General features: G+C 41.2%; 3 protein-coding genes across 7 annotated transcripts; 1 reads left to right on the forward strand and 2 right to left on the reverse strand.

Moving 5' to 3' along the window:
* Nucleotides 1–5169: 5169 nt before the first annotated feature.
* On the reverse strand, nt 5170–65146 carry AFG1L (AFG1 like ATPase). Of its 3 annotated transcripts, none has more exons than XM_030945121.1 (13): nt 65044–65146; nt 58329–58552; nt 51122–51173; nt 50423–50524; nt 49021–49151; nt 43703–43802; nt 41026–41084; nt 25432–25514; nt 21954–22024; nt 21597–21697; nt 8535–8675; nt 6834–6947; nt 5170–6114 (listed from the first exon to the last, which is right to left on the reverse strand). In XM_030945121.1, the coding sequence occupies exons 1-13, from the start codon at nt 65129–65131 to the stop codon at nt 5983–5985; spliced, it is 1398 nt and encodes a 465-aa protein (XP_030800981.1). In that variant the 5' UTR covers nt 65132–65146; the 3' UTR covers nt 5170–5982. The 3 variants fall into 3 exon arrangements, with proteins under 3 accessions (XP_030800981.1, XP_030800980.1, XP_030800982.1); XM_030945120.1 differs by having other exon boundaries at nt 64936–65133; XM_030945122.1 differs by lacking the exon at nt 65044–65146 and adding an exon at nt 59463–59840.
* A 6570-nt stretch (nt 65147–71716) lies between these two features.
* On the forward strand, nt 71717–89396 carry SNX3 (sorting nexin 3). Of its 2 annotated transcripts, XM_030945027.1 has the most exons (4): nt 71736–72041; nt 84629–84724; nt 85110–85234; nt 88697–89396. In XM_030945027.1, exons 1-4 carry the CDS (start codon nt 71880–71882, stop codon nt 88800–88802), a joined length of 489 nt encoding a protein of 162 aa, XP_030800887.1. In that variant the 5' UTR covers nt 71736–71879; the 3' UTR covers nt 88803–89396. The 2 variants fall into 2 exon arrangements, with proteins under 2 accessions (XP_030800888.1, XP_030800887.1); XM_030945028.1 differs by lacking the exon at nt 85110–85234 and having other exon boundaries at nt 71717–72041.
* A 2338-nt stretch (nt 89397–91734) lies between these two features.
* Nucleotides 91735–110461, reverse strand: NR2E1 (nuclear receptor subfamily 2 group E member 1). Of its 2 annotated transcripts, XM_030945026.1 has the most exons (10): nt 110380–110461; nt 109738–110276; nt 104605–104750; nt 103790–103877; nt 103272–103507; nt 101821–101967; nt 97010–97106; nt 96475–96624; nt 96105–96210; nt 91735–93807 (listed from the first exon to the last, which is right to left on the reverse strand). In XM_030945026.1, the coding sequence occupies exons 2-10, from the start codon at nt 109760–109762 to the stop codon at nt 93645–93647; spliced, it is 1158 nt and encodes a 385-aa protein (XP_030800886.1). In that variant the 5' UTR covers nt 109763–110276; nt 110380–110461; the 3' UTR covers nt 91735–93644. The 2 variants fall into 2 exon arrangements, with proteins under 2 accessions (XP_030800886.1, XP_030800885.1); XM_030945025.1 differs by having other exon boundaries at nt 109738–110427.
* Nucleotides 110462–144179: the final 33718 nt, after the last annotated feature.

Consider the following 144179-nt stretch of genomic DNA (forward strand, 5'->3'; position numbering starts at 1 on the left):
AACTGGCAGTGCCGCCAGTCCAGGTTTGCCCCCTGGATACAGAGATCTAAGAAAAAGCAATCAAACTAAGTCATGAAGACCAAAGGGCTGGAGCACCTCTCCTATGGACACAGGTTGACAAAGGTGACATTGTTCAGCCTGGAGAAGGCTCCAGGGAGATGTTACAGCACCTTCCAGTACCTAAAGGACACTGCAAAAACCTGGAGAGGGACTTACAAGGGTGTGTGGTGACAGGACAAGGGGGAATGGCTTTAAACTCAAAGAGGGAGGGCTTAGAGTGGCTATTAGGAATAAATTCTTTACTGTGAGGGTGGTGAGGCACTGGAATAGGTTTCCCACAGCAGCTGTGGAGGCCCAGTCCCTGGCAGTGTTCCCAGACAGGCTGGATAAGGCCTTGAGCAACCTGGTCTAGTGGGAGGTGTTCCTGCCCATGGCAGGGGAGGTTGGGATTAGATTATCTTAAAGGTCCATTCCAACTCCTTAATATTCTATTATTCTAATTAACAGTAGGTCTGTCTATCCAGAACACATATCTGAAATTAGCATGAGTAAGTGACAAGTTTATAACCTCTGGATTTATTAATTTTTCTTTATTATAAGATAAATTCTTCTCAAATAGCAGATGGATTTGACAGTGTTCAGTCTGTAATATACTACATTCAAAATGACATATTTAAAAAAATATTCTCTGTATACAAGGAAAATCCCAACAGAATTTACAAAGCCACTGTATTTCAAATGTATAAGATCCGAGGCTGTTATGAATCCTATAGGAAATTCGTTATTACAAGTAAAAGAAAAACTAAACAAATGGTTTACAGTTTTAATCACAAATCTCAATTTTTTTTTCTTTAAATAGATTCTTAAAATAGATGCATTAATTAAAACAAAATCACTACGAAGAGGCATGTGGTGTTTAGTGGATGACATTAATTCTGTAACCCAAACAAGGAGACTAATCCACTCTGAGTAGCTAAATTATTTTTTTGCACTGTTTACATACTTTACTGAAGTATTTTCATCCCAGAGCCTCAGCAAGAATCTTAGAATATTAATGTAGGAAGCCTGGCAGCACGCCAGAGTTAGCAAGTGAGAAAGTAACATCACTCCCATTTTATCAACAGGGAAACTGAGGCACCAGGTGTATTCAGACCCAGGAAACTGCAGAAAGAAAAATCCTGAACCTTAATTCTGTTAGCCACGTCATGATGGAGAGACTGTTCTTGCTCCTTGTTATGTGGCTCGTGACCCTGTCTGGGCACTGTTTGAAACCTGGTCAGTTGCTTTTTTTTCATGTTTCGATTGCTGCAAAATAGGTGACATCTATCCAGCTGTGTTGTCATCGCAAACACCTTTACTAAAAGAAAAGACATTAATGGTTTTCCTTTTCAGATCAAAAACCAGCAACAGCAGTTGAACAGTGCCTCTTCACTCCCTCCAAAGCCTTTGGAAGGCTGTCTTGTTCTACCCAAAATACTGCAATTGTTCCCTCAATCTGCACAGTAGCAAATACTGAGAACCAGTAATTCTGAAAGACAGAATTGCACTATTTATTATTTAAAAAAAAAAGAAGTTAAATTTTTGGGCATTGTGAACATTCTTTGGTCAATCAGGTATTTGAAAGAAGTTAGTTGAGAGATTCTCAGCCAGGATGTGACCTTTAGAAAACATGAAGTGTTTCCCATGGTCCATAATCTCCAGGATTTTACTTCCTATGACAGCAAAATATTATACCACATTAATAAAGGTCACTTGAAAAGACCTTTAATAATAACTTGTCAAAAATGTTTACTGAACGACTAAAGGAAATAAAAACTTGTTGCAGATCTGAAATGGCATCATTTCACAAGGAAAACTTAAAAAGCCAGGACTTAAACTCTGGATAGAAGCATTCAGCACAAATCCAGCAATTTTTAAGGCTACTATGGAGCATGCATAATTTAGTCACAGGCATCTCATTGTTTACATTTTGGCAAATACAACAACTTCATGTGGGAATAAAGTCATGGACTGTTGCTGTCTCGCAGCAGCAGGAGCAGGCCAGGCAGCAGGGGGCAGGACAGCTGGGAGCACAGGTGGCCCAGCACCCTGGGGCACAACAAAGCCACTCTTGTCCATGGTGTCAGCAACATTCTGGCCAGCACCAGTTGCCTGGAAGGTGTCTGACCCCAGAAGCAGCACCCCAACTCAGCACTGGAAAAAGGCTTTATACATGCTACAGCATCATAAAATAAGGAAATAGGGCCTCACTTTCTTCAGGGAGGTAGATGGGCATAAATGTGCTGCTTCTGGGGTTACAGGGGCACCCTCTGCCCTGGCCACATCTGGGCTGGCTGAGAAACCAGTCCAATAAATTTCTCCTTGTGGACCTGACCCAAAAGTGGCAAACCTCCCTCTGCAGCACAATCACAAATACAGCACAGCGATTTAGGCAACTTTTCTTGTTTTCGGCCTCAAAACACTCTGGAATCTTCCCCATTTCTTTTCCTTGATTATTGCTGGTACCTACCACAGACTCCCAAAAGACAAATTCCTTGCTGGCCAAGGAAAGACTGCACTATGGTGTTATTTAGCAATATGTCCCAGAAGTAGTGCTGGCTCTGGAAGCTTTTGGGGGACTTCCCTCCTGTGTTTTCACAGAGCTCACCTATATCCTTAGAGGCTTTTAGTGGTACATCAGTCCCAATGCATTTAGGAGCTTTCAAAAACCTGGGGTATCTGAGTTTGGGGTGTGCATTCAGACTGCAGAAAAGCCTCAAATACCAATGGGCAAAGCAGTAGCAGTTTGAACACAAATAGGGATCCTGTGGTTAAAGGAGCTTCATCATCACCCACACAGACAGTGGAGAAACACCTCACTTCCCTGGCCTGAGACAGTCTCTATGGGAATGAAGAACATGCCAGGACCTCCTCTCCCATATGTCTCAGAAGTGTCATCTGTGTTCTGCAAGACTGCACATTTCCTCTGTACCACCTGACAGAGAAGGACATACACGCATAACACAGTTTTAAGCCAATATAAATAAATATCCAGATGTAAAGTGCCTTAGGTTATCTACCACCATCTCCCATTTGCCTACAACACATTCTGGTTCAAGGCAGAAAGCATTTGAATGCTACTCAAAAAAAGTCAAGGCTGAAGCTTCAGGAGAGTTATCAGCATAGTCCCAGGCTGACAAGTATAGAGTGCCACATATAAATACAGAAACACACACATTTAAATTATATATATTAGTTTTATCTAGATTTATATGTACATGTATAAATTAAATATACATATGTGTTTGTATATACAGACACACATGCATGAATGTCAATAGTCCGTCGGCTGAGAAACCTAATCCAAATCTCTGAAAGCATACAACAATTATTTGGATATTCTTAAGTATAAACAATGTATTCTGATTGGAGTTTTCATAAATATGCATTAAAATTCTCCATGGTAGTCACCCTTGTGGGAATACAGTTCCATTAGTTGCAAACTATAAATATAGGCTTTAAAAATTATTTGAAGAGCAGGTATAGCCAGAGGAAGTAACTTCCAGGACAAGCAGAAGGGATCAAAACAGAAAACTAAAACTGAGCATGTGGCTCCCTAACAAAAGTAAGGGCACAGGACCTCTCCCCTCCCTGCTGCCCAGAAGGCCCTTTTGGATGCTTTTTGTAATTGTGATGGGAGACAGCTTGGTAACAGACAGAAAAAGGTCATGTTGCAAAATCCAACAAAACCTCTTAAAGTTGGGGACAGTGTGTTATGTATCTCCTCCCTAGGACATGAGGACAGTCTTTTCAGTCTATCTACATGGTTTTCTTCTACTCAAAGGTTCTATATGTGCTCTTAAGATTACTTTATAAAAATACACAATAAACCAATACACACCATACCATGTTTTGTTTCGGTTAGATTAAAATCAAGAATGACCCCACTGCATCTTCAACTAAAACAGAGCTTCCAACTACAAACATGAGGATGGGTGATGTGTCTTGAGGTATCGGTTCCTATCCTATCTTTTCCATAAAACACATTCCTACGGTAACAGGATGTATTGCCTCAGTAGCACTGAGTATTGCTTCCCCCAGACCAGGGCAGGTGTGACAGCAGCAGTGGAAGGTTTGGTGTAGAAGAAGCAGAAGAAAATTCAAGGTAGAGATGTTACTGCTGTAGAGGCAGCATATCCAGGCTTGCAAGAACCACAAAATTTAGGAAGAATATGAACTTGCACTTATTGTTACAGCATATCCTGTCTTATCAAGGTCTCTTTTCTCATCCATTACTTAGATCTTAATCCTGTGCAGCTTCAAGTACCTTAAAGCTCCTCCTCAGGGTGCTCTCTTGGTTAAAACCATTAGCTTTCAATGAACCAGACTAAGCAACAGTCTGATTAAAAAAAAAAACAAACTCCTGGAGCCTGAATGTCAACACATAGCTAGACTCAGAGAATAGAAAAAAAAACCAAAACCAAAACACACTACAGAGGAGTTCCAGGATTCTAGCACAGACAATAGGAGTTTCTTAAAGAAGCATTTGATTTTTCTTTTGTGCAAGCAGTATTATACATAACAGAAGCAGTGCATAAACATTCAAAGTGCCCACTTCACGTGACATCATAAAATGACTCTGCATAGCCCATTAACTTTGTCTGTAGACCAATTCTCCAGAAAAATTATAATCCAATCAAACTTCCTGAACATTGAAGGTATATTTTAGAGAATTATTAGGGTTGGAAAAAAACTCCAAGATCATTAAGTCCAACTTTTGTCCAAACCTCACCCTATCAAATAAGCCACAGCTCTAAGTGCCATGTCCATCAATTTCTTAAACACTTCCAGGGATGGTGACTCCACCACCTCCCTGGGCAGCCTGTGCAATACTAGACAACATTTTCAGTGAAGAAATTCTTCATCATGTCCAACCTGAATCTCCCCTGGAGCAGCTTGAGGCTCTGTCCTTTCATCCTGTCACTGTTGCCTGGCAGAAGTGTCCAACCCTCACTTCATTACACCCTCCTTTCAGGCAGTTAGAGAGAGCAATAAGGCCTCCTCAAGCCTCCTTTCCTCCAGGCTAAACACCCCCAGCTCCCTCAGCTGCTCCTCACAGGACTTGTGCTCCACACCCTTCACCAGCTTCATTGCCCTTCTCTGGACTCATTCCAGCCCCTCAATGTCCTTCTTGTACTGAGGGGCCCAGACTGGACACAGCACTCAAACTAAGGCCTCACCAGTGCCAAGTACAGGGGGACAATCCCTGCCCTGGTCCTGCTGGCCACACTGTTGCTGATACAGGCTGAGATTCCATTGGCATTCTTGGCCACCTGGGCACAGCTGGCTCATGTTCAGCTGCTGTTTACCAGCACCCCCAGGTCCTTTTCCCCTGGGCAACTTTCCAGCCCCTCTGCCCCAGCCCTTAGTGCTGCCCAGGGTTGTTGTGACCCAAGGACAGGACCTGGCACTTGGCCTATGTAGAACCTCATACAACTGGCCTCAGCCCATTGATCCAGCCTGTCCAGATCCCTTTGCAGAGCTTTCCTGCCCTCCTGCAGCTCAACGCTCCCATCCAACTTGGCATCATCTGTGAACTTACTGAGGCTGCACTTTGATCCCCCTGGCCATACCATGCATAAAGATATTGAAGAGGGCTGGCCCCAATACTGAGCCCTGGGGAACACCTCTGGTGACCAGCCACCAGCTGGAGGTAATCCCATTCACCACCACTACATGGAGCCAGACATGTTTGAAGAAGAACAAATGAAGGCAGAATTTCACATGTCCACACACTGGTGGTACAGACAAATAACTGAGACCTCATGTCTGAAACTAAAAAAAACTATTGATGAAAGAAAACATGGTCCAGATGATAAAGTGCAATTATTATTCAAGTTGTGCTAAAAAGCTTTCCAGGGCTTTTCTGAAGCTTTTCCAATTTTTCTTCTTGGTGATTTCATGCTGTAATTTTACTTCCTGGTGATTTCATTCAACTTTTAATTATGTTTTTTTGCTTCTGTCCCCATCATTCCAGTACTGTTCAGTTTGCATTTCTGTGAGCCGTGAGAGAGTACGCTGAAAGGCAAAGACTTCCTCTTCTCCTGTAAACACGGAGAGTCCTTTGGCAGAATCCTACATCAATACACAAAAACAGCACCACACACCTGTGAGACTCGTGGCTGTACTGAAGTGCATCCTATCTAACTCCTAAGGCTCAGTGCTTTGACAAAACAAGACAGGAGCATGGCACCAAAACATTAAAACTGATGTCTAAAAATTAAAGAAAAGCACCTATTTCAGCTACATAATCTCCTGAAGGAATACAGCAAAAAGAATAATTTGGTTTTTAAACAACATAATAACAGGTTAACTATCTATTCCTTTTCTGACTAACTGTACACCAATGAAAAAAATTATTTTAAAAGTTATTAGCAATAACTGAGCTACAGGGAAAAAGAAAAACAGAATAAGTAACATGTAAAGTAGTGCTGTTTGTGAGGACTCAGGAGCTGTTCTGTAGTCTAGGAACAGGTAGAACAAACTATCTTTTATTTCTGTATTTTAAATGTAGGTGATAAACTTAAATCAGCATTTTCATATATGACTGAACAGATACAATGATTAGTATTCAAAATTACCCTAAAACTTAAACAAAATGGTTCTACATATAGTGATACTTTCTTTGACTATGAATAAGTAGCACAACATGTAATTATCAGAGTGACAGACACTGCAAAAAAGCAGCATATCTATAGTTAAATGTTTCCTTATTCCCCCTCTTAAAATGCTGTGCAATTATGAGACTAAACCCAATTTTGTTACAAAAGGGAGACAATGTTAAAATCGTGTACCTGGCTCAAGTCCAAATCATCCATCAAGACTCTGTTCTCCTGCCGTTCAGCACTGTCCTGTTTCACCTGGAACAAGCTTTGGAGAGGAGCTGCCGCAGAACAGATAATGCGCACCTGAGAGGAGGAGAGAGGCAACAACAGTGTCATCCTTTGGGCTTTACAGAAATAGGGTAAAATACACCATCCATGCACAGCAAACTTCAAGTTAAATTGGCAGTGTTTTTCCCCAATGATTTTCCTTTCTCTTATTAGCACTGCTGTTACAGATTTACCTGACTTAGTCAGACAGACCTTACAGCATCTTTTTCTCAATAACAACTGATGTAACTTTTACTCACAGAACCGAACTGTGCTTTCAAATACCCAGAATATCTGCTACACAGGCAATGAGTTCACCACAAAATTTACTTTCTAAAATAACAGCTGTATAGTAAACAATGCCTACTTTTCACCCATAGTGAGACTCCTCTCAGTGGGTAGATACACTGCACTATTTAAAAGAGTACTGAAATTCCAAATTTCCAATTTCCAAATTTCCAATTCCAAAATTCCAAGTTTCAGAAGACTGAGTGAAGCCTTTCCTGTCTCCATCTGTGCTACTCCAGTAAGTTAATTGCTAGTAAAAATAATGATGCTGTTTTCATGTCTGCTGGGAAGAGATATAACATGCAGTGCGAGATGGGGGCTGCAATGAAGACAGACTGAAATAATACTATAGAAGGGGACTCTTGTTGAGAGCATGCAAGCAAGATGTTTGAGTTGTGGACAGGCATCCACAAATATACTCAGGTATTTTTCCCAACTACTTCTGATGGGAGTTTAACCTTGTGGTTTTCCTTATGAAGGAAGTAATAGAAAGTGACTGCTTGCAATTCTTAATGACAGCCCAAACACAGAGCAGACCATCCCCCTATTTCTAACCCATTAGTTTAATATTAGCATATTGACTTAGCAAATGTCCACTTCCCAACCATAAAGAATCTTGCTAATTTGAATGACACTGATTTGAGTCTGGCTGAATTGAATGAGACTACTCATACACTGAGTTAGTTCAACACCTTGCTGAGTTTGGCCCTTTCTAATCAACAACCCATGCCAGAACATTCTTGATAAGAACCAACCTCAACTGACACTTCCAACTGCATAAATGTTTAAGTGTGTGCAAATATAATCACATTATTATTATTCCATGAGCAATTCTGCAATCTAATGTAAAGCCTACAGTGACTGTTTCCTTTAAACTTTATGATGTAATTGTGCTATTAACTCCTCCTTCCTGATCAAAAAGGCACTGATTCCTGACCAACTGCCCATACAGATTAAAATCTAAAAAACTCCATTTCACTCCAGCACAGTTGGCAGCACAATCTTTCATTATTAAAATAATGACATGGCTTCTGTTGTTTTCCTCGGTTAGGAAAGAACATCCCCATTCAAAAAAGGCAAATGAGCTCAGGCTTATATTTATGCTCATGCTTAATACTCACAGAAAAAAAAAAAAAATCTGTTTATTTGCCTTTATTGAAATGGGACCCTTTTTTTTTTGTGAAGCTGGAATGATGTTTCTTTGCAGTGCTACTTCATTCTGCTTATGTTTTCCAAACCATTACTACAGAAAGCGTTATTTCAAACCAATAGTAACAATCAGTTTTAGGACTCCCAATATTATTCCTCTGCATATAGGAAAGGCTTGGTTCTCACCTTATGCTCATAAAAGGTATCAATAAGAGTAATGAAACGACGAGTTTGTGTCCTTTTTGCTATTGTAAGAAGTGGTATGTCACGAACAAACACTGTGTCAAAATGCTTTGATATTTCCAAATAGTCGCTGGCTCCAAGAGGCTGAAACAAAACAAACCATAAGCAATGGAAACACATGATAGAATGACACATAAACTCTGTATCTTGACAAGCTACAGTAACAGAAGAGAGCTGTAAAGTCCAGATCATAATCTTCTTTTTATTCCTTTGTGTCTTGCATGAGGAATGCTTGATTGCCCTTAAGGACATAGGCACCTGTGGGTGTTCATACTCCTGGCTTTACATACATGAACAGTGAGAGTGAAAAATGTGGCTCTGCTGCACCCAGACAACATTATGATCTCTCTCTGACAATCTCAAATAATAAAATAATCACTATAAACCATAATCCAGAGAAGATGTGATTTCAACCTAAAGCATAAATAATCTGAATAGCTATTAGGATGCTTTCTAGCAGCAAGATTTTTAAATGCAAATTTATAGGGCTAGTTACTAAATCCTAAGTAGACCCACATTTAGTTCACCCAGGACTAATCCAGACTGAGTAAGTATGTTATTTTTTAAGTATGGAAAACATGAGGAAACAGACAAAAATACAATTTTGCAGCAGTTCCTTTGTTCATGGTTTCTCCTGTAATGATGAAATAAAAATCTTCAAGAAGAACTCATTAGTTTCTCTTTCTAAACCACCATGGTATCTAAACCATCAACAGAAAATATGCACAAATAGTAGTAGCTCATTCAAGTACATTCCTCTAAAATTACTTTTTCATTACATGGAAGGTATTTTTTTCTGCAAGATCTGTCCTATCAGTACCACAGGCTGTACTTTATCATGAGCTATTAAAATTTGTACTCCTGAACTCGGTCCATCAGTTTTACTTGTACAAATAGTTCAGAATCTTGTCTGCAGCTACTGCAGAGAACAAGTTCAGCAGCATTTTGTGTGGTCACAACTCCCATCCCAGGTAATCACCTGCACCATGTGCTGTACCAAGTATAATACTGTTATAAAGCACTGCAGTACTGCAAATACCTTAAAACCACTAAATATAAAATATGTGCATTAACTGAAATTATGAGACTAATTTGTTGTAGGCCAAACATAACTTCTTAACTAGAACACTTCTGCAAGAAGTTACTTTAAGCAATTATCAATAGCTGCTCATGAATAGGACTTTGGGTTTTGTTTAGATACTAGAATAAAAAAAACTTGTAGAAATGGTCTCTACACAAGCACAGCAGAGGGAAGCCCATATGGCATTCCAAAAATTCTTCTGAAAATTAATAGGAATAAGCTAACCTTCCAGGCAGGTACTTAAAGCCTGTCACTCTCCACCAGCTCTCCCACTTGCAGTCTCACAAATCACCCTGCTTTCCCATTCCCAAGCACTCAACTTCCGTGGAGCATCTATGGAAAAAAATTATTACAAAATCTTTCAATTCTTTTGAGCAGTGTTTAAGAGTAGTATATGCTGTATTCTCCCCTGAGAATTATATTTAATGTTTATTTTCTCCCTCCATTTCAGTCCACCAGTTACTACTATGGACTTGATAATCAGAAACCAAAACCTCATCATCATGAGGGCCACCAGCAAAGCTTCACACAACACCTCTGAAAAAACCAAAATCCTACCTGGATAAACCAGAGTAGCTGAACTCAAAATATTCTGATGAAATAAAGCAGGAAAAGGTTCAAGAAAGTGGAAGGAACTGATGGATGGAAACAACACAGAGCAAACTCACTGGACACCTTGCCACCAGATACAAGTGATACATCTGGACAGCCAGAGTATCAAGTGCAAAGAAAAACAAGGGGAGCACTAAAAGCAACACAACCAGGATGCTGCTGGAGATTTTAAGATTAGTGAGAAGCAAATAGTTTCGGTACTGGTAATTTTATTCCATACTTGGGACTGAAGCACTGTTAAACACAGAGGAGACCAAGTATGCCTGTGTGATGAGTACCTGTGAGGGAGAACAGCAGTGATCTCACTGTACACAAGAAAGGTAAGAATTTCTCATGTCTCCCCTTAGGTAAGAAATTAGAGAAATCATTGCTATGCTGATTCATTCTTTTATCACATGAAGAGCCCAAGCAGTCTTCTGCCAAAACCCAAAACCCTGAGGAATTATTCTGCCCCGACCCGATGTGACAAACTTTCTCACACAAACCATACCAATACACCCTCCTCATCTCAAACTACCAGATGTTAAAAGGTGATTCCGAAAACAAATAAATAAATAACTAAAATTAAAGTACAAACTTTTGCAAAGTGGGCAAACTGAAGTGCCCAACTAATGAGCTATACAGATAAGAACTTTGGTGGATATCCAAACAGGAGATTAAAAAACCTGGGTAGTCAGAGGGAAGAAACAGGTGGAAGACAAAAATAAGGCTAATGCATTTCAAATGGGAAGAATGGAAGATGTAATACTTGTACTGCTTTTCATATAGACATAATAGCATGGTTCATAGAAGGTTACAATATGCATCTTTATTAGTCAAACAGGAATTCAATCTACCTCAGCAGTGCAAAAAGCAAGCAATTCAAGAATTCCTCTAATTAAGGTAATAAAAGGCAGAACATTTCAAGCTTTAACAAGAACTTCTGAAACATCAACACCAAGTGATAATATTCTGTGAATGTTGGCAGAAACGTGCTTTGGAGACTCCAAAATGTTGCACTGAGAAAGATCTGAGTCTAGCAGCATGAGTACTTTATTAGAGTAAATTTGGTACCTCCCTGACAAGACTCAAGTCTAGTGAGACACAACTGAAATGCCAAGTCAGCCCTTCTGCCGTTACACATGGCTCAGCTGATATCAGCAGTAGTCCCTTACACAGATGAGTTCTCAAAACTCCCTGCTTTTGGAGCTTAGAGACAGTCCTGGAGATGAAAGACAAAGCTTTTAATCTTGTTCCTAACATGACTTATTCTTGTCTTGGGAAGTCCTGTAATTTCCTTCTGTCTTACTCAGTGTAAAAAGAAGGAACCGCCAGCAAGTTTGCAAGTGCTCTGGTGACAGGTTAGAGCCCTTTTTTGTATCCCTCTGTCCTTGCTATAGGCCCAGTTTCCATGCTCTCTGTAATTGCTTCAAAGCTGGTCTAACCCACCAGCTAACTCAAAATGCTCCAAATGCAAGAGACCATGATGCAGGGGCACCCTGGCAGCTTCTCAACTCACATTCTCACTGGCCTGGTGCCCCCAACCTGGCATGAGGCTGGCACAAGCACCCACATACCACCTCTGCCACACAGGAACAGAGACAGGGAAATGGGTTCGAGGCCAGACTGTGCCACTGCCAGAGGCTCTAGCTGTACAGTCCATATACAGAAGCTCCATCAAGGAGCAAATTCCTGCTGTTCTAGCAGCCCAGAGCCCTCCCCTACCTTCATAGCACTGCCTTACTGCCTTCAGGCCCTTTTTCCCTCACCTTGCAGCAAGCACTCTGGGTCTCGACTGGCAGCAACACCAGCTCAGAGTAGGTTACAGGACTAGAGGCACACAATTTTAGACACATAGCACTGTCCTCTGTATAACTCTCCAGAGCTGAAATTTATTTTGTGAATCTCAACCAATCACAGAAAGTATTTCACTTTAGTTAGCAGCATACATGAAGGTATTTCTTCCTCTGAAGTTGCTAATGAAGCCACAAATCCTCCTAATACTGATACATATATATGTAATCCTCTTACTAAAAGTTTAGCCTGATTAATCTCATCCTCTGAATAACATTGTGAACCTAACTTTGTAAAAATAACTTCATTTGATGTGTGTTTCTGGTACTGTCTGATCTCTTTTGTTTCATCGATTATTGATGAAAAACTCAACAGCAGAACAATAAGACATTTATGTAATGACTGTCACTTACCATTTGTTACCAGTTCTTTCACAAGCTATAATATTATTTTAAAAACCCAAAACACTAATAGGTAAGAATCTTTCTTATGGTATTATTGTTTCTGCATGTGTATATGTTGTAAAATGTTGTGGGTTTTCTGTCATTAGCTCTGATGCCAAGAGTCAGTATTTTACAAGCATCATACTAATGCAAAACACATCAGCCCTAACATGGTCTACACTCCTGACAAAGTGTTTACTCCACTTCAACCAGCTTGACTGAGTTCTCACCTTTATTTGTTCTGTTTCTCTGTCTACTTAATGCATTTTCAGCTATCATCATCTCAGTTCAAGTAGGATGTTTATTATTTTGAGCTCTCGGTGTGCTGTTGTAGAGTTAGTCGTCTCCTGTTTCTATTATAGAGTTCATTTAATTATAGTATAAATCATCATTTTTTCTTTGTTGACTCATCAGTGGCCCAGTATATCACCTTTAAGAGACTGTCTGAAGAATACAGAATGTTTTACATATGATAGAAGAGTATATGTCATCTCAATATGTATTTTTGTTGGTGCTGCAAGATATTCCAGGACCAGTTCCAGCCAATCCTGAAGACTCGTGATTGACAGTAACTATAATTTTGTGCAGACACTCTTAACACTCCAAAACTTCCTATAGAGAACATCCAGTTTAAGACCAGGTAATATTTACAACTTAATCTTTAAGTATAAACAAACAAACAAAAAAATCTCTGTTGTTTCCAAATGAACAACACGCTATCACTAGTGAAGCTCATAAAACAGAGCACTGAGATAATGTGTCAAGGTCATAACTCCAAGAAAGGAATAGAAAAACCCAAGGCATGATATATGATGCCACAGTATGCTAAAGTTTAAATAAAAATGGGAAGAGGTAGTGCATGGCTAACTTGGTTAAAAAATTTAAAGCTACTGATGGCAGTGCAAATCACAGAACCATAGAACAGTCTGGGTTGCAAGATCCCTTAAACACCATCTAGTTCCAAGCAGGACAGCAGGAATCTAAGATCTGTAAACCCTGGAGTGAAAGACATTTTCTGTACCAAGCACAGCCCCTTGCTATCTCATGTTATCTCACCACAGAATCCTGCTAAGAAGCAATTTTCCTTGTTCTTACAACAGAAGTTTTATAGTCACATTTTTCATAGTGGAAAGTTGTTTCAGATCTTTGCTTTTCTGCTTAAGAAGATGCTTGTAATTTCCCATTCTTTTATTTATTTATATATTTTTTTAAACAATATGCTCAAAGCTGGCTGAATACTGGAAGCATAGAAAAGGCATGTTTCTGCTCTAAAAGTTCTCACTGCTAAATTTCCAGTTCCAACTCCAAAGTATAGCATTATCAATGAAATGGGCTCCAAAAATAGTTAAGGCTTAAAAAAATATAGGTCTATTTAAGTATTTACACTTACTGTTAAGATTTCAAAACCATGATCAAAAAAGCTTTGAAAAAGAGAGAGAAGTACATTCAAGAATTTAAGAAAAAAAGGCAAACCCTTAAAATTCCAATGAGCTTCAAAAAGCTTGTATTACCTGGTCTATAAAGTATAGGATCCAAACCCTCAAGGTTTATGCAGCTTTCATTGAAAGGAGTGCCCTCTAAAAATTAAGCTCTGATACACATAAAATATAAAACAGAAAGGTGGTTTGACTGACAATATAACTGTATTGCAATATTTCCACCTGAAATAAGTTTCTTCAGTTTATTTTATAAAAAAATGCTTGTGAATAAGATAAGCCAAATTTTTGGGGGGTAGAGAGCCTGATTAAATCCTTAAAGCAAATGTAGCTAATAAAAGACTCAGCTACAAAAAGCTACAAAATGAGCTACAAAAGCTAATCTCTTAGGAATAAAACTAAGATCACAAACTAAGGAAAACTATGATTCTAAGGTTACTGGAAATAGTGCTTATCTATGGTATGTTTATTTACACCTATACCTGATAATCCTACAGTCCTAAAGACGACACCAAATTATACTGTGGATACATTCAGCAGCTTTTAATGAAGATAAAACAGTTCCCTCAAAATTACTCAGAATCATTAAACAATAAATGCAGCTGAGTTATGTCATCATGAAGGGCAGACATTCAGCTGACTCAAAACCAGACACTTGCATTTCCAAATCACTTGATACATTTGAAAATGGTGAGTTTTTTATTTCTTTTCTTTTTCTTAAAGGTTAGTTACATCTTTTACTTTGAAGTGCAAACTATTCAAGTTAAGAACTACATTTTCCTCCTGGTTTATAAAATGTGCCTATTGCAATGGAACAACAACCTAATAGAAACAGTTTACCACTTATCTGTTGTGTTAATCTACACAAAAATTCTATTTTGCCACTTTCAGAAACATTGAATAACTATTAGGAAAACAAATTCACAGTCTGATAACCTTTTACAACATAAATACTGATATTAAATTTATTTGCAGAGTTTTAACGCTACTGTATGTTAGCTAATGGTTAGTATCGTTTTAAGACACTACATTCATTGGTACAGCACAGCGGGATGAAGGGATCTATTGGATTACCTAGTGGCAAGCCTAGAGGATCCATGAAGCAAAGCAGCTGAGGCTCTGGGAGGAGCAGCCTGCCGTGCCCGAGCAGCCGCAGGCGGCAATCCCGGCAGAGGGCAGCAGCTGCTGCGTGCAAGCCCGGGGAGCACCGAGAGCAGCTCGGCACCTCCCGACTCCCGCAGCTCCATCACGATTACACACCAGCCACGCTGTCGGCTGCGTTATTTACAACAGATCAAACTGTCGCTATTGCAATCTTTAAAGGAAAATTTTAGAAGGGAAGTGAAGAAAGGGAACTGGTAGAGACTGATTTTTTCTAAGGTGTAATGAACAGCGTTCTTCATGTGTGAACACACTAAAATGGGCAAGACTTATATTTGCACAACTGCTTATATACATATATATGTGTATATATATACATGTATATACATATGTGCATATGTATATATATACATATACACACACACACATATATACATATATATGTATATATAGGGATTTTAAAATCAAGTTAATATATACATTTTATTTTTAAAGGCATCTGGTGATCTTTCATTCACACATTTAACTCAATTAACTAATAACGTTTTGCAAGAATATAACACCACTGGTAGTGTTTCCTTCATTGTATAGATGGAGAAACTTAAAGAAAGTACTTAAAGGCCCCAAAAAATGGGAGAAGTCAACATTAGCATTAAAATTTGGAAACTGTATGTGCCTATTCTGCCTGGTGGCTGTCCCAGTCTCCTGTGGCTATGTTTTATTTTGATGAAAACCAAGCAGAGTCCTCCTGTCTAATTACACTGGAGAAGCACATTCACAGGGCTCCATTCTAGTACTGGGTAACTACTTCATGCCCATGACAAAGACCAGCACGTGCCACTCTGCCACATAAACCCTGGTGTGTCAGTCTGAAAAACTGCTCCTCCTTTGCTTTAAAGCAACAAAAATAGATCAGTATCCTCTCATCCAGTTTTTTGTTGGTTTTCCACATGTTCACATAGCTAGTAAAGAAAAAAAGCAAAGTGTATGAATTTGATATTAACTAAGTTAGCTAAAACTTGGGATTGTCCTCATCGGGGAAACCAGCATTTACAAATTGATGCAAGAGCTTAGCATCAACACAAGAGCTTAGCAACTCAACTGCATGTCATATCAGCATTGCATGCAATATATTCTCTGTATTTTATTTTTATGAAGATTAATGGACAAGCAGTAATTACCAGTATCTGATGCATTATTTTAGATAGAAATAACTCTTTATACTCTTGACATGAAAAAGTTTGATGCTAATATATGAAACAAGAATAAAATATGGTAATACCAGAAAGGTATCAACTCTTAACTCCCCGGGTATTAATTAAAAAGCAGCTATTAATGAAAATTCTACTTAAACTAGGAGATGTTATAAATAGTATCAAATTACCAACTGCTGATTTGCTATTTTCATCTATTAGCTAACATCTCATGAAATCATGTGATATCAAAGTGGAAAATGTTTCAATATTTCCCCTTAAAACAGAATTTTGATTTTATTTTAAAGGAAACTTCAGTGAAAATAAAGAAGTTTTACAGGCTGTTCATATAAAATATTGTATTACCAAAATCACTTTGTAAATTTCAAACACATGTCCTTAATCCTACACCAGCAAATGCAGATTTTTAGGTCTGGATATTTATCCCTTGGAATGCACTGTAACAGTTACCCAAGACCAGATTAGAAGACAGATTGCAGCAACGAAGTGAAAGCAGAGTCACCTGAGTGATAAGCTATTTTGCCAACACAACAAAAGCACCTGTTGTTTCACATGTTGAGTCTTGCAAAACTTACTCTTTTTTCTGGAACCCTTAAGGGTAATGGATAGCCAAAGCAATCAATTAACCAAGTTTTGAGTACAGTGCTGTCCACTCATGCTGCAATTATTACCAACGCCCACATGAGCAGCGGTATACAACAGTTTCAGAAAACTCAAAAACTACTACTGCAACTCCAAGATAATACTGTAACTTGTAAGTACTTCCATGATGCAGACCAGATATGTCAAATTTGGAAGAAAGGTTGCTTGGTACGAGGGAAATGTCCCATACCCTTCCTGTGAAACCCCCCTCAAAGCCAAGGAAGTTACAAGCCTTGGAAAAACTCCGTCTGAACTGACTGCACAGATTGATTGTAGACTAAGAAGCATTGCCTACTCCCAGAAGTTATGAGGGGGATAAGAGCTGGTTATTCCCTCAAGGTGGACTGGACACATTACCCTGGTGGCTGCTGAACTTGTTCACTGTATGTGCAGGAGCAGTGAGAGCTGCCAACAGGCAGCAGAAACCCTGACTCCCTCACATCCCTACTTTCAGGCACTTTTAAAACCAGGAAAGATCATGGGGTAGTTCAAGTTCCTGCATTTTAGAGATGGCTAAGCCTAAAAAGTAATAAGTAGCTCAAACACAAAAGCCTCCTCCTAAAATGACATCCAGTTTTGATCCAATACACAGTGAAAGGAGGCTGTGTCTACTCTTAGATGTAAAAAAACCCAAAATGAAACAAACTCTCTCTCAAAAAAAAAGTAAACAACCCCAACCCTTTCCTCAAAATACCAGTTCTGATAAACTGCACACAGCATTCTTGTCTTCATTGCTCCTTCCCCATACACACAGTACTCTGTATTTACAGCAAGTTTGTATTATCATTTAAGTTATATTCAAAACTCCTGAAGGAAAAAAACTGTTACATCAGACTTAGTATAAAAATGGGCTCATTAGAATTGCTACAAACAACACACCTTCATCAGTATTTCTTTTTATAGGTTAGTTAACTAACTTAGCAACCTATTTAACAAATACTTTCTTGAGACTGCATAATGCCACATTCCTATGCTGTTCCATAAGAACAGGATCTTCAAAACTCAACCCTTCCTATAAAGTCAGGGAGACTGGAAAATTAATTTCATTTCTATTCTTTCATCATCCACTGCATGCATCCAGAATCAGCTTACCCTTCCTGGACTAAAATCTCACCAACAGTGAGATCTCAGCCTGCAGTTCCACCCATCATCATAAGCATGTGTGAATTTTACTTGTTTGTTTTTTAATACTGACACATAGAGCATTCTTCTAGTGCATAAAGCATCCTTCTAGACATGGAATTTCTCTTGCACTTTAACATTTATCAAAAAGAAAAAGCTAGTCAGAGACCTCAGCCTAATTTTACAGGACTCCAATGATACAAAATGTATTTGCAGGCTATTTTTAACATATGTTAACTATTTAGAGACTGAAAATTATTTCACTATCCTTCAGTAAAATTAATACTTCACTCTACTTCACCTAGAACACTTATCTTTTGCCAAACCTTTTCCTTTTTGCACATCATTATTAAAAGTTCACCCATCTGGCTAAGAATAAGCCAGTAACATTCAGATAACATAAAACATCAAAGCTACAATTTTACTGAAATCTTTTATCTGACTGGATATATTTGCCCTTGACCTTTATTTTATAATTTTCCTGCACTTCATAACTAGTTTCCATTCATTTTGTATTATTTTATTATTTGATTCTGTCTCAACAGTGACACAGGAAATACTTTTACTACCCTCCTCCTCAGAGTCCTTCTTGGGTTTGTGTTGCTTTTTTTGTTGTTATTGTTGTTTACACTTCACTTTCCAGTTAGTCACACTTCCCTTTTGCTTTTGAAACTTATTCTTCCTGAACACTCAAATATGCAACTTCACCATTTGGAATATCTTTTGGTTTCATTAAATGTCAGAAAATTAAGATTATTCCTACACAAAACAAATTTCTAGATTAATTCATCAGTGTAAGCACCAGCCAAATGACCTTGTACTGGATGTAGTACATTTAATGCTAGAAAATTATCATTTGCTGTTTTCTGGCTAATTACATTTCACCTTTTCCTGTGTTTCATCTACAGTGTAACATACAACAGTGTATTTTCTTTATATGCTTCTTATAGCCAAGTGGTAAAGGGCTCAAGGAGCAGTCCACCTCATGTTCCATTTACAACAGATCCCTGCAAGTACTTTCCTTCCAGGTTTGTTAATTAGTAGACTGATATGTACTCAAGAACCTTGTATTAATTAACTTTAAGGCAGGTACTAGTACCTTCAATGTTGCACACTGTTCTCCACCTCTTTCAGCCACTCTGTCTTCAAGCAGGCTGTAAGCACCCATTCTGTATTATTATTTTATGAATTGTCCCACAAGGTTTCAATAATAGCAATTATCTCTCATTTTCCCCCATTAATGAGAATTTCCCATTTATCATGCTTGTCATCACATCTTAAAACTGTTACAAAACCAACTGCAAATCTTGTTTTCAATTCTGGTACAAGTTTAATGAGCTTCTACAACACCAACTTTAGATTTCATTTGTCTTCCTGGAGGTTTTGCTTAAGCTGTCAATTTAGGATCACCCTGGTTGCAACAGGCTCCAGCAAGGAAGATTTCCTGCCCCATGTCCCTTTGTACAATCTGCCTTCCCATGGGATTTTGTCCCCATGTCCTGCACAAAGAAATCTGCAGATCTGCTCCATGCAAATCCAAAAAATTCCCCTCCGGTATTTCCTTTTGTCAATCTTGCTTTTCATTACATCTTTTTCAGCTTCCTACTTTGCTTTTTTAAATAGCAGCACTTATGATGCCTGTCAACTTATTTACCATTTGGCTTCACAAGAAGTAGCAAATATCTTGTTGCTATGTCCCTTAGAGATTTCTGCTTTATCCCTCCACAAATCACTCCTACTATTAGCAATCTTACTGGAATATATATAAAAAACTTTATACTTCCTGTTATGTTGAATGTCTCCTAATTTGGGGTAATTTTTTGCTATAAACCACCAGTGCACTCTTCTGGATCCTCCCTGTGTCTTCTGTGACATGAGTGGGAGCAATTTCCCTCTCTGACTGTTTCAAAAAAGACACTGCATGTTTTAAGTTTTTCCATCGAAATTTAAAAGAATTCATGAAAAAAAAGGAAGAGGGTTTCAAGGGTTGACAGCTGCGTTTTTCCTTTTTTGAAATTTTCCTTTTAGCAGATTTTAATGGCAGCAGGTCAGGCAAACAGAGCAATGGGGCAGGCAAGGTCCTAAATGCAGCTTATACTGAGTGAAATTTTCTACCATTGCTATAAGTCATTGCAAAAGTTTACAGTAATGGAAAAAAAATCACAGTGGAGGCAACTCTGACCATTCATCTAAATTTAACAGACAATTCTGAAGTTCAATGACAATATTTTTTTGCCTATGAAGGGAGCACACTGATACCCCTTACCAACATACTGATGTAATATTTATGAAGATATATCAGTGATCTGAAGAGAAAAATCAGTGATAACTGAGAAAGTTGTCAAAAGAAAACCATTTACTATCTGCCATGTTGTTTTAGTTTTAAGCATGTGATTTTGCTGTAAGATACTAACATAACACATCTGCAGAAGGCATCTGATTTGAGACAGCAAGATTTCCTAAGTCCTGGGTGATCCATGTAAGAATGATCTGAACCTCAAATAATTCCTGAACTGGATGAGAACCTTCAGACCACTGACATGTGAGCTAATCAAAGCACTTCTACTTAGAAGCAACTTATTATCCCATTTAAGTACATAAGGTATTTACTGGACTAAAGAATTGTACTAGTATTTGCTGACAGCATAGCTTCCCCATGCTTTAAGGGGCACAAGGCAGAAAAAGTCTCAAAACCTTTAGTGAAAAGCAAGCTATTCTACTCTGACACACCTCCACTCTTACAAATGGCTTATTGATTTTGTCTGAAAGTAAAAACCAACTCCAGGTCTAAAACCTGCAGTCTGAAACACAACCAGTGAAATTTCTGTCCAAATAGTTATCAACTCCACAGTTGCAAGGAAGTGAAAGCAAAATGTTATCACCAAAAGACTGGTCACCATCCTGAATCCAAAGTGCTATTGGCCCAGTTTAGGGTTGTGATCATTTAACAGCAACTGCAGACATCAGTACAGAGATCACTGAAGTGCAGGGCAACTCCTGGGGAATTATCTTCCAACCCACTGGAGGTCAAATACAAGGAGAACTTTTCAAGATTCACATCTCACATGTTTAAGCAGAGAATGTGCCAGTATTTAGCAAAATCTGGCATATTTTGAGAAGGCCTGGGATTAAACATTCCTTGTACACGCAGCTGAAACCAGAGCATGGAACAGAGTGTTACTCTAGTGGTGCCAGGATCACTGCTCCTTTGCTTGACTATCAAACTGAAATCCCAGATTATAAAAACAGCATTTGATTGCTATTTATATATTGAGATGTTAGCACCACTCATATACCAGCAATGATGTTAGGCCAGGCATATATTGCAGTAGGATTTTTGAAGATAATCTGTGATACACCTAAGAGTGAATTTACTGTATCATTAAAAAGAAAATTCGTATGGTTCTTTTGAAGAAAGGGGTTTTTCCTGTTAAATTAAAAATATTTCTGTTAATCAAGTTTTTTAAAAAGCCTTTTTAATTCAGTGCATCTTGGGAAAATAGCAAGTTTGTGTGGTTTGATTTTTTTTAAACTGTGAAAAGCCTGAGCATTAACCAATCTAGATTGGACAGGGTACTCACTCTGTCGCACAGCTCTTCAAACGTGAAGTCTGCAATGGTTCCACATGCTTTATTCAGCCCCAGCTCTCTGCCTTGCACTTTTAGAATCCTTGGTCTAGTTACTATGGGAACATGAACAAAGACTCAATCTTCTCTGGATAATTACTATAAAATTCATCTCTTACAGATAGGAAATGCATAGCTTCATGAATAATAGCACATGATTCAACACATAAATTAGACAAAATGCTGATACAATGACTGCCACTTGAGTGTGGCATCAACCCATATACAGCAATGGAACTTATTAATTGGTCAGTGGAGATTGGGCATTGTGTTCTAAATGTATTCTCTTTCAAGAGAAATTAACTTACGTACAATCATTTTGTTTCTGAGCCAGCTCATCAAACAACTTATCCATGACAGCCTCCACATCAGCTTCACTTGTGCTACAGTGAAAAGAATAATAGAATATGAAATTAATAACACTTGAAGCCAACATCAAACAGCTGCCTGAGCCTGCTTAGCTTTTTGCCCATAAAAAAAAGAGAACAGGATGTTATACTCTAAATACAAACATTACATTTAGAATACACTTAAAAGTAGAGAATATTAACTCTCAGGTAGATGATTCTGCCTTATTTGCATACACTGAAAGACTTCTGTGTTTTGAGCTGTTTCCAGTAATGAGGCAATACAGGCAGAGCAGACCCATTAACACTATGTGTACACAATGAGAAAAAAGGCTTCTGGCTCTATCTTGCATGCAAAATAAGAGCAAATAGACAAGGCAAGGCAAGGCAGTCAAGCACCTAAAGAAGTATCCTTTGAAATTTCTGAGAGGGGACTTCGTGAAATTAAATGTTGAAACAGATTTTTCTTTTTTTTTTTTTTGGGGGGGGGGGTGGGGGTTGCTGTGTCAAGTCAACCGATTATATTGACCAAACAATTTGCAAAATTAAACTGTGAAATTAAAAATACCACTGTCATCTCTTTATTAGCAGTTTTAGCAGTTTCCCAACCTCTGTTCCTAATACTGCTTGGGAAAAGATCAACCACAGATGGTAAAATGCAAAATATCTGTGCTGATATCTGAAATAAAGTTTACATTCATCTTCTAGGCCACAAGAATTAAAAAATCAGTCCAATCAGAAAACTTTTTTTTAATCACTGAATAGGGTAGAAAGCCAATCTTTCCATGTTTTATTCTTAAAGATGAATTGATAGATAGATAGATAGATAAGATTTCTAGCTGAGAATAGTAAATTAATATTACAGTAGACAACAAACTAGAACTAGGATATAGAGTGTTTCACTGAAGCTGGTGTAAACTCTTTTGGTGTGAAATCTTATAGATCTTGATGCACTGAAGTCACATTGCTTCACACAATTCTAGACATCCTCTTAACTGACAAATGAATATCAGCTTGTTAAACACATACTCTCCTGCTCATTAGGCCTTAAGTACCTTAAAAATGTTAAGAGCAAGCAGAACAGAAGTAACTACATTTTAGCTAAAGCTTAATGATGACAAACCTTGTAGATACAAAGAATTTGGGAAAAAAAATTTAAAACTCAGGAACTTATACAAGTGCCATTTGGAAGACTTGAAAAACCTTTTTTGACTAGGAGGTTACATAAAATTCTAGAAGTTTCTCTCAATATTGATAATGGTGTGATGCATTCCTCTGACAAAATGATAAAGAACAGACAACACCAGAAAAAAAAGGCCATAAAAGGGGGTAAAGAGTTTGTGCACGTGTGCATAAATATATCTATATATCTGAATCTATCTCAGAGAGTATGTGCACGTGCATGCATATGAGTAACAGAAATTTCAACTGAAAGGCTACCAGAAGAAACAGGTGAATTTGATGCTAAGGTGGACATTTGTAGCTATTTGCCAAGAAAGTTTGTTTTGAAAACAGATACCTGAGACTGAGATCGATGAAGTTGCTTTGATCAGGCATCCTGTAATGGTGTTACACTGACTGCTCTCAGAGGAGTATGAAACAGCTTTAAGTAACCCTCAGTTACATGTTTTAAATGAAGACAGGACTACACAAGATATGAAACATCAAGAGGATTCTTTAAACAAATGTGACAATGATACTATAGCCATTAATAGAAGAACATATACATGCTGAACAAGAACATTTTCTTTGGGGGACAAGACTTCTAATTAAATTTTAGAATCTGTAGCAAAATACTGTACACAGTACCTAATTTTAAAACAAACCAAACAAAAGGAATCCCCACATACTAAGCTAGTTCTACAGGGTTAAAGCTCTAATGAACCCGTTTGAATAGCATAATGAATAAGATTCCCTCAGAAGAAGAAACGACAAAGAAATAAGTACCTAATTCTATTGGCAGCTATGGGGGTTTTTTAATAATTTTTCAGCCCACTGCTTCCTAATGATTTACACATCAAGTTCTGAAGGCAATCCAGTAAGGGAACATAAGACAGAATTATTGCCCATCTTTGCCATTCACTTGATCAGAAGTTTTACAGCAGAACACAATGAGATACTTTGGCTGGGTACTACTCCTGGAACTTGTTTATATTGCTTCTCCTGCGAGAGCTGATGCCACAGGCACCATGTTTGTCCTATTACCTGCTACAAACCACAAACATCCTTTTCCTTTCTTCAAAGTATGGACACTGAGAAAACATCCACCAGAAAGTCACAGAGTGTAGCAGGCCCAGGGAGCAGCACCACAGGCAGGGACAGCAGCACTCAGAACAAGGGCCATGATGAGCACAGGTACCAGTGGTGGCTTCAGAAAGTTCTTCTGAGCAGGCGTGACAAAGCACTGAGCAAGTGCAGCCAGGCAAAAATACAGCACAAGAGCTACTTTTCTCAAGTTCATATAGCCACAGTTTAAGGATACAGAACTTGCACTGGACCTGTTTTCCATATATGAAACTCTGTCACTTCCTTTCAAAAGCAAGAAAAGTTACCAGTTGTAGTTCTACCAAGCAGTATTCCTCCTTCCAGACAAACAGCTACAACATCTAACTTCATTAAAAAGCAGCATGGACATACATGGTTCTAAACACCCATCACAGTGATGAAAATACCCCACCTTTCTGGAAACATGATTTTTAAATCAGTATTTTAAAAATACAACTGTTATAAATCTATTATTAAATTATTGTAGTCTGCTTTGTTCAGGTTGTCACTGAGTAAACAATATTACAAGAGAAAATACAAGACAGAAGAATGTTTGCATTGCAAAGGTTTCAAAGTATTAAAGAGGATGTTCCTATTAGGCAGATTTATGCTGCAAGCAGAAACACATCTGTGAATATATTTTAAAATATATTTATTTGCAAATATAAAGTGCTAAAGAAATTTTGTCATGATAAACAGAAACAATCTGTCAAAACAGAAGGGTGTTGGGTTTTTTAATCCACAGCATTGGAAACACCCAAAATTAAATAAATCCTTGTCATTGGATTTCTATAAATACTTAATTACTTAAATACAATAAGGATGTTATTCTATTATAAGAGAATTGTGCAGTCTCTTACAAGAGGATATTCATCACTTTCTAACCATCTGTCACTTCAGTTCTCCAAACACCACACCTCCCCAAAAAATCTAATTAGTTTTTATTCAGTCACACATTATAAATGATGCTAGTGTGGTTACCAAAAATGTAGTTTAATGAAGTTAATATCAAGGCATAATGGAAGGCGGTTTGCTGAACAAAATGGACCAGAAGGCAAAGAAAGGAAAAGTCACACCCTGCTAATTCTACTACACATTTTTCTTTTCCCGTTGAATAGGAAATTATTGGCTAATAAGAAGGAAGAAGGAAGCTAATATAATATCATAGATAAACTTACAGGTAGTAAAGTTTCCCAGCAGCTGGAAGCACTCGTTTCCTGTAGTCTATTCCAGAATCAAGCTGGACTGTGCTGCAGTATTTCTACAGAGACAAAAAAAAAAAAAGAAAGAAAGAATAGCTTTCCTCGAGCCAAAGCTGTATTTACTATTGTCTGTAATACAGAGAAGACACACTGCTGTGATAAACCATCAGCATGAATATCATCTGCAAAACTGAAATTCAAGATCTAAAAGATGAAGTCTCATTTGCAATTGTCAAAGCAAAGAAATAAGCTGAAAATCACTCACATATGCAAAACAAAAAGGCCTATCACAAGTCCATCAACTAAAAAAATAATATAGATTGGAAGTACATGGGATGAAATGAGGGTGGATATTACTCATTCTCTCTAGGCACAGCATTGTTGCAAAAATTATTTTCACATTAAAATATATACCTTTTGAAATACAAAATTAGAAGCACTAGAAGTTTAATGGAACACAAACAAATTCTAGCAACAAGTGAAACTACTTCTATTTTATAAGCTAAAAATAATTTTATCTTTTCCTTATACTAAGAGGGGTAAAGATTTTTGATCTTGATACAAAGATCAAATGTATAAACCACAAGTTTTGCTGCAAAATGGATGAGGGAAGAATAAACAAAGCTCTGTATCTAAAAGATTTTATTTCTTTTATGCAATGTCTGAATTAACTCAGAAAAGGATATTTTTTGCTCTCCTTTAAACAACCTGTAGGATTCTAAGTGTGACACAGATGTCCCTGAGTAGTTACAATAACTGTTTCTGTTAAAAAACTTAAACCCAGCTGTACCAAAGGGTGCTTTTTTTGATTCAAGGCCCGAGGCTGAGAGCAAGATTCTCACTACTATCAGTAAGATCAAGATTTTACCCTCCCTCCCACCCCCAACAGAGGGAATAGCTCTGCTTATCTGTTATGACTCCTTCCAATACACACAACTTCTACGTGTTACATATAGCAAGAAGCAAAAGAAGCTATAGAAGAAAGAGAGGAAAGTTTTAGTATTTTAGAAAATATAGCCGTATCAACAATTTAATTTAAGCAATAAAACTTTTTTTTATGTAATTCAACACCAGTAAAATTCTTCCATTTGCTAGAATCCACTAAATTAGTCTGCTTCTTCACTGCACTGTGAACTATTGGTTTATCTTTAATATTCTTGTTAAGCATTTCATATTCTGCATGTTCGAATTTTTCAAGGCCTCCTTGAGGCCAACCAAATAACAAAATTGGAAATGTCAAACCACAGTCACAGCAACTAAGTTGCAGGAAAAATATTTAGAAGAACTACCATCAGTGATTTAAGGACCAATGGCCCTTTAGAACAAATGCATCGCATAGGACACAGATCACAAATATCTGCAGGAATTACTGTGATGACTCAGTGCACTAATTTTTTGCCCTTGGCTATTAGTGAAGGCTCTATACCTACTTTTAACCTCCAAATTCTCTGCAAAGAGATACAGCTGAAGAAAGAAGGTAAAACAAAAATCATCCTGGAAGCACAGAATCCCAGGAAAATCCATGTATCTTTGATTCCAGTAAGTGAAAAAGCCATGCTAATCAAATCATTATCTTGGACTAAGGCTACTGCAAACACAATAGCATTGGTGCTACAATATTATTATAATCTATTCCCTTTCTTTTCTTGAGAGCTCACAAAGAAAGAGAATAACTGAGCAGAAGAAAAAAGTTCCAGAGGCATGTAATAAATAATATGCACAGGGGAGGGAGGATGTTTAAGCTTTTCTTCAGCATCTGTCTGGCAGCCAAGGCCAGAAGGAAGATTACTGAAATTTCACAGTAAAGCTAGTTCACTTAGTTTTTCTTTGCCAGCATCTTTCTACCCATTGGTTTATTTTTCCCAAATAGTAGAATAACTTAAGTACTATTTTCTTCATGTTAGTAGGGGAAAAACCCCAGAGATTAATACTACAGCTTTGAGGACGATGAGATTACTTAGATTGACTTTAGATACTTGCAAATTTAGTAATGCTGTTAATCAATATGGCTTGTTTTTTTCCTGGAAACAAGAGATGGGACTTTTACATGAATTCAGCCTCATCTCTTCAGCCTTCAAGTCGGATTTATAAACTCTACCGCTCCCTCAGGGTGTTGTGTTGCACATAGTGAAAAGTGAACATAAACCCACATATACTTGAGAGTATTCCATGGTTATGGTAGAAAGAACAAAAGCACACCTGAACACTGTAGCTGGTGTAAATTTGTTCCCTGATATTTACAGTGGTGCTGGAGGCTCAGCTGCCAATGACAAGCAGGTGTCCTGTGCACTCAGATACAGACTTGTACTGGGCTATGTTATGCAGGTCTGTGCAGCTTGATGAAACAGAAATGGGTGCCCACTGCTACACTGCTTTAGTCTGCTTGTGTTCCACTTACAAATTTGTCACTCCTTCCATGCACCAACAGCTTTTATGACATAACACTGAATGAGTTTCAGAGATAAGAACCATGAAACTGAAGATGTAAATACCACCAATACAGCTAAAAAGAAGATGCCTTTTTCTTCTTTTTTTTTTTTCCTTCCTTCTCTTTTCTCTGTCTCTGAAGTAATTACTATTATCACTCTTCAGGAAAAAACACTATCATTTGTAACTCTAGTTAAAAAGAACTTGTGTGTTCAAAAAATTATTTATGTTTTTGGAACCCTTTTAAGATACAAACATTGCCTAACAGAGATTTTTCCTTCCCTATAAGCTTTGTTTGTATGTCCGTAATGATGTACTATTTTTGATTCTAATATGATACAACATGATGTAGTTTATTTATAAAAAAAACCTGTTAGATGTAAGACCTTTCAGCCAAAAATGCAATAGCAGAATCCAGTTCAGAGATCTGTAAAATACAGTTAATATAGTCCTAGTGATTTTTTGCTTCCTTAGGAGGTGAAAGTCAACTGAACCAAATGTAAACAAAATGAAAAAACAGAATTCTGATGTACAGCAGTTTTCTGTAATACACAGTGTAAGCATAAAAGCAGAGGACAGCTAACAGGAACCAAGAAATACTTAGTCCTTTTGAAGTTATTTGGCATTTTACTCCAGGAAAGTTCCTAATTAATTGATGTGTTTGGTCTCTCCAGACTGATGGTCAGTTCAGGAAAGTACTCTGGCCATTTAGAGATCATATTCTAAATACACATAAAAGAGCCACAGGAATTTCCCAACCCTTCTACAGGTTCAGGTGTCTATCCACGCTCAGTGCTAATTATTTTCACTGAGACACTTCAAAGCTCACCCACACCTATCCTGTTAAGACACTCTATGAATATACGTAAAATAAACGGCTCCTGCCATTAATTTCAAAACTCAAACATCATCATCTGAATCACAACACACTCAGAAAACAGCCCTTTAGGACATAGTTCCTGCAGTTAGATTATAAGCTGCCTTTGCAGGGTAGGGACAACTTTTCCCTATGTGAATATATTTTGAGTACAGATCCATAGATGTTAATGGAAAATAACATTACAAAAAAAACCCCAAACCACCAAACAGAAGTGGGAAATGTTATTTACACAAACTGAGCTCAGCACAGTAGAGGAGGGAAAAGGTGGGACAGCAGCAGCAGCGAACCGAAGTGCAGTAGCAGGAGCATTGCTCACACTGCCACACAATAACACCACCATCTCTTCTCTGAGTTAAGAATGTACCCTTGAGGATAGCTCTAAAGGGAGATGCAGCACATGGTCACTTTTGCTCACTCAGAAAGGTCACAGAGAAGTTATGTGCTGAGTAGAGATCCAAAGGTTTTCTTTTTGGGGTCTCCTTCGTCAACAAGGATACCCACTCTGGTTCTTTGTTTCTGCACACATAAACATTCACTTATCTGTTTCACAGGAAGGCAGAAGGAAAAATATTCATATTTATAATTTTTTTTTAGGATACATGCTTTAAATGTTAAAAAGACAGCATATAATCAGAATATATAACAAAAGAAAACAAAGCACACCAAAATAATGTAAATGTCCAAGCTAAACATTTAAAATACTAGATTTGGAAAATAGAAAACCAGATGCATGGTTGCATGGTATGGAAAAACAAATCCTGCTCACAAGTGTAAAAAACGAAATACTGAACATCAGAGAGTTGCCTATGTTAGTATCACCATGCATCTTGTCTACCCTTCACAGGTATCAGCAACATTATTCTCCTGCATGATGGTACTAAAAAATCACTACTATAATTTAAAGATCCTAGAAGTCTGGAGAGGGGTGAAAAGATAGGTTTCTCTAATTTCGGCTTCTTAGAGCATGGGGAACACCCCTACTAAGATTACATACAGAAGTTCTACTTTCTCCATCTTTGGACTTCCTCATCCAGCACAGGACTGATTAAACCTATGGATGTGATTGCATTCTCACACTCACACTCACTGATCACCATAGAATCCTAATCAACAGCCAAAGAACTAACTGGAGTGCTCAGGCTGTTAGCACTTAATTGTCAAACCCATAACTATAACAATTGGTTTCCATTCCTTAAGATGGAGTTTTAAATTTTCAAATTTCATTTTGGGCTAAACTCCTTTTGAAATACTTAATACTGAAACTACAGTCAGTCTAGTGGAACCATCCTCATTTTCCAACAGATTTTCTATTCTATTGAGATATTTAAAGTCTGACTTACCCTATTCAATTCAAATGCATAAAATTAATTAGTTATTATGTATTTATGTATACAAAGAGCAAATACAATTACAGAATTGAAAATGCAATTAGTAAGCAAAAAATGCAGTGTAAGCATGGGCTCATTCCCACTGAGTGGCTCAAAAACTTTTTATTTCAGAAGGGAAAAAAAAGGTAAAACCTCATGGCTCAACTCAAGACACTTAAAACAACCACCTTTAGACAGAATAGATAAAATTAGACTGTCAATAGACCTATTCTAGAAAGTTATTAAATACAGACTAACAAATACTTTTTTTCCAGTAAGCATCTCTGATATTCCTTTATTGCTGCAATCAAGAACAGTAGCTATTAAAATGTTTAACTGCTCAAGAAATTAAAGCACATGACAGGATAGATTATTATGAAGAAAGAAACTTCAGAAAATTTCAAAAGGTAATCCAGGTTAGCTGGATAACCTGCAAGTTCTCAAGTTTTAAGTTTTGGCAATAAATACTGCCAAATATAACTTTTGCAATCAATCTTTTTCTTACACTTGTGTCACACATGTCTCCCCTGTGTCACAAAAAGCCCTGAAATGCTATAGAAGGCCTTGCAGTCCACAATGAACACCACACTAAGTACCATGCTCCCTCTGAGCTCACTTATTGTGATCATCTTGTAACACTTGATGATGCAGGTGAGTAGATACTTCTTAACCTTGAAGATCACCTTAAGTTAACCCAATTACCATTCTCTGCTCTGAATTGTAATGGTATTAAAACAAAAACCCAAAAAAACCCCATCTAAATCATCCTATTAGACCACAAGAACAGACAAACTAATCACCCCACAGTTCCAATCAACAGCCAAAGAACTAACTGGAGTGCTCAGATTAGCACTTAGCTGTGTCCATCTGAGGACCTCCAGAGAAGGTGCAGGGGAACAGAGATCCATGAGTGCTTCAGTTTAGGAGGATCATCACCTTAATTCCCACACGTGCTGAGTTTCCACAGCCTTTCACGCCTGGTTCAAACCAGACACTTGGAAAATGCAGCAGCAGCACTGCAGTATCAAATGCTCATTTTCCATATGAGCAAGGAAGAGTACAGCTCTATCTCCAAGCAGGCAAAGCTGCACAATTCATACTCTTGGCCTCTGAACAAGCCCATTAGAACACCTACTATCAGTAATCATGCCTATGTAAGAAGTGCAACTTCCCAGCCACTCTTTCTGAGGAAAACGAATCACAATTTTCACATAGATCTCACTGTCCTTTTCAAATGCATCCTCTGAGTTGGTCTCCATTTACAATACAGGATCACTAATACTCCTTTCCTCCAGCAAATCAGAAAATAATTCGATTGTTCATTTGCAATCATTCTTTTCACACATTTACATTCAGCCTAAGGCATTCTTGCACATCACACAACATGCAGACATGCGATGAGAGTCACCAACTAACAGAGAAAGAGTTCCTCAGGTAAACAAAGCTCACTAGACTTAACCTTTTTTATTTTTCATTGACTCCATATAGTGTTAAATTATCAACTAGAGTATTATTTCTTCTTTCTTAATATTCTTCCTTAAGCAATTTAAAGAAAAGGCTTCTCCATCCAAAGAATACCATTACAACTGGCATTTTCTATAACTATGGCAGAACAAGAATCATCTTAAGCAAAAATGTAGTATGTAACGAAAACAAATATTGCTGATACACAAAGCATACCCACAGGTTTTTAATTCAGTGTACTTTCAAAGTCACCAGCATGTGACAGTCACCAGAATATGAAATTTCAGAACGTGAATCTGGAGCTGGACAGGCTAAGTGTATAGTACAAGGGTAAGTGTAGCTTCCTCTCTGGTGCAGCTCTACAAAGAGATCAACCAGACTGTTAGTCAGGAGCATGCATGGTACAGGTGAGGCACCTTCAAAGGGCTGCTTCTTTTCTCCTTTTGCCTTACCTGAAAACAAAAAAAGAGAACAAACAAACAAAAAAGGAAATTAATCAAGTTTGTAGCACTCCTAACTTTCTGCTCCACTAATCCTTGGGATTGATATGTACTCAGGGAGAGGAGGAAGGAGAAAGAGAAACACCAGGTATTTGATAGCGAAGAAAACTTGGTCCAAGCATTGTTGGATGTATATATAGTTTTTGTCTCCTTGTTCAGATGTTGTTGAAACAGTAGACTTTAAAGAAAATGTCAATGAATCCGCATAAGCACTATACATGACCTCTGGGGTAATTAGCAATCATTCAAAAGCAACAAGACTAAGTGTTCTATTCTTTATTACTGTCAGCTCTTCTCTTGATCAGCATTTTAATAAAGATGGTTCATTGCTAAGACAGTTTCATGAATCAGTCATAATTACATTCTGACATGCAGTGAATAGTAAAGGAAAACTAAGTATCACTTCATCAACCTTTCTAACCTTTGTGCAAGTATTAACTGTAAATAATTTTTACACTATCTTACAACAGAAAATCTGCATATTTCTTAGCTTTGTACATACTCTACCCTAACTGAATTTCTTGTGACCTATACCTGAAAAAAAACCCCAACGTTACAATCAGGAATAATTACTTATCTGGCATGGTATTCACGTACTGCCTTTCACAGACCAAATTAACTTCAAGCAGAAAAGGCTATTTGCTCTACAAAATAGTGCAATGCTTTACAGGGTTAACTAAAGGTTTTTTACAGTCTTTTCCCCTATATTCTTCTGCAATAATGAAATATGGGAAATGATTGCAATAGCTTCAGATACTTCATGTTTACCCCAATTGCAAACACTGTAACAAAACTAAACAAAAAATCCAAAGAACCACATGAACAAATTTTGAGGAAAACTTTCTAAATGTCATCCAAGAATCCTGTACAATATCAGGGAAAGTAATCACTCTCAAGTTGATTTGGGATAACAAACATTTTGCTTGCAAATTATTTTTCAGTGGATTTAGAGCAAAAATATCTGGGAAAATAAAGATTGCCAAATATAACTTTTGCAATCAATCTCTTTCTTACACTTGTGACAAGAACATTTAAACTTTAAACTGAAGAGTTTAGCAGAGATAAATTGAGAGACAAAATTCATTCAGTGGAAGTTGCACAAGTTTACATTACAGCCTTCAAAACTTTAGCAACTAAGAAACCCCACCATTCTTGCTACCACAAGGAACATACGATCTATTGTACAACTTTTCAATAACTTGTTTTAATGTCTAGCTACAAATCAGCTACCCCCTAAGAAGAGGAAAAATAGACAATTAACTTGTAAAATAATGGTGCATGAATAAAAAGAGAGACTCTTAAAATGTACTGTTCTGTGAATAGTATTTCAGATATTCAGACAAAAGGTGAAAGAATTCAGGAGGTACAGATGTGGCTGTGCCGGCTCGGAGACAAGGAGCCTCTCCTTTTTCCAGTCAGGGAACAGAAGAATGGCAGAGTAAACTTCCATGCACTAAGAATTACACTGAACAGTGCTCCCCATTTCCCATCACTTTGGAAAAAATCTTCCTTGCAGAATAAGAATAAATACAAAGGAAAAAAACCCACCTGCAAACCACAAATCACTGCAAAACACCCAGTTTTGCTAAAGGACCAGTAATGACTGTAACTTTCAATCTCCTAATAAGCAAGCTGTGGTGTTCTGTGAGAAACAAACACCTAACACCAAGAGTTCACGCTGAATTTATAACATGATGTTGCGTAAGCTAAGGGTCAAATTCATCCCAATACGTATACTTCACTGGAATTATACCCTGGTCGAAGTTATTTGTCTAGATTTCTTTTATGCTGTTGTTTTTCTTTTTAACATTTGATTTGTATTTCTTTTCCCCAGTATTAGCCTTTGCTCCTGCCAGAACTGTTGGCAGCCAGGAAAAAAAAAAAGTAAAGGAAAAAAAAAGTAGTCATGATTTACGAAACTGAATTTCCCAGAATAATAATAAAAAAAAGTGATTAAGATCTAAACAAAGGCTAAAGATGGCTTACGCTTAGCTCTGATGAGGTCCACTACCTCATTACCCACAACTGAAAACTTCTGATGCATTTTGTTTCAAGGGAATCCAAAAGTCCTTGCTGTAAAGCAGGCTGGGGGGTGCAAGGTCCATTCACTCTTTCTGTACCACAACCATTATGTAAGAAGTATAAAACACTGCCTTTATGCTGCCAAACCACAATGACTCTTCTTACATCAAAGGGGTTTTGCCACTAGGGTTTTTTTTCTCTGAAATTTATTCAAGGCAAGGGCATCGAGACAACAATTCATACACGCTAATTACACCTAATTATCTATTCCTTTTTTTCCCCCCTTTCCACCAGCTTCAGCCAGTGTTATTTGCTATCTGGGTTTCTCACAACCTCCCCTTGCCCTGTCCATCCAACTCAACAGCAAAGTCTTTGAAGAAAACAGTTGTGGCTTCTTAGAATTTTAACAATATAAGGTTCAACTCAAATTAAATTATTCTATTATTAGTTTTGACACATTTATGTGTTAAATATGAAGGCCTCTTGGTTAATTTGACAAATTCCTCACATCTCTTCACAACTAGAATTGCTGGTAACACCCTCTCTTGTAGGAGCTTCTCCTCATGCTTTCTTTTCATGATCTAAATGAAATGTTTATTGGATTAAAGTTCTTCTCTGCAGACCTCCACGGTGGCCTGTGACAAAGAGCTTAAAAGCTTTATTAATTGGCTCGGGCTTTTCAGGGGGAGGCAGGACCTCATTTCACATTACATCACAAGCAAACAGAACTGCCACGTGTAATTAGACTAATTTACCCTGATACAGCAGGAATCAACTATTCCATATCTATGATATGCTTTCATTTACTCATTTTAATCAAGGAGCAAACACCAAGCAAGAGCTCAGGAAATCCTAACAATTTTAGAAAGGGAGAAGGGAGGAAGCCTGGCACAGAGTTACAGTAGCAACTATTTAATCCTAAAATAAAGTTTTGATCTGCATCTAAATAAACTGTCTAGGAGAAAGTGCCTAAGACAGCTACAAAAGGTAAACAAATTGAACGGTTCATCCCTCGAGAACACAGTAAAGAAATAGACACATTATAAAATATTGTAACAGTTACGTGCTCTGAACTACAGAATTCAAAAAACCCTGGTGTTTAAATTTAACACACACACAGAGGCTTAAAAGGCTGAATGCAGAAGGGATTGGTAGCTTCTAATCTGACACCTTGCTTTCTATATACAACATTTTATTACTTGATAGTCTCACAAATTTATCAAACTAAGATTTCCCACAAATTATACTGAGCTTCAAAAATACTTGCAGCACAAAATACTTGCAATCATGCTGTATTTCCTATTTTTATTTTTTCTATATTTAATTAGGTACACTTCACAAAAGATGAGCACTTCTATTACTTGCACAGAGAGAGAACAAGAACAAATGCTCCTTCTACTTAGGAGTTTGCTTGGTTACATACTAAGAAGGGAAACAAAAGGCCCAACATCTTCAGTAATGAAAAAGTCAATTGATAGGCAAAGCCATCACAATATCAAAGGCCTAATCCCTGCAATTCTGACTCAGGTGACAGTTCACAGGGGTCAGAGTGGCTGACACTGACCTCAAAAGCAGGTTTTAACTATTCAACATACTGAAAGCTGCTGGGCTATCACACCATTAGACTGGAACAAACTGACAAATCAATTTCATCAAGGAGATGACTTTTTTGGGAGAGGGGGGAGGAGAGAGGCAGATCCGCCACTCAACAAATCCCTGCATTTCTCACACAGGTGGTTGGACAAAAGCTGACTGCACCATCAAAGACATTTTATATCTACCAAATGCCTTTGTACAAAACTAACTCCCACAATTTCCTTAGAGGCAGCTCTAAATGTTTTTAAAACAAGTATTTTTCATGTTCTCATACTAAGCTATTGAAAACTGAAAATGCTTTTCAATTCCTCAGTTTCCTGCTTTGTAGGAAAGGGTGCACTTTAATTAAAACCATAGCCAGCAACATTCTAAATAAGTAATCATTAACTGATTTCAAGAAAAACAGGGAAATACAGCGTATAAATAATGCATTGCTTTCTGTTTGAGAGGAGTGTACAATGCTTACTTGCAGTTAAAAGTCATTTTAATCAGTTTTAAAATAAATAATTATTTGGTCCCTAATAGCAGAAGAAAAAAAAGAAGGGGAAAAAAAGACACTGAAAGTAATTTCATGTCCTACTGACAACAGATTTCTAGCTGATTTCTCCCCTTTACTTAAAGCAAAATGCAAGTAGCCAAAGCCAAAGATTTTTTTCTAAAATTTGGCCTTTTAAAGTTACACTCAGACTATGAAGGGCCCTAAAACTTTTTAACTTTTAGTTAAAATTTAGTGTAGTGCAAGCCTATTGCATGAAAAAACCTGACAAAACACAGAGGTTACATACTTGGTACTTCAACACAGCTTGACATTTTGAAGCTTCATGCTACACTTCCAGGAAACCTTTGGAATCGCAAGAACTACTCACTCAAGTTACTGACTCTACACAACAAATTATTTGAGGAACTTTCCTTCCTGATTTTCAGAGAATGAAACATTGAACTAGCCCCTGAATTAGAGTTAGGATTTCAGTACAGTCAAGGGTTGAGGTGAATGTCTTCATTAAATGTCTGCCAAAATTAAAATGTTGCCAAAATTACTGCCAAAACAGTAAATTAAAGCATGGGGGTTTTTTCCCTTTTTTTTCCAAGAGCCTCACATAATATCTTACATCAAGTTGTTAAAGACTAGCACAGTGTTGATCTGCTTGAGGGTAGGAAAGCTCTGCAGAGGGATCTGGACTGGCTGAATCCATGGGCCAAGGCCAGTGGTGTGAGCTTCAACAAGGCCAAGTGCTGGGTCCTGCACTTGGCTCCCAACAACCCCAGGCAGCGCTACAGGCTGGGGACAGAATGGCTGGAAAGCTCCACAGCAAAAAAGGACCTGGGATTAACATTTCTTCACCAAGAGAAAGGTTTGTCAAGCATCAGAACAGACTGCCCAAGCAAGCGAGACACCATCCCCAGAGGAAAGACATGCAGATGTGGCACCTGGGGACATGGTCTAGTGATGAACTTGGCAGTGATGGGTTAACAGTTGGACTCAATAGTCTTCGAGGTCTTTTCCAATCTTAACAATTCTGTGATTCCAAAATACATAGTTTTATTTGTAAATCAGCTTTAAAACATTTAGAAACTTTGTATATTTCTTTTAGGTTGAGAGTAACAACTTTTGGAGTATTTCTGCTCTCTGCATTTGAATAAAATAACTTTGAGCAATCAATGGTTTTCTCAAGAACTGTCTTTAAAAAAAAAAATCACATAGGAATTCCACACACTTTAAGATGCTCAGCAAGAGATCCTGTGAGATTAAAAGCTCAATCGGAAGAGACTGAATCGAATTACAATTATAGAATTAAAAGTTTTTTCTTCCTAATACTTCTTTTCTCTGTAAAGCTCTATCTTTGTAAAATTTCATGGATTGAAGAAGCATTCTTATCTGTTGCAGAAACTAAACTCCTTCATAAGGAATACCGTGTCCCAAAGAATCACAGCCACAACAATGAACTGATGAATTCAGAGTTTTCCCCTGTTTATAAAGCTTTGCATTAGAGGATTAAAGAATCACTGAAAAAATACATCTCAAACTATTTAATATTTCAAAAGAAGAGAACACTGGGATAAGATCAGAATTGAACTGGGAGCACACACAGGGCAAAAAAAGCTGCCAGTGGTGTTACTGGCCTGCCCAATGACACAGACCTAGAGCTTTCATGTGGCTACCAGCTGTAGGACCTGAAGTTTTCATGTGGCTCTAAAAATTGGAACTTTTCATTTGCAATCTCACACAACGATCACTTGCCCCACTAATCTACCACCTAGAAACACAATATGGACAAACTCTGGAAGATAACTGTATCTTCTCTAGAGTGCTATTTCACCCTTTTGCTTATTCCACAGAAACAGGTTTATAATTATCTTTGTAAGAAATAGAACTCAAACACAGATATTGGAATTACATAGACTGTAGAAAATAAAAACAAAATTGAGGATGAACATGGGTAACTCCAGATCTGGAGAAGAAACCATTACTTTTGGTCATTTGAAGAGAAGAAAAGATATTTGTGTAACAGTTACCCAGGTATCTAGAAAGTATGTGTTCCACTGACAAGGAATGAAAACAGCCTGAAATCTATTTCAAGTGAAGCATCTCTTCACAGAAATATACTGCCAATAGTTTCCATTCATTCCACCTTCCCAAGGACATTTAAAGAAATTTGAAACTCCTGTGCTGAACTTGAACTACTTTTAGAGCTCAAGTCTTATTTTAAGGTTTATGATCATGAAAAAAACAAACAAAACCAACCCACCTATTCACTCCCACTAAACCACAAACAAAAGCCCTCTGGGCAGCTCTGAGCCCAGAGAAAACTAAGCCAGGAGTTAGTCCCAGCTGTCAAAGGCAGTACCAGGGGACAGGTCAGATAAGACCGACAGACACATGTGGCTTGGAGTGAGGGAAAGGTTGAGAAGACAGTAAATCAAACATTTGCAAGCAACCAATGCAGTGTTTTCCTTCATATTTTCACAAAAATCCTAGAAGAAATCATATTTACATTTCCTAGTCACAGAATTATGCACAGCTGAGGCAGAAGCTACTTTACCATTCACACCAATGCCATCACAAAGATTCTACACCCATCAGAGAGGCCTAAATCTGCATTTCTCAAACCACCAAAGCCAGAGTATCAATGTTCTATCCACACCTTCGTAATGTAAAGGTCAGTGGTTAAAATCTTACTCTAGAATACATTCCAGTGTGATTTTTAAATGCTGACTTCTGCTATACTGAATTAAAGATGTAGATTTCAATATTTTTTATTAATATTTTTAATGTCATGCCCTTATCCTTCCACTTCCCAACCAGGGTCAGAGAAGCATTTTGTGAATAAGCTTTCTCTGATCCAACTTTTGGTCATTATGTCTTTGGGAAAGAATATTGTTACACTGGTAATATTTATTAAAGTGACATTGAAGGCACATATATTTAGAAGAGTGTAAAAACACAAAGGTGCTGAGAAAAAGAACAAGGACAGGAAATCCAGTATTTTAGAAAGGCTCTTCTGAATTATGTTAACATTTGCTTCTCCCTTCACTCATTATGATGATAATATTCATCTGCCTCTAGTCTGGGTTGTGCTACTTGTTTTTTTGTTTTTTTTTTTTTGCAGTACTCAATTCTCTAGACTAAGCCACCTTTACTGCTTCTCTCAGCATTCCATCTGTTTCCTACTAAAAAATTTTTATTAACTTCCCAGTCTTGATGAGGTGCTCTGATGCATAAACTCCATTTCACATTTTTTTAATTCACCTAGCTAAAAAGACAAGAAAGGAAACTATAAATAAGCATACATCATAGGTATTCTTAAAGCCTGACAATCACTGAAATGAAAGAGCCTTATGTTTATCAGGGAGAAAACTAGGAGTCAACAATGAGAGACATAGAAAAGAATGATTTGCCATGGTTGCTGCATTTCAAAAAGCAAATGCATATGAAACTACTTCTATGCTTGAAAATACTCTATGATTGGGAGTTCTCATCCTATGCAGACAGCTACAAAATAAACCCTTTTCAAGAATTTGAAATGGAAGTGGTTGTTAATTTGTTTTTATGTTCCTTACTTCTCTAAAGCCATCCAGGTAAGAACCACTCTCACTGGTAACCTCCCTGACTTCATACACAGCCATTCTGATATGCACCAGAGTGCCATCATCATGTCAATGGCATATTAACTTTTAAACCTGATAATTGTACAAATGTCAACATTAGATGGTATTTTCAAAGGTTCTTAGGCAGCTAAGCAATCTTATAATTCTGAGAGGGCGCACCAAAACTGTTAGGCATTGTCAGCTGCTTTACTGCTGACCATCTGAGCAGAAACATCCAGTCAAGGCATCAATTCAGTAATTCCAAATCTCCTATCAAAAAGCCAAACCTACCTAAACTACCTTACAGTTCTTTTATCCTAGATACCAATATTATTTACCATTATTAGTTAACATTATTTTTAACAATATTATTTTAAATTATTAGTTAACATTATTTATGTGTTTATTCTAGCAATACTTCTGTGAAGTAGGGAAATGCTGATATTTCCATTTTACATGTCATGTCAATCCAGAGCAGGATACAAGACTTGTATGTTAGCCCCCAATAACATAACAATACAACTGTAGCTTGTGAATAAAAAATATCTGCAACTTCTCCAGAACTTCTACGTGTCGTTTCAGCTTATATTCTTTATAACAGCAAAATAAGCACCAATTGTGTTATCCACAGAGGAAGGATCCTCCATTTTTTAATTTAAATGAAGCTATTATAGTTTCTGACCTCCCATAATACAATATGCAGACTGAAGGAAGTTTGCTTCAGAGCTGCTGCTTCTTGAACATTATGTGAAGCCTCAGAAACAGCCACTGAAAAAGCTACTTACACACGAGAAAGACCCAGAAACAAGGTAATTGAGAGGTACAGAACAAACCCTACTTTCCTTACATCAAAGTAACAGCAAGCTGTTCTATGTTACATTATAAATGTAAGATATCCACAAGTACAACAGCACAGTATAAATATTAGAGGGACACTATGTTACACAGCATACCTGCACCAGCAGGAAAATCTTATCCAAACAAACACTTTCTGCTGCCTTAGTCAAAAAGATAATTTATTGTCATGTTAAAAAAGTTCAGCTTTAAAAACATGTTAATTCCAGGAGGAAAAAGTCCCTTCTTGCCTTACCTTCAATTAGTTTTGCTCAAAATAGTTAAAGCAGATATATATAATGTGGAAACTTGCACCAAAGCAATAATCTACAAATCTAAATTAATTAATAAAGCAGGCAAAACTGAAAAGCATTAAGCAAGTGGCTCTCCTTACCTTCAGCACAGCAATGAATGGTACAAAATTAGCCCTCTGAAGACCATTTTTATAGAGATCTGAAAGAAAGGAAATCAGTGCCATTTTGCTACTTAGTCTTAATAACGTCAGCTTGTCTTCTAGTCTAGCAAATAAAATTCAGTGTTGCTGGAGACAGGAGGAGGAACAAAAGGCAGAAAAGGAGAGCTAAAATCCATTTCTCTTATTTTACTATGCAAAAATTCAATACAACCTTAAGGTAGAATGGAACATCCCTAGAAGTGTGAAAACAGCAGGAAGCAAAAAATAACTTAGATCTCTAACGACATAAAACTAATTCTAGCAGAAGAAATTAGAGCAGCATCTGTTTTAAAGTAAGGGTTGAAAAAATATTTGTAATGCTGGGTATACATTGCTATAGACTGTAAGGCCAAACTATACAACTGTTAAACCCAAGTATTTGGCAGAGGACAAAAACCCACATAAACTAAAAATACACAATTTGTCTTTACTAAGTTAGCATCATTCTTATTTGATATACTGTGGTACACTTTGTCTTCCAGCAACTCTGCTAGGTGCACCCCCTCCTCAAAGGCAAGGAAAAGGATCACCCCTAAGGCCAAAAAACTGAAAATTAAATTAATACGTAAACTTAGGAAAAGTTGCAAAAAATACAACTGAATAAAGAAAAAAAATATAGTATGTTATGTAACAAAATGCAGATCTGCACCATCAAACAAAATACAAAATAACAAAAACTGCAAAGCAGCATTTTTCATCTTACTTATCTCTATATATTTATACAACATAAACTTTTCTTCTCTGGAAATTAACCAACTGCCCAACAAGTTCATAACAGAATGACTTTGAAAACACAATCACTTAAAACTGTATGATGATCTGCTCTGTTTCATTAATATTTGGAAGCCTTATAAAAAGGCAGCTTAACACCTACAGCTGACAAAAGGAATGAATAAGAGAATACAGACAGTTGGCAGAGATATCACCAAAATTCCACACAAAGCATGTGCCAGGTTATGATTATTCTATATATTTCCCATAAGGCCTGAAGGCTACAGCTACACCAAAGCTTTTATGCTTTACCAACACCTCACACTGGAAGATGCTGCATCCATGAGACAGCAACAGGGCACTTACGGAATGGTTTTCACAAAATTGGATATTTTCATGGAAACATTTAGAAAAATCAGCAGTAAAGGTAATTCCATTACCCTAATTACTAACAAAGTTCTAGGAAGCCATGTATCATACTCATTCCCAACTCAGCAAATCAGGATGGTCATACATTTGTTAAAATATATAGCAATCAATTGCGTATATACTTGCAAAAATTAGTGAACATGTAACAGTAGTGTAAGACAGCTACTCCCATTAGTTCTTCTAGCTAATAGAACTGTGAGCTGTGTATTATGTCTCTGTTTCATGAGATCAGAAAAATAAACAGTAATTTTAGAAATACTGTTCTTGTCATTCTCTGGGGTACTTAATACAGGTGGATGTACTTCAGGTTGATACAGTGACTTAATATATATGAAAAACACCCATACAACAATAAAGGTCATGAAATGACATCTTATTTAAAATATTGGCTACAATCCTCAAGTTACAGTAAAAAATTCTCCTGAACTTTAAAAAGTAGTGCTTAAAAAAACCCCAAGGATGACTCTCAAGTGAGTAAAGCACCAGCATTCAGTCTATCTGTAGTCAACACAACTACAGTAGTTACAATTCCATCTTGTTTGTGCAAAAAAGGAAAATAAGCCAATGGGAAATAATTTTCTCACCTAATAAAAACATTTGGGTGGGTTTTTGGGGTTTGTTTTGTTTTTTGTTGGTTTTTTTTGCTAAGAAAAAGTTCATTGTAGAATTGCCCATCATTAGTGATTGTCTTTTACTCAATTAATTTGGGTAGGAAAACTAATGGTTGTTACAGTTAACAATTAAGGTAACTCTTCAGTATTTGAAATTGATCAATCTGAAATGTCATGCAAGTTTATGCAGTATGCTAACTGCTAATGCTCTACAACACAAACATTTTTCTCCTTTACAAAAAATTACAGTTACTGCATGGTTAAAACTCATACAGATTTGGGAACTTTGCAGAAGGATCTACTTAGCTAATCACTAGAAATGAGTAGTCACTGTAAAAAAGAGGTAGAAATGGAAAGAGCTCTCCACTTAATTCTCTCAGACCAGCTTGTAAGAAGGTAAGAATGGCATCTTGGTAAGTGGCTCTCCTTCAAGCTGGTGGACCACATCTGCAAGTTTCTGAGTTAGAAGTTGGGAAGGAATGTGATATCATTTCCCTTCTTTTGCAGGATCTGATCTTTTCCTATCCTCAAACACATTAAAAACAGGCAATATTTTACCCCTCCTAAACTGCCCTGTGCCCAAACATCCTCTCACTGGTTTGGATGGAGTAGAGGAGATAAGAAAACACAGGAGGTTTTGAGAGTGGTGGAGGAAAGAACACCGAGTTCGAGATACAGGAGGGGTAAGATTAAGTAGAAAACATTTCCTTCTTTAAGAACAAGAAAAAGCAGGGGACAAGCTGGAGTATCTCTGATTCTTGCAGTCTATAGAGTTCCTTAGAACTAAATACTGTATGATATAAATACAACTGTTTTGTAAGAGATTCACTGGATTTGGGTTACACTGGTAGAATGTTTGTTTTTACCTTCTGGCGGCCTGTTAGATGTTGCCACAACGACAACCCCATTTTGGAAGAGATTTTCAAAAAGCTGCTTCAGAATCATGGCATCAGCAATGTCAGTGACCTGAGAAGACAACACATGTGTTATATCTTGCTTTCAGCTTCTGCTGCAATAGATCTGCAAGTGGCTTTGTAGCTAGGAAAATGCTAGTGAAAGCCATGAAAAAAGATCCTAATTATTGCTTGATGAGAAAAAAATAAAAGGGATAATTAATAAGCAGTGAATGTACCACAGTCTTTCAAAACTTGCCCACTCTTTATTGCAGAACTCCACCATTTCTTTACCAATTGCTAAATGATTCCATGTTAACTTCTATTATAAAACTACAGGTGGGAGACACAGAAAACAGACCTAAACATTTAAAAGCCTACTTAATTAGGAACAACATGAAAAAAACCAGAAGATAAAAAGAGATACACACCGGCTGTTTTACATTTCTATTACCTTTGAGGCAAAGGTTTGCAGAGGTGAATTTAAAATGGTCATGAGACTTCAGAAAATAAAGACAAGTAGCCAACTATACATAATCAGCTGCTGTTGAAAATAGAATGATATGACATAGATACTATTGTGTGATTGTTGCAAAAAACAATTCAACAGATGGCCCATCACAAAAATAAGCAATTTCATTGTTCTTTTTAAGTGCCTTCTATTACTGTCCATGAATAATCAAAAGGCAGGCAGTCACTTCCAGCACAGTCAGCCTCTTCTAACCTTCAGGCACGAAACACAAATGAAAAATAAAAATGGGTAGAACAAGAGATACTGGGGAGGGGTAAGGAAGAAAAAATGACTACAAGATAAGCCTTTAATAAAATTTCTTAAAGTGTCTTAATTTTAGCTTAACAAATTTGCTTTATAGTGCCATGAAATAATAGAATACAGGAACAAGGCTGTAAAGAAATGCATCAAGTTTTTCTGAAAAAACAGCAATTCATATTTTACAGGAGTTCACCACTTTAATACATAAACCATCTTTATGATCATTACACTTCATTTTCCTGTAGACCCTGTGGTTATTATAAAGACACTTGTTGCATTTTGGCTTGCCAAAACAGATCCCAGTTCTGAGGAAATAAACCAGTGGTGGCATGCTGGGAGTTACATATTCCCATTACACAAGAGATTGACAGATTGCTGAGCTTTCACCACCTTAGATGTGTATGCTGTGATATCAACACATATCATGTGCCACCACAGAAAGTTGTACCCAGCATAATGTTTTCTTCTACTCCATCCCCTCCATCCCCCATAATTCTCCAATTTCTAAATTACTTTTCAGTGCAGAAAAAAAAGAAAGGTAATACTACACTAGAAACTTAGGTAAAAGACTTAGGTTCCATTTCTGGCAGTTAGTTTTGAAGCAATAACATTCTTAATGAACAATACATAAACACTAGCTTCCTTCTTCCAAAGATTTTTTCCTATTTTGCTCTACTAATGCCTTAATATGGATTTTTTCCTTTATAAAAAACAAACTTTTCCACAATTACACATGCCTCACATTTGCACATCTCTGCTCCCTAAGAGCTGATATTAAAAAAAAAAAGTAATTCACTATCATACCATATGTTTTACACACTTGCTTATGTTCACTTATCAATAATTTATTTCTTCTGGATACTACAATTCAGGAACTTCTGGCATTCCTAAGAACACAAGACACACAAGGAATCACTATAGATGCGCATCTTAGGGGTAACTGAATTTCTTGTGCCACAAAGCACACCTAAAAGCCAAATTTTAAAATTCTATTATAGAAATAACTTTGTTACAAACCTTTTTGTTTAATCGTACTACAAAGCATGCTGCCTTCAGCAAACAGGGAATGAAAGAGTAATAATGCTCACATAAAAAACCGAATAGCATTCTCCTATTAATGAGCACTGGGTTTCGATGCAGAATTCTGAGCTCCATTACAAAAAAAAGGAAAAGAAAAACACAAAAAAACCCCAACAATAACACACCAAAAAAAACCCAAAAAACAAAAAACCAACCAAGCAAACAAACAAACAAACCCAACAAACCTCTTGAAAGTTTTGTCAAAAAGCAAGAGCCATTTTGAGGATCAGGATGCAATGCGAGCTCTTTTTATCTAATACACTTTAGGAAAGATAAAAAATTTCTACAAGGTAAAGCAGGTAGAAGACAGTAACTAAAGGATTGTAAGTTCTCATGGTTTTCACTTCATCCAGCATTTATTGCAACTGATAACAAAAGCAAAGTCTACAAATTACGAATAAGGAAAGCCTGCTAGAGGAGAGAATGGAGAAATTTCATTAGCATTTAAGAGAAAAAGGAAAAAAAAAGCAAAGACACTAGACTAATAGTTAATTTACATGTTTAAGTGCCTGAGACTCAGTCAGCCACTGATTGGTACAGTTCCACGTAATGAATGACAAACATAAGCATGTATTATCAGCAATTAGTATTAGCACAAAAATAAGAGCCTAATTTTTATTAGAGGTTTTTAATAGAATGCAGGTTAGTAAAAACTCCCTAAATTGCTAGTTCACTTTTGTAGTCCAGATGGTACCATTGGTACCTTAAGGTTAACACTGCATCATCTCTCAGCTTCCCAAGAAAGACAGACTCTGGTTTTATTACCAGTATTAACATAGGTTACAGTCCTGTGCCAAAATTAGAGCTTCTAACCACCTGTGTATAGTTATTTGGTCACTGCTAGCCACCCCTGTGCTCTGAAATATCATCATTACAAATGGCTTAATTTTAGGGTTTTTCTTCAAAATGAAGACATTTTCAGAATGGCTTAAGAGTTCTGTGATTAAAAAAAGACTTCAATACTTCCAGAGAACTGTATGACAAAGATCAGTAAGACATAGCAAGGCTTTAACAACCTGACAGCCTGGGGCTCAGGCAACTGCTGACAAAATCCTGCTTCAAAATGGACAAACACAGAAGCATAGTGCTGTCACTGAGGTCCTGGCCATCACACAGTATTTGCACAAAGAAACATTAAAACATTTTTTTTAAATACAACAATACTTTAGAACACAGAAAATTACTTTTAAAAGAAGTACTGAAATATTTTTCTAGATCAATTATTTAATTTTCCACTTGCTTAATAGTTCTCTAAGTTTTGCAGGAAGATTAACTTCAGAATACTTCTATTTTGCTTTAGCCCATTGTCAATGAGGAAAATGCAACCTCAACAATGCTTTTGTCTTCTGAAGTTCTGCATTTGGTTTCCTCTGCAAAATGAGCATTAACAACACGTTCTGCTGTCCCCGTTTAAAATATCATTCATCCATGTTTCTGTTCTTAAGATAAATGAATAATTAATTTCAACTTATTCTCCTTTTTTTTTTTGTTCAGCAGGCATCTGAAAGCAACTTGAAGTGTTTAAAGCAAATCTCAATAGTTTTCTGATGTTGTCTCCACACACTATTATTTTGCCAAAACAACCTCACTTTTCATCTGTCAAAACAGAGAGCTGCTTTGTCCACAAGTCAGAGCAGTGTATGTTCTAAGCCTGCAGCTCTTTCCAGTTTCATTTTAATCTAGCAATTCTTTAAGTACTAGTAAATCAAACTGCAGGGAAATAAAGCCATGATCTCCACTGCAGAAATGAGCCGCAAATATCCCAAATTAAATATGGCTTCTTATTATTAATATTAACTGTCTCACCATCTGAGCTCCCCTTCCAGTCACTGCACTACTTTATGACTATTTAAGCAGAGGGTTTCTTATCCCAAATTCATTGCCTTCTGAAAAAATTCAGAAAGCTGGAACTCCTCTTATCAGGCAGAACCTGTGTAGAGTTCCACGTTACAAATAATCAGGCAAGAAATCCAGCCGCTCAGAATTCTGTGAATGTAGAATATCAGTATATCCAAACCAAGTAGATCTTAAAAATTCATTTATTAATGCAAAGTCTTGGAAACACATTTAAAATGTATAGTTCTTGTATTAATTTCCCAACTGCGACAGTTCAACAGAACAGATGATTTTTATAACTGAAGTCATTGGTGTGCCTCAACCAAGTCAGCAGGGGGAGCAGGCAATCAACTTGGGAACAAAATATACCACAGTCTCTCCCTTTAAAATGTGGAAATATGACAGACAGTCTGTAAACACCACAGTACTACCACGTGAAAGCAGCGAGCATTTATACAGAAAAGCAGGTATTTATACTAATACACGGTAAAGCCATTTTCTACCATTTGAGCATTTAATGCTGTGGCAATTATCACTTCCCTCTCCAAACCTTCTCATTTCTTCATAGTGTAAGTACAGTTGTCTCTGTATTTAGATTTTACACTCAGGTTTTGGAAGCCCAGCATAACCATATTCACTGGACAGAGCACAAATTAAATGATCAAGCAGCACCAATTGCAATGACCCCACACATTCTGAAACCAGTCCTGCCTGAAAAATGCAGGAGAAATTTAAAACAAGAACAACTGTCACTTGACCAGAAGTCTCTTCATGGGAGCCGACCATAGAACAGTTATTTCCTCAAGTGTGCAGGTTTGCAAAATAACAGCTAGGAGACATAAACTGCTCCCTCTATTTCAGAAATGTATTAATTTAACACCACAACAGACAATTTCATTTAATAGATTATTTAACTATTGGTGATTCAAGAACTAACACAGATCTGTTCATATCTTGCTCTGCATTTTCTCTCTGAATTAAAAAGTATCTCAGCTGGTTAAAGCTGCCAAATACCTCTAGTTTTTTTTACTAAACATTTTTATAAAGAATTTTACATTTAAGTTGGTGACATTAACATTCACAAACTGTGTAAAACCAATGAAATAATCAAGTTAGCTTGGGCAAAGATCATTTTATAAACTTATTTTTAATTTTCACATTTAATTCAATAGAAGATTCTTAAAATCCTTAATCACATTGAGAGTGTTTGTTGCATTATATGAACTACAAAACCAAAGATCAGTGGCAAGCAAGCATCAGGTGGCACTGTACAGACTCAGTACAGGATGATGGTCCCTGTCCTGAAGAATTCATGAGCCTCTAGACAAACTGTAATACCTCCTTGTATGATCAATGACCAGACTCGTAAACAAAAGCACTGTAAGGGGACTTACACTGCTAACTTGCATCTTGTCTGTTGTGGGAAAAAACCCCAAAACCTACCATCTTCAAAACTGTAAAGTGACTTCTAGTCTTTAACTTCTACCAGTCACTACTGGCCAGTGATTCAAATACTGTATTAGCAGTAACAAGTATTGTATTTTAAGATCAAAAGTAATTTTATGAAGTTTCCCTTGAAATGAAGGAGTAATCTATGACTCACCTGAAACTCATCAAAACACAGGAGAGCAGCCTCTCTGCTTATTTCCTCTGCCACAGGTGCAATTGGGTCGTATGATTTGGCCATAAATCCTGCTTTTCTCTTTGGTAAGTTCTGCTTAAGGCGATGTATTCCTTAGATGATAAAAGGGAAAAGAACAAATATTTATTTTTTCTTTTTCTAAGATAGGAAGAACAAATTATTTAGCTAACAAATAAAAAGTAAACTAGTCCAGTAAAAATAAGAAAGCATCAAACTTAATCCAGTTTCAAGAGGCTAAAACACTTTACAACCACATCCACCTAACAGTTAAAAGCTCGCAGATTTTGTGATTCTTATTTTGTTTAGAAGGCTGTAAAACAAATGTCAAAAACATCTTGAATGCTATGCACTCTGTCTTCTATAAACTGATACAAATTGCAGTTTTATCTTGCTCTGAAGGTATTCTTAGAATGCATTTAGCTAAAAGAAGGCAGATGTAGCAAAGCAGTTATACTTCAACATGTGAAGATGATGATAATGGCGTAAGGTAAGAATTTTAAATCCATACTTTACTGTCTCATGGATTGTATTGCACCTGACTATAAACAAAGATGCAGGAAAAAAAGGATCCTGCAGAAGGAAGCTACCCTTGTTAAGATTAAGCACAAACGACAAGAAATGGAAACAGAAAATCTTAAGTGACCCAGAAATGATTGAAAAGTGGGCACTAAAAAGTGGCTCGAGTTATTTACACCAGTGAAAGCTTCCCAAGAAAAATGCAGCTGTCACAACACTTGTAAAATAAAGCAATAGGTAACAATTTGACAGTATTTTAAGGTCACCAAATTTAGAAACAGAGGCAAGTTTTAAAATCTTTAGAACAGCATCCCTGTCAAAACACAACGCCTTATTCAGCTGATCAGAAAATTTTCTGAAACTTGGGATGTGCTTCTTTCTATTGCTTTTTTCCTGTAAATTACTGACAGTTATTACTAAGTTACTCAAACAGAATAGGTCCCATTCTCCTTGGCATTTTTATCTGATTTAGTCATTGCTTATTCAAAATACAGAGTGAGTTTAACCTTTCCATTTTCAGTTTTAGCAATTGCCTTCTTTAGATTTCAGGTAAGCTAATTGGCACCTGGAAAACGTTTAGTTAAGGATTTCATTCTAAGCAATATACTCAAGTTATACATACAACCAGGTATGTATATTTTTCTTTCAGAAAAGATGCTTGAAAAATAATATGCAATTAATATCTATGCCGCTACTAGCATGCACTAACTTTTCTCCTATTTTTTTTACTTTTCTTTATGCTTAAATATTTAAATAAAGTTACACTGATTAATATGAATATGAGACAGACTTTTTAATAGATACTGTATTTTATAAAATTCTTGTCAATACCTGTGTCTGCACTTACTCTGGTGTACATCCAACATGAAGCCATGGAAATGGACTCTCTTTTTCTTTTCTACTTCTAAGTGAGAATAGAACATGTCCATCACCATTGTCTTTCCTGTGCCTTCAAGTAAGAACAATAAAAATCACTCAAGAGGTAGTTAATTTAAGAGCAGTATGTACTGATTACAGTAATGACTGTTTGTCAGCTTGGCCCTAATGAAACTCTAATTTTCCACAGGGTAAGTACAAGACCAGACTGCTGTGAGGAGCAGTTATGTTTTCTGTTCAAAAACTTGGAACAACTACATTTTTATTTTTCTGTTTTAAAATACAGACATGGCCCAAAGGTTGCACAAATTACTCTCCATACACCCATAAAACATGTTAGCATTTCATTTAGAAAGCAAGTATGTTTTCATGCTGCACTGTAACAATGAGAATATATGAACTCTCTCCCACAACCAGTTCCCAAATTCTTAAATTGCATTCTTAAATATAAGAGAATGGGTAATGCTGAAAACAACTACACACAGTAATGTGGTCCAATCCAACAGCTTCCAGCATTCAGAGTGTAATTATATTAAATAACATCATGATGTTACATCCAGTAGGATCCATTAAACCAATAAAGCTACATAAACATACAGCTTTCAGACACTTCAGAATTCAAATAGACATGAATTTAGAAAAAATTCTGTTGGATGCAAATGATACTTACCAACATCTCCATAGACATAAAGACCTTTTGGGGGGTTGGTTTTGGCAAAGAGCTGCAAGTCAAGAGAAAAAGAGTAGATATAGATATGGGGTAAAATAAAAGCAAGCACACGGCTGTGATAAAGTAAGAAAGCTACACACTTAAACCCAACAGTAGCACTAGGCATCAAAGTGTAACCTTGACTAAATCATTAGCTCAGAATTCATAAGTAATGTTATCATAGTGCAAATTCTATTTAAGAATCAAAACACACATGCAGGGCTTGGGATTTGGGTTTTCTTAGATCACTGTGAAAATATCCCATCCCCAGCCCTAGCACATGTGCCTTTTTATCACAACACATAAAATGATTCAATGTTTCCAAATCCACCACCATCAAAACAAATCCTTTGCCTCATTAAGCCATTTGAGCAAATAGTCTTAGAAAAAAAGGATATAAAGTTAAGCAATATGGTACTATGCATAGATATATGCACTAAATACCTATTAGAGCAGGTCTGCTAAAGAGATAAAGTATTAGGACTCAGAAAATCAGTACTGCAAAGCCCATGAACATTGCACATCCTATTCTCTCAGCTTTGAATATTAAACCCAAAATTATCTCTGGTTTAAACATGATAAAAATCAATAGAGTCACAGTAAAAATATGTATCTATATGCACATGCATGTGTCTGTATATGTATAAATATATAAGCATATAAAAATATACTTTCAAAGTATGCCTTTTATTAACCATTTTTTCAAGTGAGTTACTTTCATCTAGAATGAATATTGCTTAAAAATGTTAAATTTATTAATATTCTTCAGGACATATGTTATGACACCTGATATCTATTTAACTCAAGTATATATTTTTATGCAAAAACTTCCACTAATGCTAAGACTTTCAATTTGGAATAGTCCTCTTTCCCTTTCCCCCAGTACTGTGCACAGCCACTTCCAAGTATAATTCAAAAAAGAAACAATTTCTAAAAAACTGGAAATCTGACCAAAATTCAATCAAATCCATGAAACTGAATTGACATCCACAAAACACACTGCAGAAGAGTATTTGCTTATTTTAAAGCACTCCACTTTCAGAGTTCTATGGGCTAAGCCAACACAGAAGAAAATTGAAATTGCAACCCTGTGGTCTCATTTGGAGCTGGGTAATTGATAAACAACTTGAATCTAAAGCACTTTTTGAAAATACAGTGCTGTGGTAAAGAAATAGAGGAGTCAGTACAAAACACTAATTAAATATAAAAGAAAATGCATGACCAAAAAGTAGAAGGGTAATATCTCGGGTCTACAGTACCAGCTCACTCAGAAAATATGCAAGCATGGCTCTTACACAAGAGCCCCTTTTAGATTTAATTTAGATCTCTATTAATAGGGTAATCAAAAATTTGTATCATCAATCTCTGGCTGGAAAGGGTTTCAGATGTTTGGAAACTATTTCATTAATTGACAAGGATGCAGCTATTTGCTAGTACTTTGAAAGCATTGTAAGACAATTTAGTTGTTGGATATTTTTCAGCGTGTACTTTTTAAAGAGTTTGTGCTCAATAAAACTACTGATGCTCAAAGTTACAGGAGAAAAGAAGAAACAGACAAAAATCCAAATGAGACATTTGCAAAAGAATTTCTTTGGATTTAGTTTTAGATTACCAACAATCACTTTAACAATATAATAGACTATAATATTCAAATTATTATACAGAAAGGCTGTATTAATGTGATTTGCAGTTTCACAAGAAGCAGCACAAAGCCAGAAAAACAAATCAATGTGTAGAGTACAACTGCACCTGTTTTTGAAAAGGTTATACAACCAGAACAAATAAAAATGCCTACATTCTTATACCAATATTTTCATTATAAAGCTTTTATTAATTACATTTAAGTACTTTAATATTTGTCTTTTTAGGCATATTTATTTCCAGATAACATGTTACACAAAAAGGAACTTTTGTTTTGACTAAAGGAAACAAATATAATGGCTTGGCCTCCCTAAAAGTTGGGTTTAAAAATTTAAAATTGTTTCCCTTTGAAGGCAGCAATTTTTGAGCGATATCTGCTATCTGCTAAAAAGCATGGATACTGTGGCAGAGCCAAGTATATTTGCTGATCATCTCTAAAAACAAATCAAATGTCAGAAAACCTTTTTTCCTGTTTCAGCAATTAAAGAAGTTTGTAGAAAATATTTCACATATAATTCTAAACATCACACTATTGATAGCTTTAGGATAATGACTTCCTCATTCCTGTCATATATTATATAACCCTAATAATTTGTTTTTATATTGTTTGGTTGTTCTGGTTTGTCCTTTTTTCTTAACATACATTTTATTTCAAAAAAGTAAAACTTTATCAGTAGATTTTTTTAACACTGACAACTCACATATCCTACCAGTCTCAAGCTATTTTGCATGACCATAAAATGGATTTTTTTTCTTTTTGTTTTAGTTATTCTAATGCATCTTCTGAAGCCTGGAAGCTGTCTAAGAAAAAGGGAAACCTCCACTAGGATTGTTGATAAAATCCCATCAACATTTGATACAATTTAAATCACAGCAAGCAGCCAGTCAATGGTATGTGGGGGCAAAGAAAGCAGAATACTGATCTTGGTTCTATGCAAACATACATTCTGCAAGAAGGAGGGAGGAGATCTCAGGCAGAAGATCCTCCAGATATCCTAAAATAAGGACATTCTACTTTATTTCAGGCAGGAAAGGGAGAAAAGTAGGAAATCTAGGAAGACAAACTAAATTAATGATTTCTCCTTGCTCATTTCCATATTATCCTGAGGTACATTTGGAGTCTCAGCATAACAATGTTAAATTTGTTGACAATATGTTTTCTTTGACAACAGTGGTAAGATTTAAGTATGTTAAAGTTAATACTTTAGAGGTACTCACTCAAAGATATTAAGTGATACACAAAATTTGAGTTTGAAGGGGAGAATATCTTTAGTAACATGCAATGTCTTCCCACCTTCTCCCCTGCTCAGACACCAGAAGAAAGCAACTCATTTCCTGGCAGTATTTACACCCTGATTGGAAAAACCTGTAAGTGCAAATGCATGTCAATACTAAGATGGTTAATTAAAATATGCAAAATTCAAGATGAGTCTCCCAACAGCAGATATTTTTTTAAATCCTAACAAAACTGTCTCTTTCTCCCACTATTTCAAGTCTCCTTTTTGGCTGTTGTTGTAGCTGAAGACATATTCAAGGTCTTGAATGGTGTTTACTATTGTTCATACCTCTTTTCAAAACATGACCTCACTTATAATTGAGCTTATTTCAAGTCATTAGCACAGCAACTCAACAACTCTTAAGATGTCCCAATTGGTATTATTTTGAAAAGCTGGGGATCTGAAATGTCTATGCAAACTCTTACAGCCTTGAACTTCAATTCAGAGGATCTCAAAATATCTCAACATACAAGGCCATGCTTTCACCAAGTTGAAGATCAAAGTCCTTGTTCAAATTTGAGGAGTAATTTTAAAAAACAGAAGCCTGCTTGGTTGGCAGCAAGACTAATTGTTTTTTCCCCTGAGATTCATTGTAAGCTGATGTCCCAAAAAACCTACATCATAACAAAATAGAGTTTTATTCCCATGAAGAAAATTGTGTCTGGTGTGTCTGTGTGCCCCAGACTACTCATTTCAAAAAGGCTTGGCCTGTGAGCTAACACAAGTGTTCTGGGTAAAAAAAAACCTGAAAGGTCTCTATTGTATCTGATATAAATATTTGCTCCCTAATCCTACTTTTACCACAGTTTAGTGAATAAAACTATTTAGAGAAAAAGTGAGAAAGAAGAACCAAGCTAAAACCAAAGCAGACCATTCTTGTAAGAAGAATGGTTCAGAAGTGCAAGAAGTTTCTATTTCTGGAATAGTTTCTGTTGTTTTGGAAGAGGCTTCTGCAATTCTATCACAGAAGAAATCAAGCAATAAAATAAGGAATATCAGACTACAGAAGAGGCTGGTAGAGAGAGGTTTCTCTTCCACTGCTCCTTTTTCTTCACCGCAACCTCTCAACTACATTCCCTTCAATAACAGAGCCAGAAAAATGAGCACACTTGAAATGACAAGCACCATTATTTTTTTAAAGCTGCCAGTATATTAATTTCTTCTCAGAACAGGAGATTTCATACCAAAAATGGGCTATTCAAGTTTCTAGAAACCTCCTGAAAAAGCAAGAAGTCAACTTACAAAATACTAAGTCTAACTGATAAAGCATTTTATTTTTTCAAAATATATCCTTAGTTAGTTTAAAATACAACAACTTGTTTAATTTACATCTACTAAAACTCATCAAAGACAAAACAGAAAGGAAATCCAATGGTTTTACTACAAAAATGTGACAGTATTCAAAGTTACAAAGTACCTGGCCTCCATGAGAGGAGACTGCCAACAAGCTATTCACAAATACAGGATTTACCTGCATCATTAGTATTTCCCGGAGAAGCCTTCTACTGGTCAGAATGAATTCCACCCATAAACCTACACAAATCCTATTCAACCAGGCCAACTCCAGGCAGCAGTACACAGCACCAGCTCTTCTTGGCATGAAAAGCCTTAGCTCTATCTGAACCAAGTCGGCAGCAGCATCACTGCACTGAAAGTCCATAACAAAATACCAAGTATACTGCTTACTTAGGAAACCCCTCAACAGATACAAACATATGATAAGCATATGATTTTGCAACTACCTAGTCACATTTGTGACTTATTCTGGGGAAACCTTCATCAAGATGTTGATTACAACTTTGCTGAAGCAAAACCTGGCCTGCACTAGAATTTAAACTATCATCTGGTTGGCTTCATTTTATCTCATAAGGAGCTCTGTTTGAACTGGCAAATTGCTTCCTCAAATATAGCAGAAGAGGAACAAAGCTGTTGTGACTTCTTCTCCCTGAATCATGATTTCATTTAATTATATAAGCTAGCAGACTTTGACAGGTTTATGCAGAAGTCACTGCTCTCCTTTTCTGAGGTTTTGACGTATGGCATGGCACTATAGTGCTCAACCTGTTACCAATCTTAAGATTTCCATAGAAATATCAAACTCCAGAAAAAAACCCTCAAACTGCAGTAACACTTACCCCTGTAGCAAGTAGCTCTTCAGCTGCTTCTCACTGACTCATTAGTTCATCAGTGAGCCATGCAACAATTTTCAAAAGTTGGTTTAAAATTAAAGCAATGTTAAATGCAGAAGTGGAATGCTTTAAAGAAATAGGTGAAAAACACATTCTCAAGTAAAAAATGGCATTTAAGTAAGAAAGTGTCAGTCTGGCTTTACTGCAATTAGCGCTGTTACCTAGGGACATAGCAGCATCATATTTCCTAAACAGAGTAAGGTTGGTATCTGTTCTCTGCAATACAAGTTTCCTTCCCTATTCACACTTCCCAATCAAGGAATCAGTGAATAACACAACCCACATAATGCTTGATCTACAAAGCCATGACACCTGCTCTAACAACTAACAATGACTTGGGGCACTCCAGTTAACACAAGTCAGCTCTCAAAATTATTCTCCAGGGCAGCGCTTTTAGAACTTAATATCCAAATGTCCACAACTTCTTGCCAGAAAAGATCAAAATATTCTAGCCTACTGATCCTCAGGTCTGGCAGTAGAGGCAATGCCTTCATCATAACATTTTTTTCTCAGGCTTTGGCTCCCCTTACCTCGTGCTACATCATTTAGTCTTGCCCTACAATCTGCAAACATGACAGTATTTGTGCCAGGTAAGAGAACAACCTGGTATGATTAGGTAACAAGTTTAGAGTAGCATATTTAAATTTATGCTCATGAGATGAGGAGTGTGGTGCAATAAACGCTTAAAAAGGCTGACATGGAGATTTCTTAGCAAGGACTGCAAAAGACATTTATTGACCATAAATGTTAAAGCTACTTCTGATGAAAAAAAAACCCTTAAGTGATGCAAGAAAAGAGTGAAATCAAAAGAAAAACTCAGAGTCTAGCTGGGGAAAATGCTGACAGACTCCCTCCTTCCAGGGACAAGGAGATCTCTCCAGGCTGGGAAAGTGCAGGTGAGACAGCAATGTATATTTTGTCATGCTTTTTCCCCAGCACTATACTTTTATCATCAGACTCAGTCAAACACCCCACTCTTGTTGTTTCATCCTACCACAGCTTACAACTGTGCTGACTAAAATATGTCAATCAGGTGCAAATGAAGCACATTCACTGGGCATTTGTGCACATCTATGCCCAATATTTAGCAATGGATTAAATGTCTTATCTGCTTTGCTGGGTGCCACATTTGGTTTTCTGGGATATAAACTCAGATCTACAAAACAAGAGGCAAGGAAAGCTGAAGAGGGAATTCCCACATCAGTTCTAGTTGCTTCCCATGAGAACGTGCCATAGCAGTGCTATCAGTATTTGCAGGTGCAAGGCCACCAGAGCAGTAATCTGAGAATAATAGCATGACAAGAAAAGACGTGGAAAATACTATCAAAGAGAGTCTAGAAAACACTGTGTCAAGAGCTTCAGGGAAAAGTTAGAGAGATGCAACAGCTGGCTAACAGCACTGTAATTGTTAAGCCAATGTGCAACAGGGATATGTTTAAACTTTTGTAAATCCTTTGAAAAGAACTGTGATGCCCCCAAAAACACAAGAAGGGTGCAGATTATACCAAGGCCTTCTTTCCTTACCTCACCTGGAAACTAGCGACATGGAGAAGAATTGTTTTTAAAAGTCACGTCTGATACATATTATAATGTGGAATTATTTGTGGAATATCTGTTAGAACACAAAACATCAGTGTTCAGTTTATCTAATCCAAACACACAAGTATAATACCAGTGCTTGTGAATTAAAACCTGGTTTAAGCCCCTCTCTCCTAGAGCCAAATGATGTTTTTGGAAAAGTAGGCAGTGGACATAGCTAAAACCACATTAGATTTTCTTACAGAATTATTTCTGTACTTCTTTGTGGGTTCTGACTCGTATTTTAAAAAATAAAAAAAAATCTCTATTTACTCTGTCATATTTGGCTACCTCTAGAGTGCCACTGGATTTTACAAACCAAAAAAGAAAGAAGACATATTGAAACATGAAGAATCATCTATCTGGAAAGATGTATTTGCAAAAATAAGATTTGTGCTCTTGACAGAAATTTATGCATTTTAAGCACATTCTTAGGAGGAAAAATACAAATGCAAAAAATATTTTTATCATTATAAACCTCACCTGTGAAAGAACACTTTTCGAATCAATGCTGTAGCCTTTAAGGCTCTCATGCAATTTCTGCAGGTGCTGCACAACTCTCCTTTGTTGCTCATCATTCTTCAGCTCTTGATGCTTAATCAAAAAGTCATAATGTTCTAAAGGTCCATTGCAAACCTGTAAGGCTCTGGCATGAGCATCTGTAGGAGTAGCAGGGCCTGTCTTCTCATCTGCCTGAGCTGTGTAGGCTGTAAAAATAAAAGTAGCCAATTAATAGAGAAGATCTTAAAAGCATCTCCTTATAAACAACACACATTCCTAACAGTTTACACACAGACATATATACACAACTTACCTATAAAACCACTGGTTACACCTTCATTTTTCATTAATTCGATTCCTAACTTTTTACTAACTCTAGTAGTATGTTTTAACATTCTTTTATTTTATTAACAAGCACACATTCTAAGAAGTCCAGCTACAGTTAGTAAGATTTGGCTGAGCTGTTGCAAGGGAAGTTTTGACCCTTTTTTTTTTCCAAATTGGGGTAAAACAATTTAAATTTCCAAAGTGCATTTCTCTAAATAGGTAATCCTTTAGGTAAAACTTCAGAAAATATTTAAAAGTCAACAAACAAGAGACCAAACCAGGAGTTCTGTAAGGAATTTGAAACAACTTGTCAAATGCCACTCTAGGCAAGGCAGCAGCTGTGAAGCCCTGCAATGCCACTGCCTGACCTGCTGGCATTATCTTCTGCCTAGAAGGGACAGGGACAAGCCCAGAAAGGAAAAGTGTCAGAAACAAGACATTAAAAAAAAAGAAGTCGTCAGAATTGCTAGACCTAAAACAAGACGTAACTAGGGAAAGAAACAATGCATAAGATTACAAAGGCTTGCCAAATCATTAATATCAGAAACAATAGCATACATTGGAAAGTTATTAAATATCTTCTTTGCTTCCAATGTAATTTAACAGGTTAAGTATAATAAAGAAAAATATGATTTCTTAATGGGTAAAGGAATATCATGTTAATTGCAGTAACACTTTTGTCCCATAGCATTGCCATCTATAAAGTAGGAAAGAAAGTTCCAAGTGAAAGTACTTTTAAGCAGGTACAAAACAGCTGGAAAAAGGATATGTAATAAATAACTACTACACCTAAACCAAGTGTATATCTGCAGTAGAGTTTCATAGAGGGCTCAGGATCTCATCTTGGTGCAGCCCTGAATTTCCATCCATGCCATTTACAGAAAAATAGACAGACTGGGAACACAAATAACAGAAAATCAGGAGAGGGCTGCAGACACTCTGGAAGGCAAGTAAATTCTGACCAACTAGACAAATAATCTAATAAAATTAGGATGTAATTCAACAGGGACAAAGCATGCTATTTAGAGGAAATAACTAACTCAGGAGATGGGGAATGACCAGCTAAAGAGTACCTCTGCAAAAAAGGATCCAACAGCTACACCAGATCACAAAATGCCAGTGAGACAATACCATAACACTATTAGGGAAAAAATAAACTAAAATAAAATAAACACAACTCCTCCAATATAGATACACACAGAGAAAAAAACACCTGTTATATTTGATGCTGGTATAGTCTGCCCTGGAAGAAACTTTTCAATTTTCACATCATATGTTACAACAAGTATGAATCAAATGACAGAGTAAATAGAGATTTTTTTTTTATTTTTTTAAATATGAGTCAGAACCCACAAAGATGCCATAAAAGGCATAAAAAGAGTTTTAAACAGCTATAAGAAAGATAGAATATTAGAAAACAAGAAAACTGAACTAGTAGATCACATTATGTTAACTTATTGCAAGTAACAATTTCTCCTAAAAAGACAGTCACTGTTTATATCTGCAGCCAATAATTGAACCAAATTCTCTTGTTCCTGGGGAACTGAGTTGCTGCTTTGAATTACGAGTAATTAGCTCATTCCTATCCAAAGAGATCACGTAAAGAAAGTTGAGTTCAAAGTTTGTTATTGCAAAAGTGTGAGTAAAACCTGTAGAGAAGAAAAACATATAGCTGTCACCAAATACATACAGTGTACTAAGAAGATGAAAGGATATTCACATAAGGTATTTATACAGATAACTTAATAAGTGTAATTAAGGTAGTGAAATAGATTAATAGTCTAGAAGCTGTAAAACTCCCAACTATTTGGGGTGAATTTTAAAAATAAGTTTGACGAAAATCTGTCAGGAACAGGTCAGCTAATCCTGACCTGCCTCTGAAGGGAAGGGGCAAAGGAAAGATCACACATTACAGAATAGCTTGGGTTGGAAGGGAGCTGAAGTACCACCTAGATCCAACACTCCTGCCATGGGTAGGGACACCTTCCACCAGACCAGGTTGCTCAGATGATCTCTCAAAACTTTTTCATCTTGTTTTCTACTATTCCACTCCCAAAAAACAGTCTACCTCAGTCCCATGATCCATACCTCTGAACTATCTGTGCCTTTGCAATACAGTACATGATGGCCTTGAGAGCTCCAGTGTGCCCTTATATCTATAAATTCTTAAGTTCTTACTGCTTACCACAGGATCAAAGAAAAAAAAAAAAAAAGCTGATTTAGGGGTAAGAAAGGGTTTGTGGCTCATGACCTTCCTGGCCATGGACAAAGCACATCAGCAGCAGGACTGCTCAGAAGCATGGGGTTTGTCTCAGATTACATGTTCTCACAGCTAACCATCCTGGGAGTGGGAGAAAGTACTCTGTTGTTAGCATGTGACAGAGGTGGAGACTGTGCCCAAACAGCCATAGAGGGTGTCCTGACACAAATCACTCACTGCTCTCCTAATATAATATTGAACACTGGGATTAAATATCATGGGAGTGCACTACAGTACACTACCAGGAGACACCCAGTAACTGATTAAGTGATAAACTCACACCTGTAGCTGCAAAAGAAGGGCAGATGCTACTGAAGAGCATGTGGGGTTTTAGAGATAAGAGATAAGTCAACAGAAGGTACAAGTGATACAATATCCTAAGAGAGAAAAAAATGTGCACCTTCCATTCTAACCTGCATTTTGTGGAACAGATTGTAAAATCTATCACTCAATTATAGGAATCACCTATGATTCAGTGTACTAACTGTAGTCCTACAGCCCTCTTCACACTGCAAAATAGAGGTTTTCATTTATTCCTTAATGTTTCATTATCTAATCTTTGTATTACAGAAACTGCAACTCATTTATTATTTTCCCTTCTGAAGTCTTCAAGCGCCACACTCAGAAAAAGCATCCTCCACACCTATGCAGTGTTCTGGATACAACTATAGAAAACCACAACATCAATTCACTGTTCACACAGTTTTACACAGAACAGTGTAAAATTAGACATGGTTATCCATAACCTACCTTTCCCACCTTCAGGGTGCGGGACAGTGCTGGATATCACCACATTTAACCTGATGCTCCCTGCTTCTTTAGATTTGACACCAAGCTGCAACTTTTTTCCTAAATTCCTGTTCCCAAAACATACATATATCAGTATAATCTCACTTTATTTCATACCATATAATTAGGTCTTTGCATGTGCCTTTCTGCTTGCACATACAAGGATCACAGACACAGCTCCAGTGAAGACCTACCATGACACACCCAAAAAAGAAAGAAACCGGAGGGGAAAATCTCACCAAGGCAAATAAAACTTATTTTTAAAATGCCAATCTGGAATTACAAGAAAATTTCTTTCAAGTCGGAGACTTAAGACATATTTGGTAAACTGACATTAATTTACCACTGCATAGATAATTAATGCCTACATGAAATTATAAAAAATGTTCTTAACTCCAGGAACTTTCTGCTCTGGAAAAAAGCAGCATATTGGAAAACTGATCAGTGTGTTGTTGAGTTTTTCTACTGCTACTTAGAAGTGATATCTGAGATTACACAGAAAAAGGGATGTGAGTTTCAATGAACAGCTTATGAAAGTAGCAGTCACTTCTGAGGCAGGCACTAGAGTTATTTATGCAAAAAGACAAACTGAAATGGAAGTTGAGTTGTGGCATACCAAAACTGATCCTGACAGCAGCCAAGAGGTTGAGAGCACAGAAGGGTAACCAAGCTACAAGGTAGAGAATTAACACTTCCCCCTTCCTTCTTTGCTGTTAATTACTGTTTGTCTTAAAAATAGAGAACATTTCCAACTGCAAAGAAATGCAGAACTGCAAACAGTTGTGAGAACTGCATCTAAACCAAACTCTTGTAGATGACAAATGCAAAAACATTCAGTACCCCAAAATCACCCAAGTGCCACCTTTGCTGACAGTCATGATCAAGAAGCTGGAATAGCTTCTACTAAATCAGTGTTAATGCATCGTACAAGGATCACATCTGCTTAATTACTGCTCTGCCAGCACAATCTGCCTTGAGAGCTTTTCACAAACCCTGGGATTTGGGTGGAGAGAGGGGAAAAAAAGTCATAGAAACCAACTTTTAAAAACTGTCATGCTTTCAATAATCCAAGCTGAAGTTCAGAATATCAGTTTGGGTCACAATGAAGCCAAACTGCTTCAAACCTTGAAGCTCTTAGTGTAAAGCTGTTAAAACTGCCCATGAAACACAACTGCCGCAACAGAAAAAGAGGACTTGGGAGTCAGAGGGAACTTTCATCAACGGGCAGATGGTGGTATCAAAGACCTAAACTCAAGATTAAGCCAGTAATAGAACTGCTGCAAAATGTTTCCTTCTTAGATGACACCACAGTGACGAGGAAGGGCAATGGTACAGTCTTGCAGCTCCAAAGGTTATTTTCCTGTGTGAAAATAGGAGCAAAGATAGCAAAATATCAGAAAGAATTTATTTTCATATTAGTATCTGTAAGCAATAATCATGTTCTCTTGTCTCATTTTTTGTTAAATATATATGCAAGTTTTGCAGAATCAGTCTCAAATAGGTAAATTGCCCCATGATGTACAAGGATTTGGATAAATTATGTGTTAAAGTTAAGCACATGAATAAACCTACAGAAGAACAAAGACTTGTCATGTAAGCTTCTTGGGAAAGAGATCATGTGCTAGGTATAAAGCTAAAAATACATTTATAGTCCTATAATACACAAATGCTCCTTTCAAAATATTGCACTATGATTAATGACAAGAATGTAAGAGGAGGTGATCTGAAAAAATTATTTACTTTCCAGTGCTTAACAGAAAGCTTAAAAAATCAAAATCCAACCAACCATATTGGGGGGGAGGCATACACACTAAGTTATCTGCATAAATTGAAGATGTTAGGCCAATATCATGTAAAACTCATAAAAACCCCCCATATGCTGAAATTAGTGGTTCAAACCAGAAGATGCAGTTTGCAACTAAGATGTAAGGACAAGGATTTGCATTTTTGTCTCATTATATGGCCTCAGATGAATCTCTGAAGGCCATTCATTCAGGCGGCATATGACACAGTATTTAATCTTCTAGAGAAACGTGAGTTTGAACTAGAATTCTACTTTTTGCATAAGTGCCTGATACATTATTCTGCTAGATTACTTGTATTTTTTCCATGCACACCTCATTTCACAACCTGACCTATAGATGAAAGTAGGGAGAGACAAGAGAACCATACCAGTGAAACTGTGACTTTACAGATAATACTTGTCATGTCTTTACTTAATTAAGGAAAAGGTACACAACTGTGGAAAGCAAATCACAAAAACAAAGAAAAGACTATAAACCAGTGATCATAAAACCAAGATTATAAATCAATTCCATGATGGCAGCCCATCCCTGTAGTCTGTTGTCCTCAAACAACATATGCAAGGACTACCTTTTCTTTGACACAGAAGCTGACTGAAGCCTCTAAATTTGCTCAGACAACTTCTTCTGAATGCTAGTATGTTGGTTATAAAAAACAACCTACATACAGTCCAAGTGTCAGACCAATATAAAATAAAAGACATGCAACAACAGTACTACCTGCAGTGCTTGTCTGTTTTTCTTAGGATGTATAAATATTTTACAATCACAACATAATGTGTGGATGCAGACATTTATCAATCCTGGGACCCACCAGTCACTAGCAGAATTCTCACACCTTGACCAGACTGGCAGAGGACGAAGAGCTCTCACTGAAGAAAAAAGATCCCTGCTCCTAACCTAAGCCTCAAGTTAACAAAACTCTTTAAATTTTTATACTGAAGAGGCTTTCAAAGCAAGGCTGTGAGGGCGCAGCTGTCGTTCGTTATACCCCGGCGGGTCCTTGAGGGAGAACAGTCCTCGAGACACGCCAAGGCCCGGCCCAAGCGCTGCCAGCCAGCGGCGCACTCGCCGAGCCCCGGTGCAGCCGCAAGGCTTTAACGGGGCAGCACACCGAGGCCCTATTTCCCATGGAGAAAGCGGCATCACCAGCTCGGGAAGCCACGGGCCTCCTTCGCGGGTCACCCGGTGACCGGGGCCGACTCCCGGCGCCACCCCGGCAGTCAGGTCCCCTGCGGGGCTGTGTCGCGGACAAGCCCAGGAGGGGAATGCGAGGACACCGGCGGGTCACGGCAGAGCGGCGAGGCCCGTGCCTGTCCCGGCGGTTGCCGCGTGCCCTGCCCGGCACCGCCACCCACCTCCCCTCCGCCGGGGACAGACCCGCGGCACGACGAGGAGGGAAGGCACGCACCGGCTCCTGCGACCGCTCCTCGGTGCCCTTCCTGCGCGGTGCCCCGGCAGCCTGTCGCCCGCCCGGGCCTGGCGAGCCCCGGAGAGCCGCGGCGGCAGCGGCACTGACCTCTGTGCGGCGGGAGCAGGCGGCCGCGGCACCCCAGGGCCCGCAGCAGGTAGCGCGCAGTAGCCAAGGGCGACACAAGGGCCGCCATCTTCCCGGCGCGGCGGCGAGGGCGCGGGGCGCGCTGGGAAGTAGAGTCCCGCGGGGCTGTGGGGGAGCCCGTGCGCGGCCGGTGCTGGGCGAACCGCTCCCGCTGGGTCACGGAATCACAGGGTCGATTAGATTGGAAAAACCCTCTGAGATCATCGAGTCCAACCTATGACCTATCACCACAATGTCGACTAGATCATGACACTAAGTGCCACGTCCAGTCTTCCTTAAAAGCCTCCAGGGACGGTGACTCCACCACCTCCCCGGGCAGCACATTTCAATATCTAATCACCCTTTCTGTGAAGAAATTCTTCCTCATGTCCAACCCAAACCTCTTGTGGCATAGCTTGAGGCTGTGTCTTCTCATCCTGTCACTGGCTGCCTGGGAGAAGAGACCAACCCCACCTGGATAAAACCTCCTTTCAGGCAGTTAGAGAGAGCAATAAGGTCAGCCCTGAGCCTCCTTTCCTCCAGGCTGAACAAACACCCCCAGCTCCCTTAGCTGCTGCTCACAGGACTTGTGCTCCAGACCCTTCACCAGCTTCACTGACTTCCTCTGGACTCGCTGCAGCCCCTCAATGTCCTTTGTATAGTGAGAAGTACAGAACCAAACACAGGATTTGAGGCACAGCATTGCCAGTTCTGAGTACAGGGAGACGATCGCTGCCCTGGTGCAGCTGGCCGGATACAGGCCAGCATGCCAGAGTCCTTCTTGGCCACCTGGGCACACACTGGCTCATGTTGAGCCGCTGTCAACCAGCACCCCCAGGTCCTTTGCTGGTCCCTGGCTCCTTCCCCCTCTTTCCCCCCAAACTGTGCTGCAGGCAATGTGGGAGCCCCCGAGGAGCCCACCTGCCTGGCTGCTCCAGGGCTGCACTCCCTACACAGCCACTTCAGCCACTTGGTACAAATCCACTTTCCAAACCCACCTGGAGCCCCACACAACACCTTACTGCCCTCTCCATGCACTCCAGTTCAGTTTCCAAACTGAACTTCCTTGTCCGCCTCAACACAAGGAAGAGCTGTTTTACACGGAGGGTGGCAGAGCACTGGAACAGACTCCTCAGCAAGGTCATAGGCTCTCCCTCTCTGCAGACATCCAAACCCACCCGGACACGTTTCTGTGTCACCTGCTCTAGTTGACCTTAGACCTGCTAGGTGACCTGTTCTAGGTGCAATGGACTAGATGATCTCCAGAGGCCCCTTCCAACCCTACCTATTCTGTGAGTCTGTAATTTGTATCGTGCTGCATCATGCCTGTATTGGATGCCACAGCTGTCATCAGGGAGTTTTGGCAACTGAATTTGCATTTGTGGATAATTTCTGTCTTGTGCTATTTGCTTTTATCTCTAAAAACATGGACCATGAAATACTAAGGATAGATATTTGTAAAATATTAAGGACACATATCCTTGGCCAGAGTTACAACCTATCTGCACATCAGCAGTATCAGTTTCACGTCTATCAGTATAATTTTTATGCCTATGAATGTGTATTTAAAATGCAACAACAAGATATGTTAACATAAAAGCAGATTTCTCTGGAGATAATTCAAACCCTACAGCCTGATTTAGTCTCAGGGTCTGCTTAGCATACAGTAAACCTTGTCTTTGGTATCAGTTCAAATACCCAAGTGGGATTTCTGAGAACTCCTCGGGAGAATGCTGACCACCTTCCTCCTTTGGTAGGTACCTGACTGCCTTATCCAAGCCCCTCCACTGCAACTACAAAGTTCTTTTGACAGAAAGGCACAATGAAAAAAGCCTGCACTCTGAGGGAAGGGCACTGGCACTCAGGAATCACTAATCATAACATTGGCCAGCCTGTCATTCCTGATAGAAATGCACCCAAAGACCAGGTTTGGGCTTCAGGAGATGTTGTCTGCAGAACTGTGTAAGAAATAGTTTACAAAGTGTCTGTTCCTGGTAAGGCACGAAGGAAGTGCTTAAACTGACTTTTGGTTTTGTAACATCGTCATTCTAGCATTTGATTTCTGTGCAACATGAGAAAGTGAGCAAATAGTTTTCATAGAATATCAATGAACTTTTTTTAACAAAAGTATTGAAAAATGTTGCTTTAGGGAACTATGGAACAGCTTGCAAACAAAAGTTGATTATATCCTGAATAGTATTGCTAATTCTAAAAATAATGTTTATGATCTTGAAAATATTAGCAGTCATTGAAGTTACACTCTAGCACGTTCAGCTGTTTAAAATATGTAGTTGCTCCAGACACATCTTCAGCGCTATATACCTAATTAAGTAGTGAATTAAAGTGCCTATTTATCACATCCTAAAAGAGCTGTTTTCAGTGCATTTTCTTTCATCTTCCCTCTATTGGGCATTTATTGGTTTTGACTCATTCCAGCATATTATAGCTATCAACACCTGTGCCCATTTAGGAATGAATTCCAGTACAAATCATAGTGAATTGAATAGGCATCTCAAAGATGCATCACAATTGTTGCAATATATTTAGAAACTCAAACAAGGAAACAAACAAATTCTGTAAAAGTGATTTAAATAACAAATAAGTTATCTTTATAAACAGCTTATCTCCTTGAGAACAAAGAATAAACAAGGCAACAAGAGCTGGGTTTTCTTCCATTATTAACTCAGATCACAATATGAATGGGTGAAATGTCAAGAATAATTGGAGAAAATGACAGTATAATCTTCAGCAAAAACATCTGATTTATTTAAATTGTCACTGTTTTTTTCTTAACCTTGCTATGCAAGGCAGCATAGAAAAACTTCTCATTTGGATCTATTTGGACATCTTCTACTTAAATGAATAAACCCTCTGCAATGCTATGAACCTTCTATACACCGGCCAATTGAAATGCTACCATGCACTGCACTGCACATCCCAGGAACTCACTCTCCTTTGGCTGTAAGCACTTGGCAAAAGCAAGTTTTGGTGTTAACCTAAACAAACAGGACTTTCAAGTACATTTCTGTAGATTACCATGTTTATGTCCTGTAACAGGTACAGATCCATTCTGTGGTATTTTTGTACCCTTCATTTCCTGTACCTGTGGCCTTTGCCCACCTTCAAAAATGTGGCAGTGAAACTGTATAGAAATTAAATTGGCACTCGTTCAACCCTGCTGCATTGTTACTCTGCCAGCTAGCCAAAAGTGGCCTGCAACATGAATAAAACAGGAATAAAAATGAGGGGTAAAATCAAACCACTCCAAGTGTCTTCTCTGGCCTCTGGTGGTATAAATGCACTGCTTTTAGAAATATGGATATGCTGAACCCTATGGGGATGGGTCCAAGAGTCTTTGGGTCTCTTCCAGAATGAGAACGAGTTTCTGCAGAAGGAGGGCTGGGTTTACCTGACTGCAAGGCTCCAAGATATTCCCACCATGGGAAATATCTTTGGTTCCCAAACACAAAGACACTTTTGATATAGAAGAGACTATTCAGCCTACTCTGCAAAAATTGATTTTGTGGGTAGTTTTCATTGACACAGTTTCCATCAGAAGTCATTTTCCTGAGATTATGTCAAGACGCTTGGGGGTAGACTTGATATTAACCTCATCTATTTTGAGACAGTCAAATACGTTGTTAAAACTCTACTTTGTTTATAAAGAGTCAGGTTAACAAAGCTGTAAAAATGTTCCCAAAATTATGGACTTACAGCCCTTTTCACTATCTGTTTACAGTTTGCACCTCAATCAGCTCAAATAGCTCAATGTGTTAGAAATTCACTGCAGTATTTCAGCTACACAGTATCTCTCAGAATAGGAGTTCACAGTAAATGGATGTATATATAAATGTAGATATTACAAATTATGTTTAGAAGCTTAATATTACTGTCTTGCAGGCAGGAGCACAATGCAGACATTCAAACATCAGGTTTCAAAGCACTGGCAGCTACTGCAGGGATCAGGAAGTCATTTTTCCACACAAGGCATTTCACAATTAGTTCAATGCCTTGTGGGTTTTGCCTTATCCTGAGTCAGCATTCCCCACAAGTTCTAACAAAATATGCCTATGCTGTCTAAAATGTGCTAACCTGGACACTTGTCAGTAAGGCTGGAGAGTCTTAACTGGATAATGGAGAGATTTGGTTCCCTTTCCTGTTAAATGTGACTCTTTCTTTCAAATAACAAAAAAAGAAACAAGAAACTACTGGAGAAGTATTACTGCCCAAATTCCAGAAGTGATCATCCATTAATATTGCTTGTATTGGTTTGTGCTGTGAGACTCTGGTATCCATTTTGCCACTTGAAGTCATGCCAGAAAATCTTTTGTGTCATGGTTTAATAAACAAGGTGTAATAACAAATCATTGAGTACCTGATTGTTAAAGAATTTAGATTCACTAGGATTTTCACTGATATAACAGAATATACTGACTTGGAAGGGACCCAGAAGGATCAAGTCCAATTCCAAATGTTTGACCTAATCTTTGAATCTACAAACACAGCTGACCTCTCTCCCTCCAGATTTGAAATTTGGCCCAAAGTGCATGTCAGAAACAGAATTAAAACTCTTTTTTCCTCAATTTATGCTCACCTTCATGCTGAGAAATGAACCTTTCTAGCATGAAGAAACAACTACATATAGTGTAACTCTAGTCTCATGATCACAAAAAAAAACCAAACCTAGAACATGATTCAAAGTAAACAACTGCATTTTCTGAATGCAGAATGAAACAAAGAGGCTTGAAGGACTCTGCTTTTCCCCTACCTTCACTCCTTCTCCTTAGCCAGTGTGGCATTTATGCTTTCTCTTGATGTAAGGGGGGCTCTAGTCATGAAGCTGGGCATCTTCCCCTTCATCTCCCAGGTTAGAGGAATTGTATTTGACTTCAGTGGGAAAAACAGAGATGGGACACCTCATCAAGTCACTGCAACCCCTTTATACACCCATGCTGTTGACAAGTGGGGACTAAAACAGTCACTCCCTGTAGCCTCCGCAAGGCTCTCCACCACCAGTCATCCCTGACAGGAAAAGCAGACAGAATAGTGAGAAGGTGTGCTTTGAGAAAAGCATTCAGCTTAAGCCTCACTCTTAATAGCTACCCAGCATGAGAACAAATTCTTTATTCATCACAGACACAGCAACTTCCCAAATGTACAGCACTGGACACTTTTTTGTTGTTTTGAACAGATAACGAAACCAGGCTTGGCCAGGAGACAGATAACGTATTATAGTTAAGACAACACCAGTGCTCTGTTTCTGTTTCACATTTGCAGTCAGATGTGGCAGCATAGGTTGTGTAACAAACAAGAGCTTTTCCAGATGCATATGTAATCTCAGTAGAATTAATGAGAGTTTTCTTGCCTTGCAGCACAACCAGTTTAATAACTAGTATAACTCAGGTAAATCTCCCCTTCATTCCTGCTTTGTAAAACTCCTGTCAGCCTCATTTCTGTTTATAATTGGCAGCTATTACTGGAAGTAAGGAAGGTACTCTAGTACATGGGAGAAATAACACTGAAGGACTGATGACAAGAAAATTAACAGAAAAGGTACCAAGCAAATCACCCATGGTATACTGGTTATGGGGATGGAACTATTTCTGAACTTTGTCATCATCTCTGTTTTCTGATTACCTTTTTATTAACACAGACAACAGTTAACTAAACTTGCCAGATGTTAACTTTGTGTCTCTCAGATGTAATTTGTGGGCAGCCTGCCATTTTACCCACTGCCTACACAGATTTTTGGAAAAATATCATTAGTTTTCACACAGTCTCATTCAACCTGGATAGTAAAGGAACTTTACTAGAACTCTTTCATAAGAAAAGATGGAAGGAAAATGATATATGCATTTAATTATTGGAGGGGTACTTTTAACAGGTACTTAAAAAGTCTGAAGTCCTCCAAAATGATAGAAAAATTTAGAAGTAATAGCAGATTGATATAAATTCAATTCACTGACATTCTAGGTAAACATTGCACTACTTTCAGAAATACTTGTTTTATCATAACATACCACTTACTTAATCAGATAATGAGAAATAAAGATCTTATGTCTTGGAAGGGGACTATTCTGTCAGCTCTGCTTCTCCCTTTCTCTCACTCTTTCTTGCTCTCTCAAGTCATTTTAATAACTTACTCTGTAAACACTATTTTCCTTTCCTATCCTTTAAGAACTCTTATGCTTTGCAAGCTATGAGGACATAAAATCTGACCCCGCTGGTAATATTATTATTAAATGTACATAATTTGTTAAAACTGCAGTAAGTTTTAAAAGGTTTAACACTACTACAAACAACAGCGTCACCTCGATTGCAGCTTGGGTCAGCGACTTAAGACTTTCTTTTCAACACAAAGCTTTTGGTGGGCATCTCCACCAGCCTTCATTTCCAGCGGGCTGATTCCTTTTGCATAACACCTTGCATATACAGCATTTCCCACCCAGTCCTTTCAATGCCCGAAGAATGAGGATGTGCGAGAAGACCAGAGCCACCTCCCACAACTCCCCCGCCTCCGCCACCCGCACCCGGCCGAAGGGGTGGGCGGGCCTGACAAATCAGCGCTCTCGGGCTGCGCGGCGCGCTCCCAGCGCCCGCTGGGACGTGTAGTTCAGAAGACGGGAGGTCGCGCCAGGCATGAGCAAGCGGGGCGACCCCTGAGAACTCCATTACCCAGCGTGCCTTGCGGACGCGGGCGGGCGGCGGGTGAGCGTCGCCGGTCGGTCAGCTGGGCGCAAGGCGGGCGGTGCGGGCGGCAGCGGCAGTGGCGCTCGGGGCTCGGTCGCTGGCTCAGGGGAGAAGGCGCCCGCTCCGCCATGGCCGAGACGATCGCAGACACCCGGCGGCTGATCAGCAAGCCGCAGAACCTCAACGACGCCTACGGGCCGCCCAGCAACTTCCTGGAGATCGACGTGGGCAACCCGCAGACGGTAGGGGTGGGCCGCGGCCGCTTCACCACCTACGAGATCCGCGTCAAGGTGAGGCAGCGCCGGCCCGGCCCGGGAGCGGGGTGGCGGTGTCGGGCTCCCCCCGCCGTGTCCTTCAGGACCAGTGTCACGGCTGCTGGGGGGCGGTGGCAGAGCCGCAGTGGACTCTCCATCCGCGGCCTGGGGTTGATAACTCTGTGTCGGGCTCCTGGTAGCTCAGGCGGTGCAGATAACCAAAGGACAAGTGCTCTTTCGGCTCTGCTGTGTACAGCTTGTCCTCACACTGAAATATCGCTGTACTGTGAGCCATTGCTTGTCTGTCTCCAGGTAAATAGAGGAGAGCAAACTCTCCACTCTCTGAGATCGAGTAATATGGGTAGATCTGCCCTGAGGAAGAGGTCAAGTTCAGGATTCCAGCGGCCTCAAAAAGTACATAGAGAAGGTGTAAATAAGTCTAGTGGGCACACGCGCTTAGATCAGAGCCAGCTGAACGGATAAGGTGTGTGCGTATGGAGGAGGGCTTCCTGGGTTTTTTGAACCTGAAATAAAATTGCAGTGCCTAATAAATAGGGCTTCTCACGATGTGCTGCTGTCAAATGCTTCTTCTTAGTAACACTAGAGTCCTTCCTAGCTGGAAGGGCTGTGTTCAGTGACTTGCCCCGAAGGCTAGTAGTCTTAAGCTTGAGAAAAGCTATGTGAAGTCATTACTGTGTTCCCTGGCCATTCTAGTTTCATAAACAGGGCCCAGAGGAATGGTCAAAAAATGCAGTGTCTACAGCACAGTCCTTGCCTGTGTCTGGTAGGGCCTTGAGGCAGGGAACCCTTTTTGGTCTACATGGCTAGAAATAAGCTGGGTTGAGGAAGTTGGACACTTACAGATGGGGTTTTTTTATAGTTTGTAGTTGAGTCTGCTACCTTGTATAGCTTTGCTCTGTTATAACTGAGCTCCGTTATAATTTTTCTATGTTATATATGATTGAATCTGGTCAGTTGTTACAGTCAGTAATAAAAGGTGAAGCTTCATTGATTCCCTGCACACATTCTTTGCAATATGTGTTCTTCACAGCAGGGAAGGGTACAGCTAAGGGCTGCTGCCTCGGTCACTAAATTTCACCAGATAAGACTTAACCTTGTGTGAATTTTCTGGGTTTAAAGGTCTAAGTCCCCAGCTTGGTGTAACCTTACTTGAAAAAGAAAAATCTCCTGAAATCTAAAGCTACTGGGGAGGATACTTCTTTATTTCTGATGCTTATAAATTGTCGTGTTCAGTATATCAATTTCTGTGTTTCAGGATGTGTCTATGGGGCAGGAAGAATAAACTAACACGCTTGTAGCCTATGTTTGGCCTCAGTGTGATGTCAAACTAAAACCTGCAGATTTGTGTTGCATTGCACTGCCCGTATCAGAACCCTAGCAATCCACTTGCAAGAAAGATGTAATTCTATCTTGCTGGAAAGTATTTGCACCTTAAGTTCCTGATGACGTTTTTTTCCATGATACTGAGGATTTGGAATGCTTGGATCCTGGGAAGATGATCCAAAAGGGACTTGGCCATGACATGGCCTTGGGAATTATGTCAAACTTCCTGTGATTAAAAAAGTAACAATTTTTTTAAAATACTCAGCTGAAGTTCTTCATCAGAAAGGGAAGCAGAAGAACAGGTTTTGAGACAAGTTAGTCTTAGCCCACCTGGTGTTTAGGGTAGAAAATTCTGGATTCCTATTGTAATGAAGCCCAAGAATGATTTGAACAAATGTACACTGTGATAGTACTGTGACCTTCCTCAGTTCTTCCTCCCAGACTGACTACTATGTAAACATTGCATCCTCCACCCTCCTTGCTCACATCTGTTCATGCTGGTATACAGGACTGTCTCCAGATCATTCCTGTTCCAGCTGTGCACTGCCATACACATAGTTCATAGCTGCCATGATCTGTAAATTTGAGTTTTATGTCTCTGTGTGCTGGAAGGCTACAGAGCAGGTAATACAAGTCATGCAGAATTATGTTCACTGTCTAAACTTGCATCAATTATCTGCTTCTCAGCAGAACATGGACCATGTTGCTAATACACAAATTTCAGCATAGAGAGAGAATTCAAGCATGGTTCGCTGTGGCATTGTATTTGTGAAAGATAGGCCTAGTACCGTAAGCTGCTCATTGGAGTGTGGCTGACAGTAGTCACCAGTGGCCTCTGTGGTTTGACAAGTGCCTGTGGTCACAGAAAGTAAGAAAGCAGCAGCTGATACGCGGTTTCCTTCAACAGTGCTGGTAGCAGCAGCAGAGCAAACCTGAGAAGACGGTGTGAGTTACCTGTATCATATCTGGAGAGCTGTGTCTTCAAGTAACACCTGCAGTAAAACGTTAAGTGTGCAGAAACGGATGGCTTAACTGCTGCCAAATTCTGGGGAAAGCTAAAGGACTGCAGCCTCATGTTTCAGCTGGAGAGCATTCAAAGCCAGAAACATTGTCAGAGAGGACTCTGAAATTCAAGTTTGTGTTGAGACAATTATGCTTGTACCATTGTCATGGTGTTTACAGACTCTGTAATTCTATCTTTGTCCGAATCTCAAAGCTTCACTTTTGGGGTTTTTCGGAAAGACTGAACTTGCTAGCTGACTCTTGAAGTGATATCTGATAAAAAGTATCTTGCAAAACATACGTGTGTGAAATGCTGCAGAGTTTCCCCAAAACTTTTATTGGCAAGCTTTCAACTGGTACTGCAGCTGAAGCATATCTGTTGTCTGGAAAGCAGCAAGTGGAACAACTTCATGCTTTAGTTCTTGTAATGCTGTACTCATCAAGTTCTGGTGGAAGTTGGAAAGCCTGATGGGGAACTCTGAAGTTTTGAGTAGACTGCTCAGCAGTGCACTACTGCATAAGCAAGGCAGTAGTGGTTTGGAACTTAGGAAGGTTTGTCACAGTGAGTGTCTCTGTGCAGGGTGGCTGTGTGCTGGGGTAGTTGCATGGTGCTTTGACAAGCATTTAAGGAGTCTTGAGAGGAGTGCTGCAGTTACACCCTATGCAGCACTTCTAGCCAGGCAGCTTACATCACAGATGGACAGTTGGCCGAAGTATTGACTTTCTGAGCCTGAGTCTGTGCATTAAATAACAGTCTGTTCTTGGCAAGCTGGACAAGGTGATGACAGAAAGCTTTCCACTGTAGCAACCACTATAAGGCACACAGTGTGGCAATGTGCCACTACAGTGCAGCCTCGCAATGAAAGTCAAACATCTTGTTTGGAAGTAAGTGATAGAAAATGCCATCCTGCTGTGCTAAAATAGCAAATTTGTGTGGGTCATATTTTTGACAGGGTACTTGAGAATTTTCTTTCCATCAGTAGCATCAGGCAGAGCATTTGTACCATTCTGAGGTGTCCTTTGTGTGTGAAGGCTCAGGTTGAGCCAGACTGGGAATAATGCAGCAGGGTATAAAGCTCTAAGTGCTTTGTCTAGTGAAATAAAACTTGGTAAAGTACTTACCTCATCTGAAGGTATCTAGATGATCACAATATGGTGATTGTGCAGCATTTAAAATTAACATAATCAGCTAGACTGCCTGCTAAAGGAATACAGTAAACTACTTAATTGCCCTTTCCTCTTGAGGAAAAATGTGAACCAAAAGTCAGATTCTCGGTGTTAATACCCCTGCATGCTGTTTCTCATAAGTTTTTATTAGCTCTTCTCTTTTTATTATTAAACCTTTTCACCGTGGGCTTGTTCAAGTCAACACTCTTGAATGAGGGCATGGGCATGCCTTTACTATTTATGGACTAAAAGCCAGTTCTCTCTCAGAATTCCAGGAAGCAAACAGAACAAATTACAATTATCATATTAGCATCCTACAATATGTATTTAGTCTTCAGTCCAGTTCCAGGTATCATCTGTCTTCTACTGTAGTTGAGATATAGTTTTCTTGGTAAGTGGGTCAAAAGGAAGGTCTTTGCTCAAGCAGATTCTGTGCAATAGCTTCAGTTGTTAAATCCTTTAAGGAGACAAGACTTAATCTTTACAAGCTGACTGATCCAGTGGCTGGTGTCACACGTCACAGCCATACACCCATTGTAAAGGCAGTGCCATAGGAGATAAGTGCTTCGGTTGGAATACTGTCAACGAAGCATATGGGTATCCAGGAACTTGCTACATTTTAGGAAGTATCCCTTTGGCAAACCTGAGAATAGCTCAGTAGGTTAGAGCATGGTGCTAAATAACACCAGGCTTGTGGATTCAATCCCTGTGTAGGCTCTTCTCTTAAGAGTTGGACTTCATGATTTTTGTGGATCTCTTCGAAATCAGAATATTCAGTGTTCTGGGAATAAACTGTTAACACTATTCCATCTGGTTTTGTTTCTGTAGAAGTAAAAGTGGCTTCTGTGCTGCCCATTTTGGTTGGGTTTGTCACCTAGACTAAAGGGTTAAATCATCTGTTCATGGTTAGTGAGAACTTGCAGAGAAGTCATTGATATTCAAACTGACAGTTAGAAGTATAATAAAATACCTGTTACAGGAGCTATTAGTCCAAATAGTTAAAGAATTCTTTTTTGTCAAACCAAAGCCAAACTAAAAGCCTTTGTCATCTTAGCTCTGTTCTTTAATGTTCAATGGCCTCTTGCCTCTGATCAGTATTACTAAATTTGGCCCTAAGGTTTACCTTAGCTTTTTTATATTCCATAGTGAAGTTGCTTGTCTTGTGGTGTAGTAAGGGAATGTCTTGCTGTGCTTCCATTGTGAAATGCAATAGTTGGGTGGTTCCAGTGCTCTTTAGGGCAGCAGTCAGGTTTCCTGTATGTTCTGCTGACCTGCAGAGGTGCTTGACTGTGTAGGTCCAGTGTGGGGAAGGAAATGAATACACAGGCTGTGAAGTGCCTGCTGTATTAAGAATAGTATTGGTTTCCAGGGATTGGGGAAGTTTATCTGAGTACTGCTGAACTTGCATTGCTTGTGAAAGTCCTGTTCTCTCCTTAACCAATTTTTTCAAGACCTAGTTTGGATACAATATTGACATTTCAGCATGTTTATAGTGGTCTGATTCGTGATTAACTGATTGTAGTCTGACTGCTGTGATCAAGTCAGAGTAAGACATGTAAGAAAGTTAACTGAAAGTCAAACTTGCTCAGGAAGCACTTGTGCCATATTTTGCAAAGTGGTGCTCTTGAATGTGTTTTGCAATGTTTTGTCCTTGAACAGTTCCAAATGTCCTGTCCTTCATGTTTGGAGCTGCAAATTCTTCTCCCACCACAAAAATAATAAAATCAGCCATTCCTGTAGTTGACTTCAGCATTGCACAGTTTAGTGGTGGAGTCATGACTAAACACTGACTCAGTGGGGATGTGTTTACGGATGCATAATCAGCAGTAATTCTCTATTTCTCTACTACTACAAATCTTGCCTAACACTGCAAGTCTGCCCTAACTATAGTAAATTGTGCTTTTAAAACCCATTCTAGACACTGCTACCAGTTAGGTATTCTCAGACTCCTCTACAAAGAATAAAAATGCAGTGATTCAGGTGAGCGTTTTTCTGTTCTACAGCCTGGATACTGCATCCTCACAAACATTAACTATTCCTTCAAGCAGTAATTCAGAAAAAGATAACTGGAAGGCTAAGAATTTCCAAGGATACTGATTAGGGAGACAGAGAAGTAGAATGGCTTGGATGAAAGGAACTTCCAAAGCAAGGAAAGTGGATTTACTCTTGAGCAGCTGGTTTTTTTCTGTAGAGGTTTGTAATTAAACTAGGTTCAAGAGGCTGGTCCAAAGGTTTGAACTAGTTTGGCATTGATGTCTGTTACTGTGTAAGTAAAATAACCAAGTTTCTGAATAATGCTTCTTATTAATATATTAGTTTAACTGGCGACTTGCCCTCCTTTTATTTTAGCACATGCAGTGCAGGCCTTGATTGTCATGTTTTAGGATTGCACTCTAGTACAGTGCAGAACAGACCAAATCAAATGGTACAATGACTAATCTTTATAGAACAGATGGCTGTAGTCCAGGTAGGCATGTGATGCCAGGGAGTTTTGATACGTGTTTATTTTTAGATGGCTTGCTGAAAAAGTGTCAGCTTGAACTTTAGAGCAGTCTGGTCTCTGCTGCTTTTCATCTGGGGAAATAAATGATGCAGCAGAGGTTTATGTCTTCTAACAGTAAGGGAAGTATTTTATTTAAAGTTTTTTCACTTGGTAAAGCAATGCGAGTTGCACTACTGGAGGCTGTTTTAACAAGTGCATAATCCAAATACCCTGTGGAACTGTAACACTGAGTAAAGGGTTTGAAGTTGCTATTGTTGCTCTAACTTCTAACATAAAAAGGATGGAGAAGCCCTAACCTTCTAGTCAAAGTATAAAAACAAATGTTCTACCAAATGAATATAGGTCCATGGTTTGGTTATTTCTTTAGAATCCAATTCAAAATCTGTATTATACCCCAGAAGATTCTCCCGTATGACTTTGTGTTGGCCACAAAGCCTATTTGAAAGTATAACTATAAGCTAGTGTATAGCAACTTTACTCTAAAATCCAGAAGAAAATGAAGCTATATATAAGTGGTTTAGTGCCACCTCTAGACCTGGAAATAAAGCTTTAGAGATTATTTCTGTAGGCCTAAACTGTAGCACCCTCTAAGTGTTAAGATATGCTGCAGATTAATGAATAGGAGTTGGAAGCCTTCCTATCGCTTTTAGTGACTACTTAGGAGTGTTGTGTTACAGTTCCAGTAAAACTGGAAATATGAAGAGAATTTTTTGCTATTTAGTGGACTCACTTTTAAGGTAGTTAACTTACTGCTTTTTTTCTTGTGTATTTGAAGTATAGGGATGCTAGACAGTCTCTAGCTCACAAAGCATATTAAAAGTTTAGTTTTTGATAAAAAATTAGTAACTTCAGCAATTCACTGAAATTTTTTTATCCCCATTTGACTGTAGCTGATAGATGTCAGTAATGATGCTAAAGCATCAACTTAATGTGATCCCTTTTCAGTCATTCCTAATGAGGAATGAGTAAGAACATTACAGTAGGTCAAATCAGAGCCATATGGCTGTTGCACCTTGAATTGTGTAAAAGTAGCAATCCCTTCTCTTTCAAATCAGTATTTGGTATTTCACAGGAGGCTTTGACTTGCTAACCCCAATCTAGTTACTAGTTCTGTCTGTGTTGTAAAAATCTTTGTCCAAATGTGTCCTCAAAGCAGGCTCCAGTTTTTATTTTTGGCTTCTGAGCATGGAACCTAAAGAATTAAGAAACACTAAGCAATCTCTTTTTCTTAGCTTTCCCTATTCAGAGTCTTTTAACTGTGGCATACCATAATTCAGCTGTTCATGATGTTGTTGAACTTGTTCAGGTGATGATGGATGCTTTTTGGCAAAAATATGGGCATCCCTATGCTCATTTTTCAGAGAGCAACTCTGGCCTCAAAGCACTGGATTTGGCAAAGGTTATGTTAGTCTCTGTCATTATGTTGCTATTAGGATTTCACTGTGTTAGTTTTCAAGGTAGAAAACATCCTGGCCCCATAGCTCCAGTACTGCAGAGTGGGAAGCTCAAAAGTTCTTGGTATAGTTTAAGTCAGCATTGTTTAAAACTTGCACGGTCAGATCTTTCAGTGTTCTCGTAACTTTTTTTTTTTTAATATGATGTACCTTCAGTAGATCTGGACACCAAATAGGGAAAAGGGGGAGATAGAACTCTCTTTTGATGAAAAGGACTGAAACTTAGAAAAATAACAGTCTCTAGTCTTACATTTTGCAGTGGGGAAAGAGCTTTCCTTCAGTAATATACCCACCAAAAATCCAAGCTTCTAGAAACTGAAGTTTAAAGCATGTTTTCCTTCTTTCTTGCTTTTCATAATTGTAGGAAATTGAGAGGTAGCTGCTTATGTCGAGTCGGGAAGGAAACAAACCACTGGCAAGGTTTCTGCAATAACAGTGGACTGCTGGAGCCAGTTTCTTGTACTAAGGGACAGCAGGCTCTTATGTTAAGAAAATCATAATGCTTTTTTTTATCCACCCTGAATGCTATTTACTGTGGTACCCCATTTACAGAGCTCTGTAAATGTAGTCAAAGGTTGTAGGCTCTTGACAAAGATTACAGCTTGCATGAGACAGTCAAGATGCTTGAATTTAGCTTCTGAGAGTCAAAGCCACAAACTTTTATCAAAAGTGAGCTGTGTGCTTTCTTTCACTCTATTTTAATGGAAATAGAGTTCTCTCAAGGCTACCATAACCTACTTGAAAAGATGACATCAAAGTAGGTGCTGTGGCAACAGTGCAGCTTTATTCTCAATCTGTTAGGAGTGGGAGACACAGGCAATGCAGTGCTGCTGCTGAGTGTTATGGTGGCAGATGAAGAAATTAGCCAAATTTACCTCAAACTATGCTGAGCAACAACATCTGGGGAGTGTGCTATTGTGGGGCTGGACTGGGCTGCAGTGTCACACAATCTTGTGGAGTGTCAGCATGCTCTTTGAAGGAACCCAAATGCTATTTGCATTGATTTATGTCTGGAAACAAATTTTTAGGAGCAAGTCTGACTATTTGCAAGACTTTTTCCACTCAGTGGATAAGGTAGTCTAAAAACGAAGATTTAAAAATACTTAAAATTATTTTATTAATTTAAACTAATTATAAACAAATAAATTAGTGTAGTTTTCCTCCTGCATGTAAGGTAATTTGTTTGCCAGAATGGCTGCATTGATGACTGTATCTGAAGCTGAATGGACAGTATTGACTAGTACTCAAACTACTTGCATTCTGTTTGTGAAATTCTCTTCCATTGCATACAGAAACAATTTTTTAGCTTCTAACTGGGCATAGCTTGGGGAGTGACTGTGTTACAAGCTGGAAGACTGTTACCTGGTTATCTAAGCCACTGTCTTAGGATTGTCATTTGCTTCCAAGGTGAACTGGGAATCTCCTGAATGTAGAGTCAGGATCAAAGTTGAATATGTTATGGTGACATAAATGAAGCTGAAGAGACATGCTGACCAGGAACACAGACTTTGCCCTGAAGTCTGTTAGTAGGGAACCACTCTTTCCCATTTCTGGTTTGTCAAGCACTAGCCAAATGACTGTAGAAAGTTTGTTTGGCGTCTGAGTGGAGAAATGCAGGAGGGCAATCTGAGTTTGTCACCTGTTGTTTAATTATGTAATGTAACTTGGCACAATTTGGACAATATTTATTCTGGTGTACTGGCTGGCCATTAACTGCCCCAACAGAGTACAGGCTGTTTGACAGTTGTCAGAGAAAGCCTGATGGTGTCTACATACAGTCTAAAAAAGAGACAGTGCTACATAAAATCTGTCTTGACTTTCTTTGGATTTTGGGCTGTGTGTGACTTCTGCAGAACTGGTTTGTTTGTGCTTCTGCAACAATACTTTATCTGCAATTCTGACTAGTGATTTACAGTTGTCTAACATCTTGGGTGATGCATAATCCTTTCAGGTTGAAGGCTTGCATTCAAACTGCTAAGCAACATGATTTTGGACTAAGAAGCTGTTGATTTTTTTTTTCCAATAAATGGTGTAATTATTACACAGCTGAAGAAAGAATTGCTGCAGAAATTGTACTGAAATTATTACAGGAATGAGCTGTGCTCCAGGAGCTGTTCCATGTTTCATGCTGTCATGAGTTTTTTGATAGTAGACTTAGCAGCTCAGCAGGCCAGAAAGTTGATATTATAATGCTGAATAAGCATGGGCAGAAATGCTCATAAAAGTGAAACTAGCCCGACTTCAAGTTTTGTGCCTTACTCTGCTCTCTGTTCTAGGAGACAAGCAAAGCACGGGAAGCGCTCAGAATAGCTGGTGGCACCTTAGTGACTGAATAAGGATAACTCCACATAAAATGTCAAGCAGAGAATAACATTTTTGATAGCCTGCATGGTCCTGAAATGACAGTTTAATAGAAAATGAAAGTTTCTGTTGACTCTTCAGGATTGTCTCCTTCTACCAAATTCTTGTCCAGTGAAAGCCCATGCTTCAGGAGGTGTCTGGCTTGCTTAATGAAAACTGTCTATCCATGGGAGATAGAGATGGTAGGACGTGCAGAAGCCCATCCTACTGAAGCAAAGGGTGATCTGTTCAAACAGGACAATAATCCTTAGTGATAAAGGCCTGTACAGTAACTTCAGATGTGAACAAAGCCTGAATTAAAAATGGGGACCTAAGATGTAAATAGGTGAAGCAGTATAAAACAGGACTCTCAAATTGCATTTTTAAATAGATCCTTCCTAACAGCTGCTTACCTTAGGAACACTGCTCTGTCAGTACTTACTTCTAGAGGAAGGAGAATTGCTGCAATTTCAGGGTTTAAAGAAATGTGAGGTTTAGAAATTGATCTCAGTAGATCTCTCTAGTTCGTATCCAGACCAGGCGAACATGTACTTTGTTTTAGAATATAGTTGCCAATTTGTGACTTGCAAGACACTTAATTTAGTCCATGCCTTTTGACATACTTTACAGTCTGAATATTTATGGTACTTATGATCAAAATTTGAGAAGATTTTTCAATTCACAGGGAAAGCAAAGAACTCTGTCCTTTTCTCCAACTTGCTAGCTGAGCTAGCATGTCAAAAGTTGAAAAGGGAATCTAGAAGGTAAAGTGAGCTCAATTGGCACTTCTACCCCACATTGTACTTGTAAGCCTGATATGTTGTTTAGAGATTAGCTTTATAGACTTCATGCCTAGAAGCATGAAAAGAGTTCCTGAAGACCTGGGAACTTGTGTTTTTTAGCTGCTTTTATCCAGTTCTAATCCCTTTTTTAGTAACTTGAGAGAGAAATTAATATTTTCTGCAGGTGAGAACCTATATGTTAAATATTTTAAAGGATTTTCTACCAGAGACACTGACAAAGAGTTGATGTTGTACTATGTAATGGTGAACTTGGTTAAAAAAACAATAGGTGAAATCAGAGGAGAATAATCCAGTACTTAACTTCTGGGAATCTCCTTCATGCATTCTGGGGAACCTAGCTGTATTCACTCTTGAGTAGAGTATTCTTACCATCAAGACAAGAGTGTTTATTTATAAAGCCTGACATCTGATGTTAGTCTTAAATGCAATTTTATTATTAGTCACAAGTACAGTCAACAATATTTTACCTGGGAAAGAGAGCTGGAATACTTTCAAACATTTAGCAATAAGATAACAAAATATTGTTCTAATCTTTATCACGTGTAAATTATGAACTAACTTGCATAATGTGAAAGTACACAACTAACTTATCAAGTACTATTGTGTGACTGGCTGGCAGCAATACAATGACCCAAGTAATGGACCTGCCCAGTGCAGGAAAATATATCTGCAATTAAACCTGTTTTGAGCAGCCAAAAGTATTCCCTAGTGATAGCTTAAGCATAGCATGCTACAAATGATATTGCACAGGAGTATCTGCTCAAAGAGTGACCAGATCCTGAGTTAGGTGGCCTACAAGATAAAAACCAAAACAACAAAAAGTAAAAGGCAGTAGCTGAGAATGACTACTGTGCATCTGCTGTCAGGAAAGCTGGAGGTAACTGTAGTCCCAAATGAACATCAGCTTCCTAGAGTGCTCCTCAAGAGGCTTCTTTAAAAGTATACAAAGACTGTTAGTGAATTTGCAGTCTGACAACAGTAGGCATTATTCTGTGACTTCTGGTTGTGTATGGTAATTACAGGCTCATGCTCTTACGTTTAGAAGGTCATAACTCCTAGAAACAATTTTGTAGTGTTCTAGCCAGGATTTCATTAGGAGAGGATTCTCTCAGTGTGTACTTTTAAAATAATGTGCGAGTTGGATTGCAAAAGTGGGATAACACTGCACCATGAGAATGAACAGAAGTAATACAGGCTCTCACACAAGTTAGTATAAGGACTTGTAGCAGGGTGCCTGTGTATTTAACATGGTCTTGTGCAGAATTATAACCTTGCTCCCTTTCAAGGGTGTTAGGTGTGAGTGCTGCCTCCTAGCCTTGTTCAGCAAAGCTCTTCCTAGTCATGCTCTGCTAGGTTTAACTCTGTAGTCAAACAGTCTGATCTCCTCAGCACTGAATGTTGTAATGCATCTCAGCCTTGTTGGCTTCTCTGTAGCTACCCAAACTTGGCAGCTTGTGCTATCAAATCTTCATCAGTCCTGAATGGATTCACTGTAAGACTTACAGGTTTTGATTTTGAAGATGCTGGAGGCCATGTTGTATCAGGGAGTAGAAAAGTGCAGGAAGTTTGGGTAATGTCCTATGCTGATATCTGAAACATTCCCTTGAATGCAGTAAGAGAAACTTGTGTGGAATAAGAATTTCTTCCCCCTTCCCACCTCCGATTTTGTATATATTGGGAATCCAGCTCCTGAGACAGTAAGAATAGCAGATGCTTCTGCAACCTTAGAAGTATCTCAAGTGGCCAGCAGGTCAAATATTCTGCTTGGTGATATGATGACAGAATACCAGTAATTGGGATACTTTATAAATGAAGCTCATAGCTATGCAGTTCAAGGCACAGCTCACTCATGTAGCTTAGAGCCTTATCTCCATTTCTGTATCTTGAATGTTTCACAGTACTACTGTTGTTGCTTAAATGGAACTACTGTGTAACTTAACAGCTTGGTTCTTGCCTTTGCTTATCAAAACTTCTATCTGTCTAATCAATAGCTTGTGTTCTTGTTTTCAGACAAATCTACCTATCTTCAAACTGAAAGAATCTACAGTCAGAAGAAGATATAGTGACTTTGAATGGCTAAGGAATGAACTAGAAAGAGAAAGCAAAGTAAGTAAAATGAAAAGTAAATACAAGTCTTCATAGACATACAAAGAGTCATGATGCTGAAATGTTTTCATTGTGTTATAAAGCATGTATCTTATAAAGCAGATACTGTGATTGAAAATGCCCAGAAATAAGCCAGTGTGTCAGTCTTTTTATCAAGCCTCAGTGCTGTACAAAAAGCCAGAGGCTTTTTGTTTTAGTGGGTTTGAGTTAATTCAGAGATAAACTACTTGATTTCAGCTTACGCATGCGGGCAAGTACTGTTCTTCTCTGCTCATGTTTTATTACTTCACTAGGAATGTGAGTGGTGAGTTGGGTTTTCTAGGGGGAAGAGGTGGATGAACTTGCTTACAGGCTGCACTTGAGGACACTTGTGTAAATCTTTCAGGTTGTGGTACCTCCTCTACCAGGAAAAGCTCTTCTCCGCCAGCTCCCCTTCCGAGGAGATGATGGTATATTTGATGATTCCTTTATAGAGGAAAGGAAGCAGGCTCTTGAACAATTCATAAACAAGTAAGTGTTGGATCTAGTTATTTAGAGACAAACCTGGAGCTCAGCCCTGAAAACTGAATTGAAGCTACTAATCCTCCTAAGGATGGTAACTGCACTAGGTTCAGAATATTAATTTTCACATAATCTTGCAGTAGGACATACTAACATTACTTATCCCATGTTTAGTTTGGGTATCTTAGTGCTTACCTGAACAGCTGAAATGACTGTTAGTGTTGTTGTTAATTTATGCAAATTGCTACTAAAATTATAGTGTTCAAAATAATTCTACTTTATAATTTCTGGAAAGATATCTTCCAACTGGGTGAACAGTAGAGCTTACAGTGGATTTACAGCAGTTTACTTTGATTGCAGATGTGAGGTATTATCAGTTTGTGTGATGATGCATATTTTCTCTAATCATCTTGAGAATCTTTCTGAAGATTCTGAAGTAAAAACACTACTTGAGGTATGCACACATAGTTTGAAATAGTCACTATGGATTTTGTCCCTACCTTTCAAACGGTGAGCAGAAATTATAGTAACAAAGTCTTATGATTCTTTTTCCACCATTTGACACTACTAACCACTGTCTGTACACTGACCTGAGTAGCTGGTTGAATCTCTTTAACAGTGTAGATCCAAACAGTGGCTAAGGAGTGTTGTCAATTAACCAGCTCTTCTGGTTAATGCTCTTCAGACCACTGCATTTGGGACTGCTCCCTCAGGGAGTTCAAGCCTGTCAGTTCCCCTGGCATTCTAACCTTGTTCAAATAGTAATGCTGTTTAACAGGAACAGAGGATGCCTGTGAGTTATGCCAGAACTTAGGAAAATGTACTTGTCAATTGCTGTTAGTTCAGGCGTGTGTCTTGGAGGTGCAAGTGACTGGTTAGACTGGTTAGAACTGTCTGTCCTGTACCAGTAAGTGTGACCATATGAAATCTATGAAATTTGTCTTCACATAGTTGCTTCTTAACTCATTTTAGAATGGTTATGAACTGGTAAAATGCTTCAGACTACTCTTTTTGCTGTTCAAAGACAAGTGGAGTAAACTTGCAAGGCATCCAAGTAGTAAGATGGAATATGTTTGAGTTTGCTGTAAAATCAAGGCAGTCATGGCTGTAAAGTACAACCTTTATCCATGCAGCCTTGGAACTCTATCTTAAATGGAGAAAAAGTGCACTTACTGAAAGTTTTGTATGCTGAGTCTAGCAATATGTACGGATGAGGACTATTGGTGGTCTGAAGCAGCTGATGTGAAACAGTCATCTTACCCTGTCTCTCTGAAAAACTCTGTATAGCTGACAGAAATGGAATGGCCAGTTTATCAGTATCCATTTTCAGTCTTGCTGCCAGTAATAAATTGATTTTGTGGAAGTGTAAAACTTCTTGGTTCATTTTTCTTCCTTTGAAACATAAACTGAGATTAATGTAGATATTGATGTAGTGGCAGAGTTGAGTACATCTGGAATAAAGCTTTCCAGGCACAAATCATAGCAATTTAACTCATCAGTGTATTCTAATGGCATGACTGACTCATTAGGTAAATGTTACTAAAGTTTTGAACCATGTAGAAACTTTAAGGCTTCTGCCAAGTACTCGGGCACTGGTGAACTTATACCTGAAGGTCCTTTGCATAATACATTCACATTATTGCATAATCAAAGTTGATCTTTGCTTCTGGAATTAAAGAGTCCCTCAGATAACTGATACCACTGGAACAAAGGAGATCTTGGTGCACCGATGCTAGTTCTTAATATTCAGGAGTGTGAGATGGATGTTATGGAGAAGTTTTGTCCCTCTAGATGTAAAATCTGAATCACAAGAGTGCAGCTTGAGTCAGTTCTCTTGGGCCAGTTTGCTGGCACCACTATCAATACTACATACAGTGACATTCACAAGGGTGCTTATGCCTCAACACTTGTGTGCCTCGACCTGACTTAGAAATAGATGAAAATTCTTGAAGTAGCAGCTGCTATATGTAAGGGTCACCTTGGTGAAAAATACTGAGGGAAAGCCAATGCAGAGTGAGGTATTCCTGTGAAACCAAGAGCTGAATCGGAGATCAAATCTAGTCTTGCAATTCAGCCACCGATTTTCAACCCTTCCTGAAAGGAAGAAGGAATTTACTGCTGCCTCATCCTCTCCTATATATCTTTTCCTTGAAGTTTGACATCAGTAACTTCATTCTGATGGGGTAAGAAACTCAAACTAGTTACTCTAGACTGTCATCCTTATGACCTAGTGCTTGAGATTGCTGGCCTTTTTCTAGAACCTGGCAAGATGGATACATTTTTATAACTGCTCTTGAAATAATCCATCAATACTGAATAGGAGAGCTCAGCTTCCTCATTATAGGTTGCCCTTAATGACAAGTGAGTAGTGACAAGTGAGTATGTTCTGTGGTGAAATAAACACTAATAGATAAATTTGGAGAAGGTGCACAGGAGTGCTTGAAAGTGGTGCTGAGCCACTGGAGCTGAATATGTTTTGCATGTGTTCAGCCAGATGAGTAGAAATGTTCTGACAGACACAGGGGCCACAAGGCTTACAGAAGCTGCCCTTGGGACCATGGCGGACTTTTCTCTCCTAAGAAAGAAGTCTGTCTTGATTGACCAACTGGATGTAGTTTTTTTCAAACCAAACTGCATTAGATATTTGTGTCCATAAATGATGAACTTTCAGCTATCTGATTCTTTTGGATTTTTACCTGCATGATAAAAATGGTATTTTAAGTGTTCAAGTGCAGTACCTTGTGATTTTCTTCGAAGTTTTTGAGTGTCTCCTAATTCAATTTCAGCTCCTTTACAGTTAAAAGGATGGTTTTTCAGCTTAAATTAAATTTACATTAGAGATGCTGGTGTCCCCTAGAACAGGCAAGTTCTGTCTCCTGTGTTTGCAAGCTACCACATGTGCAATGAGCAGAAAGGCCAGTAGCCCCTGGCTGTGTGCAGTGCTGCCCATCCAGGCCAGGACATTGGTTAGGGTCCATTCTCTGTCTGGAGCAGTGCCTGAGCCTTTGGAAAACCTTCGCACCCCCTGCTGGAGCCAGGCTTCAGCTCTGCTGCAACGAGCTGCTGCTCAGTGACACTGAAAATGGAGGAGATAAGTGGGCTTTAAAAGGGTGTCCCATGGCAAAGGTGTTAAGACCTTTTTTAAAAAAAATCCTCTTGCCTTTCTTAGCTCTAATTTCCTAATGCTAGAATAAGCACTTACTTGGATAGTCCCATCAATTGCAGGTGACAGATGATGTAAGATGCTTCCAAGGGATCAGAGGTAGCTCAGGGTTCCTATGGACTAACTTCGTCTGGGGAAGTGTGATAAATCTTGCTACTAGACAGCATTCTAGTTGCCAACAGTGAAGTGAAAGTGGGATCTGTGCCCAAGTGAAGAACAATAGGTTATTGGTACAAACCTTGATCTGCAGGATAGCTGCAAGTAGGCTCAATTGGTTCACACTAATGCTTGGTTTTTTTTCTCTCCAGGGTTGCAGGCCACCCACTGGCACAGAACGAGCGTTGTCTTCACATGTTCTTACAAGATGAAGTAATAGATAAAAACTACACACCATCCAAAATAAGGCATACTTGAATTTTAAAAGCATCTTCTCAAATATTAGTGGTTCTTATGCTTGGTTTTAAGAGGTTGTAGTTTGTCTTAGCATGCTGAGGATGAACAGGCACGAAGTCTCCACTAACACCAGTACACTGCTTGGTCTTTGCATATGCTTTGTAGCATTTAAGAACTCACTTGTCTTCTAGCTAAATCCCTCTGAATCCTTGATTTAAGAGTATTATACTATGAAACCATCCACCCCTTGCAATGTCTAACAAACCTTTCCACTATTATTTGCAATGACTTAACAATGTTTACTGACTTGGCCTTACTTGAACTTTCACAACTGTAGTGTCACATGTTCACTTGTATTTGACTAAACTGCTATGCTGTTTCTGAGGTAGTCACCTGTCTGAATGTCTGTAGAAAGACTGCTTTATTTCTGATATTCTGTATGAGAAACACTTATGCAATTGTCTTCAAGCTTGTAAAACACTTTATACTGAAGTAATGAGGGAATTATCTTTATATTCTGTAAGAGGGAAAAAAAAGAATTTATATACTAAAGTAACTTGTCTAAAGTTTTGAAATAAAAGTGAAAATGCACTTCAAATATTTTGTCACTCTTGACCTTGAGTGTGGAGTGTCTCATGCTTTCTGAGGAGGAGGGGTTTACTCTGCCGAGTGAACTGGTATTACAGCTTCACTGTGATGCTCTTCCACAGTGCAGTTGTGCATCACTAACAGCCAGCACTAAATACCCTTAGATGCTGGCACCTGCTCTGGAAGTGTTAAAGAACACATAAAGGTATAAAAGGCTGTTCCTGTGTTCTGGAACCAAAGCTGGAATACCACTCGTGAGAGGCAATCAACAGATCTGTGACTTTAATAACTTTGGGAAAAGGGTGCCTTTCTGCCTAGCATGAGAAGCATCAATCCAGCTTCAACTAGATAGTGAAAACTATGCCATCCTATAGAAAAAGGAATGTTTACATAATTTATATTATGACATTATTCCTAGTTTAAAATAGCTCTGCTCTACAAATAGAATTAGGAAAATAAACTGATACAAGTCTGGTGTAAGATGCAATCATAGACCACATAGACCAGCATTGTGCTGGTTTGACCACTGGTGCAATGCAGGTGCTGGATGGCTGAACTGCAGTTCACAGGCAGCACTGCTGAAGTTGTCTTTTATATGGGAAGGAAGTGAGCTAGAGAAGCTTCCTTAGTCTTCAAAATATGACATGGAAGTTGCCTGTCCAGATGCTCTTGACAGCAGATTCCAGGATATTCCAGTAGCAATCTGCTCTAGAGTTTCGTGCTATTTGGTAGCTATCTGTTGGCTTAGACTCAGCTCTGCTGCTTTTTTTCCTTCTTATGACACTTAATCTCTGTAAAGAGCATCCATCCTAAAACTTTCTGGCAAAATTAGTAGCTTCTTTTAACTAAGACCATTAACCTCATTTATGGAAATCTGAATGTAAAAGACTGAAGTGACAAGACAGTGGTGGCTGGCTGAATTACACATAGTACTATTGATTAGCTGCACTGAATAGATAGATGTTTGAATAATTGCTCTGCATAATTTAAATTTAGGTAGAAACCTCATACTTAACTGAGACTATGCTGCTTCTAACTGTTCTATTCATGAAACCAAGGACCAAAACCGACAGTCTATTTGCATCCCAGGGCTGTCGCTTTTCAAGATGTTTTTGATAATGTAATTAATTTCTGAATGTCTCTCTGCTTGTTGAATCACCCCTAAAAGTTGAGTTATTCTTGAAAAGGGGGAAAGAAGGATTAAATATATTGAAGTTTCATTATGTAGGTTTAGATACAGAGTAAGTTATTTTTCTTCTCTCAATTGTTATTTTCTGAGAAGCTTCTTTCAGAAATCAAAGTAAATGCCACATCTTAAACCTGAAAGATGATGACACAATCTCTATCATTTGCTATGAAAGAAAAACTAAAATATTTAAGCTGAAGAGGGAAAAGCTGCATGCTTGATGTCAAAGTATTCCTATTTCCAAAGTGAGGCCTTTTGGAGCATTAGTCTCTTAGAATGACAGGGCATTTGCATAGCACTCTGGGATCTCACCTAGCCTTAAGTCCTTCAAGGCTAGCTGGAGACCCTAATCCTAGTGTAGTGTAACTGGTTGTGCTTCAGTGCAATGTGCAGCAGTGGGAGCAAGACACAGTCTGAGATTAGCTGTGCCCATAGGGATCTAGGCCTTGTCCCAGCTTGTGAGTCTGCTCTGCAGCTGGGCCAGGTCTTGCAGGTGAGAGGATGAGATATGGGTGTGGTGCCATTGCCCTGCCTGCTTTGCAGTACACTCTGTTTTGTCCTCTAGCCTGGGCGACATAGGGACTGCAGCAAACTGCAGGGTGTGATTGCCTGGTTGCCTAGCGGGGTGGATGTAGTTCATGCTTATTGCTGCTCTGGGACAGCAGCATGAATCTTACTGAAATGAATGTCCTGTAATGGATTCTCTGCAGTAATGGGTTTTACTTCTCTAGCTCATAGACTGACTTGCCACAGAGGTGGAGAACTGCAATTGATTTTTCTACCCTATTAGATTCTTTTCAGTGTAGACAGCAGAAGATAGTTGGAGATTATTACAGATGCAGGAAAAATAAATTATAAGCAGTTTGTTAGTTTCTTTCTAAGAATGCGCTTGCCCTGTGGTAAGAGCATTTTTAAGTGCTCCAAGCTAGTTTGTATAGAAGATACTTTGAGGTCCCACAGCCTGTGACTCATCTTGTGTATTTATGGACTGTCTGTCTTGGAAAAGATAGAATGCGAGACCCAGCAGACTGCAAATGGAAGAGAGCTGGGGTTAAAACTTTGACCTTTGAAACATGTGAGATTTTTGAGCTTGGAAGTCAGCAGAGCTAGGATTTCACTTGTGACCTGTATTCCTTGACACTGCAAACCAGTGAGCCGTCAATACACACAGTATATTTCTACCTGTCATTTTAGCATGCATGGTTCTTCATTTGCATATGAACAATGCATTACTCATTGCCATATGAACAATGCATTTCCCTCCTATTATTGCCCAGTTGTTGTGTTGATTAGGAGTTGTTTCCATCTTTTTTTGGTGTGATTATGCAGTTAGACACCTTAACAAAACCTCAGTCTTTTTAATTGAAGCAGTGCTTTTGTACTCAACACCTTTTGTTAGCTGCACAGTTCACTGGTACTAAAAATTGTAATAACATGCAACAGAAGGCACATACTGGGGTAGACCTTTGGTGCACTTAGTGTTGTATCCTAGAAAAAGCTACATGTCACCTTCTTGAGAAAGAAGGTGGTATTTATTTGGCAGCTGGTATTTATTTGGATTACAGAAAATAGCTCCATGTAGGATGTCACAAGGCAGGATCACCTACGCTACTCCTTTAATGTTTGTCTAATCTGTTTTTAAAAACTTCCGATGATGGAAACTGCGCAGGATCTAGGGCAATCCATTTTAGTAAAGAATACTTCTATTCCCTGGTAAGTAGGGGACAGTGAAAGAAGCTGATTAAGGACAACGGTTGAAAGAACAGTGGAAATTAATTTAAATTCAATATATTTTTATTCTTTGTAAATACAATGAGTACAACTTTTTAACTTCACAAATCGGTTAATCCACTTTGTACAGGAAAAGTTTTACTCATTCTATGATAGTTCAAGTGCTGATCTTTCTCAGTGCTAGTTCCTAATAACAAATCAAATTTTGAAAAGTACAGCAGCTATCTTTAAATGTTTTTTCTTTCTACATTATTCGTACATCAAATAAGCAGCTTATAACGTTTTTGTGTGTGAGAGGGTGTAGGCGAACAAGGCTTCAAAATTAGAACCTGGAGTTTTCTAAAAAGGCATTGGAGACTTTTGGAAATTGTTAGCATTGTATCAGTCAACAACCTTTATTTCTTTGAAATAAAATTCCTTCCATTGATTTTTTTATAGTCATTTCATTTCTCTGCACATCTCATTGACAAAGAGTTTGGCCACCGTTGCCTTTGGTTTCAGCACTGTGCCAACGGGACAGCCAGCAGATCACTGAAGCGGTCATCTCCATTGTATTTGGTTTTGCTGTTTTAGTCTTCCTTTCTTGTGTTGTCTCTTTTCAGGTGTGTGTGTGTGTGTGTGTGTGTGTGTGTGTGTGTGTGTTTGAATGTATGTCTGTGTGTGGAAGAAGAAGGAGGGAAGGTTGGGAAGGAAATGTATAAAGCTCTTCTGTCTTTGAGATGTTAACCGAACAAATTGTGGTGACATCTGCGTCAAAGATCACCAGTTCACTTTGTAGGAAGAATGGAGCTGCCGTCATAAGCTACCTTTTAATCAGTTCTGAAGGCCACTTCATGATGCATTATAGCAGAAGCAATGTTTTGGTAACTTGGTCTCAAATGTTGCCTATCGTATTAAAAACATTTTCCCAACATAGGCTACTTTTAAAACAATTCTGAAGGCCACCACATCTTGTGTTACAACAGAAGCCAAGTTTGGTCACCCGGTTCCAAATACTGAACAAGCTAAAGTACCTTCTTTCACATTTTGTCTCAGATCTGCCAGTTGAATGAGAGAATAGCAGAGTCTTTGTTAACTATGACTGGCGTCTGAATTGCCTCCATCCTGTAGTAACAGGAATAGCAGCCAAATTCCAACCACTTTCACTTTTTCTGTAGAACAAAGCATTCTCTCCATGATCTAAATCACTCTGTTCAGAGCAGCAGAATCATATCTACTGGGGTATTTTTTGTCAATGAATTTAAGGACTAAACATTCCCAGGCTTATGCTTCCTGTAGATTTTGTTAGTTGAGGCTTATTCTCCTTAGATAAAAGTTCTTCTCAAACTGTCCATCCTGATTGGTTCTTTTAAGGTAATTTATATGTCGCTGGATTTGTACATATCTGAAAGCAGTCTTGTAATTGGTACATTCCCAATGGTCTTTTTGAAAAACACTTCTTCTATTGTAGATGGACTAATTGAACGTAAAGCTGGTAAAAGCAATAGAAGTTTTCCAAAACGACAGGGTTGTGTAGGATACCTAGAGAAAGAGAGAAAAAAGAATTCCGTTGAAGTTTTAAAGTATTTTTTCAAAGGAAGGACTTTATTTTATAGAAAAAGACCAATATTTACTAAATTGCACAGGTGATGCTACCTATGTGTCCCAGTTTGAGACAAATTTGGGAGGAAACACCATAACCTCAACCTAAGTGCAGTCTGCATGGTCTAGAATGACTCAGAATCTAGTGGGATACTATTGGCACCCCAGGACACTGTGCCAAAACCCTGTGTTTTGTACTTGTGTGAGCAACAAGGCTGACTCCAAGGAAAACTCTCTGTGGCAGTCAGCAGAACATAGGACGAGGTTTCTGAGTTTTGTTTAGCTCCTTTGTTCATTCCCCTAGAGCAGTAGGAATACAAAAACTGGACCTGCTCTGATGTGTCCTTCATACAGCAATGTTCTCAATGCAGTACAGGGAAGAGCTTGACTTGTAGTAACTGCCCTGTCATTTGAAGTACAGTTTAGAACTAGCTGGATTGTCATGGTAATCACTTTGCCCCCTTTTGGTTAGCAGATATATTGAATACAATTGACATTTGTAAGGAAAGTTTTTTTAAAGAAGCTGTGCTTTCTCCCAGGTAATGTGTTTTTGTATAGGATGTTTTCCATCCTTTCTCCCAGCTTTTGAAGCCAGCACAGCATAGGATGTGCATTTTTAGCTGTGCTTATGCTGTCTTTACAACAGTGATTCTCAAACTTCTGCTTACAGAGGTCTCCCTAAAGGGAAGTGTAGTTTGTTTGGAGAAACACACTGCTTCTCCAGACTGCCCTCCCTTGCATCCTCTTGAGAGCAACTCCACTGGGATCAAAGGGCTGATACTGCAGTGACATTGGCAGTAGCGTAAATTCAAGCCTGAGGATGAAACACACAGGCTGCAAGCCCTCTCACAAGGGAGTCTGAGTGAGAGTCCTATCAGTGGACTGCACTTTTCCCTTGTAAAAGGATATTGTTTACAACATACACTGGGTAGCACAGTATCTAAATACTTCCAGCAGCACAGAAATGCTGTGGAAAAGTTGTTCCCTTGGAAGGGAAGATGTGGCTATGTATTCTTCCCTGGCTTCTCTCTCCAACAGGCCCTGTCTCATTTAAGGTCTCCAGGGAGCAATCTTCATGGAAAAGGCCTTCCTTAAGAACAGGAAGAGACCACTATGCAGCAGTTATTCTTTTTGCTCTGAAGCAGCCATAACTGGATGGAGTTTGCATTTTTACTTCCATCCCCAGCGCAGGCCATTCCCTGTAGACTAATAAGTGCTTCAGAGACTGCTACCATCTAATCTCTGATACTGATAGGGCTTCTGCCTGACAGAGCTACTATGACAGCAAATCAAAGTTTCAGAAGGAAAAAATTGTATAAAAGTTCCTCTTCCACTGCTCCATCTCCAACTGTTTTAGTCTCATGGACTTCCACTGCAACTACAGGACTTTGCTGCGACACCACAATGGGATTCACAAATTCTGGGGTTTTCATTTGAACCTGATCACAAACTCGGGGTGACATCTTGGAAGAGCCACTTAAGCTCCTTGTGTCCTTCTTTCTGTGTCTGCCAAATGGAGGAGGTTACATGCGAACTGGAGATCGTGTATGAAGGGCGCTCATACCGACTGAGATGCAATGTTTTAAGCATCACTTTTAGTGGTATTTGATTGAATAAAACATAGAGCAAATTTTTTTAACAACTTTCTGTTTGTTTGAAAACACCCATGTACTGGAGCATGCTTGAAGAGGAGCAACAAAGGTGGTTAAGGGTCTAGAGCAACCGCTAAGGGAATTGCAGTTGTTCAGTCTGAAGAAAAAGAGGCTAAGGAAAGGCTTTATCACTCTCTACCTGAAAGGAAATTATAGTGACGTGGGTTTTGGTCCATGGTCCCAGTCACAAACAATGGGACAAGAGGAAATGGCCTCAAGTTGCACCGATGGAGGTTTAGTTTGGATATTAGGAAAAATTTCCTTCCCAAAAAGGTTGTCAAGCATTGGAACAGGCTGCACAGGGAAGTGGTGGAGTCATTATCCCTGAAGGTATTTAAAACGTGTACACGTGGCCCTTGGGAACATGATTTGTGGTGGACTTGGCAATGTTAATGGTTGAACTGAATAATTTTAAGGATCCTTTCCAACATTTTCTATGGTTCTATTTTAGAAATCCCAGCAGGCTGACAGCCAATGTAGCAGCCTGGTCCCCATTTCAGTCAGTGCAAATGCCACCTTCTGTGCAATGAGAGCAGGATTTCACCCCTACACCTGCCAGAAGCACTGGCAGAAGACACCACTGACCTGGTGTGAATGTAGCTGTTCAGGGTGAGCTGGGCTTCGTCTTGAAGGGCTGCTATGGCAGCAGCATTTCGGAAACTCCTCAGTTCAGAACCACTGTGTGTGGGCACTGGAAAGCAGATCAGTTACTAGTTCAGCTTGACTCTTGGGTGGATCAAAACAGTTCAGCTAGTGCTATCAATGGAAATTAAATGTTCCCATTAGTTCCCCAGCACTCCACTGTCAGCCCTTTCAAAATGCAGCAATGACTATTGGAATTCAATATGGGAAAACCTACTGGGTGATTCAAAGCTATGCCTGGTTTAAAACATCACTTTAAAGCAGCAACCTCATAGTTATCAGACCAGACAAGTGAGGGATCCTTTCTGCTTACCAGCTTTAAAAGTGACAATGCATTTGAGACAGGCAAATTCAGTAGCATCTAGCCGAAGTTGTCTAAATCTAGCCACAACCTCCTGTAAGGCCTGTATTTCTGAAATAATTTTATTCAGCTTCTGAGAATCTGTATTGTCACCGTTCATGCCTGAAACAGAAACAGATGAAATAAATAATATTAAAGGCATTTGCTTTATTTCATATTGATTTCTGACAAAATCCTCGGTATCAATGTCCTCTCTATTGTCACACTTGTCTATCTGGTTCCATGTAAACTGACTATATTGTATGAAAGTTAATATAAAATCTTCTCTTGGATGATAACAAACACAGTAATTTGCATTTAAATGACAATGCAAGCAGTCATGAATACAACAAAACAACATTATTTGCATTTAAATATAGATTTATAAATGACAGGTATGCTCTATTGTTCAGTAGGAATTTGTTATTCTTTACATGTTGTTCTTTTTTCAGTAATGTATTTTTATGGTAATTTTTGTAACAAAGTCATTAAATTGTGCAATTCTTACCAGATACAGCCAGTAGAGTGTTAGCATCAACTGGAATGGCCCATTGTGCTATTCCTAGAACAAACAGTTCTCTCCAAGCATCTTCCAAAAGCATCAGCTGTCATACAATAGATGTACAATATAACATAGTGTATAATTTATAGATTTATAAACAATTTAAATATGTAAATTTCTATTATTTTAAAAACTACTTTAAATGCCTGTCATGGTATTTCCCCCACAGCATTCATTAGCTCTTCTCTTAGCCTTTTGAGAAGGTGTCTAGAAAAAGTCTATGCATTGTAGAAAAACACTGAGTGTTGGCTCACTGTGCACCATGTTGTGGACCAAAAGGGAAGAGAAAGAAAGAATTCTTTTCCCAGAACATTTGCTCACAACATGAACACACCTGCTTTCTCAGCATGGTATGGGTTGTCTTCTCCTCCCCCTCAGCACTTATACAGCTGTTCTAGGAAAGGTCTTTCCTCTTGCTCTCTGGGGATTACGCTCCTTTCCCTCTGGAAGGCAGGATTTTGTGAAGAAAAGTCTGGATAACATCCTGGATCAGTGTAGGGAGCAGTGCTTTAGAGCACACATACATCTTATAACCCCTTCCTTACTAAGCCACTCTCTATATCTGTCAAGCACAGCATCTGAACACACAAACATCAGTGTCACTTGTTTTTCTGGTTTTTTTTTTTGCTTAAAATCACTCAGAAATTCCAGGCACTAAGAGCTGTTTCCTTTCAGAGATGCGAATATCCAGGCACCTATGCTGACAGCCTTGCTAGTTCTCTGCAGTTTTTGCACATTGCATGTCTGTATGGAGGATGTGTTTTTCTCTGTTTTCCCTGAGGCAGTGGTGCATCTGAAGAGGAGCCAAAACTTCTGGAAATGCAGACTGGCAAAGCCAGAACAGACATGTTTAGTCTTGAGGACATCTATGGATTGCTAGCCCAGACCAGCTCTTAAGAGAGGATTGGAGGACCTCTGGTTCAGCTGAAGTGCATGGCCAAAGGACACGTGGTGGTGTGTACATGTTGCTGGGACCTTGTGTCACAAAATAGGGTGGGAGAGATTTGAAGGGGTGAAAACTGTAGTGGGATCAGAAGATACCTTCTAGCAGCTCCATGCAGTGAAAGCAGATTGCCCAAAAAAATGAAGCCACCAAACCAAAACCCCAAAACCTGCAATCATTGATATTTCTATGGTCCCTGAAACTATCAGCAGCTTAGCTTCTTAGGAAAAGAGGAAGGAGGGTATTTTAAGTACGTAAAGAGTCTGTAAAGAAGAACAAAGTAAAAAATGCTGTACCAAATTAATGATGGTATCCTTGGAATCAGGTTTGTGAAAGTAGTACGTGATACAGAAAGCATCAATAAAAGCAAATCCTTCATCTGTGTGCAAACTCTTAGCAATACTGCTGTTCAGGACAGTGTTACTTGTTGCCAGCCACTAGGACACCAGGCAATGGGCAGAAACTGCACAGGAAATTCTACCTGAATATGAGGAAAAACTTCTTTACTGTGCACCAAGCACTGGAACAGGTTATCCAAAGTTGTTGTAGAGTCTCCCTCACTGGAGATATTTAAAAACTGCCTGGACACAGTCCTGTGCCATGTGCTCTGTGGTGACCCTGCTTAAGCAGGGAGGTTGGATCAGATGTGATCCCTTCCAACCTGATGCCTCCTGTGATTCCATGATTACGTGGAATGGAATTGGATGGTGTTAAATCATCCTGTTCCAATCTGAATTCTCAGAGTCTCTGCTCTCAACTTGTCACTGTGGGGTTATGTCCATTTTATGCCTTTTTTCCCTGTGTGCTCTGTAGAACTTCTCCATAACCTAAGGGAAGTGTGACAGGAAGGTACTGGTGTCTCTGCATACAGTTACTGTTTGAAACACTTACATTGGATTTTACCGTACCAAAAACTGCCCAGATTATTGCCTGAAATGGAGGTGGGGAGGAGGTGCTGTGTCTGGAGTGTGGTGCCCATCTCAGCTTTCTTCTGAGAGCAGATGAATCTACTCTAAAGTTTCCTAACCACTGCAGCCTGCAAACCCAGTCCCTCCTCTGGATAATCCCACCTGATGGATGTGCAGGTGTCTGTATGACATAGGAAATTATTTGCCAGCCTTTCATTTGCTTTTGTCATTTGCTTTCCTTTGCTCTTTTTTTGTCATTCATTCATGCAGATACAATGGCAATGAATGGTGGGCTCCTGGAAGATATCAATTTCATTTTTTTTTCCCACTAAGCCTTTAAAGTCAGAAGACTTTAGAAATAAGAGACTATTCCAATAGCTAACGCTTTCTTCATGCCTATGCATAAGTCTGTAAAACCACCAATTAAAATAATTCATGCTGAAGTCATACTCAGCCCTCCTTTTTCAAACAAATAACAAATACCAGGCTCTCTGAACAACTGGTTTTGCTTCTTAATCAACCCCATCCTTGCTGACCTTTTGCTGGGCACCTGCATTGGGCCAACCTGTCTCACAGATAACATGGGCAGGTGTACAGGCCAGCAGCACTAGAAGTATGGCATTCTTTGTTGTGTGTTTCCAGTTCAAAATGGACTTATCTGTATGAATATAGGGAAGGGACACAGCCTATGTCTTACCAGAGGTAGAAACGCAGCAGTGCTCAGACCTGTGTTTTATCAGCAAATATTTCTATTTATTTCCCTGCCTCCAAGATAAAACTGCCCCAGAGTTCTGAAATTACAGTGCACTTGCCTTTTTTAGAAGAACACACACCAAAAAAAAAGCAAAATTCAGGAAAATATTTTAGTTTCTCCTCAGCCAGATGTCAGGGATGCCAAAAGAGAAATGCAGACATTTACAGCTGGGCTATTGTCAAATTAAACAAAGCAATAGCAATGTTATAAAAATCAACTGTATGATTATTCATGGAATAAGGTGATTAAAATCAGAATTATTTCTTCTCGAGCTCTCCTAAGTATGACAGGGGAGTCATGCAGGAAGAGGCCCAAATCAAAGCTTTTGAGCTGAGCAGCTCTGAGTTTTGAGGAAGCTGACTTGCAATGAACTACAGCAAGTGAGAGTGATGTTAAGGAAAGGCTGGGTTTTTAATGTGTTACTCACTAAGATTAGTCCCTGCTATGAAAGGAAAGAGGTAGTAGGTTTTTAATTTAATGGGAGCACTGTGGTGCCTATGGTAGATAAGCAGGCTGTGCTTGGTCACATGCCATGGAGATCTCCTCTGCTTGCAGATCCTGCTGCTTCCTCCTCTGCACACTAACAGAGATGATGGTGTGGGAAATGCCTCCCTGTTATCTCAGATAAACTCTTTGCCTAGGGAGCCTCCTGTGGACATCACTGGTCCAGAGATGGACCCAGTCTGCTCCAGTGTGCTGGGGCTGCTGCTGGAGCAGCGCACCTGCTTCGTGTCCCTAACACTTGAGCCTGTTTCTTTGGTTGCTCACTGTGACAGACCCAGTGCTCCACAGGATTAGTGGCAGCAGAAGACACGATTAGAGAGCAGCAGGGTGCCACACTGGGATTCTTGCCTTCCTACTGGCATGTGTGACCTTCCAGGCCCTATCTCATCTCTCCCCTTATCCTCACTGCATAGCAGGACAGCAGGTAGAGCTGAGCAGCATTCCTCTTTGACTAATTTCACAACAAGGATTTCAAGACATGGATTTGTTGCTAGAAAATGAGCCTTTTTATATACCTTAGCTTTATAACACTTTGTGACCATCATTATTTACCTTTAGATTGAAAACATTCTTGGTTTTCTAGGAAGCTCTTTTCTTCTATTTCAAAATACCTATTTGCATATCAACATGTAATGTGCTTCTGGGGAGAAGAACTAGTTCCTCTGACAACTGCTATGTAACATCTATGGCACAGTTTTTCTAGTTACCATTTTGGTAAATTAGCTCAATCATATCAAAGTAATAGATGTCTTTTATGATTGGAGCTTTGTGTAGATTTCCACCCTTCCATTTTACAATTATCTGATTACTTTTTTAAAAATTGGTGCATTATACAAAGCACACTGAGTCCTCATCAAGAATCAAGTCATTAAGAAATTGTTTCATCTTGTATGGTTCACCTGTGATTTACTTGAGGCAAAGGGAAATTATCATAGAGGAAAACAAAACATATTAGGGAAGATTTTAATTAATGGTAAAAAATACTGGGGGCTGGCCAAATACTGCTTCCACCACATTGACGTAATTGTAAGCCAAGGTGAATAAGGAAAAAAATGTTGTCTGTGTAAACAGTTGAGAGGAGAGGAGAGGAGAAGAAGAGGAGGAGGAGAAGGAGGATGAGGAGAGGAGGGGGAGGAGGAAGAGGAAGAGGTGGTAGAGGAGGAGGAGGAGGGGAGGAGGAAGAGGAGGAGAATTGGTCTTCAAAAACGACCTCAGTCATATCCTGAGACCATAAACTTAACTAAGCATTTCTCATCCCTAAATAGCAAAGTAAGATGCTATTCCCCATTTTATGGAAAGAAAACTTGTCCTACAAGTAGAAAAGCAGTTTGGGCATACTAAGTTTAGTCTGCAGCCTGGTGATTTCTCCTCTAGCACTTGTCCTTCCATAATATTAGTTTTATGTTAGATTCCTCTTTCCTGGCTTGATTTTTCACTTCCTTCATGAGACAAAAGTCAGAGGAAAGCAGTTTCTAAATCACTGCGTGGTTTTCAGGGGCAGACTGGAACGCTGCACTGAACTTCAGAGATGCTGAAGTTCATTACGGATTTCAAGGTCTAGGGCTGGAAGTCCAGGACCCAATGTGAAGTCTGAGCCCTCTTTAACAGGCAGGCCAGGCCGTTGCCACTCCCACTGCCACTGCCTTACCTGGTCTTGTAAGGACAAGGTGGAGAAGGCTGGGACACTTTTGGCCCACTTGATGCTCATGAACAGAAGTCTGGCCGCTGACTCGCAGACGGATTCAGTGGCCACTTCGTAGAGATACATCGGGGTGCCATTGACTTCGTGTGGGTACTAATATCAAAGAGAAAATAAAGCCATCTCATACAGTGCCACCAAGGCAGCCTGGTCTTCCTCTCCCCTACACTCAGTGCTCCTGCTCATCCCCAACAGAGAGTGTGCACTCTCGTGTTCTGCAAGCAGAGGGCATTGCTTGCAGTGGGCTCGCTCCAAACTGCTCCTTGCTGCTTATCCATGTGGATGAGCTGTACTAAAGAAACTGTTCAGAGCAGGAGCTTGAAAGGAGAATGAAATTATTGCATCAGAGGGGAAAAAGTGTACCAAAATTATGTGTCATGCTTTACTCTGTTACACAATAGAGCACCTCTGATAGGAGAGATAGAAGAATAAAAATTTGATTAACAACAAGTAGTTTGTAACCTTGCTTCAGAAGCTGATTTAGCATTCCAGCCCTGCTCAGCAAAGCAGTAAATATTCATTTAGCCTAAACCGTCATCTTGCTCCCTGACTGCAACAGGTTGTAAGTAGATGCACAGAGCTAAGCATAACTATTTAGAGGCTGCGTTAGGGTTTGAATAGAGTTATGTTTTCAAGTGTGTGCTACGTTTTCTTGCCAAATAAATTCTGATTCAGCATTTTTTAAAGTTACCATGTAAAACTATATGTTGTGACCACGTTTATGATGGGTTCTGCCAAGCTGTGTACCAGCTCTGAAAATGCAGAACTATTTAAGCAGTTTTTTCTGTGATTTTCTAGATGCTGTGAAGACACAAAATGCCATTGCAAATGGGCTAATGAAAAACATCACCTTTCAGCTAATTCCTGTGCAGTTGAGGCCACAGCAGTGCTTCCACTGGGCTGCTCAGGAAATGTCACAACCAAGAAGTGCAGAGAGCCAGCTTAGCCAAGTTTGAGTTTTGTGTCTGTGGGGACAAGCTGCAGGCTTTGGTCAGTACACAAAGTACTTTCTGAACTACACCACCATGGAGACCGGCATTTCTCTGAAGAAAACTCATTCACAGGGATTGCATTCCTTGTGAAACAAGGTCTAAAACTGACTTGTGGATGGGCTCCAGGCAGGAGGAGCATTTCTGCATCCATGAAAGTATTAGAAAGGTGAGACAGGGTTTGTATGGAGCAGGTTATCAGCTGCTCCTGCTGCACATCCCTTCTCCAGAGGGATTGCACCTCATGTCCTCACTGCCTTTAGGGGTGTAACAAAAGTCCTCACCACAACCCACAAAGCCTCAAGCCTTGCTGTTTGCCATGTCTACCCCAGAGGCAGGAAGGAACTGACAGGTTGCAGGGCCCTCAGCAGCAAGGTTTGCAGCCCGCTGGGGGCCGGGGCAGGGGCTGACCTTTGGGGTGGGCTGTGCCAGGCCCACCAGAGCCTGTCTCTCCGGGGTGCCGGTGACAGCGGCCAGCTCCAGGCCGTGGGGCTCCAGCTGGGAGACGGCGGTGAAGAAGGCAGGTGCCGGCAGGGCGGCGGCGGGGAAGTGCGGGGCTCCGCCGCTCTCCTCCTTGTGCCCGCGGAAGTAGAGAGCCACCTGCTTCCGAATCGTCGACGTCCGGGGGCCCCGCTCGTGCTGCACCGCTGTGGGCATCAAAGAAGGGCGAGGCAGTCACCTCGGGGATCCGCGCTGGGTGCCCCGCACTGCTCGACCGGCCTTCCCTCCCTCCCTGCAATTTTCTGAGGCCAGCCCTGTGCCCCCTGCCCGAGAGGTGCCTGGGGAGAAGTGTCTGGGGGTGCCGCAGGATGCGAGGGTCATTCGTGGCCTGGCCACGGAGACACCGGGGTGACACAGCGCTCCTCAGTTCAGAGCAGCTCCCTCCTGCTGCCCCGCCACCCCAGCCCCGGGAGAGGGGGAGCAGGTACCATCTTTGTTCATGTTGACCTCCAAGCACTTCTTCAGCCGGCAGGCTCGGCACTGGTTCCTGTGCGTCTTGTCCACCGGGCAGCCTCCCTGCAACACAGCCAGCCGTCGGGCCGGGGGCAGCAGCGCGCCCACCCCGCCGGCCCCGGGAGGCGCGGAGGGGCTGGCCCTGCGAGCGCCGGGCCGGGCCGTGCCGGGCCGTGCCGGGCCGGGCCAGGTGCCCGACCTCGGGACAGGGCGGGTCGGGCGGGGCGGGCCGGGCCGCCTTCAGCACCCGAGACAGCGACGGCGGCGCCGCCCCCTCGGGGCAACCGCTGCACCGCGCATCCTTCCGCGATCCCAGCCTCTCATCCCCGCGGGGACGCTCCCGGAGTGGGAAGGAGAACGGCCGGAGCAGAATGGGAAAAGCGGGGCTGCCTCCGCCTGGGCGCGGGCACGACACGCCGGCCTGTAAACCCATGGTTGTCCAGCGCCTGGCTGCGCTGAGGCTTACCGGGAGGCTGCCCCTCTCTGTCCTCCCGTACCCAGGCGATGTGCTGGCTGTACCTTCCCCCTGCCCGCATCCCTCCTTCTCCCTGCGCATCTCCTCCATCCTCTCCGGTGGGCTGGGGCGTGGGGACGTGCAGGGGGAGGCGGGCTGGGGCACCCAGCGCCCGGCCTCGGCCCGGGACCCCTGGCAAGGGAGGGTGAGGCTGCGCGGCTGCTGCCTCTCTTGCTGCGGGAGTCTCGCTGTTGGTGGGGCAAGGGCAATGCGGGCCCCCGGGGAAATGCAGGGTAGGGGGTGCAGGCGGTGAGGGGGCTGTGCTGCTGCTGGTACCTGATTTCCTGATTTGCAAACATAGGTCCTATTCCTCCTGATGCTCCTCTTGAAAAATCCCGAGCACCCATCGCAGGCGTAAACCCCATAGTGCTTTCCGGAGCTGCGGTCCCCACACACTTTGCAAGGGATGTCTAAAATGCGACCTGAAAGCAGAGACGGGAAAGAGGGAGAGAGAGAGCTCTCAGCAATCTGACCTCCGGAGGGATTAGCCGCAGAGCCGCAGTACAAGCAAATAATGAAGTGATTTTATAGCCAACTTTCTTTTCCTTGAGCAAGTGTCAGTTTTCTACAATGAGCATTATTCATGCCCCGCTACGTTTATTTGGATCTTCTATAATCGCCAAGACCCATTTTGGAAGGGAAGATTACAGCAGCGGGAGCAGCAGTCTTGCCTGCGAGAAGTGAGGATGAGGGGGAGGGGAGGGAATTCAGGGGGTTTGGTGAGGGGGGTGCGTGTTTCTCTGGCTTTCTGGCGCTCGGCAAACAGGACGGCACTTTCCCTGGCAAGAGAGCAGTCAGGAGACCGATGCACAGAATAAACCAAAACAAAACAAAATAAAATGATCGGGAAGCCAAGCAACCTCCTCTCCCCGCTAGCAACCCTGGCGAAAGGGGGCTGATTTTCACGGCAGGGAAGGTGTGCCATTTTCTTCACCCCAAAACCTGCAGCAAAACTTTCCGCCTCTGTTTTGTGCGCGGAGGAATCAGCGGACCTGTGAGCCTGGCGGGCGGACAGTGTCCCCCATCCCGTCCCGCTCCGCCTCGCCGCAACCCCCGCTCCGCCGGGCGCTGCTTTCGCTCCAGCTTCGACTGGAACTGCAAATACTCTCAGGGAGATGGAAAAACTCGTGCAGAGACGATTGCAGCCTGGTTTAAGAAACCCGCCAAAATCCCTCTCGGCTTCTGCCTTTTCTCAGTTTTTTTCTTCTTCTTCTCTCTTCTGCTGTTTCTTTTTATTTTTATTTTTATTTTATTTTTTCTTTTTCCTTTAATTTTTTTCCTTTATTTTTTTCTTTTCCTTTAATTTTTTCTTTAAATTTCTTTTCATTTTTCTGTTTCTTTTCCTTTTCCTTACTCTCTTTTCCTTTTTCCTTTAATTTTTTCTTTTCTTTTTATTTCATTTTCCTTTTCCTTGTTTTCTTTTCCTTATTCTCTTCCTTTTCCTTGTTTACTTTTTCCTTTAATAGTTTTCTCTTCCTCTTCTCTTCTCTTCTCTTCTCTTCTCTTCTCTTCTCTTCTCTTCTCTTCTCTTCTCTTCTCTTCTCTTCTCTTCTCTTCTCTTCTCTTCTCTTCTCTTCTCTTCTCTTCTCTTCTCTTCTCTTCTCTTCTCTTCTCTTCTCTTCTCTTCTCTTCTCTTCTCTTCTCTTCTCTTCTCTCCCTCTGCCTCAAACAGCCTTCTTCCCTCTTACCAGACCTTAAATTATAAATTCAGTCCCTCTCACCAAACCTTGGTCCCCAAACTCTAATGGAGGGCTCTCGAGGCCGCTATATTTATTTGGAAGTAGTTCAGGGACGGTCCTGGCTACGGGTGGGTGAAGATGGAGGGGGAAAAGCGGCAGCGTGCGGAGCAGTGCTGGGGGGCGGGAGGGGGCAATGGAAACAGGCCACAGGGGCTCCTCTCGCTCCCTAGAGAATTTAGGAGTCCGAGATACTTTCAGACATGTCTGCGCTAAGGTTCTAAGACAATGCCTGCTGGCAGACAATAGGGACATTAGATAAAGTGTTAACTTAATGATTTTGCCCATTGAAACTCGTTTGACTGCCTCCAATGAGCACAAGCTGCCAGCTTCTCCCCTAAATGAAACCCGACAGCTGCTATACACAACACGGCGAGAGGGACGGGGATTAGGTTAGGGACTGCGAGAGGGAGGGGTGGCGGAGGGAGGGAAGGTGGGGGGGAGAGAGGTTAAAGAATAGAAAACTTTTGCGCAATTAATAAGGAGCGCAGCTGAAGGATGCCCCCCCGCACACCACTGCCTGCGAGCAAACCGCGGCTTTGGAGCTGCAGGTAGGCGCCCGTGAGGAGGGCTGAGGCCAAGGCACGGTTTCTGGGAGTGTGTAATTACAAGCCCTCCTTGCCACCTGCCTATTGGGGCACCAGTGACCCGTCAAAAAGTGTAGCATGGGAATTCGGATATCGCACAATGCAAACGGGGGAAAGCGCCCGACTTCCCTCTCCAGTCCTTAGCATCCACGGGGAGAGAGAGGATCCACACGCACGCACACAAAGGAGGGAGGAGGAGGAGGGGCAGGCTGGGGGTGGGGGCAGAGACACTGAAGCGGTACGTGCAGCGGTGGTGCATCCCGGTGCCGAGCCCGCACTGCTGCGCTGCCCCCGCGCACCCCGTCCCAGCGCCGCTCCCCTTCCCGCGGCTCCGGGCCCGGCCTCGGTCCCGCACACCCGGGCCCGCCGTGTGACCGCCACCTCCCCGGGCCACCGGTCACCAGCGGGGTCCCCGCTTGCCCGGCCGGCCTGCGGTGGGGGGCGGCCGGCTCCTCTGCCGGCGCTTAGGGCGGCCAGTGGAGACGGAAAAAACTTGTATTAGTTTTCCCCACACAGATTTTAGGTTTGGGAGCCGCTTTGGGAAAAGAAAATCCTACGCACTATGTAGTACATATCCACACCATGCATATAAACACACGGCCCTTGTATTCCTTACACGTCCCCGTATTCCTGCCGTAGATGGCGAGCACCTGGAGCATCTCACCAAACCCACATAAGCGCGTTTCCAGCGGCCGGAGCAGCGTGGCCGGTCTGCTGAGCTCCGTAGCCCCGGCGAGGCGGGGACGGGGTCGGGGACACGGCGGAGGGAGCGGCCGGAGCCCCCCGCACCGCGGCTTTGCGGGGCCGCCCCGTCCCGGCCGCGCTCTGCCCACCCCCTCCGCCCCTCCGAACCCCCAGCCCTGCCCCGCGGGGGCTGTTATGAGAAAACTTTCTTGCTGGGCGAAATATGAAATAAATAGACGGGAAAGAGGCAGGGCGGGGGGTGGGAAGGGAAAAATGTAAGCTTGACACGGGGTCATGCGATAACTGATTAACTCTGTTTAAAAGCGCTCCGGTTCCCCGAGGTACCGCTTCGTCTCAGAAGTTTTAGCGCTAAGAAAATGGGATTTCTGTTCAGCAGGGAAACCGTTTTGAACATCCCACGACAGGGGGTCCTTGGGGGCTTTTTTTGTGTGTCATAATTGCTTAAAGGATATATGGCAGCCCCGATTACTGTAATTACCATCAGAGGCTGTTGAAAGAAGTTAGTCTGGGCTCGGGGGACGGCGGGATGGGGTCTTGTTACCACCCAGGCAGACATCTCAGTTGACATCGCCGGGCGCCCACCGGCGGGCAGAAAAGCCAAGACACAGCCCCTTCGCCCGGGAGCCCCTCAGGACCCCCGGGACGATCGCCCAGGCCCTGGGACAGCCGGTCGGGCTTTTGCATGCGCTGCCGAGGCCGGCTGGGCTGCGGCCCTAGCGCTGAGGAGACCCAGCGCGTCCCCATCCCGGCGGGATTGGACTGGGTCGGACCTCGGGGTCCCTTTCGGGAGGTCCCCAGGGGTCAGGCGGTCACCAGTGAAAGCGGCGGCGGTGGCCGGGGGGTCGCTCAGCGCCGTGGGGCCGGAGGAGCGATCCAGCCTGGCGGGTTTTCACCTCCGCAAAATGTCTCCGGCAGAAGCTCCGCCGCCCTTTGGGGACAAGACTCCCCGATGCTTCCTGCCCCTTCCTCATCACTCAGAAACAGGCCAGAAGCTCCGATACCGTCCCGGCGCGGTTGCCCACGGGCCCGATCCCGCTCCGGCTGCCTCGCACCACCCGGGCGGCCTGGGGAACGCAGTCGGCCGAAGCAGCCCCGGCCGCCGCAGGTTGTTTAGCCCCCGTCCCCTTCCCCGGTTAGCAGTGCCTTAGCACCTCGACTACAATTTTATTGCCTTCCTCGCGGGGCTGGGGCAAAAAGATGCCGCACTCAGCCCCGCGGAGGAAGAGGGCAATCCAGCGACGCCGGAGCGGCGGCAGCTCGGCCGCAGAGCCGGGGGCTCCGCGCCGCCGCCTCCTCCACGCGCGCCCTCCGCGCCGCGGCCCCCGCCGCCCCCGGCCACGCCGCCGCGCCCCCGCCCTCCTCCCGGCTCCCCGGCCCCCGCGGACAAAGGGCGGACTCGGGTCAAAATAATGGAGGGCAGCGGCGAGGAGAAGGCCGCGGGGCTGGTGGGGGGCGGCCGGTGGCAGGTACCGCGGCGGGAGGGAGATTTGCCTCCCTTGGCCGCCGCTCCGCCACCCCGGGAGCCTGTCGGAGCGCAGAGGAAATAGCTGTCCGATCCATCACTTGTCAGACATTAAATTGGATTGGGTATTTTTCCCCCCTTTGTTACTGACTCCATCCATATTACAAACTCCGAAAGTCCCGTTGGGATTATACGAATTGAGCCATTCGGTAAGAGCGGTTAGTCATGCTTTAAATTCCCCAGTTATGAGGTGCATGGATTTAGGATTAAGGAAAATGTGACTTTTAAGTTGTTTCTGCTTTCCTCGTTGCAGGATTATTTGTTGTAACTGGGAATGGTGTGCAAAGTACTGCATTTAAATCCTCCTTCGACTGAGTTGCTTACGCGATTCAGTGTAATTGAGCGACCGGACTTTCAAACTCTTAAAAAGAAATCATTATGTCGCAGAAGGTTGCATAAAGCCCGTGAGAAAACCAGCACGTTTCAAGGCCGAAATGCCTTTTAAACCCAAACCTTCCCCCCTTCACCCCTGTGCCGGAGACCCGCACGTAACCGGCCGCGTCCCGGCGGGACCAGCCCCCTCCCCGCCGTCGGCGGAGTCGCCTTCCCGGGTGCTCGCTGCCCACGGGCTTCTGTCCCGGTTCCCAGCCCGGAAAGCCGGGGCACGCAGCTGGAAACGGCTTTTTGTAAGCCCCAGGCCCAAACTCCATCGGGGCGACCCCGAGCCTATATATTCGTTGCCACTCCGGTTGGAAATATACACTTCTTTTTCAATTGGGCGCGGGGTGTGGGGGGGTGCAAACCCAAGCCACAACCCCCCCTCCCCTTCCTCTCCCTCCCCTCCACCTCCCGCCCCCCAGGCCAGGCTGCAGCCGGCCTCGGAACGGCTGCTCGAAGCCTCCACCGCGTTATTACCCACTTGTTGATCCCGCCGGCTTGCTCATGCTCGAAGCCCCCGTGAGTCGCTAAACTCGGGGCGAAGTGTCGGCGCCGGGGCGAGGCGGTGCGGCCCCCACGGGGGCCCCCCTGCTCCGCGGGGCAGGTGCCTCCCTTGGGTGCTCAGTGCTGGCTCCGCCGCGGGGGCCGGCACATCCTCGCCGCAGCCCCGCTCCCCCAGCGATGTCCTCCCGAGGGAAGGGGACACGCTGCGGGGACGCAGAAAGGGGGTGGGGGGCGCGGAAAGAAAAGTGGAGCAAAATGGGAAAAAAAAAAAAAAAGCAAAAAAGAAAAAGAACAACGAAGTGACCCAAAGTCGGCGGCTGCCGGCTGCCCCTCTCCGAGTAGATGCTCTCGGGACCCTGGGAGGGTGCTGGGGGTGCGACTGTGCTCGCCACGGCGCTCCTGGAAGGCAAGCGAGAGCCACAGCAGCCAGGACAACAATGAGGCGAAGGAGAAGGTAGGATAGGGAGCGGGGCTCTGCGCCGAGCGCCTCGGTGCAGCAAGCAGGGAGATCAGAGCCTGGAAAAATAATGGAAGGGGGGAAAAGGCGTCAGAGGAGGCAGTCTCTGCCTCTCAGAAACTGAATGGTATAAAAAGGGAAAGGTTTCCAGAAGTTCATTACACTGGCTGACTTCGCGCTTTGAGCTCCAGGCTTCGGCCCCTATAATATCAGCAGAGAGGCTGTGACAGGCAGCGGCGGGGAGGGGAGAGGGACGCCCCCTGCCCACTGAGCTTCCCTCGCTTTCCCCCCAACTCCTGCCGCCGCGTGACGTCACCCCGCGCTGGCAAGGGGAGGGGGCAGGGAGGGGGTTAAATGCTAATGATATTAATGAACCCCCGAGCGGCTTCCACACAAAATGCAGCGGCTGCCGAGACGATTCCGCCTCCTCACTCGCCTTGTGCCCTCGCTGTCATAAAAAGCGACAACTCCCCCCACCGCTCCGCAAAAAAAACCCCAAAAAAACAAACAAAAAAAAACCAAACCAAAACCCAGACCAACAAAAACAACAACAACAACCCAGAAAAAGAAACACAACAGAAGACAAAAGGAAAGCAGAAAGAACGGATCAAGATCCCGTTTCTTTTGCATTTCCCCGTGCTGAGGTGGAGCCCGCCTGCGGTTCGCCCCTGCCCTTGCCCTTGCCCCGGCCCGGGCAGCGGCTGTGCTGGCAGCCGGCGGGGTCGGCCGGGCTGTGAGCCGGGCCGGGCCGGGCCGAGCCTCCAGCCTTCCCTCAGGGCAGCCGGACCGCCGTCCTGCCGCGGGAGCCGGCGGCTGTCCCGGGGGCAGCAGGGCCGGCCGGCTCCTGGAGGCGCACGGCGGGCTGCGCTCCCGCTGCCCGGCGCCGGGACTTGTTGCACGGCGGCCGTGCGAGGAGCCCGCCCGTGCCCGGTGGAGCTGCTCCGAGCCCCGGGCACCGCCGCCCTCGCTGCCCTCAGCAGCTCGGCACCCCCGAGCGTCCCAGGAGCGCTGCCAGAGTCGCGGCGCAGGGGGCAGCGAGGGGCCAGAGGTGGGACCCTTTCTCAACTCCGGTTTCACGGAGAGGCTGCCGAGCTCTCCCACTCCTGCTGGGAACTGAGAGGTGAGAGGTGCTAGAGCAGCCGAAGGATGGTGAGAGGTGCGCATCTGGGGAGGAAGGAAAGACTATCTCTGCCGTCGATGCAAACTGGGCCGGGCAACGGCACCAGCGAGCGGGGGCGGCAGGTGCTGTCCCTCGGTCCCTCCTTTCCCATCCCTGCCACTCGTGTGAGGTGTTGATGCACCACAACTGACTTCCCTCTTGTTGGTTGTGATCCTGGGGAAATGTGGTGCTCAGCTCAGTCCCAAACACACTGTCCCCGTCCTCCTGCACTTTGTATTTCATCCTTGCATCTTTCTATCTCAGGTTAAGGGTGATTCCTCTTGTGCTGATACTGTAACTGTGTCGCGGGCTGCATGATTCTGGGCAGCACTGGAATCACAGCGACTTTCTGCTCCTTGCTCCCCATGAGACCAGTGCATCCAGGACACAGAAGGAAGCCTTGAACCAGGACAAGCCTGGTCCTGCCTGACACTGAGGGACACGGTCCAGAGTACTGGGAAGTTGCTCAGGGAGATCTCAGAAAGCAAAGTCTTTCAGGGATCAGGGAATGCAGACAAATTCACTCCAAATCTGCTTCCAGGGAGGCAGGGAAAGTTCACCTCCTTGAGCAATGTGAAAAGCAACAGGGAAGGAGATGCTGCATTAGCAAGGTCTGAAGGCCAAAAGAAAGAGGATTAAATGGCAGCAGGGCCCAAATCTGGCCCCAGGCATCCCCTGTTCTAGAGAGGCAGATCTCTGGCCTTATAGCAGCCACAGTTGTTTGTGTTGTAAACTCAAAGCCACCTCAAAAACACTGCAAAGGCTGACCAGATGCACCTGAGAGAGGCTGCTCTGAATGCAGACAGTGCTTTCCCTCCCATGTACAGGCTCTGCCAAGAGAAAAAAAAGAACTCAAATATCCCACCTCTCCACCCAAAACTCCACTAACATAACCCAGATACCCAAAGCTGGTTCTGCATGTGAGCTGGGGCTGCAGTTGCTGCGGAGGGAGCGAACCATCAGCCCTTCCCTGTTCCCTGGGCTGTGCCTGGCATTGCTTTGTAAACCTGTACGGGCTGAGGTTTGTCCTTTGTCTCTTCAGAGCCTTTCCTGTGGTTTCTGTGATGGACAGAGATATCTCAGCCCTGAAAATAAAGAAAAGAGTACAGACAAGAGCTCTCTCCCACATCCAGCTTTTTGCTGCTGGTTCTATCAAAGCTGTTTCCAGGGCCATTTGGACAAAAAGTATTTCAGCTTCCAAAAGATGAGAAATTGCAGTTAACATTTAGTACTTGGAATGATTACCATTATTGCCATTTAACATTTACCATATTGTCCTGGTTTTTGATGGACTAGCAGTTAATTTTCTTCCTAGTAACTGGCATAGTGCTGTGTTCGGGATTTAGGGTGAGGATGTCGATAACACACTGATGTTTTAGTTGTTGCTGAGCAGCACTTATATTAAGTCAAGGATTTTTCAGCTTCTCATATGCCCTGCAGAGAGTAGGCTGGGGTGTGCAAGAAGATGGGAGGGGATGCTGCTGGGACAACTGCCCCAAACTGGCCATAGGTACATCCCATATCATACAGCATCATGCTGAACAAAAAAGCTGGGGGGAGATGGCAAGAGGACTGGCTGGGCAGCAGTCAGTTGGTTGGATGGTGATTGTCCATCACTTTCACTGTATATCCTTTTACCATTATATTACTTTCCCTTCCTTTTCTGTTTCTTTAAGCTGCCTTTATCTCAGCCCACAAGTTTTACCTTTTATTTTGATTCTCTTCCTCACCCCACTGTGCTGGCAGTAAATGAACAGCTGTATGGTGTTTAGCTGTCTGTTGGTTTAAACAGATTTTGTTTATTAAGTAGGCCTACATATACAGAGGATACTAACACAGCAATGAAATTTACTGTCTCCTTCTACTGCCTTGGAAGCACAAATAGTTGTCAATCCTGCAACAGGAAACAGCATGTGTTCCCTTCCAAGTGTATCTCCTTCAGGACCCTGGACTCTACTGTTACATGGTGACATTTCTCAGCATTATGCCACGGTCTCTTGCCAGGTATCTTTTCTTTTCTTGGAGTATTAGCAGCAAAAAAAATCCAGTGTGTGACCCATCTTCAAGTACAGTACTCCTGCCCTTATCTTGCTTTTCTCCTCTGGTGTTTGGATGGGGAGCCAAAAGGTCTTCAGTGAATAAAAAGAAAAAAAGGAAAAAGTGAAGAAGGTCAGGTGAAGAAAAAATTTAAGATGCCAGATGTGTGTGGATACAGCAGCAGAATATATGGAAGTGGAGTTTTCATGTGTTTCTCTCAACAGGAAGCAGGTGGGTAAGACAAGGCAAATCTAACACACCTGTTTTCTGGGATACTTGAGAAGATATTTCCACTCCCCTCCTTTGGTGCATGTGCCAGGTGATATCCAGAGATGCCCCTCAGTGCCCTAGGCAGCTCTATGCAGGGAGCTGAGTATAGCAGCAGCCTTGCAGCATAAATACCTCCAGGGTTTAGTTCTTTCAGATCACGGCAGAAATCTAAGGTGCCTCCCCTTCTCTGTAGGTCACAGTCTGTGTTTTGGTGGCACCACCACAAATCCCTTCTCTGTATCCTGCTGCAGGCAGATGGATGGGCAGCATCACTGAGAAAGCTGCTGAAGGGACCATGCTGCTCCTTGGCTGTCCCACCACGCTCCTGGTCTGTGACATGGCTTTGCCTGGTCCCCAGCTCGGGCTGCTCCCAGTGTGGAAATGCGCTTAACAAGCTCTTTTGTGCTATTGAGTTTTCCTCGCAAAAGCCCTGACCCCAGGGATGCATTCCTGGGAGGGCCCTGCACTGTACACCCAGCAGTGGTGGCATTGGCCCTCCTCTTGTCCTTCCTGGGCCATCTCACTGTGCTGGTTTTGGCCAAGGTAGGTGATTTTCTTCACGGGAGCTGGCATAGACCTGTGTTTTGAATTTGTACTGGAAACAGTGTTGATAACACGGCGATGTTTTCATTACTGCCGAGCACCGTTTGCACAAAGTCAAGGCCTTTTCAGCCTCTCCCCCATCCCACCAGCGAGAGGGTGAGGGTGTGTGAGGAACTGGGAGAGGATACAGGACCCCAACACACTAAAGGAATACTCCAGACTGTATGGCATCATATAAAGCTGGGGAGGAAGGAGAAAGGGGAGGATGTTTGGAGTGATGGCATTTACCTTCCCAAGTGACTGTTCTGTGTGATGCAGCTCTGTTTTCCTGAGGATGGCTGAACACCTGCCTGCCCATGGGAAGCAGTGAATGAATCACTTGTTTTGCTTTGCTCACATGCATGGCTTTTGCTTCACCTATTAAACTGTCTTCATCTCAGCCCATGAATATTTTCAGTTTTACTCTTCCCGTTCCCTTGTGTGTTCCACTGTGGGTGAGTGGGCAAGTGGCTGTGTGGGGCTGAGATGCCAGCTGGGGCTAAGCCTCACCACACACCCAAAGTAGCTGATCCCAGTGGCTGAGGATGCTGTGTGGCAGCTGTCCTGGCAGCCACCATGGGTGCCCTGGGGCCAGGTGTCTTCCAGGGCTGCAGGAGCATGCTGAGAGCCCCAGCTAACTAACAAAATCCACAACAAAACAAAAATACATCACAGTTTGGTGCTGTGAATTTTCTCCAGATGAATCAGGAAAAGACTTTTTTCTCAAAATGTGAAAATCCAAGGCACAGAAAGATGATCTAGTGAAGTCTGTCCTGTGAGCACTCCCTCTCTCCTGGTGCAAGAGGGATTTCCCTGTGCTCATGTACCCTCTGCAAAGCAAAACCACCTTCTGGCTGCAGCTGGGGATGACTTTCCCTGAGCTGGTGGCACCATATGTTCCATCTCTGCACGCTGAGGTGTCCCACAGTGAATGTACCAGTTACCTCTGGCAGGTTTGGGCTTGAGCAGATCCCAGCCAATCCTCCAATTTATCCAGCAGAGCTCTGGGGAAGACCCATGTTCCCTGCAGATGCCCGTGAAAAAGTGGCGAGTTTCTCCCTTGTGCGTGTGCGTGCTCGGTTAAGTAAGATAATGGCTGCAAGCAACAGCGACTGTACAGCTCAATTTCCACATGTGCATCTGGAGTGCACACCAGCATTGTGCAGAACAGCAGGGAAATTTATACCTAGGAAAGATAACTGGGGAAGGAGTATCGCTGTAAGCCATGGCACTTCTCCTCAATACTTGTATTCAGGGGTGGAACAAGCCTGAGTTCACTTGCAGCAATGAAATGCCCCATTAATCACGTATGCCTTTGAAAGGGATATGTCAGGCTTGGCTTATACGCCTACATTGGTACCTGATCCCATCTAGACAATGCCAGACAAGCGCTTGACAAAGCGGCTCTAGTTAGTAACTTGACTTATTTGTTAGTTTGCTAGTTAGATATAAATCAAAGTGTCGTAATAAGCCAATGATGTAGCAACAGCTGCAATCTAATTTAGAGAGAAACGGCCTCATTTTAGTTTCCCTGACATGAACACAAAAGACAGTATCAATACTGAAGCTGGCAGAGACACAGCTGTATAAAAGAAGTGAAAGGTCCAAATAAGAGGGCAAATAAATATATTATAAACCCAATAAAAGAAAACTTAAAATAAGATTGGTCTTTAACAGTTTTAATTTATCAGCAAAAGAATTCTGACTACAAGGAATAAATACATCTTGGAGCTATGCTGTAACATTTAAAAATCATTTTATCAGTATAGCAAACAAATAGCTCCCTCTACATCTTAAGTACTTGGGTGTGCATAGGAAAGACCTGCCTCAGCCATGACCCTGATTGATTGTCCTTTCAATGTAATAATTTCTGTGGTAGACTGGCCTCCCAAAGTTTGCTGTAGAAGTCTATTAACAAGCTGAACTTTGAGGCAACTGCAAAAAATACTGTTAGTGGCAGCAAAGAATGCTCTTAAGAGGGGCTGTATTTCTGGCTGCCAATGTAATGGCTCAGCTCCATTGATTTCAATTTATCTATATCTCTTGATTTTGGCTGGAGACCAGATCTGTGGTATCTATTTTGGGAAATGAATTTAAAAACAACAACAATAAATACTTCCAGATGCAGCATTGAATCAGCATATCATATTCAGTGCTGCTTGAAACTATTGAGTCAGTTGGTGCAGAGAGATTTTTAAGAAGATATGTACAGTTTAATGACTGACTAAGAAATTTATAGACAGGCCTTGCTTTATCTCATGCTTCATAAAATATAGGTCACAGAAGTATCCTTGCAGGTAGGGCAATTAGTGGCAAGTCCAAGCAGAGGAGAACACAATATGCATCACTCTGCAATTAGCTAAATGTATTATGAGGTTGGTTGGGGTTTTTTGCCTTTTGAGATTTCAGACATTGATGAGAGCAAGATGGTGAGCTTGCAAACCAGTGGCCTGAGCCTGTGTAACAAAATCTAGCACTTTTACCTCTAAGAAAAGTGGAAAGCGGAGGTCTGCTATGTTCTTCTGTAAATTGAATGAATCCTGCAGCTATTTGCGCTTGTCCTGCCTGAACAGAAAATGTAGTCCAGTGAAAACACACCACTGAGGCAGATTCTGATCCCACAGTCTTCCCTCATAAATATGAAATAAGTGGTATTTTAACCAACTCTGTCAGGATTGCTGGGGTGCACGAGAGCTGAAAATGTGACGTGAACAATCAAAGGTTTAGGCAGCCTATCAAAGTTTTTCCAGCCTGACTGGGAGAGTCCTGTGAGTCCTCAACTAAGGTTTCAACATTAAAATTCACCTTGAACTTGCAATATATTTTGGTGGTTTACAAGTCCTGGTGCATGGAGTGCTTTCTTCAGTGTGGGGCACTCAGATGCTATCAACCCAGGGATTCTGAGCTCTAAGTGCTCTTAAAAGAGACTTCAGATATTTTTACTTATGCCCTCACATGATTTTGCCAGATACAGTTTGGCTACAATTGTCACAAAAACATTTTATCACCATAAATATCAGAGAATTACAGATGTGTATATATAGGAGATGATATTTCTCTGGTGAAATGTGATCCACTATCTCTGTGTCCCTCTTTTTATGAAGCATGGCTCTATTAAATGAATATAAATCAGGGGAATGTGTTATGAGAATGCCAGGACAGGGTTTTGCCTTGTGACTTCGTTCTTCATGCTGCAACACAGAGCACAAAGTGTTGAAGCACTGAATCAAAAACTCCGAGGATTGGCATGGATGCCAATCCACCATGGAATGGTGCTTGTGGACTGACAACCAGTAATGCCTAACTGCTAGTAATACCTTAACTAGTAATACCTTAACTGCTTTTCATAATTACTCTGTTCTGTGACACTGCTGACACTGGTGAGCAAAGCTGTGTGGCAGATTACTCAGCAAAATCAGTAGAAATCCAGTGTACAGATTATCGCTCATATTTTATACAGAGATTATGCTCCATGGTAAATCATGGTGTTTAAGAAACCCCAAGAGTGATCCAAATACTGTAATTTTGCTGCAAATACACACGGGAAGTCATTACAAACCTACTGTGTGGTTGGTCAACCGGTTTTGTACTGTCAGGAGCATTTGTTTGATTCTTATTTAAATTTTCTATATATTGCCATTACAGTCAGTGTTGGCTGATGTTGCTAAAATCCAAACAGCCCTTTTGCTGGCATGAGGTTGCTGTGATTCAGAACCTAAGACCAACAGAGAATGATTTGTCCTTTTTATTATGCACATGGTAAGCACACTGCAGCTAGTAGAATATTTTCTGTCATATCCAGTAGTCTTTCTTTTCTTTTATTGAAAATCTCAAGTAAAATTACTACTAAAGAAAGAAGAGTTTTGGTTTTGGAATCCCATAAATTTGATTGATAACCAGAGCCAATCATGCTAATGGAATAAAGGGTAGGAGAGCTAAGTTTCCTCAGGAATACCATTGTTCCTGGTGTCGGTGTTCCTCCCAAGCCAGGAAAGAACAAGTGGTAATTTACATGTGCATTTCCACCACAGTTGCAGGAGTGGGGCCTCCACTGGAGAGATGCCATATGGAGAAAGCTGTGTTTGCATGTATTTGCCATTGTAGTGCTTGACTTTCAGCTCATCTCAGTGCACTGTGCCATGGCAAGTTGTGTCCATCCTTACTCACCTGCCCTTACGGTCTCTTAAAATTCCTCTGCAAATGGGGCAGGTCTTAGCTCCTACATCTGCCTTCTGGGACTGAGGATGTTGCTGCTCCGCAACTCTTTGTCCCCTGTGGTGAGAACCTAGAACATGTGACTCCCACTGGTGTGGATGTATCTTTAAGTGTGGAGCCCAATGTTTCAGTTCTAACTCAGACTTTTAAGTCAGTTTCAGTTTCAACATAAAGCAGTCTAGATCTCTTGGAAACCAAATAATTTGAACAGATCTAACCTAATAGTGAACAAACCCTTCTTCAGGCTGAGTTATAATTAGGTTGCAGCCACTTGTGCCTTTTTCCCTTTCCAAGAGCAGGTATAAGAAGGCTTAGAGGAATTTGGTGGGTAAAAAGCAGACTGGTGACATTTTTGATGTCAGTTTAAACTCAGTCTTCATATCTTTGTCTTTCAGGAAATGCGTTGGGAAGGCCATCAAATAAACAACAGTGGGCTGGGCTATACTCAAACAATGAGGTTCTTTGAGTAACATAGATAAACCCCATTTTAGATACAGTGAGACAAAATACTCTGACAGAAGTGCTGGACCGCCTGTCACCCAGCAATGGAGTTTCCAGAGTTTGTTTCAAAGTTTTTGGGATACCTTGCATCCATTTCTCACGCTCTGCTTTTGGTCAGATGGTTGCAGTGGATGTACATGAGCAAATTGGATTTCTTCAGCTTAGTTTGGGCAGCCAAACTGCCTGAGTGGAAGCAGATAAGCACTAAGACTTCAGCAGAACCACTTGTTCTCCCATGAATTTGGCTCCTTTGCCATGCAAAGGCCTCTGGGGAAGAGTAGACTGTGCTTTCTGTGTAGGTGATTAGATGATAGTTTCTCATATGCAAAAGGAAATTTGTGTCAGGCTGAACAGCCTTTCCCAACCCTTCCTAGGGAAAAACAGGGCTCTAGATTTCAGCACCATGGTGCTCACAGGAATGTACTAGGCCCTCATTTCCCCACCTGCTCAGTGGGTGTAACAGAAGGTGGAGTCACAGGTGAGAGTAGGTATATTTTTTCCATTTTTTCCCAAAATTTGTGCTATTAGAGAGATTGGGAATTCCCTGTTTCTGCTCTCCAGTGTGAGAGCAAGGCTGCAAGACTCTGTCTGTACATGGATGTGGATCTGCTGGAATCCACACTGGGGAGGGAGTTTCCTGCACATTTTCCTGTCCTGGTTTTGGAGTTTGGGAGGAAGTTTTGTGGGGAAGAGCAGGTTCCACGTGTAAGCCAGGGATATTGTGCAGTGCTATGCTCTGAGGGTGGGAGCAAGAGCAGTGCCTGTGAATGGCTGCAGTTTGCAACAGGGCAGGTTTGACTCTGTCCGTGCAAACAGACCTTGAAGTACGAAGGGTGTATCCATGAGGAGTGCAGCAGCATCAGTGTGGGAAACACACATGTGTTTGGTTCCCCTTTTCCTGCCCCACTGGGAATGTGAGCCCCACTGCACTGTGCATAGGAAAAAAATTGTTTGCAAAAAAATTCTTGCATTGGCTTAAATGCAGTTTTTGTTGGCAAGACCATAGAGAACAAGGTCTGCTCCTCTCAGGGTTGAGCTGCTGTTGGAGTATTTGAGGCTGAGAAACCCTGGCCAGCCTAGCACTTTGCTGTGTAGCAGGCATGGCAATGGCATGTAAAAGAAGTTCCCTGAAAGGCTTTCAGAAGTCAGAGCTGCTATACAGCAGCCTGGGAGCTTGTTAGCTCCCTTGCTACATCTGCCTTGAGATGAACAAGAGCCCCCATCAATGCCATTTCGCCCTTCTGCACCTCAGGCCTGGCACCCACCCCACTTGCTCGGGACAGGCTTCCAGACAGACAGACAGACGGACAAGGATGCACTTGCTCTTCCCCCCACACTTCTTTTTCTCCCCTTTTCCCTCCATGGCTTTTTGCTTTTAAAGGTTGCTGCTGACAAATCTATCTATTTGGGGCAAATTGTCAGTGAGAAACTTCCGCTCGAACTCTTTGGGACAAAACTGCCTCTTTGAAAGGGTAAATCCCGTTGCATGAAGGTCTGAACAATGGCCAAATGTGTTGCTGCTACTGCTGCCGCTGCTGCTGAGGCCGGGGCTGTGACAAAGAGCGGATTAATTGGTGCCGCGGCTGACTGGTTCGAGATGGCTCCACTCAGCCCGCGCCGCAGGGAGCCCCATTGACTGGGCCCCGAGTCCCACTTTTCACAAACTCCAAACAAAAGTCAATTTCTTTTTTATAAGGCAAGGGAAGAAAAAAAAAATCAGTTCATGTTTGAGCTCGGAAAGTTGACTTGTTGGATTATAGGGCGTCATGCTCTCTCTGTCTGTCTCTCCCATGCTTTAAAGTTGCTTCTTCCACTAAGAGAAGAGTGAAGAGGGGAAAATGGAAGCAAAAGGGAGAGGTTCTCATCAGTGTGAGCATGGGTGTGGGCTCTGGGAATAGAAAGCTACCAAGGACCCATCCTGAACTCTGCAACTGTGCTGGGAACCAAGCAGGGGCTCTTCTTTGGGGGTTTTAAACTTCTTCAGCCACTGATGCTGTTCTGAAAGGTGTCTGCAGGATGTTCAATCCTTAGCCAGATAGTCCTGCCAGGGAATGAAACTGAGACAATATGGTCAAAGCCAGCATATCCATGTGGTACTTCATGACCAGCAGTGTCTCCTGGCTTTTTCCATCAGGGAAGGTTTTCTCACATGGGAGTGGGCAGCACAAATAGGTGTCTTGTGTCCTTCTTGAAAAACCTTTGACTTCCTCTGACTCTAAGCAGGTCAAACAAGGAAATGTAGAATGAGGTTCCCAGGAGGTATATTGCATGCACTCAGAAAAACTACAATATATATAGGAGCAATCAGAGAAAGAGAGGGAAAAAAGAAAGAAAACTAGGGGATTACTCTTGTGCATACAGATGTTAATAGCCATTACCAAGTTGGCACAGTTTCTGCGGCTGAGGTTATACTGGAGCATTTTGGGGAGTTAATCCCTGTAATTGCTTTGATAATCTTGTGGTATTTAAGGTATCACTTAATCAATATTTAGCTTTTCTTTTAGAAAATAGTGATCCCCAATAAAAGAGAGAGGCTATTATCAGATGTAACTGCTGACCCTCTCCTCCTGGAGGTGGTATAGTATCAGATCTCCAGGTTACCTGCAATTTATTTGCATACATTCTGTCTTTGCAGAGGGATATTCCACACTGGAGTCTATTTCTCCTTTTTCTGAAGAGTGGATCCTTTGATCTAACTCTCGCTAATTGTTTTGACACACAGGGGAGGGAGGAGGGCATCCAACAGTTAAAGTTAATTCCCTTGATTTTTTAAACACTGTTTTCTGCAACTTATTCTTACTCTAATGGAAAACTCAGTGTGATTTATCATCCACAGCTTTGCTGCAGACTATAAGGAGGAAAACAGCTTGAAGTTAGAGTAGAAGAGTACAAGAGTGCAGCATTTTTATCTGAAGTCAATGGTAATTCTTGCGTGTTATATCTCTGTGCACTTTGCTCATGAGCTTCTGGTATTTTAAGGTCCACATAAGGTGATTACAGGTTACATTCCGTTTATGTTTTAAGTAGAGCTAGCTTTGTAAAAATGGGTACAGCAAGAGCCAAACAGTAGGAACATCTGTTCACATTATCCATATAGCTCTGCAAGTATAGCTTAACTTGAAAAGAGCCTCTGGCTTCACTACTGAGCTGGAGGATTTAACACCACACCACACACCCCCTCCCCCGAGCCTTTGACTGTGACCTTCACTACGCCACTGCATTTGCTTTTGCCCTCTGCATGTTCTTTGACTTTTGGCTAACCTGACACTGGAAAGACTCGGCTATCTTCCCAGGCTGATCTTCTTTTTGTCTGTTTTATATATCTGTATATAGTTCTGAATTAATTAATCTCTGATTTTATCAGTGAACAGAGAGAAACGGGAATCAACAAATCTGTAGAAAGGTGAAATTACTAGTTTCATTTATTTTGCTTTTTCTTTCTCCTTACAAAACTCCATCAAGGAAACTCCAAAGATATGAAAGTGAAATTTCCTTTATTACACATTAAGTCTGGCATAGAGGTCTATAGGAAGCAAAGAGATCCTCTGCTGGAGATTTCCCTACTGTTGGGTATGCCCTTAAAGTTTTCATGGTTTCCTAAGAGGGGCTTCATTAGTGTGCAGAAGACAATAGAAAGAATTATCATTTTCATTGTGCCCCTATTCTGGCTGCCAGCTACCAGGCTCTTAAACGAAAGGAGGCAATTTTCAGCACAGCAGCTGAGTTGTGGGGAACTCCGAGGGAAGGAATGGTCTGATACGTCAAAGGTGTTGGAAAAATCAAAGGGAAAGGGACTGGAGAAGAGGTGGTTAGAATTGACTAGAAGGACATCATTAGTGATTTTAGAGAGAGCAATTCCTGCAGAGTGAAGTGGCTGGAAACCAGACTGCTGAGTGTCAGAGAGGTGAGTTCAAGAGAATGGGAGTAAACTGGTCATTTGAAAGGATAAGAGGTAAGGAGATGAGAAAGGCATAATGGTATGTAGAGGAGGGTTGTTTTTGCAGAGACTTCAGAGGCTTTTTTGAAAACAGACGAAGAGGGTGATCCATAGAAAGAGTCTGCTGGTGAGTCTGGAGAAAGAAAGTGCTAATGAAAGAATGAGTAGCAATGGGGGAGGCTGAAGGGACCCTAGCAGGGAGTGGGTGAAGAAAGGATTTTTTTCCAAGCATAAATGCAAAGATGCAGAGGATGAACACAAGGGTCTGGAGAAATACACCAGACCACATGCTTGGATGAAATAAGGCAGGATAGAAGCAGGAAGAGTTAGCAGTTAGTGCATGGGGAAGGGCAACGATGGAAGCTAAGAGAGTAGCTGGGGCTAACTATCACCAGGAGTGACAAAAAGGAGGGAAAAAAAAAGACAATCAGAGTAGCCAAAAAGTAACTGGACAATGCACAAGGTGTAAAAGGCAGAAACAGCTATGTAGTGAGGTCAGTGATTCTCTGTTGAGCTAACAGCTGATGCTGGAGTTCTAGACTTAAGCTGCAAAAATCAACAAGAGAAACCAAATCAGTGACAGCGAGGATGAAAGGGAATGGTTACCAGGATCACACTGTAAGGCCACAGATAAAAGAACAGCAGAAAGGGACTGGCACCACAACTGGCAGACAAAGTGGAAGCCACAGCAAGGCAAGGAGAACTGGGGACACAGCAGTGCCATTATGTACAAGGGATTTTGACATATTAATCCAGTTTGAGGAGTGGCCATAAAGGCTTCCAAAGCCCATGGTGCTGATTCAGTTGGTAGAGTTGGGAAGTATATGGACTCCCTTAAAATGAAACAATAGCATACAAGGAAGAATCTATGGATTCCCTTTTGTATTTTTCATCCATATAAAACCCTTGGAACTCTCAGAACTTGTCAGGTGTTTGGAATTGTATCTTGGGCAGATGGATCTGTCTTCTGAGCCTGTAATTTTTGCTTCCTATCTAGAGAGTCTAGCACTCAGCAATGGCTCTTGCACTAGCACTGACCAAAGTACTTTGCTTTCAGTCCACATTTTCTCTTCAGTGCCCAAAATCAACATCCAGGTACCTATATCAACCAGGAGGCACTTTAAAACCATTATTTTGGTGATAAAGTATTTACTTTTCTTCCTGTCTACTATGTGAGGATGCTGAGCAGCTCAGTCACCCTTCCTGTGTCTCAGACTGTAAGTCTAGTGCAGCTCATGCCCAAAGTTCTGACACTGTACAGGGGCCTGTGGAGAAATGAAAAGGAGAGTTGTACTTTCTTCTATCTTTAGAGCTATATAGGGGGTTTTGGGCTTCTAAGAGAAGCAGACCTACTGTACTGAAGCTTTACAAGGGTTATCTGCGCATGGGCACTATGCTTGCTGGCATCAGTTAGGCAACAAGGTAGAACAGAGTTGATCTTTCATACCTTTTTCAAGCCTTCTGCCTCTCAGAGCTCAGGCTGCTTCTGCCAGAGCACCCAGCAGGGAAAGAAACACTGCATTTTTCCTGCAAATTAAATGTATCTGGTATGAAAACCATCAAGAAGCAGCAAACGTGCAGCCTTGCTGTGCTTTGTGTAAAGTCACATTTGAGAGTTGAGCTCACCCTAATGTTGCAGAGGACAAGGACTGTCATCTCTTTCTGGTGAGTCCATGGGCTGGGCTTCTCACCCACAGAAAAGTTCAGAGGACAGAGAAAGCCCATTCAGACCTCCTGGGCTGGGAAGTCAGCTCATCACACCCCTCAGGGCTGAGAAGGGAGCAAGGTGGAATTTCTAGTTCAGACAATAGTACTGGAGTTGGAACATTTACAGTATCTCAGGTCCAACTCCAGTCTTGCCAAGGCAGTGCATTCAATGATCTGGGTTGGACCTCACTTGAGTTTGACCTAAAAAGGGTCATGTTTCTGTGGTGACAAGACAAATTAAATGCATTTTAGGTACCCCGGTTTACATTTTTGTCCATAAATCCTTTTTATTGTTATTTGTATGACATTGTTATTTCTAGATGACATCTCAGCATAATTTAATTTAACTGCACACTACCACGATCTACACTATCTGGTAAAAATAATTGATTTCCTCTGGAGAATGAACTGCAAGGAGGCATCTTTCACAAACTGTGAAAAATTAATGTCAGAGTCAGACAGGTAATTCGAGTTCTGGGTACACACAGCCTAGTATGTTGTGTCAAGAAGGTAAATAATGAGTGTCCTAGCTACTGTGAAGTATTTCCACTGATCATTCATTTAGCTTGAAATAACAAGTTTAAAGTTGTTATGTTCATTACTGAGTGTCCTGGTTTTGGCGGGTAGAGAGTTAATTTTCTTCCTAGTAGATGGTACAGTGCTGTGTTTTGGATTCAGTTTGAGAATAATGTCGATAACACACTGATGTTTTAGTTGTTGCTAAGTAGTGTTTACCCAAAGTCAAGGACTTTTCAGTTTCTCATGCTCTGCCAAGAGGAGATGCACTAGAAGCCAGGAGGGAGCACAGCCAGGACAGGGGACTCGAACCAGCCAAAGGGATATTCCATGTCATAGAACGTCATGCTCAGTATGCAAACCAGGAGGAATTGTCTGGGAGGGGCTGGTAGTGGTTCCAGGATGGGTTGGGATTGGGTCCACAGGAGAAAACAAGTATATTGTACATTACTTGTCTCTCTTGGGTTTTATCTTTCTCTCTCTTTTAGTTGTCTCTCTTTTCTTTACAATTATTATCATAGTGTTACTATTATATTTTATTTCAATCATTAAACTGCTCTTACCTCAACCCATGGGGTTTAGCTTCTTTCTGATTCTGCTTCCCAACCCCACTGGTGGGAGGTGTGTGTGTGTGAAAGCAGTTGTGAGGTTGTCAACTGAGGTTAAACTGTGACACTGAGAAAAATGTTTTACATTTTATTCTACTGAGTATTAACTAGATTTTCCCAATTAATTAGTCATTGGATTACTTAAGATGCAAAGAGCAGTTAAATGAGTATTACAAGAAATCAAAACTATTTTTATCAGAGCCCTCTGTTGTGATTGGTACTGTATAAACAAACAGAGAAGATTAATTTTACTTGACTTTAAAAATCCAAATTGCAGACTTGGTTATGTTCACCCCTTTGTGCTGAGAAAAAAAAATGTATTGTGATGCACCTTTCAGGTCTATTTTAGATTTTGAATTTGGATGAAATTAATTACTTCATAAAAATATCAGTTTAATAGATGCTCTAAAAGTAACTGTCCACTTCCTGTCAGGTGAATTCTAGACAGGTCATTGAGGGCCTTACTGTTTAAGAGGGGAAAAAAGGGCAGAAAATGGAAGAATGGAAAAATCATAATCTCCTTACAGATGGGAAACCAAGGTGTAGAGGTACTGAAGGTGGGATTCATCTGCCCTCAGACAGCCATTTGCATTGCTAGCTGCAAATGTTTGAGTTTTGTATGTGGATTTTTCATAGTCAATAGTGGGAAAACTCTCCTGGAGCACAGCTCATTCTTGCTGTACCAGACATCCAAAACAAGAACTTCTTGGTTAGTAATTTTATGATGTCTTACTTTCCATTGACTCTCAAGGCATTCAGTCCCACAAGGCTCAGGTGCAGAAAACATCACATGGATATTAAAGGCCCGGTGAGCTGAATCCCCCTGGCTCCATGCCACATGGGAGGTTTTTCTTGGTGTCTGAGAATGAGCCCAATTTTCCCAAGAATTTAACAGTGATCCCCTTCTCTGAAGACCCCTGATTTTAGTACCAATACTCCTTCTGAGGGAGAGCCTGATGCTGGGGGCCCTGGAAGTTTCCAGAAGCTATAAAGGGCAATACATAACCACTGATGTGGGGTCGCTTGTCTCTCCTCTGAATGATCAGGAAAATCGTCACCCGGCTGTGGTGTTCAGTGGGGGCAAGGTAGAGCCCCGGGCCTCCATTAGTGCTCCAGGTATCCAGAGGTGAGACTTCCAGAGGGAGGGAGGGTGAATTGCTTCTTTTCTGTATATTGATCCTGTAACTTGATTGTTTTTCCCCATCAGTTTTTCCCCACATGATGCCAAACATCCTTCAGGACATTGCAGGTGGAAACATACAAGGCGTGTCCAACTGAGGATATTTTTGATAGGTGACATGATTCAAATCTCTTCAAAGATTTGGGTCTTGCTTATCCACAGCCAAGACATTTGTAGGGCGATGAAGGGACCCTTGGGAATATGGTTAATATACTTTTTGCCACTTTGTAGAGTAAGGAGCTGTAGATGTCAATGTACTTGCCAGTTATTCTACTAGAAAATATGTACGTGGTGGCAGAATCAAACCATCAAAATAAGAATTTCAAGAACTCTGACTCTTGGTCAGGCATGTTGCATTTTGCATGACTGCAGCTTTCACACCTGATTAGTTCAAGGCCTTTTGGGGTTTTTTTAATGCTCCTTCACTGACATGTAACTTCTCTAAAGAGGGAGAAACTGCATCAAGGTCAAAGCTGACATATTCCACTGTGAACCAATGGCAGTGAAGGATAAAGCTGGAGAAAGCCTGATTTTCAGGCCTGTTATAATTACTATAACATGCTTCTTCCTCAGTTAATAAAAAAATTTTTACAACCTGTACTGTTTCAGACTTTTTTCAATGTAAATTTTAGGCTCAGTTCATTCTGTCCAAGAATATGGGCTGCATAGTCAGATATTTCTGCAGGGATGTATGTTTATATTGGGGAACAACTATTACTCTCTTCTATTCCTCTCTGTTGTCCTCTGCTGAGTAGAAAAAACTCAGAACAATTAATTTCATGTCTCTTCTGTAAGCCAAAGAAGCACTCTAAATCTTTACTTTCAAGAAGCAATTAACTTCAGATTTATTAGTCAAGTTATGCTATGAAGTTTCAATCTTTCATTGTACACTGTGAATTTTAATTACAATTTATTAAAATAATTTAATTGACTTCAGTCAATGGGCGTGAATGCGGGCAGAATTTCCCTGAGAAAGCTGTAGACAGAAGAAAAGGCCACCCATCCTAAATGCCTTCTGCCTGCCCTTTTTTGGGTTGCATCAGACTGTTTGAAAGAGGGCTGCATTTATCATCTTTGATGCCTCCAGCTCAATGGTCAATTCATATTAGATTCCACAAAAGGCAGTGAACCAAATTCATCTCTGATACAATTCCATTGACTTCAATGGTCTTACCACAGGGATTAACCTGGCCTAATATTATAGTGTTAGAATGTGTGTGTGTGTGTACTATTAGCCCAGGCTCTTTGCTGGAGATCATGCCGTGTAAAAGCTGGTGGCTGTTGCAGTTGCAATTTGTTCAAGAAATCCAATTCCTTTTGTTGACCCACTGAAGTCCTCATTCCAAAAAAAAAAAAAAAAGACAACCAAAAAACCCCTCCAAATCTCTAATCAATTTGGAACTGCAGCTGAATTTAGATGTATATTTGCTAATTTGGTGTATTATGCATGCAAATATTGGTATGAAAGGTGTTTCAATTATTTTCTAAGGCAGGGACCTATGCATTCTGCGCAGTCACAAAGAGTTTAAATGGAGTTATTTTTCCCTGCCTATAATCGTTCTCCCTTTTAAGTACCCAGGCAGAAAAAGTAAGTTTACTGCTTCTAGCACAATGGCTCTCTTCACTTTTAGGTTTGGGAGACCTGGGTGACCTACGAAAGTTAATTAGAAGGTTAACAAAGACTAAGGCAGAGTAGAATACAGCGCCTCTCCTCCAGCCAAAGATGTCATCCATTAATTAGGGAAATCGTTAAGGTGGCCTTCATTGAATCCATAGAAAATTGTCAGTTTGTCGTCGACAGTTTTGATCAGATTTTCCTCTCCCCAGTAACACCACCCTTAATCGTAGGAGCCGCGGAGGGTTCGGGATGGGCCGGGAGGGGTGCGGGGGAGAGTGTGTGCGCATAGGGGGAGTGTGTGTTTCAGCGACATTACAGTTAAACAGCCGCCAATTGTGACGGCTTTGATTCTCAGGCTTACATGGCATACTTATTCCATGATGTAATCTTTATTGAACCTGGAAGCTTGGGGGTGGGGGGCAGGGGGCAAGTGAAACTCGCTGCTGCTGCCGCCGCTGCCTCTCAGCCGCAGGAAGCCCTGGGAGTTAATATTGCAGTCATCATAGGCAGAGCTCGCTGCTTTTGCATGGTAATATGCTATCTGACTCCCCTCTCCTCCCCACTGGAGAGTGTCTGCTCCCAGCCATCAGAGCAAACAGCCATCTGCACAACAGACCCTCCACTTCTCCAAGAATACGTTCACTTTAAATTTGAAGGGCCTTTTTTGTAGATCTTGGATTTTTTTTTTATACTCTCTTTTGCAACTACAGTACCAAATTGGTGTTGCTATGGAGAATTTCAAGTGAAATGTTGGACAGTCCTGGAATTTTAACATGTATATTTTTTAACCTGCTGGGAGAACTGGCTAGCTGGAGTTTTTACTGGTCTAGTTGTGACAACTTTCCCTACACATTGAAGGAAGCTGTGTCAAGGACAGTGGCTACAGCGAGTCCAGCCTGTTCAGTGCTGAGACCAAGAAAGTGACCTAGCATTGAAGAAGTGTTTTGTTTGGACATGGGAAGCCATCACTTTCCAGGGAGGAAGGCAAAGACAAGGGCTACTGCAATCTGGGATGTTTACATTTAAACAATGCTGTCCTAGCTCTAATGTGCTGGAAACTATTGCCTGGAGCCATTGGTTTGAGGATTTTAAACATGAGGAACCAAGACCTGTTTGGATATCTACAGATCTACATCCTATGCAGCATGTGGCACATAATGTCTCAGAAAGATTTTAAAAATAAACCAATTATATTAAATATTATTAGTTATATTAAAGAATAATGCTTTAACTGATTGGTTTTCAGGATAAATTAAGCACAATTCCAGGCCATTAAAGACCAACATGCTATTAAAAATATCTTGCCCTTATTCTTGCACTTCAAATTCTGGTAAAAATCATTTTCATGTTAGCATGAATTTCTCTACCAAAAAGAACTTGCATGTAAAATGCCAAGAAAAGGCAAGTTTTTATATTTACAGGGCACACATCTGCCTCATTGCCTATATATTTGTATACAATGTATTATTTATACGTATATATAATACATGTATATTATAAAATAAATATACATGTATATTATTATCTCTTATAAAATAATTCAAGTTTGTGGTTTTAGAATGCAGAAGATGTCACAACTGTCAGCACAGAACAGTAGCAAAGAAATCCTGAGTTGCTTCTGGTATGCTCCGTGTGACCCTCAGATTTTCTGCATCCTTCCTGTGCCTAAAGGGAGTGTCCTGGTTTAAGCTGGGACAGAGTTAGTTTTCTTCCTAGTATACTGTACAGCACTGTGGTTTGGATTCAGCCTGAGAGCAATGTTGGTATCACCCTGATGTTTTAGTTGTTGCTAAGTAGTGCTTACCCAAAATCAAGGACTTTCCAGTTTCTCATGCTCTGCCAGCAAGGAGGCACAGAAGAAACCAGGAGGGAGCGTTGCCAGGACAGCTGACCCAAACTAGCCAAAGGGATATTCCATGCCATAAAACATCATGCTCAGTCTATAAGCTGGGGAAGTAGTCTGGGAGGGGCTGATTGTGCTTTGGGGATGGGCTGGGCATTGGTCAGTACATGGTGAGCAATAGTGTCGAGTATAATGTGCCTCTCTTGGGCTTTATCTCTCTCTTTTTTTGTCTTCTATTTCATTACTACTACTGTTTTAATTATTACTATTATTATTTGATTTTCAATAGTAAACTGTTCTTATCTCAACAGATGCCTTTTATCTTTTTTTCCTATTCTCCCCACACAACTGGGGTGAGTGTGTCTGTGAGTGAGTGGCTGCCTGGTACTGGTTGCCCGCTGGAGCTAAACCATGTCATGAGATGGAACAAGGTGTATTCCATAAGCAAGACTTTCTCCATGTGTTGAAGGGCTCACGGAGACTTGTGATTTGAACTGGAGAAGCACTGTGTTCCCACAGCTCTGTTTTGGACATTTTTCTGGTTTAGGCTAAGAGACAAACTAACTCGCCCATTGTGCAACCACTGCGATCCCCAGATAAAGTACTGTAAGAGAGCTACACACCATCATTCTTTTATTATGGAGCAGCAGAGGCTGTATGAGAGTTACATTGGATTTTTATATGTTTTCCTACTTCCTTTTGTCTTCTAGTAGCAGTCCTGTGGCTTTGAGAGCTTTGGACTCTGACTAGAGTCAGGTTCCTAAATTTAAGGTGGCATCCCTGGGAGGCTTTGGAAATCATTCTAGGGTAGGGCAACACAGGGTCTCTGTTGTTTAGACATGTTTTCATGCCACTACATATTCCATATGGAGAGATCATGTCAGTGCTAGCTTGGGCATTCCTGCAATGAATTTTCTGGCGCTATGGAACAGCATTTGTACAAAACCCCTGGTAATCAGTGCATTACTAATGAGCAGAATCAAATCTCAAGTGTGGGAGAAACTTATTGTACCTACAGCTATAAGAAACATACCAAGCAAGAGATTATAACGACTTAGAGATAATTTTTTCTCAGCTGATGGTCCTGGAGTTGCAGACCAAATTTGTATACGTGGTATGGAATTTTACTGTATTTTTCGTGTGATTTTTCCCCCTTGGCAGCTGTGACTGGGAGCAAAGCAAACAAAAGTCATTGCAAACACAATTTTACAGTGATTTCAGTTAATAGAGCTTTGAGAAGGTTGGTAAAGATGCACACTAATACTGCTTTTAAACTATATTCTACATAGTAACACTTAAAAGTGACAGAGAAGTCTCTGGCTTTGAGGTTTTTTTTACTCAAATTTCTTAAAATGGCACAGGAAGGAACCAGTTACAGGAGACAAGTCAACAGAAGGCCAGTCAAAACTGATGGAAGTTCTCTAGAGCCTGGTTCTGGCCTGGTTTCTGCCATCTTTAAAAGCATCATGGAAGGTATTTCAGGGAATGTCTGAGTATCTAGAAAGCAGATAATTCTACTTAACTATAGTCATCTGCTCCTGTTTTCATGTCCTGAGTGTCTTTTTCTATTCACAGCGGGCGGGGGACCACTTGTAAATCTCACTATTTCAGCCTCCCATGTCAGGATAAGATGAACTGTGCCTGGAACATGCCTACTCCCCTCCTTAGAGTATAAAAAGGAACAGAAGAGAGGAAGAGAGGAGAGGAGAGGAGAGGAGAGGAGAGGAGAGGAGAGGAGAGGAGAGGAGAGGAGAGGAGAGGAGAGGAGAGGAGAGGAGAGGAGAGGGAGGAGAGGAGAGAGAGGAGAGGAGAGGAGAGGAGAGGGAGGAGGAGAGGAGAGGAGAGGAGAGGAGGAGAGGAGAGGAGGAGAGGAGAGGAGAGGAGAGGAGAGGAGAGGAGAGGAGAGGAGAGGAGAGGAGAGGAGAGGAGAGGAGAGGAGAGAAGAGAAGAGAAGAGAAGAGAAGAGAAGAGAAGAGAAGAGAAGAGAAGAGAAGAGAAGAGAAGAGAAGAGAAGAGAAGAGAAGAGAAGAGAAGAGAAGAGAAGAGAAGAGAAGAGAAGAGAAGAGAAGAGAAGAGAAGAGAAGAGAAGAGAAGAGAAGAGAAGAGAAGAGAAGAGAAGAGAAGAGAAGAGAAGGAAGAGAAGAGGAAGAGAAGAGAAGAGGAGTTGGCTGTGCTGGGGCTATGCTGGAAGGGAATTTCACTTCTGGAATAGCTCAAGATGATTTATACTTTTAATAAATAGATGGATGGATACAAAATAGAGCAGCATCAGCTATAAAGAGTAGGACAGGGCTATTCAGGAATAGATGTTGGCCTTTATAAATAAAATGGAGATGGTTTGTAATTGTGCAAAATGCTTTTAAAGGTGCATCGGAAGCATCTCTGCTTGAAGCCAGAAGTTCATTACATAGAAATGCAAAAAGGGGAAAAAAAAAGTACCTCCTTCTCTTACTCACCACATTCTGACCATGAGACTCCAAAGTTATAGAGCTGCCAAGTAGGCAAATGCAATTCCAGTTTATATCAAATGAGCTGTTTCCAGTAGAGAAAGGAAAACAGGAATGCTGTGCTCTGCCATGCACTGAGACTTCCTGTGGAATTCTATGAACAAAACCTGCAGAAATGAAGGCTATCACAAGTGACTAAAATAAGGTCTAAAGACCCAAGAAAAGAGCATGAGACCTTGCAGAAGGGATTAAAGCAACATCTGAAGGCTTTGCTGAAAGGCTTAGGAGATGGCCTGAGACTGGAGGTAAAATTTTTTAGGGGCAGCAGAAGCTGGAACAAATTCAAAATAAATGAATAAGGAACCAGTAACCAGATGGCTGAGAACCAGCAGCTTTTCCGGGGACAGAGGAGGCCAAGGAATCTTTGGCAAGCTTGGAGGTTACTAACTGAGCAGGACAGCAGCGAGGATTAAAAAAGCTAAAAATACCAACAGCACAAGGAAATCAAAAAGTTGCAAAAGTCAGAAACCTGATGAGGAATTAAGTTTGTCAGAGGACTTCTGCTGCCTAGCTTTATAACACTGTCACAACTGCAGGAACAGGAAGGAAAGAAGTCAAACTGTAGTAATACATAAGAAACTGGCTAAAAAATTGCAGTGAATGATCTGAGAAGGCATGCCCAGAACCCTCGTGTCAGAGAAGATGGACAGCAACAGTGTTTCCCAGGAACCAAATAGGTCTGAAACATTACCTGCAGAAACAACAACAACAAAAAGAAAAATAAAAAACCTTTGTTTCCAAACTGGAGTACACATTGCAAAGCCAGAAACCATCCCAGTAGAATGGGGCTCACTGGGGTCTCAGGGAAGAGAAGGGGAGAATCTACCCAAGCTGGGAAGAACCTGGGGAACCTTCCCTCCTGGCACACCTCCAGCAAAGTCTGCCAAGATGCTTTGGCAGTGGACCAGTTTAGAGGGACTCAGCTGGACTTGGCCTGGCCTGCAAAGACCAGCAAAAGGAGGCCAGAGCCATTCTGAAAGGTGCTGGAATTTGTCACGGGGCTCAGCTGCAGCTGTGTGCTGAAAGGGGACATTGCTGGGGGGCAGAGGGAGGGGAGCTCAGTGCAGCAGACACCAGGAGTGTGGGCAAGAGTGTGCACACAGGATGGGAATCCTCCTTGTGGCACTTCTGAGTGATTAGAAGGAAGGATAAAGTTGGTTTGTGTGAAGGGGAAAATGTTTGCTAAGCCCTGTTAACTGCTCATTTAAGGGGAGCAGGTAGGGAAATAGCACAATAGCTACAGCTTGGAGTGTGGCCAAAATGCAGCAACTGGTGGTACCCAGTGAAAGCCCTTGCCCAGCTTTGAAGGGGGAAAGGGGCAGCTTATTGACCTGGAAGTACAAGGAAGCAGAAGGGTCAGAGATAGCAAAAGAGTGCTGAGGAGGATCCAAGATGCACCTTGAGATCTGGGAAACCCTGGCAGTGAATGCTGCTGTGCATGAGGGCTGGTGCCTGCATAGGCAGGTTGCTTTGGAGCAGAAGTGCAGGTTTGAGGCTAATGCTGTGATGATTCTCACTTGCTGCAGGCTGGCTCTGCCACAGAGCCCCCAAAGCATTCACAAGCTCATCTCCTGTCAGAGAACACCACTTGGGCAGCAACACTTGTGTGGTGGGCTGTTTGGGCCAGAGAGAAGCTGGCTAAATGTTATATGAAGGAAACTCCCCCAGGCTGCAGGCAGTGCAGATTAGGAGGCCAATAATTGTTGCAGTCCTCTGTCAAGCCAAAATTCTTGCTAACACCAACAGAGCCAGACCATATGGTGATTGTGCAGTTGTGAGTTATGGGCAGCAAACAGAGGGAGTGTGAGTGCTGGGTCAGATGTCTTTTTAATGACTCTAGTTAATGAAAAAAACTGTGAAGCTCTGCCTCTGGTAAGGGATCAAGGATAGCTCCTCTGAGTCCTGAAGTCACTTGTACTACTTCATAATGAAGACTCAAGGCTCATCTTTAGAGGCAATGACCCATTAAACTGCCCCACACTGTCTGGGTAGAAGGCATTGTACAGACCACTGAAGACCTAAAGGTGCCTTCAGCAGTGACTTGGATGCCATCCACAGGTCTGATGAGGGGTGGTGGTACTGCCAACATGGAATGTGCTGAAAGAGGTAACAACACTGCAGGTGCAGCCACTGCCGTGAGAGAATAAGAGAATAACACCTTGGATGTTGCAGTCTGCTTTCCATACTTAGTTTTAAGAAGAGTTGGCAAGTGGCAGTGGAAGCAAAGAGCAGGACTGAAGGGCAGGAGACAGCATTTCTACTGCGTCAGTAAGCAGCACTTGAAAGTGCCGGCTTCTGGCTGACACCGAGGGATCTTGGAAGCAGTCACTGCAAAATGGGTCCCTCTCAGCCTGTCTGCTCTGCCGAGATGGCTCAGGGCACACTCAGAGGCTGCTGGTAAGAAAGGCTGCATTTACAACTAGCCTGGGATCAGATCAAGGCTACCACTGAACTTGAGCTTCCTGAAATGAGAGTTGCTCTGAAAAGGGGCTCCTTCTCATGGACACACAACCTGGCAAGAGAGAGTTTTCTCTAGCAAAAGGAAAAATATGGCTGTGCACAGGACTGGGCAATTTCCCAGGCAGTCACAGATGTGCAGAGTTTTGTGGGGCTCTGAATTTACTACGAAGACCTTATTTGTGGGTTTGCCAATATTGCAGACTCACTTTATAAACTGGATAAGAAAGCACCAACTGCAGTGGCATGAGAGATTTAACCACTTCAGAATTAAGGTTTCCTTTTTCTTGGCAGATCCAATTTTAAAAGTCCAGAGGGGGTTTGTAGCCCCTGTGGACCCAGAAGCAGGTCCCTGCAGATGGGAAGCTGCTCTGAAAGAAAGAATATATAGATTATATCAATGTGAAAATGTAGTATTTAATTTATAAAGATCTAACATCAAGGATGGTCTCAGTAATCAAGAGCCTTAATAGAGAGGAGTTCAGAGGGGCAGGTTGCCAACAAGTGGGAGAAGTAGTAGCATATATAGTCATACCCACTCCCGGGAATAAGTAAGGTGCTACAGGCAACATGTCCCAGCTGCCGGCTGGAAGTCAGTTTCAAATGTTTCCCTGAGCCAGATTGCTCAAGAGGGGCACTCTAGAAGAGAAGACAGCCTCTTGACTTCTGTAATATGGTTCAAAGTTTTCCTGTGTGTGCCCTGAAAACTACTCTAGGATCAGATGTGCTGGAGAAATGTAGATACATCCCAAAGACTCTGCTTTGGATGTAACGTGTTGAGGAACTAGCAAATTTATTGGCAAATGCTGTGATCGCTCAGTACTGGAGAATTGTCACTGTCAAAACTGTCATTGTCTCATTAAAGAGGAAAGTATATAAAAAGCAGGAAAACTTATCCAGAAATTGTTCTGATACAAGCCAATGATCCTAAATACCTCACAGCTCAGTCCTGAGTTATGCATGAATTTTGAAACTGCCAGACATTTGGAGAATGCAAAAAATTTTGGAGAAACCCTTCGAGGATTTGTGATCAGTAAAACACCAGTAAAAGGCATAAGAAATTGGGCAAGAAATGAACTCCTTGCAATAATTAGGATGTTGGGATGGAATAGACATACAGAGTAAGAAGCTGGCTGACAATTTATTAGAGAAGGGATGAAGAAAGAGAGCCCATGACTGCTTCGGTCTCCTGAACTCCTCCCGCAAACAGGGACATCCCCAATGAAGAAGACAGTCTGTTACATGCTGTACCTGGCATGTATTTTATAGCTGAGGACACATCATGAGCTGGAAGAGAGAAGCACAGATTCATTTACTTTCATGGAGCAGCACCCGCTCCCCTCAGCTGCAGATTCACCTCCTCTGTGCTCTTCTGCTCCATTAAGGCAGCAGTTTTTTCCCAGCAACTTTGTTTTCTGAGGGTTGCTTTTTGCTGTGAGCACTGGGAGAAGACTAAGTGTGTCCTCCAAGGGTGGACCTTAGAAATAGTTGAAAGAATAACTCCTTACACAGCCACCCTTTGCCAGCTTCTCCTGCACCTGAGGTGAACCTAGCATATTTGGTTGGGGTAGTTCTCTTACTTTCTCTTACTCTGCTTCAGAGAGGCATCTGTCCTCATGACTCCTGCCAGCTCTGCAGTGTGTGTAAGACCTTCATATCAGTCTCAGGAAGAAAAAAATTTTGTTTGCTTTTCCAGCGAGTGGAAAAAAAGCAGAGATAGGTCCTCAAAAGTAACCTTATCAATCTAAGTCCCTGTCTAAACTTCAGACCATCTAGACAATGAATAGAGTGAATTAAATGTAACCCCACCTGCTGCAGTGGGAATGGATGAGAGGAAAGATTGGGAGGGGACAGGATAAACTGAGAACATGAGGTAGGAGACAAAGAAAGGCAGAGACCAGTTTGTCCCCTGCATCCTGCACAGCACCTTGCCAAGTAACTCTGTCTGCTGAGAGTCTCTGGGGATTTTCTATGGCACCTAAAACTATGGAGGGGGTTTTGGTAGGCCCAAAGATATGGAACTGTGTCCCTTGAGCTGGGGGAATTTGGCAGGGGCAGAGGCACCCGTAGGGAAGGGAACAGAAGTTGGTAGGTACAGGCTGAGGCAGGGTGGGAGGTAGGAAGGCAATGAGATTATGTCACATTTGCAGCAGTAAGAGACAATTCTGGGGATGGCAGGGGCCCAGCTGGTGTGGAAAGGAGAAATCTCTGCTTGGAAGGAACATCTGCATGAACATCAATGTCTGTCCACCCTGAGTCTGTTCAGCAATGTCTTCTGCTCCATCAGGATGAGGGAAGTAGTGCCATTGGGAAATCTTCTCCTCACCTAGTCCTGCAGGACTTACTGCCTCAGCGCTTAGTCGTTGATCTGGAGTTCTTGGAGGTCCTAGGGGAGTGGGGCTCCTCAAATGTACTGGGAGACGGGAGAGTGTTGCATATCTGGGAGGCCCAAAAGAGATGGAGGCTTGCACTGAGAACTTGCTGCTTTTTAATCTACAGACCTTGCTTGAACAGCCCGTGGAACAAACACCACTTCCTATCGCGCCATATTGCTTACAGTGTTGCCACACAGCAGATAAACTGAAATTCTAAACTTCCCAGGTCATGAACTCTGGGCTGTCTCAGGCTGTGCCAGGACACGGCGGAGCTCAGAGCACAGCAAACCTCCCCGAAGCAGCGATCACACCCACAGCCCCTGGAGGTGGCTCGCTGCTCCCTCCGCCGGGGCTGCTATCCAGGGAAGTTGAGCAGGATGTGCTCTTTAACTCTGGTGGGCTTGGGATCAGGTTCATATTCCTTTTGAAATCCTTGCCACATGTGCAAACAAGTTGCACTGGGTGGTGTAATTTGAGAACGAAATTAAATGAAGAGGTGACATGCCAACAGCGTACACAAAACAAGGGGAGCGTTTCCAAATCACAAGCTGCCACGGAGAAATGAGTTTTTACATAATAGCAAAATTAGGGTTTGGATGACTGGTATTCTTCAACAAACTTTTCAGAAATATTTCCTGGAGCAAACCCAACGAGAGAATCCTCATTTACCCTATTCCTTTCATAAGTAATTGAATTCACTTGTTTAGGGTTTCTGCCTCCTCCACCTTTCATTCAGTGGCAATGTGAATTCTGCTAATCTCTCTACAAAACAGTCAATCTCCTCTAGTCTCACTAACCATCATTCAGCCACCCAGTAATGAAAAATTGCTTTGATCCTCTCTATTCGCTTCATCTCCAAAAAATATCTCCATTAAAAAAAATTAAAAATCTTTAATAAACTATTCCACCCAAAGGAATATGTATGATTAGTTCAGTGGATTTTTCCCCCTTGCAGTGGGTTGTTTGAGAAACCCTGAAAGCTAAGAAGATTGCAGAGGTGGCTCAAAGCTTCAGGAATGGGTATACAGCATTAACATGAGTGTCCAATGGTTATGCAAGCCACAGAAAATTACATAGAGGAGAAGAGGGAAAATGCAGGGAGCAGATTAGTAGGCACATTTTCTTTCTGGATACCATATTTATGTTTAAATGTGGGTTACAAATTTTTTTCAGACTGCAGCCGTCCTGCTGCACGCAGCTACCCAGTGCTGTATTCACAACGTATTAACTTGGATAAGCAGGATGGTGCTTTAGACATCTATTCGGGGAGGAGATCTGAAAACCATCTCCCCAGGAGATTACATTACTTGTCAATCATCTCTCCACAAAACAGAAAACTTTCCCCACGTTTTGGGATCGGGGGGAAGGGGGCAGATTACTGCAGCCTGTCCACCTTCATTGAATGTGTACTTTTCTACTGGTTCATTTTCCAATATGAATTTTCACAGCAATCAGCGAAAATTAAAACCTGTTCAGGAAAAAACACACCCACAATCCTTCTTCTTTGTTCTCCTTGGGAAAAGTACAGAATTACAAAAAGGCTGAAAAACATTGCATTTCTGTCTGAGAAGAAATAGATAAAAATTAATGCCTCCCAGTCATCTTTTTCTCCAGTTCTGTGGAAGCCACAAACACAATCATTTCTTCACTGGTGAAAGTAGGTGTTTTTGTCTCATTCATCTTCCTCCCTTGGAAGAGAGTACAGCCAGCCTTGCACAGCACAAATCTCCGTTAATTTCTGTGATGAATTTACAGGCTGATTTCCTCCTGCCTGCAGTTCTGAGCCATCAGGTCGTGAGATGTGCTGCTGTAAAATACTCTGTAACACCTGGAAAAAAGTTACTGTGCTTTGAAGTCATGTAGCACTCTTCAGGAGAGAATCGGAGGCACACTGTAAACACTTGGAGCCAGATCAAGGGAACACTGCTTGTGAGTCATTTTACTTGAATGAAACACACTTCCATTCCCCACACAAATATGTGTCTATATGTGTGCTTTTATTTTCCTAGACACATTAGTTTTAGTTATTTACCCATTTGTGCTCCAGATAATTACATGCTGCGGATTCAATTGGATGCAGATTTATTCTTCACTTCCTGTCCTAAATTCTCTGCAATTAAACAGCTGCTGTGTGCTTGGTGTAATAAATTTACACAAAATCTGGGATGGTTTGGCATAGCAGAAAGGTTGTTTGGCACAGGCTTAGGACGGCTACATTACGTACAACTGGCAACCCCTGTGCAGGTTATGCTTTCTCTCCCAAATGAGAATTGCCCCACTGCAACCAGAGCAGGCCATTTGCATGACAGAAATGTTTACAAATTTATAACTTGTTTTGCTTGGCTACATAGAATATTATGGCCCAACCTGAAAATTTCCTTAGCTTTCCTGAGCTAAGTCTTTCAAACGACCTAGTTGAAAAGGAACAAGGAGAAGAGATGCTCTGGGAAACCTCTGTCTGCAGAAATACCTCCACTTAATTTTATCAGGTGGAGCTTTCTCCCACTACTGTTGAGAAGGATGGGAAATAGAGGAAAAGCCTTTTTTGCTTATTTCTGTGTATGCTACAGCATACATATTTATTTTGCAGCATTTTGCACTGTCATTAATCAAACACACAGATCAGATGGTGATCTCATCCTTTGCCAAGGCACTCGCTGGCTTCCATCCTGTTCTGATCCACCTCCCTCAGGAGCAGTTCTCACACCTCCAAAACAGGCATCTCCCCTTTGATGTGTGCCCATCATCCACACAGTGTCCCCATCTCCTGTGGCACTTGTGGCCTCAGATGACAGTGGTCTGTGTGCCAGCGTGAGCAGCACACTGCTCTTTTGGGGGAGCAGATGTAAAGTCTGCTCTAGAGGGGCCTGCAGACTGGAATTAGAGATGTACTTCTGTTTATGAGTTAGCACACGTGTCTTTTTGTTTCCTGATACCTTCTGCATAATGAAGTCAATGAGAGTTAAACTCCTCAGCTGTGATTCACATATTCATTAATCTCCTGCAGTAACAAGTACAAATTTTACAGCACATACAGTGAGCTTATTACCAGTGTAAACAACTTGCTGCATCCAAAAAAAGTGTTGCGGGAATTAGGTCCCATTGTACTGAACTGAAGGAAGGAAGGGTTAGAAAAAAATGCTGTGCACTGCTACCTAGGCTCAGATGGCTCCAATCTGGTTATTCATGGCTGTAATTCTGGATCTTGGAGTGAGAGCTGCCCACATAATTTCCACAAACGTCATTGGGGTTTGCTGGGGCCCCACAGGAATTAACAGGGATTTAGCCAAGCATGGGAGTCACTAAAAAATGCCTAGAGAAACAACATATCTGAATGCAAGAAGGATTATTTATTGAATTTGTCAGTTTGGGGGTGAAATGATGCCGAGGCAAAAGTGGAGAGCAGATCATGTTGTGTTTCTTCAGCAGGAATTCCCAAGGTAGACTACTTTTCAGGGATCACCCCACAGGCTGACTTTTGGAGTCACGTGCAGAGGTATATCCCTTCTCAAAGAGCTCTGATGGCATTTTTGTGCTGTATCTGCTCCCAACCCATCTTCCCAGAGCTGAACAATTGTGGTTCCCTTCACAAACCCACACGTGGTACCCGTGCAGCTGCAGGACTGCAGATGCCTCTGGGATTAAAGAGAATGTGACATGCCCAGGATAATCTTCCAGAGGAAAGGCAGAAGAAATACTCTTCTTTTCAAGAAGAAGCATCCATCTCATTATTTCCACTCTTTCCACATCCTGTGACTGTGTCTACCCCTTCCCTGATAATATCCAAGTTGCTTTGACTTAAATTGATAAGTCAAGCACCTCCTTGGCCAATTGATAAAGGATCATTTTCCAAACCACTTTGACTCAGGTCCTCTACAGGTTATGGAAGATTTTCCCTTTTCTTCCACCTCTCCATCTACTGAGTTGAAGAGGAACAGGATCATGCACATGATGTGATAAAATTTTTCTTGTGTTTTATGCTTCTCAAAGTTTCAACTCTAATCCACATTTTCTTCCTCCTGTGAAACGCTTCTGATTCAGCTTTGAGGGAGCTCTGAACAAGATAAAAATACTGAGTGAATGGGAGCAGGTAGCAGGTTATAAGCTTGAGGCTGCCTTTAAAGATGTATGGAGAGGACCATCTCTGCAAAGGAGGCTGGCATGTTTAGTGACATAAAGTGGCTTGACTGTTAGCTTCTTTTTTTTTTTCTTGCTAAATGACAAGACAAAGCCACCTCTGCTCTCCTCCAACTCCCCTCACCCTCCCAAGCCATCCCCTTCCCCCTAGATGCTTGGTGTTTCTTCTTTTAGAGGGGAAAAGAAAAAAAAAAGAAAAGAAAGGGAGAGAGACATTTTCTTTCACACAAGCCCTCAGAATTACAGTTCATGAACTATTCAGTAAACTGACCGGCATGAACCTCCCTTCAACGGCCTAATCTAAGGGGTGGATCTATGTGTTTTGTTGCTTGTCAAAAACAATCACTGCTCGGCCCATTACATTTACAGCACGTCGTCCTTTAATTGGTGTAACACACTGAGGGCTGAAAGGAAGAAAGTCCTACAAAAGCCCCCGAGTGAATGAACCCTGACTCACACAAAAATACTCTTCAGAAGTTCAGAGCTGGGCACTAACAAGGGAGGTAGAGAGTTAGTTTGAAAAGGGGTTAAGTTCAGAAATGTGCCACCTTGAAGACCCTCCCATCAAAGCCATGATAGCATTGACAAGATGCAGGGGGAAAAAAGTTAATATTCCGGCCTTTAGGGTTTGAAGGGAATGCGGGAAAGCACTGAAGACTCCTCCCGGCTCCCCTTCCCGGCCTTACCCTTTTCACTTCGGGGCCGTTCTCATTGTGTCCTTCCATTGCTTAAGAAAAATACGACAGGAAAAAAAAAAAAAAAAAAAAGAAAAGCCCCACGAAATGCAGAATGCAGTCCGGACCGGCCGGGCCGAGAGAGCGCTGACCCGGCCCGGGATAAAGCCCGCGCCCCTCGCAGATGCCGCCTGCAGCCCGGTCCCCTCGCCAGGCGCTGTCCTCGGCCCCTAATGATTAAACTAATTAACAAAATCGATGTTTAAACGCCCGAAGCCACACTTCGGGGGAGGGGCACCGAGGGTGCGGGGCCCCGGGGCGCCTCCGCTGCTGCCCAAAGCCCCCAGCGGGACCGGCCCCGGCCGCGGCCGCGCCCCTGCACCTTCTGGCCGGTTCTGTATCTCCGCTCACACCGCCTCCTTCTCCCCTCGTTTTCCTTTCCTTTCCTTTCCTTTCCTTTCCTTTCCTTTCCTTTCCTTTCCTTTCCTTTCCTTTCTTTCCTTTTCTTTTCTTTTTCTTTCCTTTTTCCTTTCCTTTCCTTTCCTTTTCCTTTCCTTTCCTTTCTTTTCCTCTTTCCTCTTTCCTCTTTCCTCTTTCCTCTTTCCTCTTTCCTCTTTCCTCTTTCCTTTCCTCTTTCCTCTTTCCTCTTTCCTCTTTCCTCTTTCCTCTTTCCTCTTTCCTCTTTCCTCTTTCCTCCACCTTTTACATGGGACTGTTGCTGCAGAGATATTTTTTATCTCTCTAAAGATACAATAACTATTTTGATGTAAATGACGAGGCTTGGGTGGGTCCCTGGGGTAGAGAGTTAATGATTCTTCTTACACCGGGCCGTTCTTTCACTTTTCCTGTGCGCACCATGTTAATAAATTAATGCACCTTTCATTACTCCTACACGCATCAAACCTCAGCTTTGTATTTTGCGGCCTGACCCTCGTTCCTACACTTTTGTGAGCAAGTTGCCCTCATGCTAAGGCTAGGGCACTTTTAAATGCAGCCCCATAGTCCTACCCAGGTTTGTAATCCGTCAAAAAGCCGTTGATTGCTGCAAGCGTTACTTTTCATTAAGAAAACTTAGAAGCAATTTGGAAGAACCCTTCTCAATGAATACATTTACCCCCAAATGCTTTTTATTCTTCGCCTATACTTGATGAGTTTCTCTGGCACAAATCAGTTCTTACAGGCACAGAATGGGCAATCCCCTGATCCCCATCAATTGTCATCCAGAGTTTGGGCCACTTTGACCGCCAATAGTGGGGAAGTCAGAGCTAATCCTCAGAAGGAATCACGGGAAAAGAAAAGCAACAATAACCAAGTCAAGCGTAAAAAATGAAAGAGAAATCTCTATTATCACTCACTACATTTCCCAGCGATGTACTGAAAAAATCAGCTCGTTTGTCATTCGAGTCAGACACCCAGAGAAGAATATGGGGTCGTGGTGGGTTGGTAGACTCACACGACGTAAGGAACAATATTTTAGAGCAAAAGGCCTCTTCATTTGCCAAATCCTCCTCACATCCGCCATAACCATTAAATACAGACTGACTTTATTCTCTATGGGAAGAACAAGGGGAAAGGAGCCTTCAGCCACATAGCCAGACAAAAGTCCAAAGAGCCGGGGACCGGGGAGACGAGGCGGGAG

Source organism: Camarhynchus parvulus, chromosome 3, assembly GCF_901933205.1.
Source record: "Camarhynchus parvulus chromosome 3, STF_HiC, whole genome shotgun sequence".
Lineage (NCBI taxonomy): Eukaryota > Metazoa > Chordata > Aves > Passeriformes > Thraupidae > Camarhynchus > Camarhynchus parvulus.

Excerpts from the sequence above, each read along its gene's own strand:
- AFG1L (XM_030945120.1), bottom strand. The coding sequence starts at position 65,131 with ATGGCGGCCCTTGTGTCGCCCTTGGCTACTGCGCGCTACCTGCTGCGG. Across the intron at positions 43,803-49,020 it reads TGTGTTTTGATGAGTTTCAG|GTCACTGACATTGCTGATGC; the intron begins GTGAGTCATAGA and ends TTGTCTTCTCAG. Across the intron at positions 25,515-41,025 it reads CATTCATTGCTGTGCTGAAG|AAATACTGCAGCACAGTCCA; the intron begins GTAAGGAGAGCC and ends TTGTCTCTGTAG.
- SNX3 (XM_030945027.1), top strand. The coding sequence starts at position 71,880 with ATGGCCGAGACGATCGCAGACACCCGGCGGCTGATCAGCAAGCCGCAG. Across the intron at positions 84,725-85,109 it reads AACTAGAAAGAGAAAGCAAA|GTTGTGGTACCTCCTCTACC; the intron begins GTAAGTAAAATG and ends TAAATCTTTCAG. Across the intron at positions 85,235-88,696 it reads CTTGAACAATTCATAAACAA|GGTTGCAGGCCACCCACTGG; the intron begins GTAAGTGTTGGA and ends TTTTCTCTCCAG.
- NR2E1 (XM_030945026.1), bottom strand. The coding sequence starts at position 109,762 with ATGAGCAAGCCGGCGGGATCAACAA. Across the intron at positions 103,508-103,789 it reads GGTCAACATGAACAAAGATG|CGGTGCAGCACGAGCGGGGC; the intron begins GTACCTGCTCCC and ends TGATGCCCACAG. Across the intron at positions 101,968-103,271 it reads TGGCACAGCCCACCCCAAAG|TACCCACACGAAGTCAATGG; the intron begins GTCAGCCCCTGC and ends CTTTGATATTAG.